General features: G+C 44.1%; 1 protein-coding gene across 2 annotated transcripts; it reads left to right on the forward strand.

The window, feature by feature from the left end:
* The first annotated feature begins 16,808 nt into the window (after positions 1-16,808).
* On the forward strand, positions 16,809-97,500 carry LOC137549360 (kelch-like ECH-associated protein 1A). Of its 2 annotated transcripts, none has more exons than XM_068271198.1 (7): positions 16,809-16,874; positions 34,328-34,473; positions 44,716-45,351; positions 59,820-60,496; positions 62,325-62,530; positions 69,937-70,113; positions 97,163-97,500. In XM_068271198.1, exons 3-7 carry the CDS (start codon positions 44,788-44,790, stop codon positions 97,324-97,326), a joined length of 1,788 nt encoding a protein of 595 aa, XP_068127299.1. In that variant the 5' UTR covers positions 16,809-16,874; positions 34,328-34,473; positions 44,716-44,787; the 3' UTR covers positions 97,327-97,500. The 2 variants fall into 2 exon arrangements, with proteins under 2 accessions (XP_068127299.1, XP_068127300.1); XM_068271199.1 differs by lacking the exon at positions 16,809-16,874 and adding an exon at positions 34,021-34,087.
* The last annotated feature ends 46,679 nt before the right edge of the window (positions 97,501-144,179 follow it).

The raw sequence follows: 144,179 nt of genomic DNA on the forward strand, positions 1-144,179 counted from the left end.
CAGCAGCGACACAGAGTACAATGCTATACAGTGGTGGGTGAGCGGTGTACTACTGTTCCCAGCAGCGACACAGAGCACAATGGTATACAGTGGTGGGTGAGTGGTGTACTACTGTTCCCAGCAGCGATACAGAGCACAATGCTATACAGTGGTGGGTGAGCGGTGTACTACTGTTCCCAGCAGAGACACAGAGTGGCAGTAAACACAATGCTATATAGTGTGGCTGAGCGGTGTACTACTGTTCCCAGCAGTGACACAGAGCACAATGCTATACAGTGGTGGGTGAGCGGTGTACTACTGTTCCCAGCAGCGACACAGAGCACAATGCTATACAGTGGTGGGTGAGCAGTGTACTACTATTCCCAGCAGCGACACAGAGCACAATGCTATACAGTGGTGGGTGAGCGGTGTACTACTGTTCCCAGCAGAGACACAGAGTGGCAGTAAACACAATGCTATACAGTGGTGGCCGAGCGGTGTACTACTGTTCCCAGCAGCGACACAGAGCACAATGCTATACAGTGGTGGGTGAGCGGTGTACTACTGTTCCCAGCAGCGACACAGAGCACAATGGTATACAGTGGTGGGTGAGTGGTGTACTACTGTTCCCAGAAGACACAGAGTGGCAGTAAACACAATGCTATATAGTGTGGCTGAGCGGTGTACTACTGTTCCCAGCAGTGACACAGAGCACAATGCTATACAGTGGTGGCTGAGCAGTGTACTACTGTTCCCAGCAGCGACACAGAGCACAATGGTATACAGTGGTGGGTGAGTGGTGTACTACTGTTCCCAGCAGTGACACAGAGCAAAATGCTATACAGTGGTGGGTGAGTGGTGTACTACTGTTCCCAGCAGACACAGAGTGGCAGTAAACACAATGCTATACAGTGGTGGGTGAGCGGTGTACTACTGTTCCCAGCAGCGACACAGAGCACAATGGTATACAGTGGTGGGTGAGTGGTGTACTACTGTTCCCAGCAGCGATACAGAGCACAATGCTATACAGTGGTGGGTGAGCGGTGTACTACTGTTCCCAGCAGAGACACAGAGTGGCAGTAAACACAATGCTATATAGTGTGGGTGAGCGGTGTACTACTGTTCCCAGCAGCTACACAGAGCACAATGCTATACAGTGGTGGGTGAGCGGTGTACTACTATTCCCAGCAGAGACACAGAGTGGCAGTAAACACAATGCTATACAGTGGTGGCTGAGCGGTGTACTACGGTTCCCAGCAGCGACACAGAGCACAATGCTATACAGTGGTGGGTGGGTGAGCGGTGTACTACTGTTCCCAGCAGCGACACAGAGCACAATGCTATACAGTGGTGGGTGAGCAGTGTACTACTGTCCCCAGCAGAGACACAGAGTGGCAGTAAACACAATGCTATACAGTGGTGGCTGAGCGGTGTACTACTGTTCCCAGCAGCTACACAGAGCACAATGCTATGCAGTGGTGGGTGGGTGAGCGGTGTACTACTGTTCCCAGCAGAGACACAGAGTCGCAGTAAACACAATGCTATACAGTGGAGGCTGAGCGGTGTACTACTGTTCCCAGCAGCGACACAGAGCACAATGGTATACAGTGGTGGGTGAGTGGTGTACTACTGTTCCCAGCAGCGATACAGAGCACAATGCTATACAGTGGTGGGTGAGCGGTGTACTACTGTTCCCAGCAGAGACACAGAGTGGCAGTAAACACAATGCTATACAGTGGTGGGTGAGCGGTGTACTACTGTTCCCAGCAGCGACACAGAGCACAATGCTATACAGTGGTGGGTGAGCGGTGTACTACTGTTCCCAGCAGAGACACAGAGTGGCAGTAAACACAATGCTATACAGTGGTGGCTGAGCGGTTTACTACTGTTCCCAGCAGCGACACAGAGCACAATGCTATACAGTGGTGGGTGAGCGGTGTACTACTGTTCCCAGCAGAGACACAGAGTGGCAGTAAACACAATGCCATACAGTGGTGGCTGAGCGGTGTACTACTGTTCCCAGCAGCGACACAGAGCACAATGCTATACAGTGGTGGGTGAGCGGTGTACTACTGTTCCCAGCAGCGACACAGAGCACAATGCTATACAGTGGTGGGTGAGCGGTGTACTCCTGTTCCCAGCAGATACACAGAGTGGCAGTAAACACTATGCTATACAGTGGTGGCTGAGCGGTGTACTACTGTTCCCAGCAGCGACACAGAGCACAATGCTATACAGTGGTGGGTGGGTGAGCGGTGTACTACTGTTCCCAGCAGCGACACAGAGCACAATGCTATACAGTGGTGGGTGAGCAGTGTACTACTGTCCCCAGCAGAGACACAGAGTGGCAGTAAACACAATGCTATACAGTGGAGGCTGAGCGGTGTACTACTGTTCCCAGCAGCGACACAGAGCACAATGGTATACAGTGGTGGGTGAGTGGTGTACTACTGTTCCCAGCAGATACACAGAGTGGCAGTAAACACAATGCTATACAGTGGTGGCTGAGCGGTGTACTACTGTTCCCAGCAGCTACACAGAGCACAATGCTATGCAGTGGTGGGTGGGTGAGCGGTGTACTACTGTTCCCAGCAGCGACACAGAGCACAATGTTATACAGTGGTGGGTGAGCGGTGTACTACTGTTCCCAGCAGAGACACAGAGTGGCAGTAAACACAATGCTATACAGTGGAGGCTGAGCGGTGTACTACTGTTCCCAGCAGCGACACAGAGCACAATGGTATACAGTGGTGGGTGAGTGGTGTACTACTGTTCCCAGCAGCGATACAGAGCACAATGCTATACAGTGGTGGGTGAGCGGTGTACTACTGTTCCCAGCAGAGACACAGAGTGGCAGTAAACACAATGCTATACAGTGGTGGGTGAGCGGTGTACTACTGTTCCCAGCAGCGACACAGAGCACAATGCTATACAGTGGTGGGTGAGCGGTGTACTACTGTTCCCAGCAGAGACACAGAGTGGCAGTAAACACAATGCTATACAGTGGTGGCTGAGCGGTGTACTACTGTTCCCAGCAGCGACACAGAGCACAATGCTATACAGTGGTGGGTGAGCGGTGTACTACTGTTCCCAGCAGAGACACAGAGTGGCAGTAAACACAATGCTATACAGTGGTGGCTGAGCGGTGTACTACTGTTCCCAGCAGCGACACAGAGCACAATGCTATACAGTGGTGGGTGAGCGGTGTACTACTGTTCCCAGCAGCGACACAGAGCACAATGCTATACAGTGGTGGGTGAGCGGTGTACTCCTGTTCCCAGCAGATACACAGAGTGGCAGTAAACACTATGCTATACAGTGGTGGCTGAGCGGTGTACTACTGTTCCCAGCAGCGACACAGAGCACAATGCTATACAGTGGTGGGTGGGTGAGCGGTGTACTACTGTTCCCAGCAGCGACACAGAGCACAATGCTATACAGTGGTGGGTGAGCGGTGTACTACTGTTCCCAGCAGAGACACAGAGTGGCAGTAAACACAATGCTATACAGTGGAGGCTGAGCGGTGTACTACTGTTCTCAGCAGCGACACAGAGCACAATGCTATACAGTGGTGGGTGAGCGGTGTACTACTGTTCCCAGCAGCGACACAGAGCACAATGGTATACAGTGGTGGGTGAGTGGTGTACTACTGTTCCCAGCAGCGATACAGAGCACAATGCTATACAGTGGTGGGTGAGCGGTGTACTACTGTTCCCAGCAGAGACACAGAGTGGCAGTAAACAGAATGCTATACAGTGGAGGCTGAGTGGTGTACTACTATTCCCAGCAGCGACATAGAGCACAATGCTATACAGTGGTGGGTGAGTGGTGTACTACTGTTCCCAGCAGAGACACAGAGTGGCAGTAAACACAATGCTATACAGTGGAGGCTGAGCGGTGTACTACTATTCCCAGCAGCGACACAGAGCACAATGCTATACAGGGTGAGCGGTGTACTACTGTTCCCAGCAGAGACACAGAGTGGCAGTAAACACACTGCTATATAGTGTGGGTGAGCGGTGTACTACTGTTCCCAGCAGCGACACGACTGGGGGGACCCTGGCTAGCCTGGCTGGAGAGAGAACTACCCTGCCTGCCTACCCAAAGCTAAACCCACAGACAAATGGCGGAGAAATGACGTGGATCGGGTATTTATTTACCCGAATCACGTGACCCGTTCGGCCAATCACAGCGCTAGCCGAACGTTCGGGGAACGTTTGGCCATGCGCTCTTAGTTCGGCCATATGGCCGAACAGTTTGGCCGAACTCGAACATCACCCGAACAGGGTGATGTTCTGCAGAACCCGAACAGTGGTGAACACTGTTCGCCCAACACTAGCGACAACAACAGGAGAAACTTTATTATACATATTAATTTTACTTTTGATGCTGCATAATTTAGGACTTTTCCCCATAGCAGGATCATAGATGGAAGATCTTAACGATCTGTTTTTTGATGACAAAGGATCCCGTCTACCTTTGAGAGGAATGACACATTAATGTTGATCACACTTTGCAGAAACATCCGAGAAACAGGCATTAGATCGCATAGATTCAAACTGCACACAGTCAGGAGAGAATCTTTCAGGATTCACACAGGAATCAACCACACAGGTACACCCATTCATTTCAGATCGTAAGGTGTCCAGACTCGCATGCTTTACCCCAGGAAGGCAGGAACAATCATTCGATAACGATGTCTCTCTATTGGAATCAATTGACTGGTGTGTGTGCAACTCATCCAAGATCGTCTGCCAGATACACATCACTGGATCCACAAAACATTGGTCACACTCATTAGAATCTATCAAGGTGTACACAGAATTTATACAAGCGTTTAGCGTCTCTGCGCTTTCTGCGATGTAGAAATCGCAAAACGCCTTTCAATCAATCTCAAACTCATCAACCAACGCTCCAATATCTCATGGAGCAAATAGGGGTTCAAACAACCCAGTATCTAAGTAGCATTCATAAGGGTTGGGGTCAGGAATATGCATAGACTTTCTTACTCCTTTAATATAGAAAATAATTCTGCCTGACTGAGAAATTTCACCGGATTCATCACATCCAAGTGTATTTCAAACTTCAGACTTTACAGAAACAATCTTTTTATTTGTAGTTGCTATGGGCAACTGATTTTTCAGCTGAGAAGTCTTCCTCTTTTTTCTGCTTTTAGTCCTTGCTGCTTTAGGAGGCTGCTGTCTCGACACAGGGGAATAATTATTGCATTCATTTTCAAACTGAATGGTTTTGCATGGAGTGGGTAGAGCAGCTGACTGATTAACAGCTACAAACTCAAACAAAGCAGGTGGTAAGCAAGGCAGCTTAAACCAGTGAGAGAAGATCAATGTAAGAAATTGATACAGATTATTATTCCAAGAATTGTCTTTTAATACATTATATGCCCAGGAGAACAGATCTCCTTGAAAGAGCACATAGGCAAACTGGAGAGCTGACGTGGACGGATCAGTAATCTGAAAGGTGGGATTCAGACAAAATTGTACACATTCAGAGAGGAAATCCTGCTTGGTCTCAGAATCCAGTTTTTTGAAGCTCTTAAAGACACAGGACCCATATTCAACAAAAGTGTACAAATCGGAAATTCCCTCTACACTGGGAATTACGGTTTGGCTGGTCATTCTGTAATGTTTGCGGAATAATCTCCGTGGTCAGCACACAAGACGTGAGCTGACACGGCGGAAATCCTCCACAAGTGTATGAAGGGGGGAACCCAGCTTTGGTGCAAGCACCAGTAGAGGGCAATTCCCACCGGCAGATGGTGCTGTGGGGTGCAGACGAGTACAATCGCTGCACGGCCACAGATGCCAGATGGGGACTGTACAGATCACGACAATGCGGGGCTGGACAGCCCTAAAAGAGAAAGAGCACAGGTACAGGATGAATGTGTGTTCACCAATCTAGTCGCGACCCTGCGACGGTGAACACACATCAGCAGAAACAAAAGTAGGAACGCGATCGCGAGAAGGGCGATCGCCAGAAGTGACACAAGACAGATCAGAACAGAACACGAGAGGAGCAAAGGCACAGCAATTCATACAATGAGAAGATAAGGAAAATAACAAACACTAACTAAACGCGAACACCGCACTCATTCGCAACAGCGAACGCGTTTATGCGCGGTCTCCGCGTGTTAAGCACAACAGAGACAAGCACGCCTAACTAACCACTGACAGACAAACACGAAAAAAAGAACGTGAACGCTTGCTTAACGGTTACCTCACAGAGCCTACAGCAAGCGCCCGTATCAGACAAGACAGACGAACGAGAAACAAGAACTGGGCAGAAAGGATCCACCGCTCTTACGCCAGAGCAAGTGTGATCCAAGCAGGAACACAGATCAGAAAGATCCACAGCCGCTAACGCTAGCGGCTAGTGCGATCTAAACACAGGAACAAGAAAACAGATCAGAAGGATCCACAGCGCTAGCGCTAGAGGCGAGTGCGATCCAGGCAAGACAGATCAGAAGGATCCACAGCACTAGCACAAGGCGAGTGCGATCCAGGAAGACAGAAGAGAAGGATCCACAGCACTAGCGCAAGGCGAGTGTGATCCAGGCAAGACAGATCAGAAGGATCCCCAGCACTAGTGCAAGGCGAGTGCGATCCAGAAAGACAGAACAGAAGGATCCACAGCACTAGTGCAAGGCGAGTGCGATCCAGGCAAGACAGATCAGAAGGATCCACAGCACTAGCGCAAGGCGAGTGCGATCCAGGAAGACAGATCAGAAGGGGCTACCAGTAACAACCGCTTACTCCAGACACACAGAACGATTTCTTGTCGACCACCGCTGGAACAGGACAATCGCAACAGACAAACAAACAAATATGCAATCCTAACTGCACTAGGGAAACTGCCTAGTGCAGTCCCATGAATTACTCTAAGCTAACTTTAACAAGAAGTAGCATGGCTGACACTCTAGGAGTGTTTACTACAAACCCTGAAGGAATGACCAGCCAAGGACTCTGGGAAACATAGCTCTTTATACTGTCAGTCATCAAAGGAGGCAGGTAGGGGATTTGCATAACGAGTGTATGCAAATTCCTCAGCAGCAGAACAGACCAGAAACTTGTAATGGAAAGACAAGTCTCTCTTCCAGAGACCTGCAGCCCACAGACTAGAGGAATGGTCAAACAGCTGTCTGCCAGTGCCGCCAGCTGAGTGGATCATCACACTATGTAGGCTCTTTGGTCCCCAAGCATCCTCCCAGCAAATCAATAAAGATACTGAATATCCTCAATCATCTATGGTGTAGCATGAATCCAATCAGAGTGAGCATACATATATCTGGTTTCTATTTCTCCTTTATCCAAACCACCTGTGAAGCCATCATTCACTGGGAAGAGGAAACCCTTCTCCAGGCTAAAAGAAATGTCTGAAATAATTATCATTCTCCTTTCCTGTCTTGAAAAAGATCAAATAAATAAAGATGAATGGGGAAAAGTAAGGAGAAAGTCCTTCCTGAAAAAGCAGACTTTCCAAACATCATCCTTTTTCTTCAAGAAAATTCTCCAGTCCTAGGGTTCCCTTCCATGGTGGACATGTCATTCATGTGTCTTGCATGCCATGTAAGGTTAAAAGTCTTGATTACTTTTTAAGATGTCCTAGACCATAAACTTGATATAGATTTAAAGATAGTGTATACCACTACTGGAGGGGCATGTAAACCAGCCCTGGCTCTATCTTCAGTTGCCACGGAAGTGGACAAGGATTCTGATTCTATCCTGGCAGCTTAGAGAACTTTCATAGGGCTTGATTCACAAAGCGGTGCTAACCTACTTAGCACGTCTAAAGTCTTTAGACGCGCTAACCAGGGTGCTAAGTAGGTTAGCACCGGATTTCTCAATCAGATCGTGCGCTAACTTTGCGCGCGTGAAGTTTTACGCGCGCAAAGTTTTACGCGCGCTAAGTCCCATAGGCTTTAATGGGCACTTCGCGCGGTGCGCCCTGTGCTCTGTGCAGTACGCGCGTAAAGTTTTACGCGCATAAAGTTTTGCGCACGTAAAGTTTTATGCGCGAAATGCTTGTTTAGACGTGCTAAGGGGGTTTTCACAGGCGTGCTAATTATTGTTTCTGTTTGTTAGGGAAGCGGCTATAGAGTTTGTCCAGTCCACTTAACATGCCAGGCTTTTTGCCATGACAGTGAATTGAGCCTGTTAAAAAAAAAAATCTAGTCTGCTGATCGCAGCTTCCAACAAAATGCGTTTAAAATTCTGTTTGATGGAAGAAATCTTTTTAGTAACAAGTTGGATCTGGCAACCAACAGTCACCAGGGCAAGGCTGGTATTATACCAAAGGAAAGAAGACTTTGCGGAAGGAAGGACCAGACCATAGGAATTGGCAAACTTCACATGCTAATCTCCATAAGCTCACAAAGCAGTCAGCGCAAAGTCCTATTCACAATTCTGAAGTTCAGATAGTAGCTGCAAGACTTCAGCAGTTCCATATTATCTGGACAAAAACAATAAAGAACGAGTGGGTCACAGATACAAAGTGGTTCGGTTTTTCTTGGATGTGCAAGTTCACTCCACCACTCAGTCACTTTGTCTTTACAAAGACCTGCTCTTTTACATTCATGACTGATTGCAGAAAACGGCTGTTATGTTTGTTCCAGAAGAGGAGCGCTTTCAGGAAGTCTACTCTCCTCTCTTCATTGTAAAGAAGTCTGATCTGCATTCAGTACTGGATCTGAAATTCCTAAATCCGTATCTTTCTGAAAACATTTAAGATGGAGTTACAACAAATGAATGGACCAGCCATTCCCTTACCGAACTGGATATATTCAATAGACTTGGCAGATACATTCATTATTTCAAACTTCTTTCCACTATGCAGTTGGTAACATTCTTCTCCAGTAACCATCCTCCTTCTCAACATTATCACAGCCATGACAACCTTTTTTGGTACTAGTGTGTCTGGTGGCTCAGTTGAGAAAGCAAAGTTAGGACTTTATCACTATTTAGACAATCTTTTGTTGCTAGCCTCAGATCCCAAGGCTCTACTGTGTTACCAACAGATTCTTCTTCAAACACTGTCTGTCTTTGGCTGGTTAACAAACAAGGAGGAAAGCCACCTCACTCCTTCTGAGGACCTAATCTTTCCAGGAGCAAGATTCCAATCTATATCCAATGCAGTAACCAGAGGAGAAAATTGCTGCCATAGGGTCGCGAGTGCTGATTATCATACTATATTCATTAATCAAGGTGTTGTATACACCTCCTGGGCACTTCGTCATCTACAATCCAGATAGTAAAATGGGTTCACTGGCACATCTGCCCATTCCAACTAGGGTTTCTCCATCAATGAAACCACCAGAGTTACTCTCAGACCATCCACCCAGGATCATTGGGTGCCCCCTCCCCTCACTTGCCCTACTACACAGCAAAAGACTAAAAACCAGGGCACTGAAGATTGCAAATGACTCCTCACACCCTGGCCACCGCTACTTCAGCATTCTGCCCTTGGGACGGAGACTACGAGCCATCTCCACTAAAACCACGAGACATAGGAACTCGTTCTTCCCCTCGGCAGTCAATCTTCTAAACTCCCTTCACGTTCTACCATCAAAGCGAGCGTCAACGAGCGGCGAGGCCGGCAGTGCTACGGCTGCACAGCCAACCAGCCCACAAGACTAACTGACTATGGACATTGGAGGGACACACTGGGACTGTGATGTCTTTTTACAATGTTGTGTTAATCTGATTTTGCCTTCCATGCACTCTCTCTCTCTTTCCTTCCTTCTCTTTCTATGCACTCTTCCGGAGCCACTGTACTGTATTGTATTGTATTGTGCCAAAAACAATTCCGGGCATGTCCCCTCATGCTTGGCGAAATAAATTCTGATTCTGATCCTTCTCACTCCCACAATGAGAGACTGTCTGCGGTGGTGGCTAAACACAAGCTCAACACCTATTAACCAATCGTTCACCCATAACTCGTAGAGATGCAAGCATGGTTTGACATGTCTACAGGTCATATTAGCCTAGGTAAAATAGTCACAACAAAGCTGATCGATCACTGCAAATATACTCAAACTCAGGGTGGCTTATATGGTGCTTCAGACCTTCAGCCATCACTGGGATGAGATGTCAGTCTTTGATATCAGGTAGCAGAGGGACACAAGGAGTCTGTTCCTCATGTTAGAGGTCAGCAATATTATCTCCAGTGCAGAGAGCAATCTCTGCAGCATCATGGCAGTTTATCTCATAGGGCCTCAGAACTCTGCGGCAGATTTTCTTAACCACCTTAGCGGTATGGACGAGCTCAGCTTGTCCATTACCGCCAGAGGGTGCCGCTCAGGCCCTGCTGGGCCGATTTTAATCAAATAAAAAGCAGCACACGCAGCCGGCACTTTGCCAGCCGCGTGTGCTGCCTGATCGCCGCCGCTCTGCGGCGATCCACCGCGAGCAGCGGCGAAAGAGGGTCCCCCCATTAATCAAGGGGACTAAGGCAATAGCTTGTGGCCACTCAATAAAAGATATCCAGAGTGATCTGTGACCATTGGGTAGGTGGACCTGATGGCAACCTACTTGAAATAAATGCCAGCTCAAGGAGATTCACTCCCACATTCAAGAGCTCAGGGTGCTCTGGCAACACCTGAAATTTCTGAATGGTCTCTGTTTTTTTCCTCCAACTCCACTTTTCTTCAAAATTCTGAGGAGACTCCTCCTAGAACAAGTGGTACTCCTGGAAGTGGGTCCATTTTGGCCATGCCAGCTATGAGTCCCTCTAATTTGGAGCCTGAAGTTGTAACCTCCTATTCCTCTTCCAGTCAGACCAAACCCCCTGTCCCAGGACTCAATTTATCATCTGTCTCCTCAATCCCTTAACTGAATGGCTTAAGGATTGTGGGAGGAAGCTTAGAGACCTGGTAAACTCAGAATCATTGATAAACACACTGCTAAAAGCAGGGAAAACTACCACAAACTGGAAAATATTTTTTCTCAATTGCTTTGGTAAATAATTTTGATCCAATGGCTTAACCAGCACAACATATTCTTAGCTTCCCCCAGATTGGCCTAGAAAAACAATTGGCTTGAACTCTCAAAGTGCAGGTTTCTGCTATCTCTGCTTTGACGGATCACTGCTGGATCTCTCACCCTCTAATAGTGCAATTTATGAAGGCTACCACCAAAAACAAGCATCCTAACTGCAACCTTTTTCCAAAGTGGCAACTACGCAGGTTCTCAATTACCTAGCAAAACCTCTTTTTGACCCAGTGGAAGACTGCAGGAGATGAGACTTAACCTTAAGAACTCTGCCTCTAGTCGCTATCTCTTCGGACAGAAGAGTTTCTGAGCTCCAGGATCTAGGGGCTCATTCTTGACATTCTACTCAGTAGTTTTGAGACCACTACAGCACTTCACTTCCGGGCGTCCCTTTAATCAGGATCGGACAGTGACATCTTTTATGGATACAAATTCCTCTGATCTGCATGCTCTAAATGTTGCAAGAACACTTAGAGCCTACGTGAATGTAACAAGGGAGCTTCAGGAAATCAGAACAGTTTCTCATAATTCCATCAGGTCTGAGAAAGAGCCAGCTAACATCAAACTCAAAAGATCTCTTCATGGCTCAAATGAACCAACAAAGCCTCTTATTAAGGCTAGCCTATTATCAGAGTTTTTGACCTTGTCCCTCTGGGTGGCATCACAGTGCACTCTTCTCAGAGCACAGCTGTCCCCTGTGCCACCGTCGCTATCCAGGCAAAGATTTACCAGGCTGCCAACTGGTCCTCTGTCCATACTTTCATTGCCCATTTCAGAGTCAATCCAGCAGCCTCCGCTTCAGTTTAGTTTAGAAAGAAAGTTATTTCTGAATCTGTTAAAGCTTTAATTGAAATTATTTTTGGTCAGCAAGTCTTGTCCCACCCTTACTTTTTTTTTCTGCTAGTTAAATCCCATATGTATGCTGCCATGGAAGCATATGGAAAACGAAAAATTGTATAATCACCTAACGGTAATTTTCCTTTCAATGTGCATCCATGGCAGCATAGGGATTTCCCTCCCTTTCCTATTGTTGACTTTTTGCTGTTCTCCGGTTCGGCTAGTCAATGAGAATGCTGCTCGCTAAGGGTCACTTTCTTTTATAGCTAAGGTCCTGTTAATTGGTAGGGGTGGAGTTTAACCCATATGTATGCTGCCATGGATGCACATGGAAAGGAAAATTACCGTTAGGTGAGTATACAATTTTCTGTTATGTTGTCACAGCACAGAAGCAGAAGAATCAGCTGAGAAAAGCTAATCCGGGAGCCTCTCCACCTGCAGCCACTGCTGGCGAGGATCAGACTGCACAGAAGCTACTTTGAAGCAGCATCCCCTGGACTGTACCCAGACATGCTGAAGACGAGACCACTGTAAGGGCTTGTTCGCACTAAGAGCGTTTTGGCTTTTGTTTTGTTTTTTAAGCGCTGGCGATTTTTCAAAACGCTTTAAAAGCGCTTCTGCAATGTTGTTCAATGTGAGTGTTCTCACATGAGCGATGAGCTTTCTTTCCAATCGCAAACGCAGCTCCCGCACGATTTCCTGACCATTTGCGCTTTAATACAAAGTATAGGGAAATCACAAAGAGCCTGAAAAAGTGCTTTGAAAAGCAATTTGCCCAGTGCTTTAACCCTCCTGGCGGTCTAATTAATTTCGCCAGGAGGGAGCGCAGCAGTTTTGTTTGTTTTTTTAAATCATGTAGCGAGCTCAGCGGTATCCCCCCGCCCGCTTCGATTGCCTTCGGCGATCTCCGATCAGGAAATCCCGTTCAAAGAACGGGATTTGCTGGAGGGCTTCCCCCGTCGCCATGGCGACGGGGCGGGATGACATCACCGACGTCGTGACGTCATTGGGAGTCCCGATCCACCCCTCAGCGCTGCCTGGCACTGATTGGCCAAGCAGTGCACGGGTTCTGGGGGGGGGGCGCGACGGATAGCGGCGATCGAGCACGGGGCGGCAGCGATCGGTGTGCTGATGCAGCTAGCAAAGTGCTAGCTGCGTGCAGCAAAAAAAAAAGTAAGCAAATCGGCCCAGCAGGGCCTGAGAAAACATCCTGCGCGACTGCCAGGAAGGTTAAAGAATAAATATATTCTATTTATTCAGTTCCAGGTCAAAGAGTTCACTTCCTGAGTGTCTTCAGGAAGGAATAAAAACAATTGCTGGGCAATAGCGCTTAGAAAAGTGCTTAACAAAGCCCAAATCGCTCTGAAAATCGGTTAACGCTTGCAATTGTGCTAGCGATTTATAATGTGAACTAAGCCTAAAGGTTGTTACACACAATGCAATTTTTCCATTAGATTGATAGATCGATCAATAATTTCCGGCATGTCTGATCTGTTCCCAATCGATTTTGTGCAGTACTGATTTGAGAATCTATACCATTCTCGTTCGAGAGCAGATCGGACATACTGGAAATTATTGATTGACCCGCTGATCTGACGGAAGAACTGTATTGTATGCATCAGCCTTTACCATGTATATGTACCAGCTTTTAAAAGGTACATGCGACAAAAGGAGAAAAGAAGAGATACTTAACTGGGGCTTCCTCCAGCCCCATGTACACCGTGGGCTCCCTCGGCGCCCTCCCAGGCGCTTCTGTTCGTCTGCAGTCTCACCCAGTGAATGGCTCCAGTCATCCCACTTGTGCTGTGCTGCGCATGTGCGACCCAGCCGCACATGCTCCCATCGCGCTGCAGTTGCCAGGAGCCTTCTGTGCCTCCGCAGTTCTATGTGTGCAGTTGCCGAACACTCCCAGCGATGGTGGTGTATGCGGGTGCTGGGCCGTGCATGCACAGTGCAGCCTAACTAGAGCTTATTAACCCTCCTGGCGGTTTATTAAAATCCGCCAGGGGGCAGCAAAGCCGTTTAAAAAAATAAATAAAAATAATTTCATGTAGCGGGATCTCCTGGAGGTGACGTGAGGAGTCGTGACGTCAAAGGGCACTCCGATCCACCCCACAGCGCTGCCTGGCACTGATTGGCCAGGCAGCGCACGGGGTCTGGGGGGGGGCGGCTGCGGCACGACGGATCGGCGGGTAGCGGCGGCAATCGGATTGCACACGCAGCTAGCAAAGTGCTGGCTGCGTGTAGCAAAAAAAAAATTATGCAAATCGGCCCAGCTGGGCCTGAGTGGTGCCTTACCGCCAGGAAGGTTAATGGGGGAGATTGTAGATGAACTGAGCCACCTAGGAGGGAGTACATGGGGCTGGAGGAAGCCCTAGGTGAGTATCAATTTCATTTCTCCTTTCATCTCTGATTCTCACCCACTGCAAAACCAGAGAGCCTTAATGCATCAGTGCTATTCTAATACTGTTGCCAGTGTTACTTGGCTCTAGTGGCCATTATGGGCCAGAAGCCCATACACTAGCACCCTGCACTACCACAGTCTTACTGAACACTTCTGTCTTGCGGGTAAAAACCTGGCAGGATTATTACTGATTGGACCTTAGTGAATTGAGGCTATAATCTATTGGAATGTGTGAGGTTTCAGGACAGAAGTACCCTGGTTGAACTTGATTGACGGATGTCTTTTTTTTTCAACCTACTGTAACTACGTAACTATACTCAAAAGCATCTTTCTAGATGTGGTACAAAAATATACTAAACCAGCATTGGTGTTTGACTGAAGAAAAGTGGGGGGTGTTTGAGTGAGGGCTAGTGTACACCAAAAATTGCTAGCGGAATCGCAAACACTTTGTGTTTTTTTTTTAGTTCTTTTTCAGGGCTGGTGCACACCGAGCGGCTTTTTCAGCGTTTCTGCAGCCGCGGATATGCTTGGTCAATGTATCTCAATGGGGTGGTTCACACCAGAGCGGGAGGCGTGTTGCTGAAACGCATACTCCCGGGGTGAGGCATTTTTTGGATTGCGGATGCGTTTCTGCCTCAATGTTAAGTATATGAAAATCGCAAACCGCTCTGAAAAACGGCAGTTCAGAGCGGTTTTGCCTGCGTTTTTGTTACAGAAGCTGTTCAGTAACAGCTTTACTGTAACAATATATGAAATCTACTACACCAAAACCGCTACACAAAACCGCAAAACGCTAGCTGAAACGCTACAGAAAAATAAGAAAAAGCGTTTCAAAATCTGCTAGCATTTTGCGGATCTGCCAGCGGTTTTTGGTGTGTACCAGGACTCAAAGTGATTCCAGCCAGCATGTCCTTGTTTATTTTCTATTTATGCCTAGCGATTTTTGCAGTGTTTTGTGTAGTGATTTTATCCTTCTTCTACTCTTTGACCTAGAAGAGAGAAGCGTTTGTAAAATAAAAGCTAGCAAAATCGCTCTATTCTAGAGGTTTTTTTAGAGCGATTTTCCTCTTTTCCTATACTTAACACCTAAAAAATGCTGCAGTAACCGTGTTTGCGAAAAAATCACATTCCTCTGGTGTGATCCATCCCATACAAATACATTAGCCAAGCGCTTTTTAAAGCGCTAGCATTTTTAAAAGCGCTCAGAAGTGCTCTTGGTGTGCAATACCCTGGGACTGTTTTTAATCTGGACATTCTTGCAGAACAGTGAAGAATCTGTAAAAAATTGGCGATGCTTAGTCATTACAACATGCTTATCCTGTTGAGGGCTCGTTCACACTTTATGCGTTTTTGACATTTTTTAAGCGTTGTCGATTTTCAAAATCGTCCTGAAGCGCTTGTGCAATGATTCTGTGTGAGAAAGTTCACATCTGACCGATTCCTTTCCAATCGGCTCAGAAAAGCAGTGCATGGGCCATTTTTGAGGTGATTCCGCCTCAATAGAAGGTATAGGAAAATGCAAAATTGCTTTGTGCAGCGATTGCGTGAGCGTTTTTAAGAATAAATACATTGTATTTATTGTTTTCCGGATCAAAGACGTCAGGAAGTGAAAAAACGCAATCGCTCTGCAAAAGCGCTTAACATAAATGTCCAATGCACAGAAATAAAAAATGCGTAAAAAAATGGCCAATGTGAACGGTCACGTGAGCGGAGCGCAATGGGAACAAAGCCTAGAAGCGCTTTTCTGAGCGTTTTGCGATTGATTAGCATTTTGTAAAATCGCTCCCATTCACTTTCATTAAAATCACGGTAAAAATCGTGGAAAAATCGCAGCGATTATCGCAATTGCGAAATTGCTGCGATTTTTCTGTAGGGCCGGTGTGATTCTGTTGTGGAAAACGCGAAAATGAATTCACATGTGGATGCGAATTCGTACGCGTTTGTATGAAAACACGTTAAAATTCGCATCTGTTTGTAAGTATGCAAATTTAGCCATGTCAGTGCCTGTGTGCTTTTACATAGATTTTAAGCGAAAACATACGCGAATTCGTATGTAAAATTCGCACAGCGAAAACGCATGCAAATTTCCTATTAAATACATTACATGCGGATTGCACACTAGCCTTGCGGTAAGCGAATTCTGATGGCTCTGCTGTGCAGATATTTTCTGCACAGTCCACGCACAGAATTTCTGTCAAGTGGAAACAGGCCCATTGATTACATTGGTTATGCGAATCTGCATCCAGAAAACGCATGCAGATTCGCTCTAGTGGAAACAGTACAAAAACACAAGCTTTCAGTTAAATGCACTTGTAGGGGTTTGCAGTTAATTCACTGTATTGTCTAATTCAGAGGACAGAGAGTTAGTTTTGAGTTACTTGGAAGGTGTATTGCTCTGCTACTGCAGTGCTGGCACTATATCTGAACTAGCTTCTCAGCAGTTCCCCGGAGATTAACTGTTTGGAGACACATTTGCACTCGTTCAGAAAACTGTCGAGTCATTGCTGTAATTCTTGTCAGAGGAATGAAGTTAGTACACTGTAGATAGCTGTGAACCCATATTACCTCTCACTGGAGAATGAGCAGGAGGGAGAGGACAGCTGAAGTGTCTGCCTGGTTATCCGAGACCGACTGACAAATACAGAAAGGTGGGGCTGTACAGCTTTTGTCCTAAACATGTATTTTTCATGTGCGTATTTAACAACCTTTATTTTGCCATTCATGGACATGGGTGGTGTGAGATCTAAAGACAAGATTCCTCCACCTCTTTGACAAATGAAACTGAACCAGGTCTATATTTATTTTTATTTATTCAATATTCCCCATGCTTTTATATGCTTCTGAATTGTTCTCTGTGCGACTTTGTGTGAAAATATTAGTTCTTGAATGTTAGAACTACCTGCACCTCGGTAGAGAATACATTTCCAAAGTTTGCACTTTGGAAGCACAAACTTTCAGGAATTAAAGCAGGTGCACACCAATAACGGTTCTGAGTGTTTTTAGAAACGCTTGCAGATTGAAAACCGCTTAGATAATGTATTTCAATGAGATGGTGCACACCAGAGTGATTGTTTTTCCCCCAAACGTATACTCGGGTCCTGCAGAATTTTTGCGGATTTCTGAGGCGATTCTGCCTCAACGTTAAATATAGTAAAGTGGAAATTCACTCTGAAAAGCGCTAGATCAAAGCGATTTTCCAATCGTTTTTGTTACAGAAGCCGTTCAGTTACAGCTTTACTGTAGCAAAAAATAAAACGTGCTAAACCAAAACGCTCCAAAAAAACGGTAGGCATGTGTACAAAGTCACTCTGCACATGCCTAGAATCGCTCTGAAAAAACACTTCAGAAAACACTAAGCGTTTGCGGATACGGTAGCCGTTTTTGGTGTGCACTGGGCCTTAAAGAGGAGCTGTTAGGTATAGGGTCTCAGAGAAAATAAACACATATATCAGTAGCTAAAGATTGGTTGTACTTACATTACATATGCATTTCACTGTCCACGTTTGGATTTCACAGAATTTGTATATAGTATATGCAGAGAATGATGCTCCTGACAGCTCATGGCAGGTTCCATGTTTGTGAAGCCAAATGTGTCGTCATGTCCTGCCTGCTTCTGATCACAGAACAGCTCATACTGAATAACACTAGTTTGCAGTGAATATTAATGAGCCATGTGGCTAGGAACAATAGCTGACTCCTGCAGTGTACGCTGCCCCGAGATTTATCTGTGCTGTGGCTGGACTGAGTTTTAGAAGCTGCTGAAACTTGATCCCGTCTTCTCCTTAGCAGCCGAGGGGAGGGCCCCAGAATGCTTTGCAGTATGTTATGCGGCTTGCGGCTTGCTTAGGTCTAAGCATTGCTGATAAGCATACATCAAAGGTAGGAGAGATCTTTATCTTCAGTAATGTCTTTTTGGCTTCCTTCTAAACTGTTTAACACAGGAGACTAGAGGTTTAAATTAGCTTCTGCAGCCTGACAGTTACTCTTTAAAGCTTGGATTCCCATGTAGTAAGAGACAATATAAATCCACTAATGACCTGTTGAGAATCTCACAATTTTAGATCCCCAAAGAGTTCCTTTCACTATTTCTGATCTACAGGCCTTACATAGCAGTTACATAGTAAGTAACTGGTGATAAGAGTGTTAGGCTCAGTTGCCACCTGCTGCTGGACCACGTACGGCCAACAGGAGTGGACACTATAGTGACAGTCCACTGTGGTCTGGCTGGGGCCTGGGGCAGATACATTACCACCATAAGGCTATATAGGGAACAGAAGTACGGACTGCTTAGGGCCCATTTTAACTAGCCGCATTGCTGCGGTGCAATGCGATCATCGCACCACATCGCATACACCTGCAAGTACTTCCAGTCGTCATGCAATGCGGCTCAGTACCACCGCGATGGGAATCGAATGCGGGCTGCGGAAAACTGCAGCATGCTATCCATAATTTTACCCACATTGCATCGCATCTGGAACGTAAATTCGTATCAATGGAAACTATTCCATTGACTTACATTAGTTGCAAGTTGGTTGCATAGCGATGCGATGATCGCAGCGCGGCTAGTGGAAACGGGCCCTTACCACAACCATTCCAAGGGATCTGTTCAAGGCTGACAAGTGTAAACTGTTCCTATATAAAAAATAGTATCCATTCACTGTCAGTTTTGTGATGAGCTGAAAACGGACAAAAAATGTCCTTTATCAGCTCAAGTGGGAACACCTCATTGATTCTTCGCTACTCGGGTTCTTTTTAAAGCTGACAAGGAAGGTCTTTGGACCCTGTCATTCAGAACAATCAAACATACACAAGTGAGAATTAGGGAACAAGACATGATGCTCAGCTATAGACGAGCAGCCTTTTCTGTATTATGGAGAGAGGAGGGGGAACAATATACAAGTGAGGGCTGGAACCCACTAGAGCGAGTTTGTGAGCGTTTAGTGAGCGATTCAAACCGCTAGCGATTTCCCTAAACGCTCAGCTAGTGTTAATGGATGGGCCAATTTCCACTGGAGCGATTGCGATGACTTCTCGGGCGACCTATTAAAGGGGCAGTATGGCGAAAAATTTTAAAATTTAACCACTTAACCCCCTCGCGGTACGGATTTCTCTGTCCCTTTTTCCCCCCCTAATTTCAAGGGAGGGAGAAATCCGTACCTTCCGTGCTACCGCCGTTGTCCGCGCTCCCGCCGCTGTCCATGCTCCTGCCGCTCGTGCGCGCGCTCACGCCGCTCGTGCACACCGCCGCCCGCTCGCCCGGAGATCAATGAACGGGAAAATCCCTGTGTCTGCATGGGTTTCCTCCGAGCACTCAGGTTTCCTCCCACATCCCCAAAAAATACAGATAAGTTAATTGGCTTCCCCCTAAATTGGCCCTAGACTAAAATACATACACTACATGATACATACATACACATATGACAATGGTAGGGATTAAATTGTGAGCTCCTTTAAGGAACAGTTAGTGACAAGACAATACATATATCTCTGTAAAGCGCTGTGTAAGATGTCAGTGCTATATAAATACTAAACAATAATAATAATAGATTTCCTTTGCACTGAACTCTGGGTGTACAGGAAATAGTGTGCAGTCATGATGACCATTTTTCTTTGCGAGGCAGACAGACCCATGTTAAAGCTGCAGTATTGGAATTGCCATCTATGCAGGAGCATAGCAATAGGGAGTGCAGAGGTTGCGACCACATTGGGGCCCTTGGGCCAGAGGGGCCCCGAGGGGCCTTCCCTCAACTGCATAGCTCCCAACTGTCCCACTTTTGGAGGGACAGTCCCTCTTTGGGAGCCCTGTCCCTCTGTCCCTCTTTCCTCCTCATTTGTCCCTCTTTCAGGACTTTGTCCCTCTTTTTATGTAAATATATATATTTCTCTACTAAAAAATGTTTTGGGTTTACTCTAAACTTTATTCCCATCCTTTAAATTGATATATTACTAATTTTAAATGCTAATATGAAGAAAAATGAACCAGGATTGTATTATAAAACAACATATTTTTCTTATGAAATCTTTATGGTATGCGTGACTAGGGTGTGATGGACGTGATAAGGGGTGTGGCAGGGGCGTGACTTAAGTGTCCCTCTTTCTCATCTCAAAAAGTTGGGAGGTATGCTCAACTGCAGTATAAGCTTTCTATTGGTCCTGTGCTCATAATAATCACTTCTATAGAAAGTGGGGGGCAGAGGGGGTGGGCACCGCTCCTCTCCTTGCTCGGTCTCCCCCTTCAGTTTACTGATTTTTTTAAAGTAGCAGAGCTTTACTTGCTTTAGCACCAGGTCAGTCACCAGCTGTTCACCACAGCCATTCACTGTCTGTGCTATAGAATTGCTCCACTCCATAAGGCTCCTGGTGCTTATAATGTGAAATGCATTGGGAACCGTATGGCATGGAGGTATACTGTACAGCACTGCAGTGAACAAGTGAGCTGACTGACCTGGCTTTGGAGTAGGTAAATGCTCCGCTGCGCTACTGTGCAGTATGGAGAGAGAATGTTGAGGTGGTCACATGCTGGGAGAGGGGGCAGGTTAGTGCATACGCCCCAATGTGAAAAACGGTGTCTTTTTCATTAAAGGATACCAGAGCGGAACACAGAGAAAAGGGACAAGCAGACATGTATGGGAAGACACTTTGGTAGCCTTTAAGTAAACCGACTCAATTGAATCCAAAAGTCCATCCAAATTTTATTGGACAATTATCGGCCAATTTTGTCCCTGATGAGTATTAGAGCTTACCTACAAATTTTGTTCATAGCATTCAAAATCTGTTGGCTCTTAAAGTGATCCTAATGTCAACCCAAAAAAAAGAGTTTTACTCACCTGGGGCTTCCAATAGCCCCCTGCAGCTGTCATGTGCCCTCGCCGTGTCCCTCCGATCCTCCTGTCCTCGCCGGCAGCCACTTCCGGTTTCGCCGTCAGGAGCCGACAGGCTGGGAACGCGAGTGATTCTTCGCGTTCCCAGCCACAATATCGCCCTCTATGCTGCTATAGCAAGCATATAGCTATAGCAGCATAGAGGGCGCTATTGTGGCTGGAAATGCGAAGAATCACTAAAACTTGCTTAAATCAAACTTGCTGTCAGATTTAAATGTGGGTGGGTAGCATTACTTGGTGATTACCATAGAGCTGTTGTGTGTTTTCTGCTTTGTGCAGTAAATTACTTATGCAAGAAAATGGATATTCTTTTAGTGTTACTCGGCAAGGTGTTCTTTACAAAGATCGTGAAAATACACTGATATTGTGGAAGGAAAAACGTAAAAGACAAAAAATTGAGCTTGCAGACCCTGAACTTGCAAGGTGGGCTCCAAAATTAAACTGTAATAATTAAATTATAAATTGACTTGCGCAGCACTGATGCATGTATGTTGTATCACTTTTTCAAGATGGAATGTTACTTTAAATATTGACTTCTCCATTTGCTCAGTGTTAGTGGAGGTTCCCTCCTAAAGTGGACCTAAACTCTTGCAGAGGAGACAAGGAAAACACAGAGAAATTCACCCTGTGTGTATTTACAGAGACTAGCCTGTCTAATTCTCCCTTATATGCAAGTAATCAGCAAGTATAAATGCAGGGCTATCAGCTGTGTGAACTTCTGTGCAAATATGTAAACATTTGAGGTTAACCCTTTCTGTGCTCTCTTGAAACCAGGAAGTAAACACTCCAGGATCACTGTTGGAGTTCTAGAAGTTGTAACGAATGTTTTTGTAAGAAATGTTTTTTTCTTTAAAGGTTATTATACTGTTGCTTATTGTTTCGAGCAGAGAGGAAGTTGTGAGTTTAGGTCCGCTTTATTAAAGGGTATTTTAGGTAAAAAAAAAAAAGTGTATACTGTACTTACATCCAGACCTATATACACTCCTGGACTGTTTTATTTGTTTTCCTATATACACTCCTGGACTGTTTTATTTGTTTTCCCCCCGCAAGCCTCTGTTCATCCACCGTGCATCCTGTACTAGACCCCGACTAGTAGTTCCATTTTGGTCTCATCTGACCAGAGCACCTTCTTCCACATGGTTGCCATGTGGGGGACATGGCTTGTGGCAAACTGCAAACGGGACTTCTTATGCTTTCTGTTAACAATGCCTTTCTTCTTGCCACTCTTCCATAAAGGCCAACTTTGTACAGTGCATGACTAATAGTTGTCCTATGGACAGAGTCTCCCACCTGAACTGTAAATCTCTGCAGCTCGTCCAGAGTCACCATGGGCCTCTTGACTGCATTTCTGATCAGCACTCTCCTTGTTCAGCCTGTGAGTTTAGGTGGATGGCCTTGTTTTGGTAGGGTTAGAGTTCTTTGGACTTCACGGTGTTGTTGCTCCCAATATTCTCTTAGACAACCTCTGAGGCCCTCACAGAGCAGCTGTATTTGTACTGACATTAGATTACACACAGGTGCACTCTATTTAGTCATTAGCACTCATCAGGCAATGACTATGGGCAACTGACTGCACTCACATCAAAGGGGGCCGAATAATTATGCACACACCACTTTGCAGTTATTTATTTGTAAAAAATGTTTGGAATCATGTATGATTTTCGTTCCACTTCTCACGTGCACACCACTTTGTGTTGGTCTTTCATGTGGAATTCCAATAAAATTGATTCATGCTTGTGGCAGTAATATGACAAAATGTGGAAAACTTCAAGGGGGCCGAATACTTTTGCAACCCACTGTGTGTGTATGTGTATATATATATATATATATATATATATTTATATATATATATATATATATATATACACACAACATAACCCTGACAAGGCCCCATGTTCTTTGTGGGATAATTTATTATTTAACACTCCTATACACTGTCTTCAAGTGAGAAGGGTACAGTATAGCCCACCAGGGGTGGGCAAACTACTGTACACAGAGCTGGATTAATACTGTACACGCACGAGGGGTATAGCTGGGGTATTACTGTACACAGGATGGGTATAGCTGGGGTATTACTCTACACAGGATGGGTATAGCTGGGGTATTACTGCACACACGAGGGGTATAGCTGGGGTATTACTGTACACGGGATGGGTATAGCTGGGGTATTACTGTACACAGGATTGGTATAGCTGGGGTATTACTGCACACAGGAGGGGTATAGCTGGGGTATTACTGTACACGGGATGGGTATAGCTGGAGTATTACTGTACACAGGAGGGGTATAGCTGGGGTATTACTGTACACAGGATGGGTATAGCTGGGGTATTACTGCACACACGAGGTGTATAGCTGGGGTATTACTGTACACAGGAGGGGTATAGCTGGGGTATTACTGCACACACGAGGGGTATAGCTGGAGTATTACTGTACACAGGAGGGGTATAGCTGGGGTATTACTGTACACAGGATGGGTATAGCTGGGGTATTACTGCACACACGAGGGGTATAGCTGGGGTATTACTGTACACGGGATGGGTATAGCTGGGGTATTGCTACACACAGGAGGGGTATAGCTGGGGTATAACTGTACACCGAATGGGTATAGCTGGGGTGTTACTGTACACAGGAGGGGTATAGGGGTATTACTGCACACAGGAGGGGTATAGCTGGGGTATTACTGCACACAGGAGGGGTATAGCTGGGGTATTACTGCACACAGGAGGGGTATAGCTGGGGTATTACTGTACACAGGAGGGGTATAGTTGGGGTATTACTGTACACAGGAGGGGTATAGCTGGGGTATTACTGCACACAGGAGCGGTATAGCTGGGGTATTACTGTACACAGAAGGGGTATAGCTGGAGTATTACTGTACACAGGAGGGGTATAGCTGGGGTATTACTGTACACAGGATGGGTATAGCTGGGGTATTACTGTACACGGGATGGGCAGGACCGGCGCTACCATAGAGGCAAAGGAGGCAGCTGCCCCAGGGCCCCAGAGTTTGTAGGGGCCCCCAGTGGCTACAAAAAGAAAAACATTTCAAATGGGCCTTATAGTTTTTGAGAAACTCGATTTTAAAGTTTCAAAGGAAAAAAAATACACATTTAAAAACCGGATCCATCTGAAAATGGCGCCTGTGAATAATGGCGCACGGTGTTGACGCTAATCCGTTTGCCGCTTATCGCTATTTAACGTTAAAGCCTTATTGTTATTTAACGTTAAAGCCTTATTGTTATTTAGCGTTAACACACAGAACCCTCTCTGTACCTATCCCTAAGCCCTAAACCCCCCCTGGTGGTGCCTAACCCCTAAACCCCCCTGGTGGTGCCTAACCCTAAGACCCCCCTGGTGGTGCCTAACCCTAAGACCCCCCTGGTGGTGCCTAACCCTAAGACCCCCCCTGGTGGTGCCTAACCCTAAGACCCCCCCTGGTGGTGCCTATCCCTAAGACCCCCCTGGTGGTGCCTATCCCTAAGACCCCCCTGGTGGTGCCTATTCCTAAGACCCCCCTGGTGGTGCCTATCCCTAAGACCCCCCTGGTGGTGCCTATCCCTAAGACCCCCCTGGTGGTGCCTATCCCTAACCACCCCCCTGGTGGTGCCTAACCCTAACCACCCCCCTGGTGGTGCCTAACCCTAACCACCCCCCTGGTGGTGCCTAACCCTAAGCCCCCCTGGTGGTGCCTAACCCTAACCACCCCCCTGGTGGTGCCTAACCCTAAGACCCCCCTGGTGGTGCCTTACCCTAAATCTCCCCTGGTGGTGCCAAACCCTAACCTTGACAGTGTTACATTAAATCCATTCACCGTTTTGCAGTTAAATAACTTCTGCAGTTTGGCTTATGTAGGGCACTATTGATAAATAACGTTACTGTGGGCAATAACGTCTGCTGTTTGGCAAATGAACGGCACTATTGATAAATAGCGTTAGTGTGTGCCACTATTGATAAATAACGTTAGTGTGTGCCGTTTTTCTTCTTTTTTCCCTGTGCGCCATTATTATGCAGTACTAACGATAAATAGCGATAAGCGTATCTTTTTAATGCGGCGCCATTTGTATGCATAGGTGCTATGCGCCATTATTCACTGATCCGTAAAAACCTGCCGACTTTAATGGTTAATAGCAAATCCACCTTAAATGCTAGAAACCCTAAATTTGCAGGCTATGTTAAGGAGATCATTAGGAATAAGAGGAAAAAACAATTTTTCAAAAAGACCTTATAGTTTTTGAGAAAATTGATTTTAAAATTTCGAAGGAAAAAAGTATAAATTTTAAATGCGGTAAATGTAACTTTTAGTAGCAAACCTAACGGTAATGTAATTTTACATGCATCAAAGCAAAGCGCAATAAATTTCCTGACGGGGTTTCCAGGGGGTCCATACGCAGCCGTAGCGCTTTGGCCAGGGATCGCTATACAGCCGCAATATGGCTGTATGAAGATCCCTGGCATTTTTTCCTATTTTCCCAATTTTTTTTTTTTATGTTTAGAGTGTGGGAATTAAAAAAAAAATTATGTGGGGTCCCCCCTCCTGAAACTTTTTAACCCCTTGTCCCCCATGCAGGCTGGGATAGCCAGAATGTGGAGCTCCGACCGATTGGGGCTTCACACCCTGACTATTTCAGCTGCAAAAAAGGTCCCCTAATGCAGATTTTTGTTCCGGGGTATATGTTGGGGGGGCCCCCCAGGTTTATTTTGCCCTGGGGCCCCATTGTTGCTTAAACTGGCCCTGGAGATGGGTATAGCTGGGGTGTTACTGTACACAGGAGGGGTATAGCTGGGGTATTACTGTACACAGGAGGGGTATAGCTGGGGTATTACTGTACATATGAGGGGTATAGCTGGGGTATTACTACACACAGGATGGGACTAGCACTGTACACAGGAGGCATACAGGAGGATGGAGCAGGAAAATAAATAATAATAAATGCAACACTTTCAGTTTTGCTCCCATTACTCTCAAATATTATTCACAATTCTGTCTAAATCTGTGTTAGTGAGCTCTTATTCTTTGCCGAGATAATTCATCCCACCACACGGGTGTGGCTGAAATGGGCAGTTTGATCACACAGCATAATGCCACAGATGTTGCAATGTTTGAGGAAGCGTGCAATTAGAATGCTGACTGCAGGAATGTCTACCAGAGCTGTTGCATGAAATGAATGTTCATTTTTCTCCCATAAGCCATCTCCAAAAGCGTTTCAGAAAATTTGTCAGTACAACCAGCTGGCCTCACAACTGCAGACCACGTGTAACCACACCAGCCCAGGACCTCCACATCCAGCATGTTCATCTCCATGATCGTTTGAGACCAGCTGGACTGCTGCAGCAACAAACGTTTTGCATATCAAAAGAACTTTTGTGCAAACTGCCAGAAACCGTCTCAGGGAAGCTCATCTGCATGCTCATCATCCTCATTGGGGTCTGGACCTGACTGCAGTTCATCGTCATAACCAACTTGCATACCTCCCAACTTTTTGAGATGAGAAAGAGGGACACTTAAACCATGCCCCTGCCACATCCCTAACCACACCCCTGGCACACCCCTAGTCACGCATACCATAAAGTTTTCATAAGAAAAATATGTTGTTTTATAATTCAAACCACACTGGTCCTTTCTATCCTGGTTAATTTTCCTTCATATTAACATTTTAAAATTAGTAATATATCAATTTAAAGGATGGGAATACAGTGGGATGCGAAAGTTTGGGCAACGTTGTTAATCGTTATAATTTTCATGGATAAATCGTTGGTTGTTACCATAAAAAATGTCAGTTAAATATATCATATAGGAGACACACGCAGTGATATTTGAGAAGTGAAATGAAGTTAATTGGATTTACAGAAAGTGTGCAATAATTGTTTAAACGAAATTTGGCAGGTGTATAAATTTGGGCACCACAAAAAAGAAATGAAATCAATTTTTAGTAAATCCTCCTTTTGCAGAAATTACAGCCTCTGAACGCTTCCTGTAGGTTCAAATGAGAGTCTGGATTCTGATTGCAGGCATTTTGGACCATTCCTCTTTACAAAACATCAATAGTTCATTCAGGTTTGATGGCTTCCGAGCACGGACAGCTCTCTTTAACTCACACCACAGACTTTCAATTATATTCAGGTCTGGGGACGGAGATGGCCATTCCAAAACATTGTACTTGTTCCTCTGCATGAATGCCTTAGTGGATTTTGAGCAATGTTTAGGGTTGTTGTCTTGTTGAAAGATCTAGCCCTAGCACAGCTTTATCACTGATTCCTGAACCAATGTTCAAGAATCTGCTGATACTGAGTGGAATCTATGAGTTCCTCAACTTTGACAAGATTCCCAGTCCCTGCACTGGCCACACAGCCCCACAGTATGATGGAACAATCACCATATTTTACTGTAGGTAGCAGGTGTTTTTCTTGAAATGCTGTGTTGTTTTTCCTCCATGCATAACGCCCCTTGTTATGCCCAAATAACTAAATTTTAGTTTCATCAGCCCACAGCACCTTATTTGAAAATGAAGCTGGTTTGTCCAAATGTGCTTTAGCATACCTCAAGCATCTCTGTTTGTACTGTGGGTAGAGAAAAGGCTTCCGGCTTCCTCTGCATACAGCATCTCCTTGTGTAATATATGCCGAATGGTTGAACAATGCACAGTGACTCCATCTGCAGCAAGATGATGTTGTAGGTCTTTGGTGCTGATCTGTGGGTTGACTCTGACTGTTCTCACCATTCGTCGCTTCTGTCTATCCAAGATTTTTTTTGGTCTGCCACTTCGAGCCTTAACTTGAACTGAGCCTGTGGTCTTCCATTTCCTCAATATGTTCCTAACAGCGGAAACAGCTGAAATCTCTGAAACAGCTTTCTGTATCCTTCTTTTAAACCATGATGGTGAACAATCTTTGTCTTCAGGTCATTTGAGAGTTGTTTTGAGACCCCCATGTTGCTACTCTTCAGAGAAGATTAAAAGAGGAGGGAAACTTACAATTGACCCCCTTAAAGGGAACCAGAGATGTTGGGGGAAAGCTGTTATACATACCTGGGGCTTCCTCCAGCCCCATACGCACGGATCACTCCCATGCCTCCGTCCTCAGCTGCCTGGATCCGCCTGTACCGGGTCCCGTCATTACGGCCAGTCAGCCAGTCGGCCGGCAGACGCGGCCAATTGTCCGCATCACAGGGGGCTCCCTCCATATAAGTACGCGTGAGGCTGCATACTGCGCAGCCTCATGCGTACGGGTATGGAGGGAGCCCCTGTGATGCGAACAATTGGCCACGTCCGCCGGAAGTGATGGGACCCGGTACCGCCGATACAGGAAGCGGTGGACGGTGGCGTGGGAGCGATCCGTGCGTATGGGGTTGGAAGAAGCCCCTGGTATGTATAAAATCTTTTTCTGTTTTTAACGAGCGTTCCTCTCTGGTTCCCTTTAAATACTCTTTCTTATAATTGGATTCACCTGTGTATGTAGGTCAGGGGTCACTGAGATTACCAAGCCAATTTGAGTTCCAATAATTAGTTCTAAAGGTTTTGGAATCAACCCACATTTATGCACCTGCCTAATTTTGTTTAAACAATTATTGCACACTTAATGTAAATCCAATAAACTTCATTTCACTTCTCAAATATCACTGTGTGTGTCTCCTGTATGATATATTTAACTGACATTTTTTATCGTAACAACCAACGATTTATACAGGAAAATCATGACAATTAACAACACTGCCCAAACTTTCGCATCCCACTGTAAAGTTTTAGAGTAAATTAAACACATTTTTAGTAGAGAAATATATATATTTACATAGAAAGAAGGACAAAGTCCTGAAAGAAGGACAAATGAAATGAGTAGGAAAGAGGGACAGGGCTGCCAAAGAGGGACTGTCCCTCCAAAAGAGGGACAGTTGGGAGCTATGAACTTGCATGGGCAAATGCTTACATTCAATGACGTCTGGCACGTTGGTGAGGCATTCTGTTCACAGATTGGTTTGCCCCATATAGCAAGGATCTGCACACAATTCCTGGGAGAAAAAATCCCAGTTCTTGCATGGCCAGCACACTTACAGGACATGTCACCCATTGAGCATGTTTGGGATGCTCTGTATTGGCATATACGGCAGCTTGTTCCAGTTCCTGACAATATTCAGCAACTTCGCACAGTTATTGAAGAGGAGTGGCCCAACATTCCACAGGCCACAATCAACAACTCTAAGCAACAGAGATGTGCTGCACTGTGTGAGGCAAATGGTGGCAACACCAGATACCAGGGCTGGATTTACAGCTCAGGAGCCTATAGGCACAGAAGTTCTGGTGCCCTAAGCCCCACCCCTCAGCACAGGCCACACCCCCAAGCCATGCCCCCTTCTCTTATGAAATAAAACCATGAAATGTAATGCAGATATTATCATGTAATAAACAGTGCAAGATTGCATTTGGGGGGGGAATCGATTCTCACTGTGATCAGATTCAGATCTGAGAGGAATTGATCTGTTTGCCACATTGAGCAAAATCCTAAACGTGTATGGCCACCTTTAGCGTATAGATTTAAAGTTACGCAGGCTTCCTCCAGCCCCCTGTAGTCTTTCTGCTCGATCTGCGCCCTTCAGGGACGCTTAGTTCTCCCGCAGGAGTTCGCAATCCAGTCCAAGTCGCACTACACTGCACATGCGTGGTCCCAGCTGTTAGTGCCCCCTGATTGTGGTCTTGTGGCAATAAGATTAATTGCACGTGTGCAGAATGCTCCCAGCCACGAAAGCCAAATCTGAGGGCATGTGCAGCGGAGCGCAACGGGACTGGATTGCAGACTTCACTGCAGAACAACTGAGCGTCCTGGAAGGACTGAGTGACCCAGGATGACAATTGAGCAGATGGACTACAGGGGGGTGGAGGAAGCCCCATGTAAATATAAAACTATTTACTATCTTAGGTTTCCTTTATCCACAGTCCCCCAACACCCACCACTAATAGGAAACACAACATACTTAAAGTAAACCTGAGATGAGTTTTATACATACCTAGGGCTTCCTCCGGCCCCCTTCAGGCTGATCGGTCACTTGCCATCCTCCTCCACTGCCAGGATCCTCCGGTAGATGACCCGATAACTTTGCAAGTTGGGGCATACTGCAAATGCGCAGCCTGGCCGCGCACGCACACTTCGTGCTCTCGTCACTAGGAGAGCTCTGCACCTGCAAAGTACTGCTGTGTAGGCGCAGAATGCTCCCAGCCACGGGAGTGCAACGGGAGCGCATGCGTTTCACTTACCTGGGGCTTCTGCCAGCCCCTTGCAGCCTTCCTGTCTCATGCCGGTTTCCCACCGCCAGCTACTTTTGGTTCGGTCGACCCTGCGCGCCCCAGTCCATACGTATCTTTCACCACAATAGCATCTTGCGCTTTTAGTGCAGGACACTGTTGCGGGCAGGAACGTGATGAAGGACATGCGTGGCTTGTAGAATGACTTGCAAGTCGATGATACAACAGTACCAAAACTAGCTGGCGCTGGGAGAAAGGAAGATCGTGGAGGATCGACGCAGGACAGGAACGCTGTAAGTCAAACACCTTTTTTTTTATTTCAGACAATCACAGCCCCCTCCCCACCAATAGGAAACACAGAATACTGATGAACCCCAACACCCCTCCCCCCACCAATAGAAAACACAAAACGTTTAGTCAACCCCCCCCCCTCGATCACCCCTTATTAGGAAACACTAAATAATCACAGCGAGCCCCTCCCCATAGAAAACACAAAATACACAATCAAAGCCCCCCCCCAGGAAACACAGAACACTGACTCAGAGCCCCACCAACACCCCTTCCCCCACCATTAGGAAACACAATGTTTAATTACAGCCTCCCCCCATCACCCTGTTTATTGGAAACATGTATTTAATCATTTAAAGCACCTCAAACAACCTCCCCCCATTAGAAAACACAGGATACTTAAATCAAAACCCCTCCATCTCTAATAGAACATGCAGTACTACTCCTTTACACGGCCTTGAACTTCTGACTGCACTGTTGCAGGTGGTGTGACTGCATCAGGCATGCTCCCTCTCTGTGTCTGGAGCTTCAGCATGATGAGCAAGCCTGATGATCCCAGGGAGAAGGGAGAAGTAGGCAGCAGCAGCCTATGCTGCTCTAACTATGCGTATCCCCGTGCAGGAGTGTCCTGCTCTGGTCCGCTCCTCTCCCTCCCTCAGATGTAATGTACTATGCAAGCAGGCAGCCGAGTCACTTACTCACTTCCCGTCCCGCTGGCGGCGGCTGGGATCTACACTATACCGGGTCCGGCAGCATTCTCCTGTAAGGGTCCTAGCTCGATGACCTCATCAAGCGAGGACCCTTAAAGACACAGAAGTTCACTGCCGGACCCGGTATAGTGCAGATCCCAGCCGCCACCAGCGGGATGGGAAGTAAATAAGTTATTCGGCTGCCTGCTTGCATAGTACGCTACATCTGAGGGAGGGGGAGGAGCGGACCAGACCAGCGTACGCCGCACTCCTGCACGGGACAACTATACGGAGTGAAGCGCCGCTGCAATCAAAAATTGAGGGGGGAGGGGGCGGGGGAATTCAAAGAGGGGGCCGCCTCGCGTATGTAAGGCGCCTCTAGGCAAGTGCCTACTGTTCCTTATGGGAAATCCGGCCCAGCCAGATACTGACTGGTTTGCTGCCCCCTCCCTGAATGGTTTTCTGCACACCCCCACCCCATGTAAGTCAAAACTGTGCACATTTCAGAGAGGCCTTTTATTGTGGCCAGTTTAAGGCACACCTGTGCAATATTCATGTTGTCTACTCAGCACCTTGATGTGACACATGAGGTGGGATGGATTATCTCTGCAAATGAGAAGTACTCACTGAAGTTGGCCACTGATGATCCAATCATTTTCACCCAGTCTTACCATTTCTATGTAATATAAGAGACCTGAATTATACATTCAATATATTCACTCAATTTACCCTTATACTACATACATTTGGTAAAATTGGATGAAAAGGATTGGATCATTAGTGGCCACCTTAACGTTTGCAGAAAATGTATGTATATATATATATATATATATATATATATATATATACACACACACACACACACACACACACACACACACACACACACGAAAGTTTGGGCAACCTTGTTAATCGTCATGATTTTGCTGTATAAATTGCTGGTTGTTACGATAAACAATGTCAGTTGAATATATCATTTAGTAGACACACACAGTGATATTTGAGAAGTGAAATGAAGTTTATTGGATTTACATTAAGTGTGCATTAATTGTTTAAACAAAATTAGGCATTAGGCAGGTGCATAGTTTTGGGCACTGTTGTCATTTTATTGATTCCAAAACCTTTAGAACTAATTATTGAAACTCAAATTGGCTTGGTAAGCTCAGTGACCCCTGACCTACATACGCAGGTGAATCCAATTATGAGAATGAGTATTTAAGGGGGCCAATTGTAAGTTTCCCTCCTCTTTTAATTTTCTCTGAAGAGTAGCAACATGGGGTCTCAAAACAACTTTCTAATGACCTGAAGACAAAGATTGTCCACCATCATAGTTTAGGGGAAGGATACAGAAAGCTGTCTCAGAGATTTCAGATGTCTGTTTCTACAGTTAGGAACATATTGAGGAAATGGCAGACCACAGGCTCCGTTCAAGTTAAGGCTCGAAGTGGCAGACCAAGAAAAATATCGGATAGACAGAAGCGACAAATGGTGAGATTAGGCAGAGTCAACCCCCAGACGGGGGGAGTCACTGTGCATCGTTCAACCATTCGGCACACTTTACACAAGGAGATGCTGCATAAGAGAGTGATGCAGAGGAAGCCTTTTCTCCGCCCACAGCACAAACAGAGCCGATTGAGGTATGCTAAAGCACATTTGGACAAGCCAGCTGAATTTTGGAATAAGGTGCTATGGACTGATGAAACTAAAATAGAGTTATTTGGGCATAACAAATAAATAAATTTTAGTTTCATCAGTCCATAGCACCTTATTCCAAAATTCAGCTGGCTTGTCCAAATGTGCTTTAGCATACCTCAATCGGCTGTTTGTGCTGTGGGCGGAGAAAAGGCTTCCTCTGGAGGAAAAAGAACACAGCATTCAAAGAAAAACACTTGATATCTAAAGTAAAATATGGTGGTGTTTCCATCATGCTGTGGGGCTGTGTGGACAGTGCAGGGACTGGGAATCTTGTCAAAGTTGAGGGATACATGGATTCCACTCATTATCAGCAGATTCTGGAGACCAATGTCCAGGAATCAGTGACAGCTGAAGCTGCGTCGGGGCTGGATCTTTCAACAAGTCAGCGACCCTAAACACTGCTCAAAATCCACTAAGGCATTCATGCAGAGGAACAAGTACAACGTTCTGGAATGACCATCTCTGTCCCCAGACCTGAATATAATTGAATATCTGTGGTGTGAGTTAAAGAGAGCTGTCCATGCTCGTAAGCCATCAAACCTGAATGAACTGGAGATGTTTTGTAAATAGGAATGGTCCAAAATGCCTTCAACCATAATCCAGACTCTCATTGAAATCTACAGGAAGCATTTAGAGGCTGTAATTTCTGCAAAAAGAGATCTACTAAATATTGATTTCATTTATTTTTTTGTGGTGCCCATTAATTTATGCATCTGCCTAATTTTGTTGAAACAATTATTGCACGCTTTCTGTAAATCCAATAAACTTCATTTCACTTCTCAAAAATCTCTGTGGGTGTCTCCTATATGATATATTTAACTGACATTTTTATCATAACAACCAACGCTTTGTACAGGAAAATCATCCCACTGAGTATATGTATATGTATACTGTATATATACTTGTACTGCACTACAGAGAATCAAATGAAAGACATGGGTTAAACTGAAAAAGAACTCCTCTTTTGCATATGAACATAGCATTGCAATGATTCACTAGCAGGTTAGCATGGTATGACAGTGCAATTATTCAGCCACACCATGAAGACTTCCTATGCTACTACGGAACAAGAACTGAGGTAGAATTAGCTTTCCTAGAACAAGTCAAACTTTTTCAGCCTTTGCTCTCATGTTGCCACGGGCTGTTTTATGCAGTGTATGTGGTATGAAAAGGTTGGACTTACGAGTCTTTCCTATAGTGTAGAAAGCCCGAATGACAAATATAGGGGCTGAGTTTGCCCTAACAACTTTGGACTAATGCATTGTACAGTGAGCTCATTTGTTGTTCACTCACACAGCTTCCTTTTATGTTACCGTAGGGAATACGTGGATATTATCTTCTGATTTTAATGCCGTGACTAGGACCCAGACATTAGACTCATGAAAAGCAGAGCGGCATTCCTAAGAAAATGGAGAACAGAAAGCTACAAAGAAACAAAGGAAAGCTCAATGTCCTCGCAATAAGGTACAACAGGATGCTTTCCTTAACTTAGATTTGTATCTGTGTAACTCTTGGTTTATATAAAAAAAATGCTGTTTTAATATTCTGTTACAACATTAATTTCTGTTTGAATGAACATTCAGAACAGTTTTTTTTTGTTTTAATAAACCACTATGTATAGAAAATGGAAGTCAGTACAAGATATATTTTGTTTTGAAGAGCATGATAAATATTTGATAATTTCTCTGGAGATTACTTCTACCTCTGTTCCTATTGGATAGATTTCACCTCACTTCCTGTACTGTGTAAACAAAATTCACATTAAGGAGGAGATTTCACTCTTTTCAAATCTGGTAATAGAGTAGGTGCCCCTTTAGGAGATTTAAAAGCAAATCTGAAAATGAACTGAAAAACAAACATTAAATAAATTGTGTTTGTAGTCCCACTCCTACGTAGGATTTTCTTGAAATCCCACAGTAGCATTTTGTGTTTAAAAGTTTAAAACATAAGATTACAATTTTCATTGTTTCAGCTGAATGATGACAGTTTTAGATGTTTTACAAAACCCATCCTGAACTATTTACATTTTTTGTCTATTCCTTCCACTCAATTGTCTGTTTGCCATTTAAATGCTTTATAACCTATAATACAGTCCAACTATAGCCTACTGGAGAAAAGCTGTGATTCCTAGCCTGGCAGTGGGAAAAAGAAAAGTAACACAGCCTAGTTCATTGAGGGCTAGGGACTGTACATACACGTTTGTCTCATCATGTTACATGTCAGTCCACGTACCCTTTAAATGGAACCTAAAGTGAGAGGGATATAGAGGCTGACATATTTATTTACTATTAAACAATGCATATTACCTGTCTGTCCTGCTGATCCTTTGATGTTAATATTTTTAGCCATAGACCCTGAACAAGCAAGCAGATCAGGTGCTCTGACTGAAGTCTGACTGGATTAGCTGCATGCTTGATTCAGGTGTGTGATTCAGACACTATTGCAGCCAAATAGATCAGCAGGATAGCCAGGCAACTGGTATTGCTTAAAAGGAAATAAATATGCCTCGCTTTAGGTTCCCTTTGAAGTTTACCAACAAAAGGATGGAAAAGTTTTATACATACCTGGGGCTTCCTCCAGCCCCCTCCAGGCAGATCTCTCCCTCACCGCCATCTCCCCCTCCTGGATGGTCCAGGAGATGCCCCATTATCTATGGCCATTCTGCCAGCTCATGCTCCCCCGTCTCCCTTCTGTGGCTGGGAGCATTCTGCGCCTGTGCCAGTAGTACTGTGCAGGCGCAGAACGCTCCCAAAGACGGGAGTGCGACAGGGCGTTTGCGCTCAGCCGGACTGCATATGCGCAGTACGCCTGCCTGGCCGAAGATAGTGGGGCATCTGCCGGACCATCCAGGAGGCAGAGATGGACCAAGTGAAATTATTTTAAATAAGCACATGATGTACCTGCAAATGAATATTAAATATTTACCTCGCCGTCTGTTTCTCTCAGATGCTCACCATTTTCTTCTAACAACGATTCCTTCCAGCTCTGACAAGATCTTGTCAGACTTGTTTCTCCGGAAGCTGAAAGCCCTAGGGCCCTTTTTCTCTATATCAGTTGCTGTCAGTTATAACTGGAGTGACAACTGATGTGCAAGGTAATGTCCATATTTCCCTATGGCTCGAGTGATAATTCTGGTTAATGGAGTGCTGTCCCGCGGTCATCTCCATTTTTAAAATGGAGAATTGAGAAGTCCATTGATCACAGCAGACAAACAGGATGCAGGAGAGGAGAAAGAGATCAATGAGCAGACTGCACGGAAGGTAAGTATGACGTATGTATGTTTATTATGACTTTTATTTTTCAGTACAGGTTTGCTTTAAAGGAAACTTAAACTGAAAAAAATTGCTCAATTACCTACCTGGGGCTTCTTCTAGCCCCCTGAAGTCTTCCTTGTCCTTTGTCATCATCCCGCGCTGCTTGGTTCCCCTGGTGGCTAGCGCCGCGGATGCGCAGTGGGTGAACGACTCGGCTTACCGAGGGGACAGTAGTGCGGAACTATAATGAGGAAGCAGAAAGACTTCCTGTGGCAGGAAGAAGTAACTGGGCAATTTTTTTTTAAATTAAGTATTCCATTAAACTTGAAAGTGCTCAAATGTGTTAAAACAAGGCTCTTCTCAATGGTGCAGTGTATTCACATTAAATATTTTACCCCTTTTTAAGATACAGTATGTGAACTCCAGATTTCAGTATAATCTGTTACGCAACGTTCACAGTGGTACACTGCAATGCAGCATTTTGTAATGTGGCTTGCTGCGCTGCAATGCACCACATATGTAATGTTCACAGTACGGTAGGTGCATTGTAGCATAAAGGCGTGCAGCATCGTAATGCACTGCATGCAGTGAATTACAGCAAAATGTGCATGTTAGCAGTTACAGTGAAGCCTACTTTCATCGACTGTATGCTTCACTGTATACGATGCAATGTGTGGATAACGTGCACGCCACTTTCCTAATCCAACGCCACACCCACTGTGAATGTAGCCTTAGACTGTGCTTATACTAATGAAAAACTAGCTGCAGTGCTTGCTGATCTCTGCTTAAAGGGACTCCGAGCAGTGCAGAAACTATGGAAAGATGCATATCATTTTAAAGCTCTCTTTCTCCTCTTTCCAATGATATATAAACCACCGCCCTACGCCTTTCAGTTTTCGCTATTTTCGCGATTGAAATTGCCGCAGCTGCAATTTCAATAGCGAAAATAGAGAAAAAACTAAAAGGTGTAGGGCGACGATTTTGGGGTCGCCAGAAAGAGGAGAAAGAGAGCTTTAAAATGATATCCATCTTTCCATAGTTACTTGTATTACACAGGACGACACTTTCCCCAGTGTCAGCAGCTCCATTCAGCAGAAAAAGTCGCCCTGTGTAATACAATGTAACTATGGAAAGATGGATATCATTTTAAAGCTCTCTTTCTTCTCTTTCTGGCGACACCTAAATCGTCGCCCCAACGCCTTTTAGTTTTCTCGATTTTCGCGATTGAAATCGTGTCCGCAGCAATTTCAATCGCAAAAATAGCGAAAACTAAAAGGCGTAGGGCGGCGGTTTATATATCATTGGAAAGAAGAGAAAGAGAGCTTTAAAATGATATGCATCTTTCCATAGTTTCTGCACTGCTCGGAGTCCCTTTAAAAATGTATTTTGAAAATCTTTACACTGCTCATACAGTTATAAACTAACTCTATATTCACTACCATTCCTCTACATATGGACTGATAACATCTTAAAACACTGAGCATGTAAGTACAGATGAATATTCATTTTTGTAATGCAAACAATGAAAGTGATAAACTTTTATTTTAGAATAGTGCTAAAAACAGCAATGCAAGTACATTGTTGAGCAGAGACTTATTTTAAGTTATTTTAAGTATACTTGAAGTGATTCTGAAGTAAGGCAAAGTTACAAAAGTAAGCATAGCCCCATGCAGCATTATGACTGTACTTATATTCAGTTGTATCTCTGTTCTGATCCTAATTAGCATAGTAAAGCATCCCCACATAAAGTTACACACACCCTAGTGCTTCTTATTTCTGTTGTACCTTATTCTAAGAACATGTACCAGTTCTGTTTGTCTCAATCCACATATCAACTATGTACTCTACTATTTTTTTGTATGTTAATTGCTGGATCTCCTGATTGCAGTGCTTTGAATGTCTCATGTATCTATGCTCTCCACTATTTGTTATGTATTATGTGCAGCTCTATGGATGTTGCTGCTATATAAATAATAAAGCTCAGGGCTTGTTTCCACTGTTGCGACGCGATTTCGGCCGCATTCCGACGCTTGTAAAAACGCATGCGGATGTGTTTCCACATGCGTTTTTACCCGCGATTTCGCCTGCGATTTCGCATGGCAGGGTGCCATGCGAAATTAACCATGACACTGCCAGGGCTAAATAAAATTGAAAAAGGTGCGAAATCGCACGCGAAATCGCGGGTAAAAACGCATGTAACAAACGCATGCGTTTTTACTATTAAATACATTAGCGGCGATTCGCACGGATTCCCGACGCAGGCGAAATCGTTGGCTCTTTTGTGCGTTTTTTTCACGCTGAAAAAAACGCACCTCAACAACGCTACAGTGGAAACAGGCCCATCCACTTGCATTACATGTGCGGATCTGCATGCGTTGGACGCATGCAGATTCGCGATAGTGGGAACGAGCCCTCACTGTCAGCTCAGCAACCTTCCTCCCTCTCCACTCACTTTGTGACACTACTGCCCATTCACATTTCCTTGATTAGCCAGTTTGTCTATTCCCACAGCAAGTGGGAGACAGGGGCGTAGGGCCTGTGGTCGCAACGGTCGCCACGGCGACCGGGCCCGGCTCCTGAAGAGGCGGGGGAGGGGCCCGGGGGGGCCCATGTCTTTTTGTAGTGCCCGTGCGGCCCGTGCGCGATATTGGGAGGGGGAAGCCGCAGCCGTGGCGAGGGCAGCCCGACCTCTCTCTCCCTCCCTTCCTCTCCCCGGGCCCCCCCCCCTCTTCAAATGCAGAGTGCGCGGCGCACGGAAGCGCTGTAGCAGGCAGATCTCACCTCCATCCCTGCGCCGCTGATCTCCTCCCGCTCTGGCTGTATAGATGCTGATACACACTGCTTCCGGCTAAACAGGAAGCAGTGTGTAACAACATCTATGCAGCCAGAGCGGGAGGAGATCAGCGGCGCAGGGACGGAGGTGAGTTCTGCCTGCTACAGCGCTTCCGTGCGCCGCGCACTCATACCTAATCCTGGGGGGGCACCTACCTAATCCTGGGGGGGCAGCTACCTACCTAATCCTGGGGGGGCAGCTACCTACCTAACCTATCCTGGGGGGGCAGCTACCTACCTAACCTATCCTGGGGGGGCAGCTACCTACCTAACCTATCCTGGGGGGGGTCAGCTACCTACCTAACCTATCCTGGGGGGGCAGCTACCTACCTTACCTATCCTGGGGGGCAGCTACCTACCTAATCTATCCTGGGGGGGCAGCTACCTACCTAACCTATCCTGGGGGGCAGCTACCCACCTAACCTATCCTGGGGGGGCAGCTACCTACCTAATCTATCCTGGGGGGCAACTACCTACTCTAATCTACCCTGGGGGGCAGCTACCTACTCTAACCTATCCTGGGGGGCAGCTACCTACTCTAACCTATCCCGGGGGGCAGCTACCTACTCTAACCTATTCTGGGGGGCAGCTACCTACTCTAACCTATCCTGGGGGGCAGCTACCTACTCTAACCTATCCCGGGGGGCAGCTACCTACTCTAACCTATCCCGGGGGCAGCTACCTACTCTAACCTATTCTGGGGGCAGCTACCTATTCTAACCTATCCTGGGGGCAGCTACCTAATCTAACCTATCCTGGGGGAAAGCTACCTAATCTATCCTGGGGGGCAGCTACCTAACCTATACTGGGGGGCACCTACCTCATCTAACCTATACTGGGGGGCAGCTACCTAATCTAACCTATACTGGGGGGCACCTACCTATCTAACCTGGGGGCACTTACTTGTCTAACCTGTATTCGGGGCACCTAGCTAGCCTATACAGGTGGCAACTATACTGGCTACCTATATTGGAGGCACCTACCTAACTAACCTATACTGGGGGCACCTACCTATCTAACCTATGCTGGGGGGCAGCTACCTAATCTAACCTATACTGGGGGGCACCTACCTATCTAACCTGGGGGCACTTACTTGTCTAACCTGTATTCGGGGCACCTAGCTAGCCTATACAGGTGGCAACTATACTGGCTACCTATATTGGAGGCACCTACCTAACTAACCTATACTGGGGGCACCTACCTATCTAACCTATGCTGGGGGCAACTATTCTGGCTACCTATATTAGAGGCACCCACCTAGCTAACCTGTACTGGGGGCACCTATCTATCTAACCTATACCGGCGGCGCCTGCCTATCTAACCTATACTGGGGGCAACTATACTGGCTACCTATGCTGGAGGCACCTACCTGGCTAACCTATACCGGGGGCAACTATACTGGCTTACCTATGCCTGGCTACCTATACTGGGGGAACCTATAGCTGGCTATAGGGATTTGGATATGTGTGTGCGTCGGGTGTTGCCAGGGGAGGAGGGCTGTTGTTGCCGTGGGGGGGGGGGGGCACATCCAGATTCCGCATCGGGGCCCAGAGGTTTGTAGCTACGCCACTGGTGGGAGATGGGCGGTAAGTGACTGCATAGTTTCAGTGGAAAGGAGCAGAGGGGAACACATCATCCAGGTCATGCGCCTGTGACTGTGTGGACAGGAACAAAACCTGGATGGCACTGGCTGTAAGTATAGAGTGCGTGGATCAAGTCCTTTAATGTGACTAGACCCGCTAGTGATGATGCCGGGAGGAGTGGAGCCGCGTTATGTTGATAGCGTTCACTATGCTGCAATTTAGCAGCATAGTGTACGCTGACTGCCCGGTCCCACATTACGCACGTTATTATGCCAATAGGGCTTGTACCGTGTAATGACAGTAATTAAGGCACGCTTACTTTTATAGCGCTCGTAACAGCTGTTACGCAGAGCTAACATTAGTGAATCAAGCCCATAGTGACTGGAAAGAACCGAAAATCCCTGTAATGGAGACAAACAACCCTAAAATTAAAGTTTATATCACTTTCCCATCGTGACTCCAAATGATAATGTCTTGATTTTGTTTTATATCACTTTCTCATTGTGACTCCAAATAAAAATGTCTTGATTTTGTAGCTAAACTAGTGCCACACTAAATTGGTTCTATGCGCAGTACTAGTAGCTGAACCCCATTACACCTGGCATGAGCATAGTGTTTTGTTTTTTTGCAATATGTACTGCATGTTTGTTACAAAGTATAGTTTTAACCTTTAACATACAGAATTAAGTCACACATACAAAACTAAAAATACAAATACAGGTCACACAGGTTATATCAGAGTAACAAGTTACATTGACCTACTTCACTTATGACCTCAGAGATTCAGCTCAACACCCTCTGTAGTTGTGTATGGTGTAACTAGCCATCAACTGTTTGTTGAGTACAGATTGTTCATTGGTTGATTGGTGCAGCAGATATTTTCCTATTTGTTTGGAAAAACTGCAAAGTTTTACAAAATATGAAAAAAATCATACATAAATTATTTAAAGAGACTCCGTAACAAAAATTGCATCCTGTTTTTTATCATCCTACAAGTTCAAAAAGCTATTCTAATGTGTTCTGGCTTACTGCAGCACTTTATACTATCACAGTCTCTGTAATAATTCAATGTATCTTTCCCCTGTCAGACTTGTCGGCCTGTATCTGAAAAGGCTGCCAAGTTCTTCAGTGTTGTGGTTCTGCTATGAACTCCCCCTTCCAGGCCCCTGTATGCACACTGCCTGTGTGTTATTTAGGATTAGAGCAGCTTCTCTCTTCTCTTATCTTTTACAAGCTGGATAAATCGTCCTCTGAGCTGGCTGGGCTTTCACATACTGAAGAATTACAGACAAGGGCAAAGCTGTTTGCAGGAAGAAACAAGCAGCCTGAAACTTCAGTGCATGAGAACAGGGGGAAAGAAACACACAAATGATCTCTTGAGATTCAAAAGGAAGGCTGTATACAGCCTGCTTGTGTATGGATGTATTTTCTATGTGTGGACATACTGTACATCAACCTACTTCCTGTTTTGGTGGCCATTTTGTTTGTTTATAAACAAACTTTTTAAAACTGTTTTTAACCACTTTTAATGCGGCGAGGAGCTGCGAAATTGTGTCAGAGGGTAATAGTTAGGTCCCCTAACGCACTGGTATGTTTACTTTTGTGCGATTTTAACAATACAGATTCTCTTTAAAATAAAACTAATATTTTAATTGTATATTATTACAATATAACAGATGATTTAGGAAGCATCGGTAAAACTGACATGCACACACAGCGCAAGTTATTTTTACTGGTGTTTACGCAAATACTAGCAATACATGGGTTGTGGACATAACGTAGGTTGCACTATGTGCCCAACCCTCATTACATTTCTTGCATAAATGCCTTTAAAATTGACATGGGTTGTGTGAACAAAACCAATTTTACCGATATTCTGTGAATCAACCCTTACAGTAACTACCATATTACTCCTTAAACAATAACTTTCTAGCTGTCTGATGAAGATAGGAAGAGTGCATATTTGTTCATTTTATCTAAAATCTGGCAAATCCTGTTTTAACCTACATAAATTATTAAACAGTCAGCTGCTTGGTCTGTTATGGCTGTAATTATGTACTTTGTGTCACATATGATCACAGTTCACTGCTGTGGCTGACACTAATATATGGCTTTTTTTTAGTTAATTGTTATATAGTTACACAAATACCACATTTGCTATTGGCTGTTAGCTAATTTAGGCCTCTTTTCCACGAACTGTTGAGCTGTGTGCTCAGCAAGCAGTTGCCAGGCAGCAGTGAGCAGTTACCAGGCAGCAGTGAGCAGTTGTGAGAGTTTGAGAGGCATTTCACTGCCTAGAAACAGTTTGTGGAAAAGAGGCCTTAATGTTTACTGACACTGTTCCTTATAATTAAAAAAATCTAAAATATGCTAGTAGGATGGGTTAATGAAATCGATTGTGTGTGTAAAATTGCAAGATAGTCACACATTAAATGTGAATAACAAGTAAACTATTGTAGCCTAGTAATTTACAAGCAGAAGCGCTGCAGTGTAAAACAAAATGAATGGAGACACAGAAAATACATGAGAAAGATTTGTCAGTTTAAATCAAATGAATGGCAGCAGAACGATCGGTTCACCACCCCCTTCAGCGGGTCTGCCCCCAGAGGGGAAGAAACTATGATGATAAAAGGGCTATGCAAAGCCCCCTCTCTTTGATCCACTGCAGATGCACTGGGGAAGCCCCCCTGATCTAGTGGGCGTAACGCGTATGCAGGCATGGCCAATTTGCTGTTGGAGTGAGAGCATGAAGTGAATGGTGTCCTCCAGCCAGCACATGGATACTGACAGTCTGGCCGACCTGACAGCCTCAGAATAAGCAAGTGATCGGCAGTGTAAGCCGCGGGACGCCGCGGCTACAAGTCTAATGAGATTGCGATCCGAAGGGGCGATGCTACTTTTGAAGAGGTGGAGAGTGCTGCTATGCAGCATTGGATAATGTGGATTTTGCACAGTGGGTTGAAGTGCCTGATTAAGCTGTAAGTGCGCAGCAAATGTCATCACTGTCTGCAAAAGCCGTGACAAGACATAGACTGTACAATTCTTATAGAGGTTGGAGTAACTTCATCAGAAACTGTACAACAGAGAGTGTCTCTAATAGATCCATCTATAGTGGCTAAACTATCAGATGAGGACCATTGCCATTTTGATTCCTTGCAAATACAACAGGACAATCACCTCCAAATTGGCCTAGGACTGTGTGCTGCGTGTGTGAGCTGTATGGATGTGAGGAGTGCTCCAGTTCATATAGGCCTTGTTTTTAGGGGGGGGGGGGGGGGGAGTTGGTTATGGGAGTATTCATGTGTTTTTGATACTTGAATAAATTTGATATGCATCGTCAGCAATTGGATTCCTGGTTTGTAGTATTTTAATTAACATAACTAATGTAGCTTAATGACAGTATGTTTGTTTAGGCCGAAGTTTCCCTTCAAAGGATACCTTAACTCTAATTTAAATTTAAAAATGACGCTGTGTGTGTGTGTGTAGGTGCGCATAGGCTTACTGCACCTCCTGTGGCACAGCGTCTTCTACGGTTATCCCGCTGTGCCTATTCTTCATTTGCTGGTCGGTGCAGTCTGCTCCCTTTGACCTGGACATACTGCGCTCCACATGCACAGAATGTCCTATTGGGCTTCCTGTGACGGCGCTCGCCAGTGAAGCGCATGCATGCCGGGTACATCCTTGCGCTGGTGTGCACATGCTTCACTGGCATGCGACGTCAGAGGAAGCCCAATAGGATATACTGCACATGTGCAGCACAGTATGCCCAGGTCAAAGGGCACCTACCATGCTGAACAGGAAATGAGGAACGGAAGGCACAGCGGGGGTACCATAGAAGACGCCGGGCCACGGGAGGTGTGGTAAGCCTATGCGCACCTCCCCCCACACACACAGGGCGTCATTTTTAAATTAGGCTAAGGCAACCTTTAATTTATTTAAGATGGTTTTAAAGGTATCCTTTAATTTATTTATGACTGGCACATTTTCATTTTAATGTAGATACTAATTTGCATAATGCGTTTTTCTTTCTTTTTTAGGCCCCAATGTGTCATTGAAAACTGCTAAAAAATGGCATAAATTAAGTACTGCCATACATTTTTTTTCTGAGAATGTTGTGTCCAAGAAAGCAAAAAGCTAAGTTAACAAACTCAACCACCATTGCTGTCCCTTCTATGAAGGGGCATGGTTACCTTGACTACAACATTGAAAATCATGCTTCAAAGGCCTTTGAGAAGATGGATGAGCTCAGAAGGAATAACCAGTTATGTGATGTCCTCTTAAAAGTCAGTTACAATGGTCATGAAGAGGACTTCCCTGTGCATAAGATTGTACTTGCTTCTTGTAGTTCCTTTTTCAAGGCTATGTTTACCAACAATTTCCGTGAGTGCAATGCCAAGGAGATCATCATCAAAGACATATGTCCCTTTGTGCTGCAAAGGTTGATAGAATTTGCCTACACATCAAGGATAACAGTCGGAGAGAAATGTGTCTTACATGTTCTCCTAGCTGCTATGAGGTACCAGATGGAAGATGTGTCTAAAGCATGCAGTGACTTTCTTGTTAAGCACCTGGATCCTAGTAATGTTATAGGGATATCCAACTTTGCTAAACAGATTGGATGCACAGAGCTGCATGAAAAGGGAAAAGAATACATCAATATGCACTTTAGCGAGGTAAGCATTTCGATCATAAATAATGTCCTTGATTCAAAAAGAAAATTCCTTCTGTGTTTTCTCACAGGGGGCTTGATTCACAAAGCGGTGCTAACCTACTTAGCACGTCTAAAGTCTTTAGGCGTGCTAAGTAGGTTAGCACCGGTCTTCTCAATCAGATCGCGCACTTTGCGCGGAGCGCCCTGCGCTCTGTGCAGTGCGCGCGTAAGGTTTTACGCGCATAAATTTTTGCGCTCGTTTAGACGTGCTAAGGGGGGTTTCACAAGCGTGCTAACAGTTAGCACCGCTTTGTGAATCAAGCCCTGGATGTGTTTTCACACCTTATAAATAAAATACATTTGCAACTGCTAACAAGCAAAGGGCTGCATAAAATTAGGTTTAGTTCCCACTTGGGCCAGATCATGTGTGGCCAGCGGGAGTGGACAGTGTAGTGTCCACTCTGCTGGTTCGCTGTGGTCCAACTGTGGCCCGGGGAAGATGCATTATCCCCACAAGCTATATGGGGAACACATCTGCTCTTCCGGGATTATTGGGGACTGCACAGGAGTGCTGCTCGCTTACCGCAATGGATCCATATAGGGATCCGTTGCAGGCTGACAAGTGTGAACAGCTCTTATACATGAAATAGGAGCCATTTCATGTCAGTCTTGGTATGAGCGGAGAACAGACAAAAATGTCCGTTCTCAATTCAAGTGAGAACACAGCCTTAGTTGTCCGAAATTACATTAGGGGCCAGTGCACACCAAGAACCGCTAACGTATTCGCAAAAGCTAGCGGTTTTTGAAGCGGTTTTTCAGAGTGATTCTAGGCATGTTTGGAGCGATTTTCTAAACATGCTTAGCATTTTTTGGAGCGTTTTGTTGTATCATTTTTTTATATTTTGTTACAGTAACTGAACTATAACTGTAACTTTCCTATACTTTACATTGAGGCAGAAACACCTCAGAAATCCGCAAAAATGCTGCAGGACAGGAGTTTGCGTTTGGGGGAAAAAACGAACCACTCTGGTGTACACCATCCTATTACAATATATTGGCCAAACAGTTTTCAACCGGCAAGCATTTTTAAAAACTCTCAGAACCGCTCTTGGGGCTTGATTCACTAAATCGTGGTAACTGATACCATGGCAGCACTAGCATTTAGCACGTGTTTTCGCGTGTTTTCGTCTTTTTGCGCGCAAAAATGCTAGTGCAGCTGTGCGCGGTTTAGTGAATCAAGCGCCTGGTGTGCACCAGCCCTAAGTCTGAGATTACTACTCTTTTGCTTCCTAGAAGCTGAAAGGGTACTTTGTAGCTACATTTAGAAAACACTTCCAAAGAGAAAACACATGAGAAAAGTTCATTGGATTAGGGTCAAAGAATGTTAAATGAAATTTTAAATTGTAAAAAGATAATGTTAAACTTCAGTAAAACACTTTTTTTTTTTTAAAGTGAAAAGTCATGTGTACAGTCATGTTAAATACAGTTATTCTTAAGGCCAGGGTCACACTTATCTGAAAAGCATGTGTTTTAGAAAAACGCATGAAAAAAGGCATATACCATATTTTCCGCCGTATAAGTCGCTCCGGAATATAAGACGCACCCAGGTTTAGAGGGCAAAAATCAGGGAAAAAAATATACATACTAAACCTGGTGCGTCCATGTTCCAGGAGCGTCTTGTACATGTTCTCCCCCAAATGGTGTCCTCGTGTATCCCCATGTGTCCTCATGTGTGCTCCTGTATCCCCCCATGTGTCATCCTGTATGCCCCATGTGTCCCCCTGTGACACCCATGTCTTTCCCATGTGTCCAATATGTCTCCCCACGTGTCCAATATGTCTCCCCATGTGTCCTCATGTATCCCCATGTGTCCTCATGTATCCCCCATGTGTCCTTCTGTTTCCCTCATGTGTCCTTCTGTTTCCCTCATGTGTCCTTCTGTTCCTCCCATGTGTCCTTCTGTTTCTCCCATGTGTCCTTCTGTGTCCCCATACGTCCCTCTATCTCCCCCATGTGTCCCCTTCTGTCCTTCCCCCTTCTCCCCATGTGTCTTCTTTCCCTCCCCTTGTGTCTCCTGCCCCCCCCCCCCACGCCCCCCGTGCTGCAGTGCAGGGTATACAGTGTATAGTGGCAACGTACCTAATGAATGACTCCTGCGGCGAGGTCAGACCCCCCGCAGGCCTCCTCTCCTTCCCTCTTGTCTCTCCTGGCCCCCTGTGCTGTAATGTATAGCGGAAGCTTACCCTCCATGCGCCCGCAATTAATGCAGACATCTGTCTCCACTCTAATTCTCGCTCTTGTGGGTGGCTTGTACTGATGACGCGGTCAGTTCAAGCTGGACTCTAGAGGGAGAAGTGAAGTGGAGACGGATGTCTGCATTCATCACGGGCACTTTGAGGGTAAACTGATGCTATACATTACAGCACAGGGGGCCAGGAGAGACAAAGGGGAGGGAGAGGAGGCTAGTGAAAGGACACGCAAAGGTCTGACATCGCCTTAGGAGCATTGATTAGGTAAGTTGCCACTATACACTGCAGCATGGGGCCGGGGGACTGGGGGACAGGAGACACAAGAGGCAGAGAATCCCCGGCATGGTGACGGGTTGGCGGTTCGTATTGGCAGGCGTTCCGAAGTTGGAGATTCCCTGGCTTTGCCATATAAGACGCAGGGACTTTTTCTCCCCATTTTTGGGGGAGAAAAAGTGTGTCTTATATGGCGGAAATTCGGTAATGACAATGTCTATGGGCCACACAAAAAACGCATTGGTATTTTGATTTTGTTTTTAAAATGCTCAACAAGTTAATTCTTTCTGCATACTGTATGGAGAACGCATGCATTCTGCATGCAATGCTTTCCTATGGTTAAAAAATGCATGCATTTTGCATCCGTTTTTGATTTGTTTTTGCACAAATAAGGTAAAAACTAATTTGGAAATTCCTTATTTTTACTTGAATGAATAGGAATAAAACAACATGAACAGAAACGCATGCACAACGCACACGAAAAACGTAAATGCAAGAAAAGACGCCCATAGTAGAAAACTGATGGTTTGCCACATGGACAAGTGTGAATTTAGGCCAGGATCACACTTAGCAGAAATGCATACGTTTTTACTATGTGCTATGGGAAAAACAAGCATTTCTGCTATGTGTGACCCTGGCCTTAGCCCAAAAGATTACTTACAGAGATTTTGAGGCTAGGTTCACAGTGGTCAGTTGCAAAATGCATGTGTTATAATGACTGTGAACTGCAATGGAGACTTGACATAGACTTTCAGAATTCAGACACTGCATGCAGCATGTTAGAATAACGTGATCAGTTACAACACAGTACTGTGAACAGGTCCATACAATTGTATGGACAGTGAGCTGATATGAAGAATTATTCTGTAACAAGCTCATATTTTGGGCAGCTAATATCTCATGCAGCAAGATGGGGCATTTCTAAGTTGTCTATACTGAACAAAGAATTAAGGCTTGTAAAGAGCAATTTCATCTTCATCTAGCTAGTAAAGGTGTGTGAGGCACCCCTCTGTGATAACTGTGTGATGTGCCTTGGCAAGGCCCGGCAGCACTCCTGGCCAACTCAATGCTTGGAAGAAAGATGCCAGCACCATCAAATATCTTCTTATGCTCTTTTATTCATCCAAGAACAGCGTAGCCATCATAGCAACGTTTCAGAGAACACTTCTCCTTTGTCAAGCTAAGCTACGTTGTGATACACTTAATATACATTCTTTCACGCTTTATATACAAGACATGGTAGGTAATCCACCAATAGCATGGGAGATTGGTGTTTAACCAATCCCTCAGGTCCGCTGCTAGTCGGACCTGATGGGGAACTTCATAGCTTTAAGCCTATTGGGCGCTGATAAGAGAACACGCCTCTCCCCTCTTTAAATCTATTGGTCGCCACCACGAGCCACCCCTATCCATGCCGCGCCTCCTCCTGCGTGCACCACCCACCATCTCCACGTACAGCGGACCTGATGGGGAACATCGCAGGGTGACGTGGGTGGGAACAGCGTCATACGCCTGTCCACGCCCCGCCAGAGGAGCAGCCAATGATGTGGGCGCCGGCAACCGTCGGCACCTCCCATCACCCGCGATGTAAACAAAGCGGCAGAGTGTGCGGCGAACTATACAAGTCAGGGCGATCATACATTTTGTTACACAAACAAGACACCGGCAGAAAGCCATAAATAGAGGAAGCTGGGAAGGGAAGAGAAATAGGGGACAATAGGGGAACACACACTATAAATGAATACCATAGTAGCATAGATTGTGATGATAAGGGACTGCCTGATCAATCAAACTTTCCCGTATTGCATGTTTGTGGGATGAAAGTCTCACTTTCATTTTCTTAGTGGACTGGCCAATGTACAGAAGGCCACAGGGGCATTTGAGGGCATATACTACATACATTGAGTCACACGTGTGACATCCTTTAATCTTAAATTTAGTGCCCCTATGGGGATGTATAATTTCATCGCCTTTAATGACCGAACTGCAGTGAACGCAGTTCAAGCATGGAAAGGTACCTTTTCGAGTGGAAACTGATTTAGGGGGCGGATTTGTATCTGCATGTACCAATCGGTCCCTAAAATTTGGTGCTCTACGATAAGAGAACAGGGGAGGATTCACAAAATGTTCTATGTCTGGAAAACTGTCGGACAAATAGTGCCAATGTTTCCTAATAATTTTAGACACATTATTACTAGCTGTACTATATCTGGATACAAAGAGTATCCTATTTGACATCGGTCTATTATTTCTTTGTCTGCCGCCGTTGCCCAGGCACCTCCCATGGGCTGCCTGCACAACATCAGGGGGATAACCCCTCTGTGTGAACTTTAAATGCATCTGGTCCATTCTCTCTTTCCTCACTGTCTCATCCTCTACAATTGTCTGCACCCTCTGAAACTGACTGACTGGAACCGACCTCTTGGTGGCCCACGGGTGGAAACTCCCAAAATGCAACAGGGAGTTTACATTCGTGGGCTTGACAAAAAGGTCGGTGGTCAAACGGCCATCCTGTCTGATGACCACGGGGCCACATTCGACCCCATAGCAGTGCCCCTCAATTGCATGTAAAAGACCTTTGAGGGGCACTGCTATGGGGTCGAATGTGGCCCCGTCCTACGCAAACATCTATATGGGCTTATATGAACAGATGTATGTATATACCAGCACTTTGTTTAAAAAACATGCCCTACAGTGGTTAAGATATATCGATGATGTTTTTTGCGTGTGGGCGGGACCGCATTCGACCCTAGATTCTTTTGTCTCAGAATTAATGGACCAATGCCACGATATTAGACTTACTATCCACAGCTCTAGAGAGAGGATCAGCTTTCTTGATACCATGGTCATCAGACAGGATGGCCGTTTGACCACCGACCTTTTTGTCAAGCCCACGGATGTAAACTCCCTGTTGCATTTTGGGAGTTTCCACCCGTGGGCCACCAAGAGGTCGGTTCCAGTCAGTCAGTTTCAGAGGGTGCAGACAATTGTAGAGGATGAGACAGTGAGGAAAGAGAGAATGGACCAGATGCATTTAAAGTTCACACAGAGGGGTTATCCCCCTGATGTTGTGCAGGCAGCCCATGGGAGGTGCCTGGGCAACGGCGGCAGACAAAGAAATAATAGACAGATGTCAAATAGGATACCCTTTGTATCCAGATATAGTACAGCTAGTAATAATGTGTCTAAAATTATTAGGAAACATTGGCACTATTTGTCCGACAGTTTTCCAGACATAGAACATTTTGTGAATCCTCCCCTGTTCTCTTATCGTAGAGCACCAAATTTTAGGGACCGATTGGTACATGCAGATACAAATCCGCCCCCTAAATCAGTTTCCACTCGAATAGGTACCTTTCCATGCTTGAACTGCGTTCACTGCAGTTCGGTCATTAAAGGTGATGAAATTATACATCCCCATAGGGGCACTAAATTTTAGATTAAAGGATGTCACACGTGTGACTCAATGTATGTAGTATATGCCCTCAAATGCCCCTGTGGCCTTTTGTACATTGGCCAGACCACTAAGAAAATGAAAGTGAGACTTTCATCCCACAAACATGCAATACGGGAAAGTTTGATTGATCAGGCAGTCCCTTATCATTTTTCTCTAGCTAGACATAATGTCTCTCAACTTAGATTTATGATTCTGGAGCAGGTTTTACCCCCTAGAAGAGGTGGTGATAGGATCAAAAAGTTATTATGGCGTGAGGCTTTTTGGATAAAAAAACTCGATACCATGGAACCACGGGGTTTAAACCGTGAGTTAGATCTGCTGCCGTTTCTGTAGGTACCTCCCCTTGGGCTGCTGCACTTGTAATTGTAATTTTATTTATGTATATGACATCACAATCTATGCTACTATGGTATTCATTTATAGTGTGTGTTCCCCTGTTGTCCCCTATTTCTCTTCCCTTCCCAGCTTCCTCTATTTATGGCTTTCTGCCGGTGTCTTGTTTGTGTAACAAAATGTATGATCGCCCTGACTTGTATAGTTCGCCACACGCTCTGCCGCTTTGTTTACATCGCGGGTGATGGGAGGTGCCGACGGTTGCCGACGCCCACATCATTGGCTGCTCCTCTGGCGGGGCGTGGACAGGCGTATGACGCTGTTCCCACCCACGTCACCCTGCGATGTTCCCCATCAGGTCCGCTGTACGTGGAGATGGTGGGTGGTGCACGCAGGAGGAGGCGCGGCATGGATAGCGGTGGCTCGTGGTGGCGACCAATAGATTTAAAGAGGGGAGAGGCGTGTTCTCTTATCAGCGCCCAATAGGCTTAAAGCTATGAAGTTCCCCATCAGGTCCGACTAGCAGCGGACCTGAGGGATTGGTTAAACACCAATCTCCCATGCTATTGGTGGATTACCTACCATGTCTTGTATATAAAGCGTGAAAGAATGTATATTAAGTGTATCACAACGTAGCTTAGCTTGACAAAGGAGAAGTGTTCTCTGAAACGTTGCTATGATGGCTACGCTGTTCTTGGATGAATAAAAGAGCATAAGAAGATATTTGATGGTGCCGGCATCTTTCTTTCAAGCATCTTCATCTAGCTAGGAAATTCACAGCTAGCTGTAAATTGGAAAGGAAAGATACTTTTTAATAACATTACATTACAAGTCTTAAATGTACACAAATATCTGCTCCTATGGATTTCTCAGCAGCTGAATGGACTAGGTAAATCCTCTAATACCAGCAAACAACAATATATATTAAATGTCCACAGCGCTAAAAAATGTCAACACTTTTATTGCAAGAATTAAACGCGTAAAATAATAGATTTGACCTAAGGCTAAACTATATAGCACCTTCCCCTTTAAGACAAAACAGCCACCACACATAGAACACTCCTTCAGACCCACTGCAGTGAGTTTGCATAAGGCTACTATAAAAATGGGGATCCCAGTAAAAGATCGAAAGGCCACAAAAAAATCTGCGATTAGCACAATGTCCAAGATAAATTCTCTCCAGAGATAAAATAGTAATGCAGCGTGAAGCCGATATGCACTTCAAGATCTTAATGCTGTATTATTAGTAATCATATGCAATGATTCAGGTATTGGTTCGTAATATGAACATATGGCCGTTTTGTCTTAAAGGGGAAGGTGCTATATATTTTAGCCTAAGGTCAAATCTATTATTTTACGTGTTTAATTCTTGCAATAAAAGTGTAAAACTTTTTTAGCGCGGTGGACATTACAAGTCTTGCAGAGAGCTACAACTAGGGGAAATTCTCTGCTTGATTTGGTCATTTCAGATAAACCAGATGTTGGGCTTGATGCAGTAAACTGCATTAAAATGGACCTGAACTCTTCCACAGGACAGAAGGAAAACAGAGAAATGTACCCTGTATTTCCTTCCTCCCCCTTTTCTGCCCACCAACAGAGCATCCTGTTTGTGGGCCCTGATCCCTGCTGGCATGTTTGTTTGTTTATTTATTTATTTATTTATTTGTGTGTGTTTTTTAAATAAATTCCTGTATTTATTTATTTATTTATTTTTCCCTCCCTCCCCCCGCCAGCATTACCCTATAAGAGCCAATCGCTCTTGAGCCTCTCTAGGGGACAGCCGAGTGACATGGCTGTCCCCAGTACAGCGCTGTCGTAGATCGCAGCACTGTACAATTTATTTATTTATTGTATTTATAAAGCGCCAACATATTACGCAGCGCTGTACAATGTAAATAGATGGCGGTTTCGCCGTCTAACAGTCTCCTAGCAGCGATCGCCACTGGAAGGCTGATCTGCAATTCAAGCGAAGATGAGCACGCAGAGGCGTATGCGATCTCCTGCAAAGCCTCACCCCAGGACTTGACGCCTTTCGGCATTAGGCGGTCCTGGGGCTGCCAACCTCACGACACTGATCTGCGTTAGGCGGTTGGGAGGAGGTTAAAGTTGTTGTGCGCAAGCAGCAATGGAGCAGCAAAAACTATGAATTTTGGTATAGCCAGCCAGGTTTAAACAGCTTAGGGAGTCACTGGGATAGCAAATTACAGAGCACGGACACCAAAAGTAAATGAGAAACTTTCAGATTCTTAACGAGTAAGGCATACTGCCTTATGTGTATGTGCGTGCCTTATAGGAGCAAACAGTCTGTACACAAAAAGGCCAGTATGGATTACAAATTCTAAAGTAATTCTAAAGCAAAAAGGGACTATATCTGTATTGACAAAATAAGGGGGTTGATGCACTATCACTATTGCTCCCCTTACCGCCTAGCGTACCTTATCAGAGTTAACGTGCCTTATCAGAGTTAACGTGCCTTGTCAAAGTAGCATTGCGAGCGCTACAAACTTATGCCTGCTAATTGGAAATGACGAGAGCTCCTCTCATCCTGCCCTGAGCCCCTGTGGGTCTAATAACTTTAAAGACATTATCCCCGCACTTTGATTGGCCCAATAGGCTGCCTGTCAATCTCCCTGTCCAGTGACAGGCAGCCTATTGGGCCATATAAAGTGCAGGGATAATGTCCTTTAAAGTGATTAGACCCGCAGGGGCTCAGGGCAGGACAAGTGGAGCTCTTGTCATTGCCAATTAGCAGGCATAAATTCGTAGCCCACGCTATGCTACTCTGATAAGGCATGTTAACGCTGATAAGGCACGCTAAGCTTGCAGTAAGGGGAGCTATAGTGATAGTGAATCAACCCCATGGAGAGTAATACAACTGTAAAAAGAAAGCTCAGCAGCAAAACTGGAAGCTGAAAAATAAATTGCCAGTGATATTAAAGAGACACTGTAAAAATAAAAATGTCCCCCGGGTGGGGGGGGGGGGGTACTCACCTAGGGAGGGGGAAGCCTCCAGATCCTAATGAGGCTTCCCCCGTCCTCTTCTGTCCCACGGGGGTCTTGCTGCAGCCCTCCGAACAGTGGCCCGACAGCCCCGACAGCCTGTTCAATATTTACCTTTCCAGGCTCCAGCGGGGGCGCTGTTGCGGCTCTTCTGATGGAGATAGGCGGAAATAGCCGATCTCCATCGGGTCCGCTCTACTGAGCAGGAGCAGGAGACTTGCGCCTGCGCAGTAGAGCAGCCCGACGGAGATCAGCTATTTCCGCCTATCTCCGTGGGAAGGAATGGATACTGCGCCTGCGGTGGAGCCAAAAGGTAAATATTTACATCGCCGCCGCTCCGGGAGGATTTTCGCCGCCACCGTGGGACCGAGGAGGATGGGGAAGCCTCAATAGGTGAGTACCCCCTAAGGGAGGTTTTTACATTACAGATTTTCTTTAAGGTCTACAGGTATATAAATTGTACAAGACGTGCGTGAAAATGACCTAACAGTATGCTTACATCAAAAGAATTAATTAGTTACACAAAGTATATAATTCAAAATCCTGACGCTCGCCTACAAAGACCTTTACAACCTAGCTCCTTATTATCTAAATAAACTTATTTCTAGGTACCATCCTACAGGCAATCTCCGCTCTTCTCATAATATTCTCCTATCTTCCTTTCTAGTCACCTCTTCTCATTCCAGCCTACAAGACTTCTCTAAATCCTCTCCAATCGTCTACAACATCCTCCCTCAACAAATCTGCCACCCACCCACACTTACCCTTTTTAGACGCAACCTGAAAACATACTTCTTCAGGCAAGCATATTCTCTCACTTAGGACACCCTGGCAACTGACCACCATTTTACCATATGATACACAGTTTCCCTTTACCTCCTGTACTATAGGGAAAAGGAAATTGCATATGGCCCTTAGTATGTTATATCACATATTAATATCCAAGATGGTCATTGGGTTTAGGCTCATAGGCCAATATAGAAACAAACACAAATAGTGCACCTTATTTTCTCACTATGGTCTAAGAACCCCCAAATATACTACAAACCTTTCTTTTAGCCCACTGTACTATTGTGAGAAAACGCGGAAAAGCCGCCGTGAGTACTCAGAGCAAGGCGGCTGATTCCGCGTCCAACGCAGCATGTTGCGCGCGTGGGTCTGCATCCACTGGCATGACGGAGCGCGAGGAAACTGCCGCATGTTTTGTGAACAGGGCGGCGGATTCCACGTCAGACGCGGATGTGGGCACGTATAGGCATAGTTCTGACAGTACTGCTGAACGCGGAAGAACCGCCGCATGCTTGGACAGCGGTGCGGCTGGTTCCGCATCCAGCACAGCAGAAACAGTGCAACACATGCCTGGTGTGGCTGGGACTGATAGCCCACACAGGTTTAGGAGGACGCGCGCACGGAGAGGCAGAGCCTTTATGACAGTCAGAAGGGCGTCAGCTGACCAAGTCGGTCAGCTGACAATTCCAGCAGTTTTCATTGGTCCAGCACTTAGTGGTGGCGCTGGAGAGCGCTGGGGTATATATACTGGGTACTGGTCATTTCTCTGGTGTCTGGCGTTGCGATCACTACGTGGTAGCACTCAGACCTTCTGTCAGTATCTGTGTTATTATCTAGATCAGTTTCCAAGGTGTTGATGACCAAGGAGCTCACACCTTAGTCTAGGAATCCTGTTATTATCTGTGTTATTATCTAGATCAGTTTCCAAGGTGTTGATGACCAAGGAGCTCACACCTTAGTCTAGGAATCCTGTTACCATCTGTATTATTATCTAGACCAGTTCCGGGGTGTTGATGATCTAGGAGCTCACACCCAAGTCTAGGCATTGTTGATTATTTGTTATGACCTTCTGCTTTCCTGACCTGACCTGGTCCCCCGAAGCCCTGGCCGCTTTCTCCACTTTGAAAGAATTGTTTTGCTCTGCACCTATTTTGAGACACGTTGACACCTCCTATCCCTTTATTGTGGAGGTGGACGCCTCGGAGGTCGGGGTAGGGGCTGTGCTGTCTCAGCGTTCTGGGTTGCAGGGAAGATTACACCCGTGTGCCTATTTCTCTCGTAGGTTTTCACCAGCAGAGAAAAACTATGATATAGGCAACAGGGAGCTCCTAGCCATTAAGCTGGCCTTTGAAGAATGGCGTCATTGGTTAGAAGGAGCAGAACATACGATTACAGTTTACACTGATCACAAAAATTTGGAATACATTGAGGGGGCTAAAAGATTAAGCCCCCGTCAGGCTCGGTGGTCATTGTTTTTCTCGAGATTTAGATTTATTATCACGTACACTCCAGGTAGTAAAAACATTAAAGCGGATGCCCTGTCCAGATGTTTTGAACCAGAGACAGCACAGTCCTCAGACCCAGAAACTATTATCCCACAGAAAGTTGTGTTGGCAGCCACAGAGACTTGGAAAGACTGGACAGAGACTTTAGGTACTTCCAGCAGGAAAACCGGAAGGGGTTATGTTTGTACCACTGCCATTTCGTCTCCAAGTCTTACAGATGTTCCACTCGCACAAGAATGCTGGACATCCGGGGGCCTCCAGAACACAGGACCTGGTTGCCAGATGTGCTTGGTGGCCTTCTCTGGCAACAGATTGCAAGGAATATGTTAGGGAGTGTGCAGTTTGTGCGAAAAGCAAACCCTCCTGTCTGGCACCTGTGGGAACGTTGCAGCCTTTGCCCACCCCGAATGAGCCGTGGACCCATTTATCCATGGATTTTGTGGGTGAACTTCCAAGGTCTGAAGGCATGTCGGTCATTTGGGTGGTAGTCGACCGCTTCAGTAAAATGGCCCATTTTGTGCCCTTGAAAGGACTCCCCTCGGCCCAGGAGTTGGCCGATCTTTTTATCGTCCATGTTTTCCGACTTCATGGCATTCCAGAAAACATAGTGTCGGATCGGGGAGTCCAATTTGTTTCTAGATTCTGGAGGGCATTTTGTCATCAAATGGGCATGGAACTGTCATTCTCGTCGGGCTACCACCCACAGACCAATGGTCAGACTGAGAGAGTGAATCAGTCATTGGAACAGTTTTTGAGGTGTTATGTTGCGGATGCGCAAAATGATTGGGTCAAGTTCTTGCCGTTCGCAGAATTTGCGCACAATAATTTGAAAAGCTCATCCTCTGGATTTTCACTGTTTCAGGTGGTAACTGGAAAGTTGCCTAAGTTCTCCCCACTGCCAGTAGCTTTCACTCCGTTTCCAGCTTTGGAGGCGTGGCAAAAATCATTTAAGAACATTTGGGGGAGCGTGAAAAATAATTTGGAGAAGGCTTTTCAAAGTCAGAAGGGTCACGCTGACAAGAGACGCTCCATAGAGTGGAAGTTCCGGCCAGGAGACTTGGTCTGGGTGTCCACGCGTCACTTGACTCTGAAACAGCCCTCGCCCAAGTTAGGACCCAGATTTGTGGGCCCTTTTCCAGTGACCAGGAAGATCAACAATGTTACTTATGCCATTGATCTTCCTGCCAGCATGCGCGGCGTAAGATCCTTTCATGTGTCCCTGCTTAAACCAGCAGTTCACGTAGGTCCCACTCCTCCTCCTCCTGTGATGGTAGATGACCAACCTGAGTACGAAATAGAAAAGATTTTAGACTCAAGTGTTGTACAGAACTCAATGCAGTATCTAGTTCACTGGAAAGGGTATGGTATTGAGGAGAGAACATGGGTACCTGAATGTCGCATGCACGCGGATAAATTGAAGAAGGAGTTCCACGCCCTACATCCTGGGAAGCCGGGTTGGAGCTGTTCGGAGTCCACTCCTCAGGACGGGGGGGGGTGGGGGGGGGGGGGGGGTACTGTGAGACAACGCGGAAAAGCCGCCGTGAGTACTCAGAGCAAGGCGGCTGATTCCGCGTCCAACGCAGCAGGTTGCGCACGTGGGTCTGCATCCACTGGCATGACGGAGCGCGAGGAAACCGCCGCATGTTTTGTGAACAGGGCGGCGGATTCCGCGTCAGACGCGGATGTGGACACGCATAGGCATAGTTCTGACAGTACTGCTGAACGCGGAAGAACCGCCGCATGCTTGGACAGCGGTGCGGCTGGTTCCGCATACAGCACAGCAGAAACAGTGCAACACATGCCTGGTGTGGCTGGGACTGATAGTCCACACAGGTTCAGGAGGACGCGCGCGTGCGCGGAGAGGCAGAGCCTCTATGACAGTCCGAAGGGCGTCAGCTGACCAAGCCGGTCAGCTGACAATTCCATCAGTTTTCATTGGTCCAGCACTTAGGGGTGGCGCTGGAGATCGCTGGGGTATATATACTGGGTGCTGGTCATTTCTCTGGTGTCTGGTGTTGCGATCACTACGTGGTAGCACTCAGACCTTCTGTCAGTATCTGTGTTATTATCTAGATCAGTTTCCAAGGTGTTGATGACCAAGGAGCTCACACCTTAGTCTAGGAATCCTGTTATTATCTGTGTTATTATCTGTGTTATTATCTAGAACAGTTTCCAAGGTGTTGATGACCAAGGAGCTCACACCTTAGTCTAGGAATCCTGTTACCATCTGTATTATTATCTAGACCAGTTCCGGGGTGTTGATGATCTAGGAGCTCACACCCAAGTCTAGGCATTGTTGATTATTTGTTATGACCTTCTGCTTTCCTGACCATTCTTCTGATCTCTGATTAGGTACTTCGCTACATCTGATACTCTGTTGCCAAACTCTGCTAGTCTTAGGATTCCGCATCTGTCTCCTGTCTCTGTACCTTATCTGTCTGTGTGTTATCGTCCTGGCCTGTCCGACCTCGAGAACTATCTTCCCTGTTGGGAGACAGTTCCCAGTTCTGTCAGTGACACTTCACCTTTGGTGTCACTCACTCTCTTTTCCTTCCCACTCTCAGTCCGGCTCCACCCCTTGGGGAGCATCAGACCAGTGGAAGGAACCTGTTCTCTGAGCACTATCTCGTACTGCTTTACACCCTTTACGCGGGTGCTCTCCTCAAAGTATACGGTTGCACCAAACACTCATATTACTCAGGTGTCCAGAGGTTAGAGATATATCTGATTATCGGTGATACTGCAGATCATCAATAATCGGGTATATATCTGTATTCTCGGTGATACTGCAGATCACCGGTAATCAGATCCTCTCTGTGTTACACCGATCGTTACAACTATCTTTATTTTTTTTTAATGTAAAATGCATTTTTCTTAATTTTAGGTAACACAAGAAGAAGAATTTCTAAACCTTAACCACTGTGAACTACTAGACCTGGTAAGCCAGGAAAGTTTGAATGTCCTTTGCGAGACAGAAGTATACAATGCCTGTGTAAGGTGGATGCAGTGGGATCTGAAGAGCAGAGCACAGTATTTTTGCATGCTACTGGATGCTGTTCAACTCTATGCACTGCCTCCCAAGTTTCTTGCAGTTCAACTAAAACAGTGTCCCATTCTAAATAAGGAGAACACATGTAGGATGTTTTTATCTAAGATCTTCCAGGAAATGTCATTGCACAAACCTCTTCCTCCAACAAAAGTACGGGGTAACCAACTAATTTATGTAGCAGGAGGCTACCTACAGAGCTCACTAAACTCTATGGATGCCTACAATCCACAGAATGGGGAGTGGATAAAGCTTACAAACCTGCTAGAACCCAGGAGTGGCCTTGGAGCCTGTAATGTATGTGGACTGCTTTATACTGTAGGTGGAAGGAATCACTCTGCTACTGAAAATACAGACTCAGACTCTTTAAACTGCTACAATCCAATGACCAACCAATGGGAAACAAGATCGCCAATGAATGTACCTAGGAATCGAGTTGGAGTTGCTGTAGTGGATGGAAGCATATACGCTGTTGGAGGATCCTGTGGCTCTGAACACCATAAAAGTGTTGAAAGGTAAAATATACTAGTTCATGCTGTTGCCCTAAACATGTATAGATTTACAGAATAGGAGTTTTTTTTCAGTAAAATTTTAAATGTAGTCGAGAAATTGATCAGTATTAAAGGAATGTAAAATTATAAAATGTGATACAGTTTGGTTTAAAAAAGATGTCCAGTATAAAAAAATAAAAAATACAAAAGTAAACATTAGGCACATTTCTGACCTGAACCCTCATGTAGATGATCCAAGGGAAGGCAACAGCCCCCCGACCAACCCCCCCCCCCCCCCCAAATAAAAAAACGTACAAGGCTTGGGCCAATTAACCTTTAAGGGGAAAAAACCCTTCCTGACTCTAGCTGGCAGTCAGATTAAATCCCTGGATTAACTGTGCTGGGAATTACCTAGTAATTATAGCCGTGGATTTCCTTCAATATCAATGCATAGAAAGCATCTGAAGCCACTTCCTTTAAAAGCAGATATAGATTTTGTCATAACTGCTTCCTGTGGTAAAATATTCCACATTTTAGCAGCTCTTACTGTGAAGAACCCCTTCCTAAACTGAAGGCAAAATCTATTTTTCTTTATACAAGTGTAAATTATAAATCTACTCAACATTGTAATATTTTATTTGTTTTGAAAGCCATGTATATGTATTGTCAACTGATAGTATTTTCAAGACTGTAATAATATGCACTAACATATAATGCAAAAGCAGATAATGCTAGTGTATATGTGTGACAAAATACACATATTTAATACCTAAAATGATCCATAGATTTTTTTTCCTGCCAGACAAACTGCTTCAGGTTCCCTTGGACGAAGCAGGTGATTTTGGAGTGCGCTCTTTCCCACGCTGTGCCTGACCTGGGCGCCACCATAGACATAATGTGCAACAGTGTAATTCAGGTTCCACCAATCGCTAGACACTGAATTACTTCTCCCTCCGATTTGCTACGACTCAAAAGGGGAATAGTAATTAACACCACCCAGAATTTGTGCAGTAGCAGGGTAAGTGGTTATTTAAGTCACCCGGTGCCAAAATGATGAGTGGCGAGTATCCACGTAGTCCCCTGGACATGTACACAGTCCTGTCCAGGATGCAACTTGCTAAAAATCAAACAATAGAGTTGAAGGTAATACTCCACCAAATCGACCTACTCCACCAAGTCCACCTACAGACACTATTCTTAAACAATATGGCAGCCTTTAGCTGGATAGCTTTTCGGCAGCTACCTAGGCAAGCTCAAGAGCTGAACAAGTGATTTTCAACTGGAAATTTAGTACATGGTATGTACAGGTCATATTAAAAAAAAATCGCTTTGTAAGTAGTGTGTTTGAGAGGAACAAGTGAAACCAGTAAGAACAGTTATTTTGTACTTCCTGGGTCGTGCCTTACCTTCCAATTGGAGGAAGCTGACAGAGGCGGGGGAGCCATGAAATGAGGGAGGCAATGCTGATTGACAAATGCCAGGTAAACAGAAGGCTAGCAACAATTAGATTGCCAGAATAGCCTGGCGCTATTTTTCATGGGGGACAGCAGAGCCCAGGGGGCACTGGCAGCAGCCATAAAAGGACACAGAGGCATGTCATTGTGCATAGAACATGCCTCTGTGCCCTATTATCTTTAGAAAATCCTCTTTGGGTTCTCTTTAAATATTATTTCTTTCTTATCTAAGAAGCAAATCAGAAAATAACTTCATGTCATATCATATCAGTACATAAAATAAGTATATAATATTTAGTTGATGTTATTTTGATACAAACATAAATACAAGTAGTTGAATATATATTATTTCAGAGTCACAGCAGGTTGTTAATGATGAACACTATTCAATGTTTTAGGTACGATCCTGAAGTCAATCAGTGGTCATTTGTGGCTCCCATGAACATTGCCAGGATTGGTGCTGGAATAACATCATGCCGTGGCCTTTTGTATGCAGTTGGTGGATTTGATGGAGAAAACCGACTGGACACTGTTGACTGTTACCATCCAGATGAGAATGTGTGGTACCCAGTGGCTCCAATGAGGACTATTCGGAGTGGGGCAGGTACATAAGAAAAATACTATCTAGACAATATAACTATTTTTCAGCACCTTGTTAGCCACCTCCTATCTAGACATCCTAAAAAGTGTTGGATATGTGCCATTTCTGTGGAAGCTGTGGAAAAGTCTAGAAGCCAATGTCTTCATTGTCCCTTAATTCTTAGAAAATGCTTATTACTGACTGTAATTTAAGGGGTACTCCATGAAGAATTATTGGATTGTGCATTGAATAGAACTAGCATTTGTCATTTGTACTTTTTTTTAATTCCTTCCAAACTTTATTATCTGTAAAGATTTAAAACTCTATAACAAACTGTCTGACTTTCCTTCTTTGTTTAACTCTGGAGATGTCAGGAGAAGCTCTAAGACAATAGGGATATCTTTAAACAGAAAATAATTCCTGCTTATAAGTACAGTGGTTACATGAGTTGATAAACGTCCATTAAAACTTACTTACTCCATAAGGGCTGGTTCACAAGAGTGGTAAACGCAAAGTTTTCGCCGGCTGTCGAAAGTGTTGTTCAAAAGGGATCTACCATTATTCCATTCAAATGAATATAAGCCTTTTTTAAACAATGGTAACATCAGTTGTCATCATTTATTTTAATGTTGTGGTAGATCCCATCTCTCATCTTAGACGCTATGTGTTGCATCCTCGTCAGCTGCGTTTGTGGTTCCCTGACCCCGTAGGGGGTCAAAATGTGCCAACAGAATTGTGGGAATCAATGCAAACTGATACCAGATGCTTTTTTGTGCGGTAGCAGAAAATCGTTTAGCATTGGCTAAATAAGCCGTTGCCAGACGTCTGACTGAACCAGCTCTAATACACTGTGTTTTCAGCAGCAAAACTGCAGTTTTCAGCAGCCTTTCTAAGCAAGGTAAAAGAGTATTCACAGATTCAGTGGCAGTGCCACACTGGGGCCAGTTGGGCACTGGCCTCAGCTGGCAATTACTGTGCCCCCTTTCCCCCACTCACACACACAGTACCCCACTTCCACCAGCATCCAGTGATAGTAGAACAGCAAGACTATAAAGACACTTGCCTTTTGGCTACTGGCTGCTGTGAAAGGGGCCTTTTTGTTACTTCCATTTCTCTTACACGGCTTTATTAGCATAACCAAGATTTATACAGGCATTGCCAAGGCAGGGGGAATGGGGACATGAAAGGGGGTGGAGTAGGGGTACAGTGGGGTGGCAGTTTGTGGACATTTTTAAGTAATACAGTTAATTTATGCTCCTCTCAATTTGTGGCATGCCATGACATAGTGTGCAGCGATTGTCACTGTGGATTCCTCTTCTCCTAGTAGAATACAGAATTTTCTCTCATCCTCAGGTCCGAGGAAAAAAAAAGATCTACTTACCAAGGGCTTCCTCCAGGATCTGGCAGCCGATATGTCCCTCACTGCAGCTCTGGTGTCTCGGGTTCCCCTCCGTTGCACCCAAGTGTGTAGTTCCTGGATGCACATATACCCTGCCTTATATACAGACTCGGACTGGCCAGCCAGGAAGCCGTGCAAATCCACGACGGGCCCTTTTGTACTTTAAAAATGGCGCCTGTGCCAGTTGCCATGGCACCAGCGCCGCTCTCTTATGGGGCCCCCCTCTCCCTGCTGCCTCACAACCAGACCACAGATCGCGACAACCCCCGCACCTCCTCCGCTTGCCCATGGGCCTACTCCGCTACCTCCCCCCCCCCGCAAAGGTACAAGCAGCAGCTTACCTAGTGCCTCGATTCCAGCATGGAGTGCAAGCCTCTCTCTTCTTCCTGACTGTTCCCCTAGTTACTTGCTTTTGTTGATGATGCTGATTGCATCATCAGCAGAAGCCAAGCATTGGGGAAACACTAATGAAGAGAGAGGTCTGCGCTCCACACTGGAATCAAGGCAATAGGGAAGCCACTGCTTTTACCTGTGGCGGGGAGGGGGGGGGGGGTCAGCGAAGGAAGAGGGAGAATTGAGTGGAGGATGGGGCTACCACTCCAGCTACCTATTCTAGGTGCACCTTTACCTAGCTATCTATACTAAAGGCACCTATACCTAGCTACCTATACTGAAGGCACCTTTACCTAGCCACCTATACTGAGGCACCTTTACCTAGCTATCTATACTGAAGGCACCTATACCTAGCCACCTATACTGAAGGCACCTTTAACTAGCTATATATACTGGAGGCAACTATACTTGGCTAGCTATACTGGGTGTACCTATACCTAGCTACCTATGATGAAGGCACCTTTACCTAGCTACCTATACTGGGGGAACCTTTACCTAGCTATCTATACAGGGGGCAACTATACTTGGCTAGCTATACTGGGGGCACCTTTTCCTAGCTACCTATAGGGGGTGGGGGGGCAGCGATACCTGGCTACCTATGCCTGGCTACCTATACTGGGGACACCTATTCCTGGCTTCCTATACTGGGGGCAGCTATACCATGGATCACACAATTCTTTTTTACAGGATTCATGATATTCGAGATTCAAAAGTTTCAAGATATTTAAGAACCTTTTTATATTTGGATTCAAATTTAAAGAAATACGGGATTCGTCCCACCTCTAGTTATAATAAAATCCAGTTTTACTCTTTCCAAACCAATCATGAATTTATGTCCCGCTACTATTTAATTTGTTCATTGTAAGGCACCCGGCTACTTAATTATCTGGAGGTGTGTGACTACTTAATATTTTTATTTAGCGTATTTGGGTCTGTCCATGACCCATTATGACCACGCCCATGTTCCAGTGCATGGTCATACCCATCTTTTGGTGCAGCTGTCCTCAGTAGAGCTCACAATCTATTCCCTACCATAGTCATAGTCTAAAGTCCTACAAAATTATTATGTATCTATATAGCACTGACATCTGTGCAAAATTTACAAAATACATGGGTATGTGAGCTCTTAATCAGAGGGCATGTGGGCCCCAAGCTGAAATTTTCCTGGTGGGCCCTCAGTGTCGCAGTCCGACCCTGCTTATGTATCAATCACTTCTTTTCCTGCTGCTGCCGACCAATTGTTGTTGATGAGAAGCCCTCCAGACAGAGGCATGGAGGAGGACTGGCAGGCAGATGTAGAGGCTGAATCAGCATACAAAGAGGTAATCTCTGCTGCTGGTCAGTCAGGCAGGAGGAGGAGGATTTAGACATTTGGGAGCAGAGATCTTATCAGAGCAGGCAGGGTGAGTAACACTATTTTATGTGTGTTACTCCAGGGATCTGTGAAGGGAGAAATTGTACAGATCATAAACTGTACAATGGGGAACTTAAAAGTACCAGAATGTCCTACTATGATAAACATGTGAAGTGTGGGCAACTAGTTCTCCACACACTTTATAAGGTTTTATAAAAGGGCTCTTACACTGTTAACCATCAGTGCTTGCTGTGGAGAATGGGTTTGCAAACTCGCAATTACATTGGGAATTTCTGAACAGAGGAAGGAGAATTAGGCTTGGTTCCTCCAAGAAGTCCTATGAACGACAGTGGGAGTGGACAGTGTAGTGTCTCTTTTAATGGTCCATTGTGGTCTGGCTGGATCCCGGGGTAGATGCATTTCAACCCTATTCTACATGGGAAACACATCCACTCTTGACAGAAAATTGTGGACATCACAGAAGTGCAGTCCGCTTACCCCAATGGATCCATTGACGACTGTGATGAAGTAGAACAGACAAAAATATCTATTTTCTGTAGTTGTGGGAACAAAACAAGGCCTCCCCTTCTGTCTTCCGGAAAGAGTTTAGCAGTAGCTTGTTTTCCCCAAATTGTCAACTCATCTTAATTACTAATGCCTGTTACCTAGGCAACGTGCACACACTGAATTGTTGACCCAAGGAGGGAGGGCAGGCCAAGTAAATGATCCTCTTTGCTGTGACTGTGATTATAGCTAATTTTGAGCCAAAATCTGTCAAATGTATTGATTGAGCATGCTGGAAAATGTCAGTCCAACCAGGTGTGTGGTGGTAACAGTGTGCCGCTGTACCCCCAAATGTAAATGTGCCCCCGGTGCCCTTATTTTGGATATCTCACCTGCTCCAGCTGCGGTGACTCCCGGTCTTGTCAGCTGCTTCCCAAAGTCTTGCCAGGAGCATTTGTGTGATGTCACACACTATGCATGTGTGGCTGCATGTGACTGCAGCCCTTAAGGGAGACAGCATAGGAGACCGTGAGCAGCTGGATATTCGCAGTAGCTAGAGCAGTTGAGATTACAATGCATGGACACCGGGGGGAAGATATATTTACAATTGTGTGTGTGGGGGGGGGGGCAGCGGAGGCAGTCAGGTGGCATCACAAGGCCGATTCCCGAAAGATTTCATGCTGAAATTAAGGGTATGGGTATCTCTGATCAGAGAGAGATTTTGTCTCTTAGTTGATCTGACCATACATCACCAGATGTATGTGCATCTTAGCATACAGACCTGCAATCATTCCATGCATGTAAAAGTGTAGGAATTTCAAACAAGAGAAACTCCTATATGATCACTTTTAGCTAGCACGCTGTTGTTTGTCTATAAAGCAGCCTAATTAGCAGTTACTGATCAAAAGCAAGTCCATGGCTGTTCAACTGCCCAGATCTTTTGGGTTTCTGCCAGCCCAGTTGACAACAGGGAAACTATTAACAAGTTGGTCCCTAGTCCCAATTCAATTGTCTGAGTGACCATTCACATCCAGAATATTCATCTTATTAACTGCTCTTTGCTCCTTTTGCAGCAGTTAACACCTCCTGAGTTTTAAAAACATTTCCCATCCGTACCTCGATTGTCCCGGTCCTTCTCCATGGTGTATCATGGTTAGCAGGTATCTGCCTAGTCTGTGCTGTGCAGCTGGCCATAGGACGAGACCTACAGGGACTCCACAAAGCTGCCTGTGTGTCTATGCAGAGATTCAATATAGGATAATCTTGGAGGTAACGTAGTACTTTCCAAGGAGTGGTCCCGACACCCCTATGTAATTAAAGGTGAATAATATATGCATCCAGCAATATAACGTGTGTAACAATTTGCAAATCACATATATTTCTTCAATTAAATTTTAGACAAGAGGGTGACGGCTCCAGTCCATTTCAGGTCTCCAGTGACCCTTCCTCAAGCACATTAAAATCCATATGTGGAATAGCACTCCAACACATTTCAGTAGCACCTGCAAAGCACCACCATTACCCCTTCCTATAGGGCGTGGCTGCCATCTTGTGCTCCGCTACCTGATTTACTATTTAATGGCCATGCTGTAGCTTCTCCCCATCCATGTATTATTCTCCACCTGTTTTATCTCTGAATGGCCATGATGGCCATTATGTAGCTCTGACCCCCTTAGTGTGGCATCAGCTCCTTACTGTATTTTTAAAAGGAATGATGGCTATTCTGTAGCACCACACCCTCAATTTTGGATCCACCCCCAATTTATTTTGAGGTAGCACCAACCCCTCCATGATGTAGCTCCGCCCCCTCCGTGTGGCAGACAACCACTTAATCTCTGGCTCTGATGACTACTCTGTAGTGGATTGGAAATGGGATACTTATCGGTATTGAAGATGACAGCTATATTTTTTTGTTAATAATCTGTAGACTATTAATAATTATTTCATATTTCTGGTATTGGTATACTTTCAAATACAGACATTATTATACATACAAATACAAACATTGGTACATAATACATAATTGGTAGACATCATAATAATATTAATGTATAGTGATGAACAAAAATACAGCATCTTACAAGTCACAAAAGAGAGACAGCCCTGCCCTTGTAAGCTTACAATCTAAAGATATAGATAGAAAACAAGAGATGGGGAAGGGAAATACTGTACATAGGGTTTTTATCCATGATTGTTGTGTTTGTGGACTATATTCTGAAGGAAAGCTGAAAGTGAAATGTAAGATTGTATGCTTGTTTAAAAAAGTAAATTTTAAGGGTCTGAAGATAGCTACATGTTTTGAAAGAGAATTCCACAGGAGGGGAGAGGCATGTGAGTAGTCTTGTATACGTGAATTCTAGGTGATTCTAGGTGGGGAGGGGGGCATGGGAAAAAGAAGGTTTTGTACAGAGCAGAGGTTGTGGTTGGGATCTTATGTGGAGACTACGCGGGCCAAAGATTGTAGAGAGCTTTGTAGGTGACAGTTAAAAGTCCATAAGTTGGGGACTCCCTGACCCTGTATTTGGTCCATAAGACACAGTCCCACTTTTGGGGAAGAAAAAGTGCATCCTATGGTCTGAAAAATCAGATATATACCAAACTCTTTAGTCAGTTGACTGAATCATGGTATTTGAATGAGTCCGAAATATAACTAGAGTAAATTATTGCTTGAGAAACAGATCCCAAGATAGAATAGTGGGGTCCTTCATGGAATCAATTCCTTACAAATGTTAACAAAGCAGGAAGTGTAAAATCACTTTTTAAAATGCATTTTATGATACCCTGGGCCATTCATTTCCAGCCACAGATCTAAAACCACCATTTAGCAACAGTGCTCAAATGTTGCTTTCTCAGTGATATCATCAATCTGTGTATGTCTGTGGCAAGAAGGGTTAGGCGGGTTCACACTTAGTGGGGAAACTCCAAAAGTTTTTTTCACAGAAATATTGGTAAAAAGAGTAGCACTCATCAACAGGGATATGGGTGCCAAAGCCTCAAAGGATCCTCACACCTTTGGATCCAATACGTGTGGAAAAGATGCTGGAGGCTGGCACTTCCAAACGTAGAAAAAGCTCTTTATTGAACCATTAAAATCAGTGGTATTACGGCTGTATTACCACTGATTTTAATGGTTCAATAAAGAGCTTTTTCTACGTTTGGAAGTGCCAGTCTCCAGCATCTTTTCTAAAGTTTTTTTCACATGCATATTTTATGGACACTGTTTGTGTTAATTTGCATTTTTTGTGCGCTGTCTTTCAGAGCAGCTAGTGAAAGTTATTGAGAATGTGCATGCAGTGTGTGAATTTAATGTTGCAAGATGTATGTTTTTTTCACACATGCAATAATGTGAATGCAAATGTGGTGTTTGTGCATCAAACTCATTTTCACAAATCCACAATGCATGTTCGTTTTTATAAGTGTGAACCATGAAAAGGAAGGGTGATATTTAGTCTCACCCCTAAGCCTCAGTCATTTTCAGGCATACCCAACATTCATACGCATTCTTTCTAAATTACTGACAGAACTTTATAGACCTTATCATCCATAACAATAGGAACGGTTTGACTAAAATCTAAAAAAGAACCCAGTTGTAACTGTCAAACCAATTTGATACTGTATCTTCATGAGTTCGTTAATTTGAAGTCCCTTTTCAAGTTTGCACTGTGAAAAGTTAATCCTTCTCAATTAACCTTGTGGAAAGCAGTACTTTCATTTACATACATACTTTAATTTTGAAAATTATTGACAGAAGATTTATAATAATGACATTATTTCTCACAGGAGTAGTGTCACTTGACAATTGTATATACGCTGTTGGAGGATATGATGGCAACAACCAGCTAAACTCTGTGGAACGTTACAATATAGACAAAAATGAGTGGGAGTTTATGGCTCCAATGAAACACAAACGGAGTGCACATGGCCTGGCTCTGCATCATGGAAAGATTTATGCTCTTGGTAAGATTTTAAGAATTTTAAATTTTTAACCATAGTTTGGTGCATAATAATACAGGAAATGTTGAGCTATTGAGGGAAAGTACATACATATCCCTCTGCTTCTAATGCAATTACATACATAGACATTGAATGAGTAATCAATTTAAGTTCAACTTTAGGGACAAAATACTTTTATACTATGTAAAAACTTACAAAAGATTGTTTTAGGCCCAGGGCCCAGAACAGAGCTTTCAGCTGGTTGCCTAAGTCCTACTCCATAGAGCCACATTAGTCCATGCCTTGCACTGATGAGGAACAATGAGTCTTAAACAGCTGTCTGTAAAATGGATTAGTGTGGCTCTGTAAAATGTGTGAACTTAGTGGTTGTAGGCATACTGTACACCAGAACTTCTTGATGTGTGCCTGTCTTTCAGGGTCATAAAGGAATCATTTTCATACTCGGAAATGATGCACCTCTTTGCCTCTTGTTCCCTCTTGCTCATATAAATCTGAATATTTCAATATTTTGTGATTTTTTTTCTTTGTACTGCCTATTCAATAAACTATATACAGTATATATATGAATATATATATATATATATATATATATATATATATATATATATATATATATATATATATATAGTGATTTGCAAAAGTGTTCAGCCCCCTTGAAGTTTTCCACATTTTATCACATTACTGCCACAAACATGCATCAATTTTATTGGAATTCCATGTGAAAGACCAATACAAAGTGGTGTACATGTGAGAAGTGGATCAAAAATGATACATCATTCCAAACATTTTTTTACAAATAAATAACTGCAAAGTGGGGTGTGCGTAATTATTCAGCCCCCTTTGGTCTGAGTGCAGTCAGTTGCCTATAGACATTGCCTGATGAGTGCTGATGACTAAATAGAGTGCACCTGTGTGTAATCTAATGTCAGTACAAATACAGCTGCTCTGTGACGGCCTCAGAAGTTGTCTAAAAGAATATTGGGAGCAACAACATCATGAAGTCCAAAGAACACACCAGACAGGTTAGGGAAAAAAGGTATTGAGAAATTTAAAGCAGGCCTAGGCTACAAAGAGATTTCCAAAGCCTTGAACATCCGACGGAGCACTGTTCAAGCGATCATTCAGAAATGGAAGGAGTATAGCACAACTGTAAACACACTCAGGGAGTGTAATTAGAGTACTGCTTCACACTGACAGACCAAACTCACTGTGTAATGCACCGCACACAGCTGTTTGTGTAGTGACGGCCGTGCTGGACTGGTGCGCACCATGGCCAGAGTGCAGGCCATGGCGATTTTCAAGCCCATATGGTCGCCGGGCTGAGGTAGCTCAATGACAGAACAGTGACTGTCCAGCTGATCGAATTTGGTCTGTCCACAATGAAGCAACAACCTTATTATCTTGGGTGTGCCCCCCCCCCCCCCCAAAAAAAAACACTCCTCATATAGCCATTGGTCATTGCTTCATTGTGATACGCAAGCCCCTTCACCGCGGCAAGGTAACGATCACGAAGGGGAATTGACACATGTACATGCCTTTTGTTTTGTTGTTGTTGAAAAATTAGGCAGGCATGTACACGCACCAGAAAAATTATTATAGCGGCCGCTGCTAACAGCGGCCTTAAAAATTCAGGAATCCGCCTGGAGTCCTGCACCCTGTTGGTAGTGGCGGAGAAGGCAGTCAAGCGGCCTGCAGGCAGAGATGCTGTGTGGGGAGCGACTTAGTCATGGGGCAGGCAGTCACACGGCGTGCAGGCAGAGATGCTGTGTGCGGGGACTGACTTAGTCTTCGGGCGGGCAGTAGCCCACTGGGATCCATGCCTCATTAATTTTGATAAAGGTGAGGTACTGAACACTTTTGTGACCTAGGCAACGTCTCTTCAGCTGCGCTGAAGGTCCTTTCTGACAGGACGCTTGAGGCAGGGCAAGACAGAAGTTGTATGGCAAATTGTGATAGCTCTGGCCAGAGGTCAAGCCTGCGCACCCAGTAGTCCAAGGGTTCATCGCTGCTCACAGTGTCTACATACACACTTAAGGCCAGGTAGTCGGCTACCTTCCGGTCGAGGCATTGGTGGAGGATGGATCCGAAAGGGCTAAGGCGAGACATTGGACTAAAGAATGTCCGCATGTCTGACATCACCATGAGATCGCTAGAGTGTCCTGTCCTTGCCTGCTTGGACATGGGAGGACGAGGATTACTGGCAGTGGCACCTTTATTCCATTGTGCTGTGACATCACCCTTAAACGCACTGTAAAGCATAGTTGCCAGCTTGTTCTGCAAGTGCTGCATCCTTTCTGCCTTCTGGTGATTTGGAAACTTCTCCGCCACTTTGTGCCTATACCGAGGGTCTAGTAGCGTGGCCACCCAGTACAGCTCATTCCCCTTGAGTTTTTTTATACGGCGGTCTCTCAACAGGCTGGACAGCATGAAAGATGCCATCTGCACAAAGTTGGATCCAGACGTACTAGCCATCTTGTCTTGCTCTTCCTTAGTGATGTCAGCTAAGTTCTACTCCTCCCCCCAGCCACAAACAATGCCACGTGACACCGTTGTACCTGGCATGCAGCATAGGCCCTGGGGAGCTGGGGCTGTGTAGCTGGAGAGGAGATCGCAGCACCAGTAGAGTAGCACTGCCACTCAGCCAAGGAGGAGGATGACAGAGAAGAGGATGTAGCAGGAGGAGTAGGAGAGGAGGTGGCAGTAGGCCTGCCTGCAAGCCGTGGAGGTGTCACAATTTGGTCCGCTGCACAGCCACGTACTCCCTGCTTGCCAACGGTCACCAGGTTGACCCAATGGGCTGTGTAAGTAATGTACCTGCCCTGTCCGTGCTTTGTAGACCAGGCATCCGTGGTCAGATGGACCCTTGACCCAACGCTGTGTGCCAGAGATGACACCACTTGCCTTTCAACTTCATGGTACAGTTTGGGTATCGCCTTTTTTGAGAAATAATTGCGGCCTGGTATCTTCAACTGCGGTGTCCCAATGGCCACAAATTTTCGAAAGGCCTCAGAGTCCACCAGCTGGTATGGTAACAGCTGGCGAGCTAACAATTCTGCCAAGCCAGCTGTCAGATGCTGGGCAAGGGGGTGACTGGCAGACATTGGCTTCTTCCGCTCAAAGATTTCCCTCACGGACACCTGGCTGCTGCTGTGAACAGAGGAGCAGGAACCGCTCAAGGACTGAGATGTGAAGTGGAGGAGGGTGGCTGTGATTGTGAAGGTGCAAGGGAGAAAGCGGCTGAAGATGATGCACCTGAAGGAGGAAGAGGAGAAGGAGGGTGGCTTTTCTTTTGTGTGCTGCTTTTCCTCTGGTGCTCTTCCCATTGCAGTTTGTGCCTTTTCTCCATGTGCCTTCGTAAGGTAGTTGTCCCTACGTGGGTGTTGGCCTTTCCATGGCTCATTTTTTGGCAGCAGAGAGAACAGATGGCATTGCTCTGATGTAAGGCAGACACACAAAAAAATGTCCAAACCGCTGAGCCCCCCTGGGATGTGGGCACTATGGTGGCCTCAGCAGCTGACGTTGAAGGGCATGTTGGTTGGCTGTCCATAGGTGGCGATACATGGCGCTGGACAATGCCAACAGCTGTTTCTGAAGACGAGCTCCCCCTGCTTCTTTCATCAACTTGTCTCCTCCTATTCCTCTCTGACTCCCCCTCTGAACTGTCCCCTTGATCATCTTGTCTCTTAGGAACCCACGTGGCATCCATATCATCATAATCATCATAATAATCCTCCCCAGCTTCGCTTGCCTCAGACACCTCATAAACTGCACCAACAGCAGGTACTTCATCATCCTCCTCCTCACACGTTACGTCCATAGTGTCGCCTACCTCAGACATATGAGGTGGTGTAACTTGCTTAGCGCCTTCATCTTGCTGTAACAATAATGTCTGTGAATCAGTTAATTCCCTACCAAATAACTCCTGCGAAGTGTCAAATGCAGCGGATGTGGTGCTTGTAGTAGCGCTGGTGGCTGCGGAAGATGAGGTGTTCTGTGTTAAATAGTCAACCACGTCCTGACAATCTTGGGAGTTGATGGGATGTGCCTTCTTCTGAGCACTATACTTTGGGCAGGGCCGCACAAAATCATGTCAGCACGACCTCAAACAGACCTGCCGGGTGGCCTGCCTCTGCCTGTTTTTTTGTCCATATAGGGACAAACAACATTAGCTCTTAAAAGCACTGTTGAGGATGTGGAGTGCTTTTTAGCAATAAGATCAGCAAGAAAGAGCAAGCTAACAAGCTTAACACAAGAGCCTAACTAAGTTTTCCCTATATCAGCAGCAAGGTTCTTTCCCTTCTCTAATTACTGCAGCCACACGAGTGAGTGAAAAGGCTGAAGCTGCCTGCCTTTTATGGGGGGGGGGGGGGGGTTTACAAGAGGGAGTGTAGCCTGATTGGCTACCCTGTGCCTGCTGACTGTGATGTAAAGGGTCAAAGTTGACCCTAATGATGTAGTATAGGGGGCAGGTCGAACTCACATATAGGTTGCGAACCACCGATATATATATATATATATATATATATATATATATATATATATATATACAGTATATATCAAAACAGTGCAATCTACTTTCATGTCCTATATTTATTTATTTTTATTCTGTGGTTTTCGGTTTGTGTTGTTTGATTCAGAGCTCCTGAATATTTTATCTTATTTTGCTTAGCTGTTATTTCAGAGGAAAAAGAAATTCTATATTAAATTTCAATATGCTATTGTCTGATCTAGTTTTTTTATGATTAATTCCTAGCACTATACCTGATACATTTTTATTGATGGTTACAACAGTTCACAGTGTTTAAAAAGATTACCACCCCCTTATTGGACCACCTCTTCCTTGGTCAGCTGACCAAGCCGACTGCCCATTAACCCTTAAGTGTCAATACAATAATATTCACAAATCCTCCACAGGAGAGATACAGGACACTACAAGAATATCTACCCAGTGGTATATTTGGTAATCTATTTAAACACAGTGAACTGTTGTAAGCATGTACACTTGACAAAGGGGATTTCCCCGAAACATGTTGTGTAATTGCTAAATGATTTGATAAACACAAGTTTGGAAAGCCAGTTGAGTGCCTTCTCCTTATTGATAAAATATAATAAAAATGTCCACAGCGCTCAATAAAAATTGTAACTCTTTAATTAATATAATTAATCATAAAATAGATAATTGACCTTAGACTAATTGATAGCACCTTCCCCTTTAAATACACCAACATATGCTTGCCACTCACACAGTTGCACTGCAGTGACCACACATACAAAAATAAAAAAGGGGATCCCGGTAAAAGATCAAAAATTTCAGAACTGATAGTTCAATATTGCACAGATCTGTATCTTTAAAATGTCACACTTGCGTGTAATCAGTATTCCACGGTGCACACACCAAATCCACGAAGCTACTGGCGATAATGCTCAACCAGAAAGTTTCTTATTCAATCAATTGCATCATTATTGATTGCATGCATAAGAAACTTTCTGGTTGAGCATTATCGCCAGTAGCTTCGTGGATTTGGTGTGTGCACCGTGGAATACTGATTACACGCAAGTGTGACATTTTAAAGATACAGATCTGTGCAATATTGAACTATCAGTTCTGAAATTTTTGATCTTTTACCGGGATCCCCTTTTTTATTTTTGTATGTGTGGTCACTGCAGTGCAACTGTGTGAGTGGCAAGCATATGTTGGTGTATTTAAAGGGGAAGGTGCTATCAATTAGTCTAAGGTCAATTATCTATTTTATGATTAATTATATTAATTAAAGAGTTACAATTTTTATTGAGCGCTGTGGACATTTTTATTATAGTGACAATATTGGGTTTTGGAGAAATTACCTAGTCCACAAAGCAGCTGAGATATCTATAGGCGCGGATACGTATATCAGTGACTGTAAGTTTAACACATCCTTATTGATAAAGATTTTACTGTTTGTGGAGTGGTGACCCACGGGAGGATTGAGCACCGGCGACCCAGGCTGAGCTAGGCCTGAGGATGAGGTTACCCAGGGAAACAATCTTTGTGAACATTTTTGTTGATGGTCTCTGAAAATTTTAGGTTAGCTGATTTTGAAAGTATTGCTACAGCAGAATAGAAAAGTATGCTAACTTGTCAGATTTGATAAAAATGTCAGAAACAACTGATCTACTGCATGCTTGTTCAGGGTCTGTGGCTAAAAGCAATAAAGGCAGAGGATCAGCAGGATAGCCAGGCAAGTGTTATTGCTTAAAAGGAAACAAATATGGCAACCTCCATATCCCCCTCACTTCAAGTGTCCTTTAGCCACGGCATCTCTGGCCTCTTAAAGCGATATTGTCACCATAAAAATCTAATTTCAACAGCAACTGGTCTGAGTGTATTAAGTGATAAAGATGCTAATCCTGCATTCAGAACTTGCAAAACGTTTTCTGCTGTTATGGTTTGGCGTTATCACATACTTTAGGAGCACTGGCCCTAGTGCCAAACAGTGCCAAAGAGTTGAATGCTGGGAGTTCTTTTTATCGATAATATATTCCTCCTCTTCCATTTATTTTCATGCCAGCTTCTTATCTGTAACACCTTCTGATTACTTGTGTTTACAAGCAAGGCTGAGGTGACTCAGTGATTGGATGTGTAAATAAAAAAAAGTCAGTGCAGTTGTTAGTATACACCTCAGTGGGAGTGTCTGAAGACTCTGGGAGGAGGTCAGCTAATGAATACACATTGAGCAAGAGAAGGTAGGGGGGGAAACAAGAGTCAGGGAGGATATGATGTCAGCATTAGCTTGGCAAGATGGCCACTGCCTAGAATAGGATTTTCTGTTTTTCCTTCATAAAATTCACAGGAATCATTACGTGGATAACACAATACATCTATTATGTAAGTAGACGTAGTATGTATCTACTTATATATGTGTTTTGTATTTCTAGGTTAGCATGGGTGTCGCTTGTTCTTTAAAGAGTAACGATCAGACATAAAATCAAAAATCAATTCTTTATTTTTTTCTGGTAAACAAGTAATAGGGATGCTAAGTAAAGTTTTTTCTTTTTTTCTTCTTTACTTTCCCCTCAGAGTTAACATATACAGTCTGATTGGCTGAAGCCTCGTTCCCTCCTGTTTTTGCCTCCCACGTCTCTGTTCCTCTCTTATTGGCCAATATTTCTCTATGCACTTTCTTGTTTTATATAATTTATTGAAGAAAAAAGAACACTTCCATAAACAACAACCAACTCCAATAAAAACAATACTCTCTTCCCCATGCCTTCAAATGTACATAGTACCCCAGTAAACACAATACAAAACAAAATCAACCCAAAAAAAATCCCCTCCCTCCTCCTCCTTCCAATCCACTAATTTTAATCCTCACCATATCCAACACATAATATAACATACAAAAGAACTCTCATCCTACTAATTACATCAAATACTTTCTACTTTTCCAACAAGAGACTCCTCCCCTACTTCCCCACCATGTTCCCATATTCCACCGTATCCTGAAACACATTCCATTTTTCCCCATTTTATATTAAAGACCTCCAACCTATCTTGCTGTACAGCAATCTGATTCTCCATATTCTTTATCATATTTACTCTATCAATCCATTCTCTGAGAGTAGGAGAACCCTGGCATCTCCATTTACAGGAATTAAACTTTTAGCAGCTATCAATAGTTGAGGAGCTAGCAATCTCTTACTATTTACTAATGGAAACTGGCATTCCATGCAGCAACACTTTCACAGGATCCAAGTCACCACATTCCTCACACAGTCTTCCAATACACTCCAACACTCCATTCCAGAAACTTGAGATCACCAGACACTCCCACACCAGATACATCAGTGTGCCTTTTGCCCCACAGCCCCTCCAACATCTATCACTAACACCCTAATGCATAGCAGCCAACCTATCTGGCGTTGTATACCATCTAGTCAGTAACTTAAAGTTAGTTTCTTTTATTCTAGAACTAACAGAAATAGCATGTGTCAAAATACATATTTTCCTTTTTTGACTACTACTCAAAGAGATGCCAGTGTCCTCCTCCCACCTAGTCAAATAATCTGGAAAATCCCCGCCACCTATCAAAAACAGATCTTTATACAGGAACAATATCAGATGTATGGGAAAAGCCTCCAACACAAAAAGTTTTTCAAACTCAGATAACTCAATTTTGAAATGAAAAACTCTCTTCTTCTCCGCCAAAAAATGCTCCAACTGTCTGTCTCCAAAAATCAAATGGAAACTGACCATACTCCTCACGTAACCTATGTAAAGGTTTAATACTCTCATTACTCAAAATATCCCCCAAAGTTACTCCACTTCCATCCCCCCGTAATCCAAAAAAAACATTCTCCTTATCAGGTGGAAAAAAAGAGAATCCCTCAAGAAGAGATAATAGAGAAATTCCCTCAGACCAGCCACATCTCTCAAATCCCAAACCTTTTTTTTTAAAAGAGACTTTTTATTCAGTATTTTCATATAAACACAACACATACAAATATTTACAAACAGATAAAACAGATCCAGTATATACCTATTGTATAATCTTATAGAGCATAATATTACAACATAGGGATAATTACACAAAAGTTCTTGAGTGTAATGGGTATTACCCAAGAGATGGAAATTTAGAGTAAAACAGGGTCAGAGAGCATTGTCCTAGGAGAGTATAACTCTGGGTTGATGGTAAGCATAAGTTCTGTACAGCAATAGTAATATCCAGGTTGGGAATCGTGGTTTCCAAGGAGTCTACCCACTTATTCCATACTTTGTCGAATTTTTTATATTGATTGCGTGATTGATAAGTTAGCTTATAGAGTGGGAGCGCCAAATTTACCATTTTTTTCCAGCCCAGTAAGGAGGGTATGGAAGGTAACTTCCATTTAAGGATTAAAGAGGAACTCCAGCCTAAACAAACATACTGTCATTAAGTTACATTAGTTATGTTAATTAAAATAGATAGGTAATATACTGTAATCTCTTACCCGCACTGTTTTAAAAGAACAGGCAAATGTTTGATTTCATGATGGCAGCCATCTTTTTGGTTGAAAGAAGGTGACAGGGAGCATGAGACACCGTTCCAACTGTCCTGTGTCCTGAGCACCACTCCCAGTTGCTAGGTAACGTGAATAACAACATAGGAAATCCCATCGTGCTCTGCACAGCATCAGGGAAAAAAAGCCCAGACTTTTTTTCTTTGATGGGTGGAGCTTAGCTAAAAATGCAGCTAAAAATTATGCTTTGGTAAGAAAAACAAAGTTCTGATGCTGTGAAACTGTTAAAGAAACACCAAGCCCTTTCAGTTCTGCTGAGTAGATTTTTAGTCCGAGGTTCACTGTAAGGATTTCCTAGCATAGAGTAATAGTAATCTGAGTAGTAGTATTTGGTATTTAGAACATGATATGTCTCCCACGATTCCCAACATGCATAATTTAAAGTTTAAGTTGACTGGGAGCTGAAGGGTATCCCTCAAAAAATGTATTACTGATTTCCAATATCCCAGATACAGTGAATGAAGTCTGCTGTTTGCAACTTGCATTTAAAACAACATCCATCATGTAATGTGTTCATTTTTAGAAGCTTGCGTGGGGAAAGGTATGCTTGGTGGAACCACTTAACGACTCTAGGAAAAAATTCAACTAGTTCATACCAATCATCTTGTGAGATATTGGGTTCGGCTATCAACCATTTGTTTCTAACATTTTGAGTTTTGGGGGTATTAATTTGGGTCATAATAAAGGAGTAGAGTGTGGAAATTTGTTTAGTTTTATCTAGGTTCAGAAGTGTAGCTTCAAGCTTTGAAGGGGTTAATACTACTCCCGTGAGGCCTAATTGCTTTTTTATTGCATGTCGCAACTGAAAATAACAGAAAAGAGCATGTCGAGGGAGATTAAAGGGACTCTGTAACAAAAATGTCATTGTGTTTTCTACAATCCTACAGGTTCCTAAACCTATTATAATGTGCTCTGGCTTACTGCAGCACTTTCTACTATCACCATCTCTGTAATAAATCAGCTTATCTTTCCCCTGTCGGACTTGTCGTCCTGTGTCTGGAAGGCTGCCAACTCTTCAGTGTGATCTGCTATGCATGCCCCCTCTATGCACACTCCCCTGTGTGTGTGTGTTATTTACATTAGCCAGCTTTTCTCTGCTCTCTTATCTTTTACAAGCTGGATACATCCTCTGTTCACATACTGATGAGTCACATACTGCAGAATTACAGACAACCAGGCAGAGCTGTCTGCAAGAAGAAACAATCAGCTTCTAACTCTTCAGTGAGCTGCAGGGGGAAAGAAACACACAAATGATCTCTTGAGATTCAAAAGGAAGGCTCTATACAGCCTGATTGTGTATGGGTGTATTTTCTATGTGTGGACATACTGTACATCAACCTACTTCCTGTTTTGGTGGCCATTTTGTTTGTTTACAAACAAACTTTTTAAAACTGTTTTTGACTACTTTTAATGCGGCGGGGAGTGGCAAAATTGTGACAGAGGGGAATAGGAGATGTCCCCTAACACACTGGTATGTTTACTTTTGTGTGATTTTAACAATACAGATTCTCTTTAAATTCTGCACGTATGGTCAAGTCTTTGAATGTGCCATCCTGAAATACCTGGGATATGTATTTGATATCATGGAAATACCAGAAGTGTATATCTGGGATAGAGAGAAGTTCAGGTAGATTTAAGTTCCCCCACAATGGAGAGCTTTGAGATACATATGTGGTGGGTTCACCAAGCAATTTACGAAATTTTTTATATATTTTAATAGTGTTAGAAATGAGGATTGTACCTTCATTACCACTAGAAACTCCATATCTATATATGGCTCCACATAGGGACTCGCATGATCAGGGCCGCCATCAGAAATTTTGGGGCCCCTCACACATCATCAGGCCTGGGCCCCCCCTCTATGAATCCACCCACTGGTTGCTCTGCCCACCCACTAGTCACCCCACTCCCGTGTCCGTGCACGAAGTGTACTGCGGTGAAAAATGTGCATGGCTCCGACACTGAAGAAAGCGGCATGCACAGCGTGATTCGGCAAAAAGTGGGCGTGACCATGGCATTTTGTGAGTGGAAATACTAGCAAAAAACAGGTAGGAACTTGGAGATAGGAACTTGTAGGTCCGTTCTTATCCTTTATCCGTTCTCTTTTGTCCCCCTCTTTTCTCCCTGTGCCTCTTTTGTCCCCCTCTGTCTCACCTAAATTTGTGCATCTTTTGTGTGCCTCTGTGTGACCTCATGTTCCCGTCTCATCTCTTTTCTCCCTGTGCCTCTTTTGTTTGCCTCTGTTCCCCCTGTGCCTCTTTTATCCCCCTATGTTACCGCTTGTCCCCTTCTGCCTCAGCTCATCCCTCTGCCCTAGCCAGGTGTAGGTGCCCCCAGTATAGGTATCCAGGCATAGGTGGTGTCCCAGTATAGGTAACCTGGTGTAGATGCCCCCACTATAGGTAGCCTGGTATAGCTGGTGCCCCAGTACAGGCCAGCAAGATACAGGTGCCCCCAGTATACGTATTCAACTATAGGTGGTGCCGTGTATGGGTGGTGCACCAGTATAAGTTAGCCAGGTACAGGTGCCCCCAGTATAGGTAGCAAGCTATAGGCGCCCTGGTATAAGTAGCCAAGTATAGGTGGTGCCCCAGGAGAGGTAGCCAGGTACAGGTGGTTCCCCGGTATAGGTAGCCAAATATAGGTGGTGCACCAGTATAGGTAGCCAGGTATAGGTGGTGGCCCAGTATAGGTAGCCTGTAGCTAGATATAGGTGGTGCCACAGTTTAGAAAGTCCGCTTTAGCAGTCTCCCTCATCTGCTCCCCACATTCAAGCGCTGATGTCACTCTTCTCTCAGTGCTGGAACGCAGTGTGCTGGTTAGTAAGCCAAAGGCCCGCAGCCAGCACATGCGGCCCTTCCAGCGCCATAGGGGGGGCCCCCAGAAGCCTTGGGCCCTCACTGCAGTGTCAGTTGTCCCCCCTGATGGCTGCCCTGCATATGATCCTGCTATATCTGCTTCTGTGGCTAAACTGGTATCTGATCTATCTCCACTTAGCCATCCTTGGATAGGAATTAGTTGGGAGGACAGAAAATATATAAAGAAGTTAGGGACTGCAAGTCCTCCAAGGTGGTGTAGGTAGTTGGAGTGTTGAAAGCGCAATTTGCGGAGTGGTTCTTGACCAGATAAAAGAGATCATAGCAGAGTTTATTCTTTTAAATAGAGATTGTGGTATCCAAATAGGAGATGATTGTAAAATCTATAATAATTTAGGGGCGACAATCATTTTAATCACACATATTCTGCCATATACATTGATAGGGAGGGATGCCCATTTATTTAATTTAGATTCCATTTGCTCAATTACCGGTATGAGATTAGTATTAATAAATAAAGGCACATTGCGATGTATCCAAATACCCAAGTATTTAAAAGAATCAACTATCTGCAATTGAGATTTTTTTGCAATCAGTTGAGAGTCAAAGTTATCTAATGAAAAAAGAGCGGATTTTGACCAATTAATTGAGAGGCCTGAAATTGTTCGGAATACTTCGTAAATATTGAGAATGTTTCAAGTGAAGGGCCTGGATCTGCCAAATATACCAACATATCGTCAGCATAAAGGGAAATTCGTTCTTCCACACTATTTATTTGGAGGCCTTGTATGGTGGGATTCAACCGAATGGCTTGGGCAAGGGGTTCAACTGCTATGGCGAATAATAAGGGTGATAAGGGACACCCTTGTCTTGTACCTCATTTTATAGCAAAAGATGGGGAAATCAGGGAATTAATCCGCAGTTTGGCCCTAGGCTTATCATAAAGAATTTGGATCCATCTACAGAAATGCTCACCAAAGCCAAATGATTTAAGTACTGCCATAACATATGGACATTTAATGGAATCGAAAGCCTTATTGGCATCTAAAGATAATATTATTCTTGATCCTGAGTTTTTGTGAGTAAACGGTAGGTTTGAATATAGTCTTCTAATATTAAGTCTTGTTGATCTACCAGGGATGAACCCAGTTTGAGCTGGGTGTATAATGGAAGTTATACAATTATTCAGCCTAGTGGCTAATATATTGGTAAGAATATTTATATCTGTGTTAATGAGTGATATTGGTCTATATGAGTCTCATGAGGTTATAAGTGTTATAAGAGCTTCATACATAGTGTCTGGTAGAATCTACCGGACCCCCGGGCCGCGGCCCACTGGTGGGCCACAGGCTGTTCTGAGCTGGGCCGTGCTGTCATCACAGTGCAGAAAGAAGTGTCACTGAAGTTTGCCAGAGGCTATAGAGAAGAGCCATCTGCAGCCATTGTTACTGCTGCCACCTAGCGTCTATTATTTGTAATGCAGCATTCTTTCTGTCTGTCCAGACGCCAGGTGGCAGCAGTGAGGATGACTGAGAGGCTCTGGTCTCTTGCCAGCCACAAAGTTCAGTCTGCACTGAGGTGATCAGCTGATGTTTGTAAGTGAGTGTGGGGAGAAGGGAAGTGTGTGTGTGTGAGGAGGAGGAAAGAGTGAAGTGAGTGTGGGAAGAAGGGGAGTGTGGGGAGAAGGGAAGTGTGTGTGTGAGGAGAAGGAATGGGTGAAGTGAGTGTGGGGATGAGGGTAAAGAGGCTGTGAGGTGGAGGGAAGGGTAAAAGTGAGGGAAGGCAGATGAGGATGGGAAATGACTAGTAGATAAGGTAGCCCAGGCAGTACCCCCCTTCACACCACCTGACACACCAAATGTACTTTTCCAAAGTACTGAGGGTGGTGAAGACAGTAGTTAGGTAGGGCTGGTGTTCCCAGGACTTCTTTATGTAATGACCCTGCCTGTAGAACAAGCCCGCACCCCCCCCCCCCCCCGCGCGCGCAATGACACCCCCATCCCCCGAATCCGCCCGGTCCTTAGAAAAATTGCCTGATGCTGAAGCGGTCCTTAGGTCAAAAAAGGTTGGGGACCAGTGCGGTAGATGACCCGTGTCAAAAATTTTACTAGAGAAACAAGATGTGGGACTATTAAAGATTTATTTTTTTGGTACCATTCTATTGGAATTCCATCTGGGCCTGGAGCTTTGTTGTGTTTAAAGGAGGTGATGGCTACAGTAATTTCCTGGGCTGTAATTGGTGTCTCTAGGTCAAGAGCAGCATCCGATGCTAGTTTTGGCAGATCCAGGTCCTCCAGAAAGGACTCAATCTCATCATAGGTTGCTTCAAATTTGGAGGAATAAAGGTCTGTATAGAACTCAGAGAAGGTTTTTGCTATTTCTACTGAAGTTTGACATGACACACCTAGGGGTGAAATGTTATGTGGAATGGTCATAGAGTCTGTTGACGACTTAAGGAGGCACCTTAGTAATGTACTACATGTATTACCTTGTTCGAAGGATTTTTGGGTTTGAACAATGTTCTTGCGTTTATTTCTTTCCAGTAATGTCAACTCTAATTTCCTACAAGCAAGTTGCTAATTAGTATAATTTTCTGAGGTGGGATCTGTTAATAGTAGGGTTTGGGCTTCTTGGGATTCCTTCTCATGATATGCTTGCAGGGCGATTTCATTTTGCCTGATACGGGACAATGCCCCTCTAAAAGATCCTCGCAGAACAGCTTGGCTAGCATCCCAACATATATCAGGCGAGGTAGTGCCTATATTAAGTGACCAATATTCTGTCATGGATTGTTGACATTCCTCAAGGACTGTATCATCCTCTAACCAACATGGGTTCATACGACATAGTTGTGAGGAGGCAGTACCGGGAAAACGTAACTCAAACAATGGACGGGAGTGGTCAGATATACCATGCGATAAATATTTTAAGTTGATGGAGAAATGACCATGCACAGGAGGCTGAATATATCACTGAGGGAGTGCAACCAGCCAAACAAAATTGTAAATCCAGTAGACAGAAATAGGGGCCTTGCACATCCCTGAATAAAACTTTGCTTTTATTTGAAAAAGTTAAAAGGCATACATTACACGTCCCATACAAAGCAGAGAGAGGTACAGGCAGGTGGGGAGGTCGACAGCCGTTTCGTGCCGTTACATGCTGTGGCGCATCGTCAGGACCTATTCTATAAAATATAAATATTTTATAGAATCAATTAAAGGGATACTGTAGGGGGGTCGGGGGAAAATGAGCTGAACTTACCCGGGGCTTCTAATGGTCCCCCGCAGACATCCTGTGTTGGGCGCAGCCACTCACCGATGCTCCGGCCCCGCCTCCAGTTCACTTCTGGAATTTCTGACTTTAAAGTCAGAAAACCACTGCGCCTGCGTTGCCATGTCCTCACTCCTGCTTATGTCACCAGGAGTGTACTGCGCAGACACAGACCATACTGGGCCTGCGCTGTGCGCTCTTGAATCTTAACCTTTGATATTGTACCTGAGAAGGATTTAGCTATCAGTATTGCGGTCCCATGGGAAAAGGATGAATCGTGAGCAAGATGATATTGTGCAACCCACGTTTTTTTTTAATAATAGTGCTCTAGCTCCTGTAAGATGTGTCTTGCAGACATATAATTTGTGGAGAGAATTTACGGATATAGTCAAAGAATAGTCTGCGTTTAATGGAATTATTTAGTCCTCGGACGTTCCATGAAAGTAGTTTGATTGAGGTCGTTAAGGAGGTTTAATTATATTAAAGCACAGGTTCTGCTCACTACTTCTAATTCCCAGGATACCTCATGTCATGCATATAGTTGTGTACAGTCTGTGCCACTGAATCAACATAGAAATAACAGAAAGGTAAAACAACATGATCCCTCTAGGAACAAAAAAAAACCCCTCCCTGCCCACCCTACCCCCTGTTTACAACTACAGAGAGTCTGACTCCCTTAACGAGATATATAAAAGGGGGGAAAAAATGTGACCGCTACGTCCGGCCTGACTATAATAGTCAAATTATGAACTCCAGCAGCTCCATTTTGTTATCATCAGGCAGAAATACAAAATGTAGTTGTTGCAGGTTACTTTACCAGGCATACAATCAGCTTTGCCTAACAATAGTACAGAAAAAATAACCATGGCCACCTATCAATAGTTAGTGTCCATTTAGATATAATTATTATGCAGGTATTTTGATGTGGATGAATTTAGATTGACCTACGAGTAGCAAGGTAAGAGAAAGCAATAAGTAACACATTAAGGATTAACATGTTTAGTATCAGAATTATATATAATTATCATATTATAACCTTTCATTAATATTATTAACATAAAGGTATGTATAGTATAGTATTAACTGTTAAGAACCAGATATATATTCACATATCTTATAAAAAAACTATAAGGCAAGGTAAGCTTATTTAGCCATAATGAATATATCGTACAACAAAGTTCTCATAGAGCATTTAGAGAAGAGAAAAAAAATGTCATGAGTAAGCAGACACATTTGTTCCAATGTGATTAACCTCCTTAGCTCAGCTCGTCCATTACCGCCAGAGGGCCCCGCTGGGCCGATTTGCTTCATTTTTTTTCAAACACGCAGCAAGCACTTCGCTTGCAGCGTGTCTACTGCGATCGCCGCCGCCCACCGCTACGAGCCACGATAGAGGGTCCCCCCCCCCCCAGACCCCGTGCGCAGCCTGGCCAATCAGAGTCAGGCAGCGCTGCGGGGTGGATCGGAACTCCGGATGACGTCGATGACGCCATCACGATCGTCGCCATGGCGACGGGGAAGCCCTAAAGGAAATCCCGTTCAGAACGGGATTTCCTTATGGGTGAGGGCGCCGGCGGCGATCAGTGGGGTGGGAGGGATAGCGCAGGGAGGGGGGAATCATGTAGCTAGCGCTAGGCTAGCTACATGATGGGGAACAAAACAACCCACAAAAAATACTGCTGCGCATCCACCCTGGCGATCTTAACCTCCTTGGCGGTAACCCCGTGTGTGACACGGGGTAAGCCGCCGGAGGGTGCCGCTCAGGCCCTGCTGGGCCGATTTTCATAATTTTTGTTTTGCTGGACGCAGCTAGCACTTTGCTAGCTGCGCCAGCACTCTGATCGCCGCCGGCCCCTGCCCGATCGCCGCTATCTGCTGCGGCGCGGGCCCCCCCCCCCCCTCCAGACCCCAGCGCTGCCTGGCCAATCAGTGCCAGGCAGCGCCGAGGGGTGGCCCGGGACTCCCAATGACGTCCTGACGTCAGTGACGTCGGTGACGTCATCCCGCCCCGTCGCCATGGCGACGGGGGAAGCCCTCCAGGAAATCCCGTTCTATGAACGGGATTTCCTGATCGGAGATCGCCGAAGGCGATCGAAGCGGGCGGGGGGATGCCGCTCAGCAGCGGCTATCATGTAGCGAGCCCTCGGCTCGCTACATGATTAAAAAAATTTTTTTTAAAAAAAAAACTGCTGCGCTCCCTCCTGGCGGTATTTTTCATACCGCCAAGGAGGTTAATAGAATGCCAGGGTGGTTAAGGAATGGAGAGTCATATAAACCATACAGGGTTAGTTTTTAGAGGAGATATAGCATATCTGCATAGAGAACTTTTTAACCAGGTGTATAGAAGATAGTAGTGAATATCAGTGAAGTTAGATCCAAAAAAGAGGGTCATGGTCTCTGTTTCTCAGGGATAACTGGTATAGGAATGCCTTGATGGTCCATCCATGAGGCTGCTTCAGATGAGGTATTAAAAAACAGAGTTTTACCATCATATTGAATTCCCAGCTTAGAATAAAGCAGATCCAATATAGTATGCTGTTTCCTGCTAAGGCCTTCTTTAATAGCTTGGTAAGTAGTGCGCAGTTTTTTAATTTCAGACAAGAAATCTTGAAACAAAGAGATCTTATATCCATTATACTCCAGGGGTGAAGTGGATCTGGCTTTGCAGAGGATTTCAACCTTGTCCCTATAGTTTAGTAGTTTTGCTATCAGGGGTCTGGGTGTGCTGCCTGGTTTCGGGGGGCCCCCTGGAATTCTATGTGCACGCTCAATGGAAAAAGTGGTGGAGAGTTCTAGGTTAGGAATGGAATTTTTAAGCCAAGATTCTAGAAATTTCTCTGGGCTAGTTCCTTCAGACTTTTCAGGGAAGCCTACAAAGCGTAAGTTGGAGCGACGAGATCTGTTCTCTAAGTCCTCAAGTTTCAAAGCGTGTATGTCGATAGATTTGTCAGTTTTGGCCTGTGCTACTTGAATGGGTCTTATTTTGTCTTGTAAGTCACTAATCCTGCTCCTGTAGCTGCTGCTCTCTCACGCAGTTTCCATAAATCATCCTTGACAAGCAAAAGATCGGATTGTACAGTGTCAATCTTAGTGGTTAAGCTGATATGCATTGCCTTTATGGCTTTTAGAAGATCTGTTCTAGTGGGTTCCCCTTCTCCCTCTTCTGTGACTGTGAGCGGGGCCTTTTATCTTTTCTGCCGGCAGACTTATCCCCATGTAAGTTGGAGATGGTGTCTGTACTCACTGCGTGCTCTGTGCTGGTCTGGGTCTCCATGCTGGTGTCTGATATCTGAGGTGCTGGGGTTATCGCTGCAGTGTTAGAGTGTCCGGCTGCAGTGACTTCTGCAGCGTGTGTGGACAGAGCGGCGCCATCTTGTGTTGCACCCCGCGCGATTCTGACCAGCTTTTCCGCCGCTGTCGCAGACTTCTCTTGTTGGCTTTTTGGCATCACGGGTGTCAGGCAGGAGGCAAGGTTGCTGGCTTGCGGAGAGGCTCGGTCTGGTCGCGGTGGAGCCGGAAGAGGGGACATGGAATCTGCAGGATTCTAGCCAGGCCGGAGGAGCTGCGGGAGAGAACGTCTTCACCCGCTCATAGCTGGCCACGCCCCCTTCAAAATCCCAAACCTTAAACACATTCCTAATCCAAGAAGGAGTTCACTTTTTTCCTATAAAATGAGCAGTGACCACTGTGATGAAATTGGAGCTCTTCTGTTAGCGTAATAGCAGAGCGAGCTGGTTGCAGCAGCATGGTATCAGGGTGGACGACGGAAGCAACGCGTATGAACAAACGCGGAAGTTGAAATCTACTCCCTGGCAGGGATAAATGGACATAAATGGGGTGCATTTTTCTACTAGCTCAGTCCAGAAGCGGTTAACGTACAGCTTACACAACAAGCAAACTGCAGCGAGTCCCTGTGGAATAGGCCTAGTCAGGTCTATGTTGCCGGTGCACAATCCCTCTGTGGGTCACCACTCCACACACGGTTCAATGTAGTAAATACGAAGGAGGCACTCAATTGGCTTCAAACTTGCGTTTTATCAAATCCCAGTAATACACGGCATGTTTCGGGGCATATCCCCTTCATCAGGTGTACATACATTGAATGGCACACAGTGAATAAATACATACTTCTAACCACCACACCCTAAATTGGACCACCTCCATCTTGTCAGCTGACAAGTCAGCTGATCACTGACATCACACAGTCCAAAGTCTTGTTAACCCCTTAGGGCACTGATCAGAGGCATTACTATATCCGTCTACCTCGGTAAACCTGATTAACAAATCAAATTACTGCATCTTAGGTAAACCTAATACAGACAATACTGCGAAAAACTTCTGTTGCAAATATTTGGACCACAGATCCATCTTACCACCCTCCAACCGACACCCCCAACCAATCACGATGGTGTGTGTCCCATTAATACCTGGGGATTGGAGAGAGAGAGAGAAATTAAGTCAGTAACACATAATACAGCATCATAAAAAACATTTCAAGCTGAACATTTCATTCATCCCCTTGGGGTTGATGGACTCCAACTTTCTCATCCACCGGGCCTCCTTCTGTAGGAGAATCCGGTCTCTGTTCCCACCTCTCTGCAGCGGTGGTACGTGGTCCAAAACTAGCCATCTTAACTGTGACACCCTATGTCCGCATTCAAAAAAATGTCGGGCTACTGGGGTGTCACAGCTTTTTTCTCCTGGCTTATAACCACGAATGTCACCTTTATGCTCCTGAATCCTAGATTTTACTATTCTGGTGGTTTTACCCACATAGAACATCCCACAAGGGCATTTCAAGGCATAAACAACAAACATGCTGTTGCATGTATACATTGAGTTAATCTTTATTCTGACACCAGAGTATGGATGTTCAACATAAGCGCCTTTTATAATTGCATGGCAGCAATTGCACTCCAAACAGGGAAAAGTACCCCTTTTCCCTGTCAGATCACCAATACATTGTTTCCTGGTTGACAGATCAACCCTGCTCACCCTGTCACGTATTGTTTTACCTTTCTTGTAGGAGAATAAAGGTGGCTCAGTGTCTGTACTCACTGCGTGCTCTGTGCTGGTCTGGGTCTCCATGCTGGTGTCTGATATCTGAGGTGCTGGGGTTATCGCTGCAGTGTTAGAGTGTCCGGCTGCAGTGACTTCTGCAGCGTGTGTGGACAGAGCGGCGCCATCTTGTGTTGCACCCCGCGCGATTCTGACCAGCTTTTCCGCCGCTGTCGCAGACTTCTCTTGTTGGCTTTTTGGCATCACGGGTGTCAGGCAGGAGGCAAGGTTGCTGGCTTGCAGAGAGGCTCGGTCTGGTCGCGGTGGAGCCGGAAGAGGGGACATGGAATCTGCAGGATTCTAGCCAGGCCGGAGGAGCTGCGGGAGAGAACGTCTTCACCCGCTCATAGCTGGCCACGCCCCCTTCAAAATCCCAAACCTTAAACACATTCCTAATCCAAGAAGGAGTTCACTTTTTTCCTATAAAATGAGCAGTGACCACTGTGATGAAATTGGAGCTCTTCTGTTAGCGTAATAGCAGAGCGAGCTGGTTGCAGCAGCATGGTATCAGGGTGGACGACGGAAGCAACGCGTATGAACAAACGCGGAAGTTGAAATCTACTCCCTGGCAGGGATAAATGGACATAAATGGGGTGCATTTTTCTACTAGCTCAGTCCAGAAGCGGTTAACGTACAGCTTATGCAATTTATTGCAACTAAAAATTTATTTTTCAAATTTTAGCCCTTGTACTTGTCCACCAACATGGTAAAATGTTCCTGTGTTGCCATGACCTCTAAAACATTTGACTGATTATTGGGAATCTACTTTATGAATTTGCTCCTGAGTCTAGGTTTCCAGTTTTGCATTTTGTATTAGATTTTTCGCATAGAAATTTTGCATTAGATTAGCAACAAATGGTGGTGAATGGGGCTGTTTCCATGTAATGCCAATTTTCGTAAGCATTCGCATGCAGAAAAATAAATCTGAGATCCTGCTTAATTTTTTCAGATATTTTATGTGTATTGGCCGCGATTCACATATAATGCTTTGCAATGGCATCAGATAGCAATGCAAATGTTTGCATTAGTTGCGCGAAAATTTGCGTTCAATGCATGATTACAGGAAGATGTCAGCGGTCATGACTAAACTGTTCCTAGGTAGATTAAGTTAAATTTGACTAATGTGAATTTGCGAAAATTTGCATAAATGCATACAAATTTACATGCGATTTTTCGCCAATCAGGAAAATCGCATGTGATTTTTGAGGGACGCAAAAATTTCACACTACAGTGGAAATGTAGCCTGAGTGTATTACTATCTTAATGCAAGGTTCTTTCAATTGTAATAATAATAATAATCCGAACATTTGTATAGCGCTTTTCTCCTGTCGGACTCAAAGCGCTCAAGAGCTGCAGCCACTGGGACGCGCTCAAGAGGCCACCCTGCAGTGTTAGGGAGTCTTGCCTTGAACTCCTTACTGAATAGGTACTTGACCTAGCCAGGATTCGAACCCTGGTCTCCCATGTCAAAGGCAGAGCCCTTAACCAGTACACTATCCAGCCATTTTGTTATAATCTCCAAACTTGTTTCCATGTATTTCTGTAGGTGGTGGTCCAAGTATCATCTCCAAGTTTTCTATTATAACCCAGGAAACAAGATATTTGAAAAGTATTAATTTACATTTGAGATGGTGGTTTACTTTGAGGCTGGGAATAAACTAGGCTGTGCATTTTACTGCGTTTACAGGGCGTTTACAGTGCGTTTTCAGTGCGTCTGCATTTTGCGTTTTCATTCCGCACAGGATTTTTTGCATTTTACATGTGTTTTAATGCATTTGCAGTTTCATATACATAAATTGCATATGCGTTTTTTATGCTTTTTATTTGCGTTTTATGCAAGTCCCTAGGAAGTCAACAGGAAGCGGAAATACGTCTTCAAACTTGTTTTTTTTTTAACGCATAAAAATGAACTAAAACACAATACCTCTGCACCACCATTGACTTTCATTTGCATTGTGTGCATAGCCCATTTACACTATTTGTGGTAATGGCACACCATTTACGTAATGCTTGTAAAATATTACATGCGCTATCAGTGCAATGTAAAATGTAACATCCTTTACGCACGCCTTTGCCCGTACACAGAGTGTGGCCATGAGGACATATCTGGCAAACTCTTATTGAATATATTCAGAGAGATCCTGCGCAGCAATAGTGGACTGGTGAATGCATCGGGAAGCTTTTGGACCATCCTGGGGCTTCCCTCTACTTAGGTAAGTATCTAAGTTTTTTTTCCAGACATGTTACAGGTATGCATTAAGCACACTCAAGTATAAGTACATCAGCTGTAAATTAGTCTATACTGTCAGAATCCGCTCTGCTGGCCTTGATTCCCTGCACAGTTTGGTTTCCTATGCAGGTTGCATAGTTCAGTCCAGGGAAAAGAGGCCTTTTTGTCAGTTTGCAAGGCTGACTGATTTGCATCCAATTATCTTGCAATCTGCTTCTCTGCTTCCTTTGAAGGTTTTCAGCATAAATGTCATTTCCTCCCAGAATTCCTTGCTCGTCATAGTTTCTGTTTAGTGAGACTAACCTTAGAGCCTCAGCCTCTTTGTATCTTGTTGCGAATATTCTAGTGTAGTTAATTCTTGGGGAGTGCATTTTGCACTCCTACTAGTGCAGTCAGGTTGTATATTATTTGTACTGCCTAGTCTTGTCTTGTCTTGTCCTGTCCTTGCGATTGTACTATCTCCTGCGGTGGCTGATAGTGAATCGTTTAGTCCTGTTCCTAGATCGCATGCGCCATAGCGCTAGAGGCAGTGTGTCTCCCTTGTCTGTGTCTTGGAGTATAACCTTAGCAGCGGTTGCTACTGGTTACTCCTTCAGTCTCTTTTGTCTGGAACGAACGCTTGCTGTTGTCTGGTGTTAGGCAACCGATTAGCAAGCGTTCCCACTATCTGTTTGTCTTTGTTCTCCGCGTTAATTTGTTAGTCAGGGTTGGTACGTTTTGTCACTGTTGCGCTTAATGTGCGGTGACCGTACTATTAACGTGCTTGTCACTGTTGCGCATAACGTGCGGTGACCGCGTTTAGTTAGTTCATTTGTTATTTTCCTTGGCGTTCAGATTGTAGTTATTTGCTGTGTCTCCCTTTACTCCATTCATGCTCTGTCTTTGCCCAGTCTTGTGTTGCTGATAGCAATCGCCTCTCTTGCGATTAGCTTCCTCTCTCTCTCTGGTCTGTTCTGTTGTGATATGTCTACCATCGCTGGGTGGCGACTAGATTGGTAGACATTCATATAATCTGTCTCTGTTCTTGCCTTTTTTTTTTTTGGAGTTGCTACTTGTTTAGATTACCTGGTGTTGCTTTATCGTGCAATTTCAATCTGGCATCTGTGAATGTACAGAGGATTGGTTCCTCTGTACTCCACAGCTCCACCTGCTGGTTGGATTCCCCTCTACAAATATATACTGGGTACTTTGCTTCTGTGATTGTGGCGATTTCCATCTGCTTCAGCGTGCGTGGGGTGCGCTGACTGGAAATCGCCCTCAGATCATTACATATACACACCAAGGGCAAAAAAGATATGCTTTTCTATGTAGGCCATTGTGTTTCAGTCAAAAATAATAATAATTATCCAGTTAAACTGATATGTTCACATATTTAATTATTTTAAAGTGGGCCTGTAAGATACAACCACATTTCATCAGATTTCTGTGTACCTTACCTTTATTTTTCTGTTGTAAAATAGTGCTTTTTGTAATTGCCTGTTGATTATAACTTTCTCAGGAAATCTTTTTTTTGCTCTTGGTGTGTATAGACTAATTTGCAGCTGATGTCCTTATACTTGAGTGTTTATATCAATAATACTATGTGTTTATATCAATAATGCTTGGTGCACTAACGTAACCATAATCAACAAGTCTTGTTCACCTGATGTGTAATATCTAATGCTGAGATGTTGTCCGTTTTACCTACCCAGGGGACATACAGTTATTATAATTATGGCAGTGTACATTCCACCTCATGCCAATACTAAGTCAGCAAATGAACAACTGTTTGATGTCATTAGTAAGCAACAGAACTCACACCCTGATGCAATTTTCATCATTGCTGGAGATTTTAACCAAGCAAATCTTAAGAAGGTATTTCCCAGATTTTATCAGCATGTAAAACCAGAGGAGAAAACACTTTGAACCATGTCTATACAAACATAAAAGGTGCCTATAAGATCACCTCACGCCCCCCACTGGGACAGTCTGACCATCTATCTTTGTTTCTTATTCCAGCATACAAAGCCATTATCAACACTGCTAAACCAATTAGCAAGTCTGTTAAAGTCTGGCCTGAGACTGCTGTCTCTCGGCTCCAAGATTGCTTTGAAAATACAGATTGGAATATTTTCTTTCATGAAACAGACCTGGAGACATGTACTTCCTCTGTATTCTCATTAATTTCTGTGTGAACACCATCACTGTCAACAAAAGAGTTACGGTTTACACAAATCATAAACCATGGATAACAAAAGAACTCAAGGAACTCCTAAGGAATAGGAACAAAGCTTTTAAAATACAGGACAAAGAAGCATATTCTTCAGCCAGAGCAAGTCTGAAAAAAGGCATATGAAATGCAAAACTTAAACACAAACAAAGGATTGAGGAAAACTTTGAACATGACTCAAACCCAAAGAGGATGTGGCAAAGCATTCAACTATTCACAGATTACAAAAAGAAGAATAGCACTCAATATACACTAGACAATAACAACCCCAGCCTAGCAGAGGAACTTAAAAACTTCTTTGCTAGATTTAAAAAAGACAACAATCGGCCTCCAGTCAACTTTGGGCCCACTACAGACTCACAGCCTTTAATCCTTCACATACATGAAGAGCAGCAAGAACTCACAAATATCAACACCAGGAAAGCTGCAGGTCCTGATGGTGTGCAAGGACGTGTGCTCCAGGCTGTGCTGGCCAACTAGCGAAAGTTTTTACACAAATATTCAACCTCTCTCTGTTCTTAGGTGTAGTCCCCTCATGCCTTAAATCCACAACCATTGTGCCAGTTCCAAAAAATCCTAGGATAACCTGTCTTAATGATTACCGACCGGTTGCTCTAACCCCTGTTATCGCCAAGTGCTTTGAACGACTGGTAGCCACACACATCAAAGCCTCCATACCAGCAAATTTAGATCAACACCAGTTTGCTTACCGAACAAATAGATCGACTGAGGACGCCATCTGTGTAGCTCTCCATGCTGCCCTCTCATACCTAGAAAAACCCAACTCCTATGTTAGGATGCTCTTTGTTGATTACAGCTCAGCATTTAACACCATCGTACCTAGCCAGCTGACCAACAAACTCCATGCACTAGGTCTTGCTCCCTCCATATGTACTTGGTTATTGGACTTCCTTACTAATCGCCCTCAAACTGTCAGACTAGGAAAACAGACATCCTCCACCCTTACACTGAGCACTGGCGTGCCACAGGGCTGTGTATTAAGCCCTCTCCTCTATGCACTTTTCACCCATGACTGCCAGCCTATTCATACCTCAAACATAATTGTTAAAGGGACTCCGAGCAGTGCAAAAACTATGGAAAGATGCATATCATTTTAAAGCTCTCTTTCTACTCTTTCCAATGATATATAAACCACCGCCCTACGCCTTTTAGTTTTTGCTATTTTCGCGATTGCAATTGCAGCGGCCGCGATTTTGATCATTTGATATTGAAAATAGAGAAAACTAAAAGGTGTAGAGCGATGATTTAGGTGTCGTCAGAAAGAGGAGAAAGAGAGCTTTAAAATGATATCCATCTTTCCATAGTTACATTTTATTACACAGGGCGACTTTTTCTGCTGAATGGAGCTGCTGACTGAGTTTTCTCTATTTTCGCAATCGAAATCGCGGCCGCGGCAATTTCAATCGCGAAAATAGCAAAAACTAAAAGGCGTAGGGCGGCGGTTTATATATCATTGGAAAGAGGAGAAAGAGAGCTTTAAAATGATATGCATATTTCCATAGTTTCTGCACTGCTCTGAGTCCCTTTAAGTTTGCAGATGACACGACCGTCATTGGGCTTATATCAGACAATGAGGAAGCTGCATACAGAGAAGAAGTTAGGAACCTGACTGCATGGTGCGACATTAACAACCTGTTATTAAATACAAAGAAGACCAAAGAAATTATTCTGGACTTTAGGACCACCAAAAAGACCACTCACTTACCGCTAATGATCAATGCAGAGGCTGTGGAGAGAGTTTCCAGCTTCAAATTTGTGGGAGTCACCATCGCTGAGAACCTGTCCTGGGCTGACAATGCTTTAGCTCTAACTGGAAAAGCACAACAACGCCTCTACTTTTTGAGAAAACTAAGGAGCGCTAACCTCCCACAGAAGCTGCTGGTTAATTTCTACAGATGCACTATAGAAAGCGTTCTGACCAATTGCATGACGGCCTGGTACAACAGCTGCACCAAGGCTACTCGAGAAGCCCTGCAGCGAGTTGTTAAAACAGCAGAAGCCATTATTGGCACTGAACTACCATCACTGGAACTCTTGTATAATACTCGCAGCGTGAGAAGGGCCAAAAACCTTATCAAGGGCTACACTCACCCTGGAAATGCCTTGTTTGAGCTCCTTCCATCAGGTAAACGTTTTAGAACAATCCGCACACACACAAACAGACTGAAAGACAGCTTTTTCCCATCCGCCATAAACTTGATGAACTCTGAATCCTCTCAGAAATAATTAACACTGTGTACAAATTGTTTAAATATCTGTAATACCTGACATACTTGTATAATTTCTTCTCTTCCTTGTTACTATCACAATGTTCCCTATATGCACTGTGGGGTTGTCATAAAAAGTAATTTAGTTGTGTTACACAATGACAATAAAGTGAATTAAATTGAATTGAAATAATTCTCTTGACAGGTGGTTTTAATGCAGAGGGTTTTCTGTCATCTGTGGAATGCTATTGTCCAGAAAGCAATGAGTGGAAAGAAGTGACTGACATGCCAACAGGATGCAGTGGGATGGGTGTAGCAGTTACCATGGAGCCATGCCTGAACTTTACAGATGATGTTGAAGAAAGCTAATAGATGTCACTGAATGAAGTGCATGCCAACACTACCTACTCAAACAACACATATCATTTGAAATAACTGCCAGTTTACCTCTTAATTTGAAGGTTAGTCAAGGAGTACACCCTGTGCTCTGGCTCTACAAACATAATATGTGGTAACGGTAATGGCCAACTCCCAAAAACCATTTCAATCAGTCCTTAATTTAGAATTTAAATGTTCCTTCTTAAAACAAGGTATTTGCAAGTATCATCTGTTTTAAGAAGGCAAATTTACATTTAACATAGCTTTTTTTAGTAAGGGGGCTCTCATGCTTTTTTTTAGTTACCTTACAAAATCCTAGTGGTTTTGATTCATCTTGATGTAAATACGTATTCTGTAATAGTTAAAGCAGATATTTAGTGTATAATGCATATTCAACAGATCATCCTTTCCTGTAGTTATAATTACCTGCCCGGTCTTCCTCTTGAAAATCAGTCAGAAAACAGAAGGATTTTTTGTTGGGGGGTGGGAGGAGTGCAGGTGTTTAAGCTCCGGAAGTCCGTGGACACAGACCCCCTGGACTGAGAGAAAGACCAGGCAGGTAATCTGTTGAATATCCATTATCTCTATCCAAATAGGTAAATTCTGTATTAGAAAGAAATATATATGGTTGTAGATTAATCTGAAATAGACCCAAGAGAACATACACAGTCATATGATATGCCCAGAAACATGCTTAGTTAACTTTAAAGTTATCTTGTAGTAAACCTAAGGACCTGTCCACACTCATGCCTTATGCATCAAAACACTGCTAAAAATGCAGTTAACTACGCATACAAATACATGCATTTATATGTGTTTTTGAATGTGCTTTTATCTGCGTTTTTTTTGATGCATTTTTACCTTGTGTGTACCTGAGATGAGAAAAAAAAATAATAATACCTGGGGATCCTCTGCTAGGCGGCCCGGTAATCTCGCCGTTTGGGGCCAGCAGGCACAGTCCGGCCATGTGCTCCACTGGGTGGTAGTGTTTGCAGGACTCTCCTGGCGGTGGGAGCACGATGCCAGCATGCGCGCGGCTAGGTATGTGTAGTGCGCCTCGCCTGGAGGAATTACCGGGCTGCCTAGCAGAGGATCCAGGCGGCCTGGGAAGATGGCAAGGGACCGATCAGCCTAAAGGGGGATGGAGGAAGCCCCAAGTATGTATACATTTTTTTTATTTTTTAACTCTCAGGTTTCCTTCAAAGGACTTACGAGGTGAAGCAAGGTAGTAAGGAGTTAACTTAGTTGTAAAGTACAGGAGACTAGGTTACCGACACCAGGATGCGGCTGGAGGATCCCAGGTAGTGTTCTCCTTTTTAGTGCGAATGATCCATGGAAGGATAAAGAAAGCAAGGGAACTGCTCCTTTTTGACCCTTTATTGGCAGTGTTAGTATACAGACAGCAAAAGAAGGGAGGGGTTAAACAGCCCGACAGCTTTTTCGCGATGTGTGTCACCTTTTCAGAGGCAGTAGAACCAAGGTTCTAAGTCATAAGGTCATAAATTTAAGGTCATAAAGGAGCGATGCCCTTGCTTTCTTTCTCCTTCCATGGTCCATGTTTAACATGGTGTAGATAATGCAATGCAAATCAGGACTACTACTACGTAGTTTAGCTATAAATCCTACCGGACTTATCCACTTGCTAGGGTCCTTCAACTCGGATCCCTTAATGCTGCACATGTGCAGTAAATCAAGTTTCCCATCATGCGCTATGAGAGCGCTCAGCTGCGTCAATTGGAATTGATCTGCGTTTGCGCATGATGGGGAACTTGAATTATACATTCAGGTCAAAGGTCCCATAGTGGATAAATCCAGGAGGATTTATAGGTAAACTATGCAGTGTAGGGGAGAGCGGGAGAAAGTTCTAATTTGCATTGCATTATCTACACAACTAAGTTCAATCCTTATTACCCTAATACCTTGCAAACAGAAGTTGTGGGAGAGAATAGCGTTGTGGGAAAAAATGCAGTACATAGTGTTTTGGTGCATTTTTTTTTATTCCCCATTGACTAAAATTATATGCGCTTTTTTTTTAAAATGCATCCTTGGTGCGTTTCTTATATATGTTACGGCCAAAACCTAAAGTCTACCCACTTCGCGTTCTGGCTGGTCAAAACTAGAAGTGGCCGTCTCACTGCGGCAAATGTAAAAAAGGAATGACATTACCGGATTCCTGGCGGCATGAATGAATTAGATTTCCTGGCGGCAATGGGAGAAGTGAAGCCAGCTTTGGCTCCTCCCACTGCCCCCCTCCTATTAAGCTCTGGCAGCCGGGGACACACGCATTCCCCCAGAGTCATTTGTCACGGCAGGGAAGCAGAGCGGGAAGGCTGAAGACATTGCTTCTGCCAGCACCCGCTCTGCAGGAACAAATGGCAGGATGACGAGTCATATGAATGACTCTGGGGGAATGCGTGTGTCAGAGTTGCATCTGCCAGAGCTGAATAGGAGGGGCAGCGGGAGGAGCCGGCTTCATTTCTTCCATTGCCGCAGGTAAATCTAATTCATTCATGCCGCCGGAAATCCGGTAATGTCATTCATTTCTGACATAGGCCGTAGTGAGACGGCCACTTCTAGTTTTGATGGCCAGAAGAACCTGAAGTGGGCACATTTCAGGTTCTGGCCGTAACATATACACCAAAGTGCAACACTTGAGTGGGGACATCAGAAAGTACTTTCTATGTACTTTCTGATATCCTTGCAGATTGCAGTATGCATTGCATTGCTGAAATCCACAATGCAACACACTAGTGTGGACATGCCCTAAGCCAGGGGCGAGCCTGGGGTGCCTGGCACCTGGGTGCAAGATTTTCTCTGGCGCCTATGGGAGTGGTTAAATTAACCACGCCCAACCACATAACCACACCCATGTCTTGCCTAATCACACCCACACCTTCCACCTCTTTCCGCATGCATGTGATACCCCATTCCTACCCCTCTTCCATGGGCTTGCTCCTGGCTGGCTTTGGCTTCCTGCGAGTCTGCTAGTCTCTGGATTGACTCAGGCTGAGAGGCTCTGCGAGTGCGACGCAGTCACACACTGCATATTTATGGCTGCCTGCGGCCACCCTACTCTCGCTGTCGTAGGCTCCTCCCCCCGCCAAGCCCAAGCGTGAGGTGGGCTGCCTGTATCTTTCCCGTTGCGCCGCGCAGCCTGCCAGTGTTGCCAACCTTTCACGTTATTTTTTTACTGACAAATACCTAAAAATTTACTGACAAAAGATTATTTTTACTGACAAAATTTCCCCACTAAATGCACATAAGAGACAGCTTTTCCCCCATGTAAATGCACATAACAAGAGACAGCTTTTCCCCATGTAAATGCACATAAGAGACCGCTTTTCACCAGCAAATGCACATAACAAGAGACCGCTTTTCACCAGCAAATGCACATAACAAGAGACCGCTTTTCACCAGCAAATGCACATAACAAGAGACCGCTTTTCACCAGCAAATGCACATAACAAGAGACCGCTTTTCACCAGCAAATGTACATAACAAGAGACCGCTTTTCACCAGCAAATGTACATAACAAGAGACCGCTTTTCACCAGCAAATGCACATAACAAGAGACCGCTTTTCACCAGCAAATGCACATAATAAGACAGCTTTTCACCAGCAAATGCACATAAGAGAGATTTTCACCAGTAAATGCACATAATGACAAACAGACAGTGTCCCCAGAATATATAGCCAGGGATATATGTCCCCAGGATAGGTAGCCAGGGGGTATATGCGCCCAGGATAGGTAGCCAGGCGGTATATGCGCCCAGGATAGGTAGCCAGGGGGTATGCGCGCCCAGGATAGGTAGCCAGGGGGTATGTGCGCCCAGGATAGGTAGCCAGGGGGTATGTGCGCCCAGGATAGGTAGCCAGGGGGTATGCGCGCCCAGGATAGGTAGCCAGGGGGTATGCGCGCCGAGGATAGGTAGCCAGGGGGTATGCGCGCCCAGGATAGGTAGCCAGGGGGTATGCGCGCCCAGGATAGGTAGCCAGGGGGTATGCGCGCCCAGGATAGGTAGCCAGGGGGTATGCGCGCCCAGGATAGGTAGCCAGGGGGTATGTGCGCCCAGGATAGGTAGCCAGGGGGTATGCGCGCCCAGGATAGGTAGCCAGGGGGTATGCGCGCCCAGGATAGGTAGCCAGGGGGTATCTGTGCCCAGGATAGGTAGCCAGGTGGTATCTGTGCCCAGGATAGGTAGCCAGGTGGTATCTGTGCCCAGGATAGGTAGCCAGGTGGTATCTGTGCCCAGGATAGGTAGCCAGGTGGTATCTGTGCCCAGGATAGGTAGCCTGGTGGTATCTGTGCCCAGGATAGGTGGCCAGGTGATATCTGTGCCCAGGATAGGTGGCCAGGTGATATCTGTGCCCAGGATAGGTAGCCAGGTGGTATCTGTGCCCAGGATAGGTAGCCAGGGGGTATGTGCGCCCAGGATAGGTAGCCAGGGGGTATGTGCGCCCAGGATAGGTAGCCAGGGGGTATGTGCGCCCAGGATAGGTAGCCAGGGGGTATCTGTGCCCAGGATAGGTAGCCAGGTGGTATCTGTGCCCAGGATAGGTGGCCAGGTGATATCTGTGCCCAGGATAGGTAGCCAGGGGGTATGTGCGCCCAGGATAGGTAGCCAGGTGGTATCTGTGCCCAGGATAGGTGGCCAGGTGATATCTGTGCCCAGGATAGGTAGCCAGGGGGTATGTGCGCCCAGGATAGGTAGTGAGTGACAGGAGCGCGCCCCGCCGCCGCCGCTCCCTCCTCCGCTCCCCCCTCACCCTTCAGCAGCCCTTCAGACCTCAATCAGCGGGCGACCCGACCAGGAAAAGGGCGCCGGACGCACCCGCTCTATATGCGGAAGTGATGTCACTTCCGCATATCAGTGCGGCGTGCTAGGTCCTAGCGCCCGCCCGCCTGATCGAGGTCTGACGCGGCGGCTAGAGGGAGGGAGCTTGAAGCGGCGGCGGCGGTTACAGGGGGAGAGCGGGGCCGGGCGGCGCCTCTCAGAGGCAGGCGCCTGGGTGCCTTGCACCCGCAGCACCCGCCCAGGCTCGGCCCTGCCCTAAGCTATATAAACTTAGCATATTATGAGGAAGACTTAATCAGTACTTAAGCAGGGGTTAGATTCAGTTGAAACTGTGTGCTGAAATTATTTTTGTGGTAATTATTATATGCAAATTACTACTGCTACTAAGAGTATCAGGAGTAAGTTTTTCTATGCCAGGAGGAAGTCCCTGTTGGCCCATTAATGCGATAGATGTCTCAGGAGCTTAGCTCAACTTCATCTGAGTTCCAGTTTGCTTTATTGTATCTGCTTCAATCTACTGAAGACATAACATTTTCATTGAATGTATCATCTGATTAAGTATGTTTTTCATATGCTGCATTTCTGTTAACTAAGCATGTTTAAGTGTGCACCCAGGCTGTGGTGATCAGTTGTAGGTAGGGAAACGGAAATGGCTATGTGTCCCTGGGCTGTGATCTAAATCACAGAACTCATTCAACAACAAAAAAATCTTTTCACAGGTAAAACTGTTTTATTCTCATCCTGTATTTTCTGTTAATCTGCCTATCTGGAATTAAGCATGAAAAAAATGTATTATTTTAAACAAGGTCTTGTGTGTTACAGTTTGAGAGATCACTATGTTGTAAACAGTATCGCAAGTTTGTGACTCACTTTTTGTTTAATTTTGTTATCACTGTTGATTGCAGTTGAAGCTTATAAGTCATATTTATTACTTTTTACGTGTTATGAAAAAAACACCCTGTACATGGCTGGGGCATTACGTACTTCTCAGCTACAGCCAACACTCAGTACATTTGATGTGGCTTTAGTTGTTAAAAATGTATGTGTAACTGAGCTGTCTAAAGTTTTCTGTTCAGTTTGATAAAATGGCTATGTGGCATTGGTTAGGGCCCGTTTCCACTTGTGCGGCGCGATTTCGACGGGAAAATCGCGGCAACGAATCCGTATGCGGTTGCAGTTTCGTTGCCGTTTCTATGCGGATTTTCACGCGGAATCGCTCGCGGTTTGCACAACGCGATTTGGGGTTTTTAAACGGAAGCGCACGCGGAAACGCCGGGAAAACCACAAGACTAAAATGCTTGCGGTTTTCCTATTTAGTTACATTACCGGCGAATCGCGTGCGGGTGTGCGGCGTGCGAATTCTGATGGGTCTGCCGTGCAGATTTTTTCTGCACGACAAACCGCACAGAATCACGCAGAAGTGGAAACAGGCCCATCCACTTCTATTGCTTGTGCGAATCTGCATGCATAAAACGCATGCAGATTCGCTGTAGTGAAAACGGGCCCTTAAACATCAGTCTCTGAACACATATGGCTCAATCCAATTCACTTTTTCTCCTGAATTTTCTCCTAGGTGACATTTTCACATCTTATCAATAAAATGCCTTCTAAGCAGACAAAAAATACTCTGACTAATTTTGAAGTCGTTTTTCGCCTGCTTTTTGGTACATTTTCAGTTACAGAGTACTGAAAAGTTATTTTAACCTATTTTGGTTCCTGGACATAGAAACTACGACCAGGAACCATGCGTGCTCCCGCGGCCGATCGCGCGCGTGCATGCGCACTCCCGGCCACGGATTCGGTAGCCAGGGAATCAATGTATCGGGCTATGGTGCCCGATCACTGATTCCTCTCCCCTGCTGAAAATGCGACAGCTTCTCTCGGAAGCTGTGCCTTTTCTGGCCGTTCCCTCCCCGATGCGTCACTCTAAGCGTGTGTTACGCTTAGAGTGATGTCATGTAAACAAACTCATGGCCGCCATCTTGTGGCCAAAAAGTAATACTACAACTGAAAATAAAAATAAATTAAAATGAACACACATTTACATTATAAATCTATTGTTTACCTCCTACCCTCCCAAAACTACCCAAATAAAATGTTTACTATAAAAAAAAAACCATTACAATAATAAAAAAAAACATGTAAATATTTACCTAAGGGTCTAAACTTTTTAAATATCAATGTAAAGATGAAATATTTCTATATTTTTTTTATTTTAAACTTGTTAATAGTGATAGATGCAAAATGGAAAAAATGCACCTTTATTTCCAAATAAAATATTGTCGCCATACGTTGTGATAGGGACATAAATTTAACGGTGTAATAACCGGGACATATGGGCAAATACAATACGTGAGTTTTAATTATGGAGGCATGTATTATTTTAAAACTATAATGGCTGAAAACTGAGAAATAATGAATTTTTCCATTTTTTTCTTATTCTTCCTGTTAAAATGCGTTTACAGTAAAGTGGCTCTAAGCAAAATGTACCCCCCAAAGAAAGCCTAATTGGTGGCGGAAAAAACAAGATATAGATCAGTTCATTGTGATAAGTAGTGATAAAGTTATAGGCTAATGAATGGGAGGTGAACATTTCTCACGTGAAAACCACGGAACCTGAATGGGTTAAACAATATATGAAAAATTCTCTCTTAGGAGAAAACTTAGGAGAAACAGTGACTTGAAAAAGGTTCATAGGGCCCAATCCAATTCAAGTTTTCTCCTAACCTAGGTAATATTTCACATCTTATCAATAAAATGCCTTTTAAGCCACCATTAAGCAAGAAAATACTCAGAATATTTTTGACAGTACTTTGTCATCTACATATTGAAACCTTTGCAATTGCTGAGTGCTGAAAAGTTCTTTTAAACAGAAGATGAAACGTATCTCCTAGGAGAAAATGTAGGAGAAAAAGTGAATAGAATTGGGCCCATAGTGTGTGATCTGCATGGTAACATGAATGTCCATAGACATGTCATGTTACTGTACACAGTGTAGTACAGTGTGTTGCAATGTAACATGTCTGGGGACATTTTTGCGGACGACACATGGGATATCCTGTTAACTTTACATTACAGCTACTGACATCAACATTATAGTGCAACTCATGGTGCTTAGCATACATGTGACAACCTGTGTGTAAAATCGCATTTGTGCACCCTGCACAGTGTGAGTAAAGGCAAAGCCAAAGTTTTTTGCCCCTTAATACATTGGCCCAGTGTTCAGATTGTGTATTGGATTGTGCTAATTCACCTTCCGTGCTCTGTCTCCCAGAACTTAATTCTTCTGCATGGACTGCACAGTTCCTTCTTCTCTGGACATCTTGTGGCAGTGGCATAGTCATATGATATCAGGTCAGACCTGATCAGGTGGAGAAGTCAAGAAAGAGATCAGTCCATATTGGAAGTCCACTACTGTAGTGCAAATATGTTGCCACTTTTTTTCTCCAGCAGAGTTCTGTTACACTGTAATGGAATTCTGCCACCCTTATTTTGTGTGTGCCCTTAAATGTGCAGCCAAATTTCCATTTGTTGCCGGTATTTTCATAGGTGCCTATGGTGCATACAAATGTCCCTCTCGCCAATCACTCCCAAATTGTCTTTTTCATTGAAAACATTGTGTTGCTTGGCTTTATGCAGAGAATCGTAATACTAAATTGTCAATGACTAGTAGACTTGTTTAACTAAAGAGCCTTAGCACTTCCTTCAATAAACACACCAGCAGAAAATCAAATCTATGTAGATAAAGGTGGCCATATATGATTCAACCAAAACATTTGCTTTTTCCCATTCTCTTTTCAATTTAGAAAATCTATCAAATTTTGCAGATTTCTGGATATTTTACTCTTTTCCAAGAGTGGAAAATTCCGTTCACTTTTTAGAAAGAAATTAAAAGTGTAGGGTTGTTTGGTTTAATTGTCTAGACAATACAATCAATAAATCAAGAAAATGTATTGCATTTAAAAGATTTTAGGAAAAAAAAATTGATGTATGTCCATCCTTAGACAAAATATTTAACATAATTTCTGAGAATAGTTTTCTGTGTTAGTTTTCATATACTTTTTGTGATTACCATTATTAGATGGAAAAGTTGTTCAAAGTTATAAAAATTGTTTGTCAAACACCTGCACCAGTGAGGCCTTTCAGCTGCTGGATGGATAACAGTATCCTTGTATTACTGAATAAGTGCTTATAGTAAAATTTAATCCACAGCACTATTTGCAAAATATTAAAACTTCTTTATTGTTAAAAAAAACAAGCAACATGTGTCTCCTGGGTCGTTAACCCTTTTTAAACCATCTACAATTGACATGCACGTGTTACCCACACACATACAATTCACTGCAGTGAATGAATATTAAATGGAAAGAGAAAATGTTGGGCCCAAAACAAAGACATGCGCTAGTTCAAAACTTAAAAATTATAAAAAATTAAAAATGATTATATCAACAGGGAAAAAAATGAGCTATCCACTATTATTAGAGACCCTGTAACAAAAAAAGTTCCCCTGGGGGTTACTCACCTCGGGAGGGGGAAGCCTTATGGTCCCATTGAGGCTTCCCCCCCCCCCCCCCCGCTTTAGCTGCAGGCAGTCCAGCGCTGGCTCCCCCGAAGTGTCCTGGAATCCTCCCTCGACAAGCCTGACAAGCGCTGATTTATTTACCTTTCCTGGCTCCAGCGGGGGTGCTGTTGCGGCTCTCTGTATGGAGATAAGCGAAAATAGCCGATCTCCTTCTGGTCCGCTCTACTGCGCAGACGCAAGAGACTTGCGCCTGCGCAGTAGAGCGACCTAACAGCAATCGGCTATTTCCGCCTATCTCCGAGGCAGAGAGCCAATACTGTTCCTGCCCTGGAGTTGGGAAGGTAAATATTTACATCCTCGCTGTTTGGGGCAATTGATCTCCGCCGCCATGGGACCAAGGCAAGAGTATTGATTTCGTAAAATTGCACAACCAATTACCAGTGCAATTTTTTGGAATCAATACTCTTGCCTCTGATAGACTGGATGCCTCCAGTTTTTTGACAGGAGACTGTCTTTTAATACTTTGCAAATAGCGCTGTGGATTAAATTTTACTATGTTCAAAGTTATGCTTAAAGTCTGTCTTCACAGTACCTTAATAAAAATTAAATGTAAATATATCCTAAATACAGTGCTGCCCATAATTATTCATTCCCTGGCAAATTTTGATCTAAAGTTACTTTTATTCAACCAGCAAGTAATTTTTTTTGCTGGGAAATTACATAGGCATCTCCCAAAAGATAATAAGATGATGTACAAGAGGCATTATTGTGGAAAAAAAACATTTCTCAGCTTTTATTTACAGTTGAGCAAAAAGTGTCCAGTGCAAAATTATTCATACCCTACTCAATAATCAATAGAATAGCCTTTATTGGCTATTATAGCAATCAAATGCTTCCTATAACTGCAGACCAGATTTTTGCATGTATTTTTTCCCATTCATCTTTAGCAATGAGCTCCAAATCATTCAGGTTGGAGGGTCTTCTTGCTATCACCCTGATCTTTAGATCCCTCCACAGATTCCCAATTGGATTCAAGTTAGAACTCTGGCTGGGCCACTCTAAAACGTTAATGTTGTTGTCTGCTAACCATTTATTCACCACTTTTGCTGTGTGTTTTGGGCAGGGTTGGATTTGTACTCTTCAGCACCCAAGATTTGTACTCTTCAGCACCAACCACCCACCCCCCAACCGCCCCTCCCCCAACACTATTCTGTCCAAAAACCTTACTAGTAATCACTGGTTTGAATGGGGTCCTTTCCATTGTGCTGCTCTGCCCTCTATTCAACAAAAAAGCAGCGCATGCTTTGTCCACTCATGCTCCCTGTAATTCCGTGCTTCTGCCAGAATGTGCACAGCAGCCAGTACTGTTCTGGGCATGCATAATTCAGAAATGACGCTTGTGTATAACACTTGCCTCCTGTGCACATCTAGACAGGAGTGCCAAAATATAAGGTGCGTGAGTAGACAGAGCATGTGCTGCTTCTTTCTCAGTCAGAGCCGCAGACAGGAGACAATGCAGCGCAATGGAGAGTAGCCCACCTAAAACAGAGAACAGGTAAGTAACAAATAACATCTTGTCAGTATACAGGAAGAAGGCAGCTTAGTAGCAGAAAGCTTTTTCTTTTTCTTTTACGTTAACCATAATAGCCAATAAATGATAAAATCCTGATTTAAAACTTTCTGCCTTCACTAAGGGCTAACACGGTACAATACTCTACTGCTACAGGTTATTAGAAGGATCCTAAACTACATACAATGGCATAGATGTATGTGTCCTTTAACCAGTGACAATGTAGTGCTTAAGACAGAAAGACAGATCCTAAAATGAGTCAGGAAAGAGTTAGATGAAGCAGAGATCACTGCTGCCATAGACTCTCTGACCAGATCCAGGATTTTACCTCCACAGATGAGGAGAGGAAACTCTACATCCTACTGGGGGAGGAGGAAACAACCGTACAAATAGCTGCCCGATAGGTCACAGCCTGCCACCAACTGAGAGGAACATGATACCACATGGACTGTACACCCCCAATGCCCCCTATGGACTGTATATCCCAGGCCCCGATACTTTCCCTTACATACTCCACACACCTATGGACTATATACCCCCACCCCCTACACCCTTCCCTTATTCACACAACCCCCTCCCCCCCCATGTTAATGTTTTGTTTTGCTTTGGCAATGCTAAATGTATTTGGTCCTGCCAATAAAGCTTTTTTGGATTGGAACATCCCTGGCTAGCTAAACAGTCATACATTTAGGTTAGATAAGAGAAAGTCTTTAACAGAAGTCATTCTGACAGCTGTAGGAGAAACGGAGAAGTAACTAGCAGAGCTGGAATTCCTCTATAGCAGTAGAGTATTGTACAGTGTATCATTCTGATTCAAAACTTCTTGAAATTCCTCTGAATGTGTGCATTAAACCTGAATTCAGTTCTGTCTGCTTTACTGTAAAATGACACTTTTCACACAGCAACATGTATGTCCATCATACAGAAAACGGGATTATCAACAGATATGCAGGGAGTACGGGAACTCTGGAATTTAGACATCAATGCTGAGCAGGGAGCTGCACTTAGGACCAGAAGAGATGATTTACTTTAACATATGACCTCTTCTCTCTCCAAGTCCTGCCACCCTTCTTATCTTATCTGATTTTATCTGCCTAGGCCATGGCCTTTGTTGCCTTCCCAGAAATCTGGCCCTGGTTTTGGGTCATAGTCATGCTGAAATGTCCACTGGTGCCCAATGCCAAGTTTCTCTGCAGACTGCCTGATGTTGTCTGAGAATCCTCATGTATTGCTCTTTTTCATGGTGTTGTTTACTGTGATTAGGTTCCCTGGTCCATTGGTTATAAAACACCCCCAAAGCATTAGGTTCCCACCACCATGTTTGACGGTGGGGATGGTGTTCTTTGAGTTGAAGGCTTCTCCTTTTTTACGCCAAATGAAGGAAACATTATTGTGATCAAACAATTAAATTTTTGTTTCATCTGACAGTAAGACAGAAGACCAGAAGTCTTCTTCTTTGTCAAGCATTTGCAAAGGCCAATCAAGCTTTTGTGTGTTATCTGGTGACGTGGCATCCTCCTTGCTCTGCATCCGTGTAACCCAGCAATGTACAGGGTCCTTTGGATTGTATGCCTTGAGACATTGCCACCAACAGAGCCCAGATTCACCATTATTGCCTTAGTGATGATCCTTGGATTCTTTTTCACCTCTCTCACTATCCTCCTGGCCAGCACAGGTGTCGCTTTTGGATTCTGACCACGTCCTCTGAGATTTTCCACAGTGCGGAACATCTTGTATTTTTTCATAATACTTTGCCCTGTATCCACTGGAACTTGAAAACATTTAGAAATGGTCTTGTAGCCCTTTCCTGACTTGTGAGCAGCCACAATGCGCAGCCACAGGTCCTCACTGAGCTCCTTTATCTTAGCCATGACTGTCCACAAACTAACTGCAGAGAGCTGCTGTTTTTCACCTGCTGAGTTGATTAAAACAGCTGTTCCCAATTAATTAGGGTAATTACGATACTTTAGAACAGCTTGGACTATTTTGAAAGGTACAGAACTTTGGATTTTCCCACAGACCAGACTGTGACAGTTTGTGAAGGGTATGAATAATTTTGGACTGGACACTTTTTGCTCAAATGTAAATAAAAGCTGAGAAATGTTTTTTTTTTCCACAATAATGCCTCTTATTATCTTTTGGGAGACACCTATGTCATTTCCCATCAAAAAATGACTTGCTGGTTGAATAAAAGTAACTTTAAGTCAAAATTTGCCAGGGGTATGAATAATTAAGGGCAGCACTGTATATCCCTATTATATATACATATTTCGCTATCATACCTATGGATACTTTGGAAACACCTCGAATTCACCTATACAAGATTTATCACAAGCCTCAACCCTCCTCTGGAATTCCCTTCCAAAACACATCCCTCACTCTCTAGCCTTTAAAATGTGTAAGCATTCCCTCAACCACTCACTTTCTCAGACAAGCATATGTTCTAACTTCGGCCATTTCATTTCATCCTCTGGCCAATTTGCGCACCTTACTAAATAAAACCTAAAAACACACTGCCACTTGGTACACATATTATATATTACTCCACATCTTGTTTCTTCCGTATTCCTTTGGATTGTAAGCTCGCAAGGGTAGAGTTCTCTCACCCCTTTTTGTCTTGGATGTTGGCATACATTTTGTTCATCATGTCACTGTAATTTTTATGTTGTCTACCAATTCTGTATTATAGTATGTATTACGTACCAACGTCTATATGTTTTGTACCATTGTGTGTATTATGTACCTCATGTTTGTTTCTTACTCTGTACATAAGATATGTTCGCATTTTATACATCAATAATAATAATAATAATTGGAGAGATTACTCTCAAAGTAACACAGGTTTTATGATCCCTCCACCCTCTGGAATGAACATGTCATATTTGCAGGAAACCCAGCAAAGCTGTAAGAGTGTAAAAGTGGCTATAATTTTATTCTCTACTTTGTGCATATTTTACTGAAACAGGGACATTCTGAGTGTGTTTAAAACCTAGGCCTATACTGTTGCTGTGGTTTTCTAGCAACTTTTTCCAAAAAGTTACAGTAGCTGCAAATTAAAGTTGAAAGATAATATTTAATACATTCGCTGATAAAATGACATGTATAGTGATTATATATGTTATATTTTTGGTACTGAAGTGGAGTTCTCCTTTAAGGTGTACCAGAGACATAGAACAAGAAAGATTTGATACTTACCCTAAGCTTCCTCCAGCCCTATAAGCATGTATGACTCCAATCCGCAATCAGCCCCGGTAACTGGTTTAATTGCGTCAATTGCGGGAGGTAAAAAAAAGGGAGTGTAACTTACCCGGGGCTTGTGCCAGCCCCCCGCAGACGTCCTGTACCCATGCCACGACAAAACAATCCCCCGGTCCCCTGCTGTGGCTCGCTTCCGGTTTTTGTGACTTACTAATGGTCTAGCACCATACAAAATAAATGGGATACAGTTGGGGACATCAAACTTGGAGAAGGACTTAGGAGTACTCATTGACAACAAGTTAAATAATCGTACTCAATGCCAAGCAGCTGCAGCTAAAGCTAACAAAATTTTGGGATGCATTAAAAGGGAAATAAAAACTCGAGATGCTAGCATAATATTGCCCCTGTTTAACTCTCTAGTAAGGCCACATCTGGAATATGGAATTCAGTTCTGGGCACCACATTACAAAAAAGATATTGCAGTTTTAGAGCAGGTGCAGAGACGAGCAACAAAATTGATGCGTGGGATGGAAGGTCTCACTTATCGAGAAAGGTTAGATAAACTGGGTTTATTTAGTCTAGAGAAAAGACGCCTTAGAGGGGATCTAATTAACATGTATAAATACATCAGAGGGCAATATAATACCTTGGCGGATGAGCTTTTTGTCCCTAGGCCTTCTCAAAGGACTAGAGGACATGATCTGCGCATGGAGGAAAAATGTTTTAGCCATTTATTTAGGAAAGGGTTCTTTACAGTAAGAGTGATTAAGATGTGGAATGCATTGCCACAGGAAGTCGTTATGGCAAACTCTATACCTGCATTTAAAGGGGGCTTAGATGCTTTCCTTGCGTTGAAAGACATCCATGGCTACAATTACTAGGTAATGCCTAATGATGTTGATCCAGGGATTTTATCTGATTGCCATCTGGAGTCGGGAAGGAATTTTTCCCTTTAAGGGCTAATTGGACCATGCCTTGTAAGGGTTTTTTCGCCTTCCTCTGGATCAACAGGGATATGTGAGGGAGCAGGCTGGTGTTGTACTTTATACTGGTTGAACTCGATGGACGTATGTCTTTTTTCAACCAAAATAACTATGTAACTATGTAACTATGTAATGTCGCAAGTCACTGCGCCTACTGAAAGCGAGCCGTGAAGGGGGGCCGGGGACTCGTTTTGTCCCAGCATGGGCACAGAAAGTCTTTTAGGCGGCCAGTACAAGCCCCAGGTAAGTTAAATTCCTTTTTTTTTCATTACAGTTCTCCTTTAAATGAATATTACTTTTTATCTGTAGAAGCCATGGTTGACACACAAAAAATAAAACATAACTAACCAGCATTCTGTTAATTAAGTTATCAGATGGTATACAGTCTATAGCTAAGTGTGTAGAGACGGCCTTTTACTGTGCAGCTTCAAGAAAAAGCTGGTTTTAAGCAATATTTATTTACTATTTATTCCACTTAATAGCAAAAGGCATAGGAGGCATGTCCTAAACTGGACAGAAATGTTCTCAGTGCAGTGGTCTGCTGTCCTACAAGTGAAGCTCTCCACTGCTCCACACTGCAGATTGAGACGCTATAGTGGGGGAGGGGATGTGGGTAAATCTTGCTGCCATGGCAACTAAAAGCAGTAGAATGGCAGAAATTGCAGCACGGATATTGCCATAGGGAAGTTAGTGTTAGGAGTAGGTAGAGGGTGGGCTACTGAGAGAAGGGGGTTAGGTAAAGTGATGGTAAAATATCGGTAAAACTACAGATAATCTACTATCAGTATTAGCCAGTGCCCATTAGGAGTATATTGGTATTTTGATCAATATTCTACATGCGGCTTCACCTGGAGCCTACATTACAGTGGTGCTCTTTTTTAGTGCACACTTTAGTTGTCCTCTAAATCAAAATACATTAATATTTTTATATAAAAAGTAGAACAAATTCTAATCTTGTTTAGCGTGTTTTTTTTTTGTTTGTTTGTTTTGCAAAAATGCAGCCTTACATGTTTGCTGAGATTGGGATTTCTAGGAAGATACTCATCAGTCTTTGAACTTTTAATTTAAGAAAATAGTTGCAAGGTATGTTGCTGGTGCCTTGCATACATTAGCAAGAAAAAGTATGTGAACCCTTCAGAATAATATGGATTTCTGCACAAATTGGTTATAAAATGTGATCTGATCTTCATCTAAGTCACAACAATAGACAATCACACAGTCTGCTTAAACTAATACCACACACATAATTAAATGTTTCCATGTTTTTATTGAATACACATTGCACATCACTGTGCAGGTGGAAAAAGTATGTGAACCTCTAGACTAATTACATCACCAAGAGCTAATTGGAGTGAGGTGTCAGCCAGCTGGAGTCCAATTAATGAGATGAGATTGAAGGAGTTGGTTACAGCTGCACTGCTTTTCCAAAGAAGCATTGTCTGATGTGAATGATGCCTTGCACAAAAGAGCTCTCAGAAGACCTATGATTAAGAATTGCTGACTTGCATAAAGCTGGAAAGGATTATAAAAGTATCTCCAAAAGCCTTGCAGTTTATCAGTCTTAATTGTCTATAAATGGAGAAAGTTCAGCACTGCTGCTACTCTCCCTAGGAGTTGCCGTCCTGTAAAGATGACTGCAAGAGCACAGAGCAGAATGCTCAATGAGGTGAAGAGGAATCCTAGAGTGTCAGCTAAAGACTTACAAAAGTCTCTGGCATATGCTAACATCCATGTTAGCAAATCTATGATACGTAAAACACTAACCAATAATGGAATTCATGAGGATACCACAGAGGAAGCCACTGCTGTCCAAAAACAAACCATTGCTGCACGTTTAAAGTTTGGGAAAGAGCACCTGGATGTTCCACAGCAGTACTGGCAAAATATTCTGTGGACAGATGAAACCAAAGTTGCATTGTTTAGAAGAAACACACAATACTATGTGTGAAGAAAAAGAGGCACAGCCCACCAACATCAAAACCTCATCCCAACCGTGAAGTAAGGTGGTGGGGGCATCATCATGTGGAGCTGCTTTGCTGCATCAGGGCCTGGACAGATTGCTATCATCAAAGGAAAAATGAATTCCAAAAGTTTATCAAGACATTTTGCAGGAGAAATTCAGGCCATCTGTCCACCAGCTGAAGCTCAGCAGAAGATGGGTGTTGCAACAGGACAACGACCCAAAGCATAGAAGTAAATCAACAACAGAATGGCTTAAGCAGAAGAAAATATGCCTTCTGGAGTGGCCAAGTCAGAGTCCTGACCTCCACTCTATTGATATGCTGTGGCATGACCTCAAGAAAGTGATTTACACCAGACCTCCCAAGAATATTGCTGAAATGAAACAGTTTTGAGGAATGTTCAAGAATTACTCCTGACCATTGTGCACATCTGCAACTACAGGAAACATTTGGTTGAAGTTATTGCTGCCAAAGGAGGTTCAACCAGTTATTAAATCCAAGGGTTCATATAAGGGTTCATATAATTTTTTCACCCGTACTGTGAATGTTTACATGGTTTGTTCAATAAAAACATTTAATTATTTGTGTAGTTTAAATTTAAGCAGACTGTGATTGTCTGTTGTTGTGACTTAGATGAAGATTAGATCACATTTTATGACCAATTTGTGCTGAAATCCATATTATTCCAAAGGGTTCACATACTTTTTCTTTCTACTGTATACTGTATATGTAAGACCTACATATTTACGAGGAAAGGGGCCCGCAGAAATTAAAGTGTGAATTTAATATGGGGGCAGGGAGAGTGAGTTTTATGGGGTTGCCAATACTGGGAAGCTGAACACGTGAACAACTTCTGCACTTCTGCTGCAGGCTGATAATGTATTTGTAAAATTTTCATTGTATTTGAAGTATTTTGCCAATTTCCCCAGCACATCAGCTGTGCTAAAGACAGACTTACATCTATGTATTACAGCACATGTTTTAGTGAAAATCCTCTGGTGCAATCTATGAAGATTATAAGTGTTCATGTGTTGTATTTAGCATATTAGTTGTTTTATATTGTACTCTACCTCTGATATATTATCTGGCTTAAGCTACCCATACAGTATGCAATATTAGTAATAGATTAGACTTCAGAATCATTAAAACATTGACTCTAACACTTTATTTTTAAAAGTTAGGGCCATCTGTGTTCAGCTGTTTTATTGATCAATCATTGATCAGGAAAGGCCATCCTCCCTGCAATTGTGTGGAAGTGCAATGCAGCAGGGATTATTGGGAGGGGTGTGGCCTAGGAAGGAACAGTGCATGATCAAGCTACCTAGCTTTGCTTTGAGCAATACAAATCTAGTGGTGACAGTGTGATAGTTATCAGATCAGATTCCAGCAAGAATTTGAACTAATATTATGATGTTTAATATGGTAGACCAGAGAAATGACTGGTCTTGAGGAGATAGCAATCATGTCTCTGATTGATTATAAGAAGACAATGGGCATCTCCAGTGATTCCCAGGGATGACTAGTGAGGACATCAAGTGTATACAGAAAACATGCATGGCATCCCATGAAAATTGTCTGGTGATGTGAGAAGGATTTGTCACTTGCATCTGGGTCATATCATACTAAAAAAAAAGTACTGCATGTGAATTAATGGTTGAATGTTTATATTTTTTAAGCTTCTACAGATTTTTTTTTAAATAAATCCAAAACAGCCTGTAATTATTTAAATTTAAATTATCATTGCAGGCGGCCACGTGAGCATGCAGTCATAAATCTGCTAATTTATTAATCTTTCAGCACCCTTACTATTTTTTTTCTAATGCAACCCAGATGGCAGCTGCAATATTTATTTCACCATAGCAGACGGATTCCAATATACTTAGTGCAGGTTCATCAAGCACTTATGGTATCCCCACTGGGTATTGTACAAAATCACAGATGGCTTAGTGAAACAGGTGTAACATATTGCCAAATGTAATATAAGAATAATAGCAGTCAAAAACATTAAGGTCTTGTTCACATCATCACACGCAGGTGGCCGTGCGATGCATACGATCGCACACCATCTGCGTTTCCATGCGTTGTGTGGCTGATCCCATTCATTCTAATGAATAGGTCAGCCGCATGTTTTGCCAAAATAATGCGTGCAGCATGCATTCGCGCACCACACTGGTGCAATGTGAACATCAGACAGTGCAGTCTATGCACTTCTAATGTTTGTGCGTGTCTGCCTCCTACAAGCGCTGCCGAAATACGGACGGCAACACATGTAATATGAACAAGGCCTAAAGGCACTCTTGCCTTTCCTTGACTTATAAACCCATGTGTGATTTTTGATAATAGTATTTTTGTTATGAAATTGTTAGCAAATCAAGTATAATATTGTTTTACAGTCTTCTAATGTTGTTTGTATATACATATTTATATAAATGTAATTTGTGTACAGCAAAATATTATTGTAAATATGTATTAAACTGGTTTCTTATTTAGACTGGTGGTTATAATTTGTTCACAATTCTCTGGTTAAGGATGTTACATTTGTAATGTATTTATAATGTAAAATCAGATGCCCATTGCTGGTTTTGGTTCCAGTTTGCTAATTTGACAGATCTATGTGAGTTAGAAAACTGGACATTCTCTGCCAACCAGAAACTTTATTATTTTTGGACATGGCACCCAAACTTGTCAGGATGGTGCATCAGTTCAACCTACTGTGATGTGACTCTTCCCTTTACACTGAATGCTCTGGGCTTCTCTCATCATTATTCAGCATGCCAGCAGGGCTAGCTCCTCTGCTAGGCACCAGTACACAGAGATGTGCCTTTCTTCTAGCCTTTCAGGAAGCAGGGCAGACACCCTGGGCAGGGCCGGCCCTAGACTTTTTGCTGCCTGAGGCAAATTTTGAAAAAAATTATTGCTGCCGCCCCCGTGGAGGGGTAGCTGGAGGGGTAGCGGGCAGGACGGGGGTATTGGGCCTAGCGGCGGGGAGGGGGGTCGGCGTAGCAGGAAGTGACGTCAGTGGAGCGCACGCTGGAACGAGGAAGAGGTGAGTGATCCCGCCCGTTGCCTCTTACAATGCAGCCAGCGACGTAACTCTTTAAAGCAGGAGGGGAGCGGAGGACGGGGGACCCAGGCGAGGGAGGGGGGTCCGACCCCCCTCCCCGCCACTAGGCACAATACCCCCTTCCTGCCCGCTATCCTCTCCAGCTCGGGCGGCCCCCACACACCCACGGGGGGCGGGTGCCGCCCCCCCAGAAGTGTCGCCTGAGGCAAATGTTGCACCCCGCCTCATGGGCGGGCCGGCCCTGACCGTGGGACATTGTTCTGTGGGGGCCTCAATTTCCTGTTGGTGTGCCCATTGGTGATCAATGCTATTTCAATCCCTGTCTGGTGCTGTCACAAATAAGTCTGACAGACTAACAAACAACTCCACCCCTCAGTTGTAGCATTGGCTATAGGCACATTTGTAGCCTGGCTTCTGATAAATCCAACCTTAACCATTTAACTACCCAGCGGCATATATATACGGCGCACGGCTGTCAGTTCTCAGCTACGCCTTATATATACGGCACTCCAAATTGGCAGCAGCCTGCTACCCCGCTGAACGTATCCCACGGGACCCGGCAGTACACTGTAGCCAGGTCCTGTGGGTAGTAGCAGGGCGGCCAATCGCCGCTTTGCATGCTCTCTGCTTGTCACACACCCACAGTGATCATGTGATCACTGCAGTCATAACAATGGAGGAGAAGCTGCATGGACATCATAACATAAAAAAGAAAATAAAAAAGTGGATTTGAACTCTTGCACAGGACAGAAGGAAAACAGAGAGAAATACACTTTGTATGTATAGAGTTAAGTCTGTTTAATTCCCCCTCATTTGTGTCCAATCACAAGTTATAATTTGATCTCTCCCCTGTGTCTCCTAACTGCCATGGCAGAGATGGCAGAAATTTGAAAGCATAGGCTGTTACCAATATGTCTCCTTCCGTAAAAGCAGAACGTAGAAACAGTGCAGATTTATTGCAGGATTTGTATCAGCTGTAACAAATAAATGTGGGTACTTACCTCCTGACAGGTGCTGCGACATCCCCTTGATGACGGTCATCAGCAACGCCTCTTCCTGCTGGCGGGTGTGCATGACGTCACGTGCCGCTACACGACAGGAACAAACGAGACTTCAACGATCGCGGTTCTTTGCGTGGCAGTCATCGGCGATCTTAGCAATCCGCCAAGGAGGACGTTATTGCGGGGCGACACTGAGCGACGTTCACGTGGTCAAGTGCCTGTACCCACGTCGCGATATCACAGAAACTATCGCTAGGTGCTCAAAAAATCGACAGGAAAATTGCGACAGGGGTACATAGCTTTATCTTTTGGAGCAGAAAGGAAGTTCTGAGTTCAGGTCCGTTTTAAATAAAAAAAAAAAAAAGATTAAAATAAGTTAGCGAGCGATATTGGGACGAGCGACGAAACCAGAGATACTGTCCCCCCCTCCTAATGCTCAATGAGCCCCTCCCCCGGTGCCCTATACATTACCTGTCCGCGTCCGCCGCTTGCTTCGGGATTCGCCCTTCGTCCATACACGCTGCCCATGTGGTTGCCGGCGTAATGTGGGCGTGTGTGTAATATTACACACACGCCTACATGCAGGATATGAAAGATAGGGGGAGGGGCACATTGACCATTGGGGGGTAGCACTGGGACAGCGAGGCAGCGGATGTGGTGTCACAATGCAGATTTCATATCGATTACAGCATGAAATTTATTGGGAATTGGCCTGTGGTGTATGGGTAGGCAACAGATTTCTCTCTGATCAGATGACTGCACAGGCACTGCCCAGCAACGCACGTCCTTGATTGTACATCCGTGGCTGGTGGTACTCTGTGCATGCGCATTACGTAGTTGTGACATAGTGCACCTGGCTGAGTCGCCGGGCGGTGCCCAAAATTTTGTGTTGTTTTTTATGGATTTATTGTTTTTTGTAATGTGTGGGATTAAATGTTTAACATTAGAATAAAGCCCTATCCGTTATGAAAAAAAAAACAGTACCAAGATTGTCTATTTCGGAAAAAGTAGAGAAGAAAAGAAGAGAAGAATTATAAGCTGTGGAAATGTAACACTCCCAAAGGTAAAAAAATGCTCCAGTACTGAGAGCTACTTTCACTGAAGGTAGGGAAGTGGTTAAGTAGAGCTATTTTACCTCATGTATGCTTTTAGCTAATACGATCCAAAAAGACAATGATGCTGTGTAGTGTCAATATTCTGCTCAAATGTTGTGATTCAGAAGTGTGCCTAGAAAGGGGCTTCATTCACTCTTGTACCACAAGTCCATGTACCACAGATGGCCTCTAAACCAAATCCAAAGGTACTGTCATTCTTTCCTGAGGGCCTGCAAAATGTTGTAATGCAAAATGGTGCAATAAAAGGTAGAGAATCCCCGGGATTTGTCCTAATGGAATTATTACATCATTGCACTCGACACACACACAGACGCTGATTATACAAGCATGACCTCATGATAAATATTTACGCTAAGATCTATCAGATGTCTGTCACTACCCATAGACATGAGACAACATGGCTTTTGCTACCTAATAGCACTTACAAATATGCATAAATGCAGAGAAATAGATGTGGATAAGTGTCCTTCATTCTCCACTTGGAAATAAAATGAAAAACAGACAGCAGTACTATGGTAAAAATACCTATTTCAGTGTTTTCCTGCATACCTCACTGGCAAGTGCTGCTTGTCATCAGTGTAGAGAATCTGTAGACCCCCCCCCTTTTTTTTCCCTCCTAGGTTCCCAACTTTTATGTGAGGCTTAGGGCTGCACCTCTTTTCTTCCTTTCAGCTCCCCACACAGTTCCACACTTGGTGGGGTACATGCACATGATTTTCCTGCATGGGATCTATGACCAGTGGAAGCAGGATATGAGCTATTGTCCTACTTTGGACAGAGCAGATAGGATTCATGGATGGGTTGGAGGCCACAACTATGGGTAATAACAGCACTGGCCAGTAAGGATACATTGCAGTGGCAGTGTATCCTTATAGCAAAAATATATTGCACTCTGGCAATCTGTGGCAGTGCCCATCACACCCAGTGCACTTTGAAGCAGATGCATGCCGATATATGTCAATGCACCCTTTATCTGAAAACACCATTCTGGGCGGGTGACCGGGTATGTGTGCTGTATGGAATTGTAATAAACAAACCTGGACATGGTGGAGGTGGACATGTGTGAGCAAGTGCATGCTTTCCCATAGGAAAGCATGGGGCCCAGTCTGTATGGCGGCTGTTGGTTTTCTGCTGTCCACTCTGGAAAGTGGACATACCGCCTGTTTCCACTGTGTTGGCATGCGTCTTGCAAGATACATGCTGGCACTTGCTGTGATTGCACTGTTCAATATAGTGCAAACCTATGATGTTGATCTACTACCAATCTTCCACTGTGTCCATTCAAATTACATTTTCCATCTTATCTTATTTTTAATTGATTTTTGCCTAAACTGGATCTAAATTATGATCAATGGGGCATGTTGTGCTATAGATCTTTGGCAGATTCGATCAGGGTGATTGAATCTGCTGGGGAAAATCAACACATGTATAACCTGCTTTAGATGATTTAGGGTGAACTTTGCAAAAAGGAGACCCATTTCTATTGTTATTTACAACCTTTCATCTATTCCTTGTAATGAGCTCATTTTATAGCTATAAATGCAGCTTACTTAGAAACTGCAGTGTGAAATGAGAGATATCAATGATCTGCTTTGAATTCTAGTTAGTGATGCCTAAGACCCAAAAGAGAAAAGAGGTGTTATGCTTTTTAAATATAAAATGTAAAAATTATGAACACCATTCAGAGCAACATTAAAAAAAATTAAAATGACTTTCAGGAATAAACTGGATAACTCGACAGGTATACTAGAAAATAATTTAAAGCAAAGGGGGGGATGATCACACAGCAAATAAACTGAGATATCTATAAAACGTGTTTAAGAAAAAGTACTAACTTTTGGGAAGGTGATTGTTTTCACCAATTGCAAAACAAAATCTTAATCCTCAGAAGCAAACAATTCTACACACTTTGAAATAAAAATTGCTCTATCTATGTCCTTTAAAATATCAGAAAATTGTTTTGTGCCATGATTTAATCTGTGTCTGTCACTCTTTTAACAACGGCACTTGCCTTGTAAAGTAAATGTGCCAAAGGGCAGAAATCAGAAAGAAAAGATAATGTTTTTTCCACTAGTTTACAATCTGCTTGCGTGACAGTGACAACAGGTAACTCTAAGCAACTTTAATACTCACAGTGACTCAGCAACACAAGTCCTAAAGAACAAGTTTGTTTCAGGACATTATTTGTTTTGCAGAAATAAGTAGAGCCAAACCAATGCAAACCATCCATTAGGGAAAAAAACTCAGACTTTCATATTATTTCAGATAAATTATGTGTAAATTTAAAATACACTTTGAAAACATATATTTTTTAAATCTATTCTGCCTCTAAGCAAACCTGAAGTGAAAGTAAACTTATGAGATGATTAATTGATTGCGAGATAATTAATTGTACAGTATATGTTTTAATATGGTAACATAAACATAGCACTGAGTCTCCTATTTTTATGTTCAATTTAAAGAGGAACTCCAGTGAAAATAATGTAATAAAAAAAGTGCTTCATTTTTACAATAATTATGTATAAATGATTTAGTCAGTGTTTGTGTAACGATCGGTGTAACACAGAGAGGATCTGATTACCGGTGATCTGCAGTATCACCGAAAATCAGATATATCTCTAACCTCTGGACACCTGAGAAATATAAGTGTTTGGTGTAACAGTAATACTTTGAGGAGAGCACCCTATAGAGGGTGCTAAGGCAGTACAAGATACTGCTCAGAGACAGGTTCCTTCCAAAGGCCTGAAGCTCCCCAAGGGGCGGAGTCAGGCTGAGAGTGGGAAGAACCAGCGTGTGAGTGACACCAATGGAGGGATGTCACAAACAGACTGTGAACTATCTCTAGCTGGAGAGATAGTTCTCGAGGTCGGGCAGGCCAGGTCGACAACACACAGGCAGATAAAGTACAGAGACAAGAGACAGATGCGGAATCCTAAGACTAGCAGAGTTTGGCAACAGAGTATCAGATATAGCGAAGTACCTAATCAGAAATCAGAAGAGTGGTCAGGAAAGCAGAAGGTCATAACAGATAAATAATGCAATTAGTACTTTAAGCTATCAAGAATCTGACTCAGTGTGGATTCCCAGCTCCAGCCGGTTCTGGCACACTGTCGGATCTAGCTAAGGTCTGAGAGCTAGCAGATATAGTTTTCCCTAGACTGAGGTGTGAGGTCCTTGATCATCAACACCTAGGAACTGGTCTAGAATAATAACTCAGATAATAACACAGATAATAACAGGATTCCTAAACTAAGGTGTGAGCTCCTTGGTCATCAACACCTTGGAAACTGGTCTAGATAATAATACAGATAATAACACAGATACTGACAGAAGGTCTGAGTGCTACCACGTAGTGATCGCAACGCCAGACACCAGAGAAATGACCAGCACCCAGTATATATAGCCCAGCGCTCTCCAGCGCCACCCCTAAGTGCTGGACCAATGAAAACTGCTGGAATTGTCAGCTCACCGGCTTGGTCAGCTGACACCCTTCTGACAGTCATAAAAGGCTCTGCCTCTCCGCGCGCGCGTCCTCCTGAACCTGTGTGGACTATCAGTCCCAGCCACACCAGACATGTGTTATAATGTTTCTGCTGTGTTTCTGCTTGCACCGCTGTCCAAGCATGCGGCGGTTCCTCCGCGTTCAGCAGTACTGTCAGAAATATGCCTATGCGTGCAAACATCCGCCGCCTTGTTCCTAAGGCATGCGGCGGTTTCATCGCGCTCTGTCATGCCAGTGGATGCAGACCCACGCGCGCAACCTGCCGCGTTGGACGCGGAATTAGCTGCCTTGCTCTGAGTACCCGCAGCGGCTTTTCCGCGTTTTCTCACAGTTTGCCCATTGTAAAATATTTAAAATATTTTAAATCCCTGATTTATATTCTGACATTTATTACATTGTGACATTTTTACTGCTGGCAAGTGATGTAGCTGCTGCTTGCTGTTTTGGCAGTTGTAAACAGCTGTAAACAGCTACTGTATTTCCCACAATGTAACAGGGTTCACAGAGAGGAAACTGCCAGAGTTTCTTGTGGGAGGGGTTTCACCACAATATCAGTCATACAGCGCCCCCTGATGGTCTGATTGTGAAAAGGAATCGATTTCTCATGTAAAAGGGGGTATCAGCTACTGATTGGGATAAAGTTCAATTCTTGTCCGGAGTTTCTCTTTGAGTGCTTTATTTTTCCGAAGAGCAGGCGTGACAAAAAATGGAAAGAAAAAGAAAACAGAAGTGAAGACCCTTTAAACGTTTCAATACTTAAAGAGAACCTGGACTGAAAATAAACTGATGAGACAAACAATTATTCCTAGCCTCCTATTATTAAAATTGTCCTTCTCTTTAAAGCTCACAGTTTTATTTTCTGTTTAAAAGCTAAAAACTTAGAGTAAACCTGAACTGAGTAAAATTATTTAAATGGAACACATGATGTACCTGCAAATCAATATTACATACTTACCTTGCCGTCAGTTCCTCTCAGAAGCTCACCATTTTCTTCTTACAACCATTCTTTCCAGTTCTGACAACATTTTATCAGAACTGAAATATATCCATTGCTGTCAGATACATATCAGTTGCTGTCAGTTATAACTGAAAGGACAACTGGTGTGCAAGGTAATGTTTATGTTTCCCTTTGACTCAAGCAATGTTATTGGTTAACAGAGTGCTGACCCAGGGTTATCACCATTTTTAAAATGGAGAACGGAGAATTCCATCGAACACAGTGGACAAACAAGATGCGGGAGAGGAGAAAGACTGGGAGTGGACTACATGGGAGGTAAGTATGACTTGTGCATGTTTATTATGACTTTTAATTTTTAGTTCAGGATTGCTTTAAGTTTAATGGCTTACTGTCTCTGCTGAATGACACAGTGTGACACAGTTTAGAGTTCCAATGTATGAACTATTAACCTTTTTTATCTATTCCCTACACTCAGAAGCTGTTCTCTTCCAGGAAAGAGTTTTATGGCTGTAAGTAGCTAAAGAATTAACACAGCCTCGCCCATATGCAATTTACTTTTTCTTCTTCGTGTTCTCCAAGTTGGTAGTTTTACTCATTGTCAATAAAATGCATTTTAAACCTCCAGCAAGCAAGAAAATAAACAAAATGATTTTGGTAGTACTTATCTTTGTTACTTTTCGTACTTTATTAATTGTGAAATACTGAAAAGTTATTTTAAGGAGAAGATTAAAAATTACCACCTAGGAGAAAACTTAGGAGAAAAAGTGAATTGCATATGGTTTCATATGGTCTCCTGTATGCAGAAATGATATCATGTTCATCTCTTCATGTCAGATGTCAGTCCAGGTAACCTTCAAACCTGATCAGGAACCTTCTCTCTCCCTTTCTCAGCTGTATTGGCTTTTTGGACTAAATAACAAGTCAACAAGTTGTTCAACAAGCTCCAGTTTTTTTTACCCTCGCTGTACTGGAAAAACAGAAAGGTACTTCAGACAATTTCTTATGCTCTACTTTTAGGCGCCACATGGTAAAGACATGGTAAAGAGGGTGACTACATATGCACAAGCCAATTGTCAGTTCATTATTTATCAAATTAAACTGTCTGGAAATAATACTAAAGCCCCCCCCCCCCCTCCATGCAATAGAAGCAACTTAGTGATCCCTGGGCTTCATCCTCTACACTTTCTGTTGCTCCCAGCAGCTCTCCAGGGTCCTCTGTGTACGTCTCCTATGATGTCATGTGAAACGATACGGGACCTGTACTAGGACACAGGGAAGCTGCAGAAAAAGACGGCGTCTGGAGAATCAGTAAATAGCTTCTGCTGCACCAAAAACTCTGCAAATGACAAGTGCTGTCCCTGTTGTCCACCTCAGGCGTGCCGGTTAGTTGAGACTTCTGGATGTCTGAGTTCTGGATAACGGTCGGGGACTTTGCTGCATATATATAGGTTTCTCATTTCACTTTACCAACTTAGACTATTTTGTGCAGGTCTATCACATAAAATAAGATTAAGAAACATTAACATTACAGGTTGAAATGTAACAAAATATGGACAAAGCCAAGGTGGTGAATACTTTTGCAAAGCACTGTAGGTAAAATATCAGTAATGTTCTGTTACCAATATTTTACTATAGTAGTTTTGTTGGGATTTTTCAGGTTGGTTTCTAAATGATATCCTATCCCTAAACAAACCCTTACTTAATGCCACCCTTTCCTACCCCGCACCATTGTAACCCTTTACACTAGTGTTAATTTCTTCCTGACACTTAACCCACACCTCCCTCACAAAGCAAATCCAAGCCTGTAAACTTGACTCTAACCTCCATTACCTATTGTTTTATATTCTCCCTACCCTATCCCTTAAAACTAAGCCTCCTAAAACCAATACTTCCCTAAACCTATAACCATATTGTCCTATCTGGACCTCAGTTATATAATAGTTGGCTGATGGTGTTGGCTGATGGTGTAATGGTTAAGGGCTCTGCCTCTGACACAGGAGACCAGGGTTCGAATCTCGGCTCTGCCTGTTCAGTAAGCCAGCACTAATTCAGTAGGAGACCTTTGGCAAGTCTCCCTTACACTGCTACTGCCAATAGAGCGCGCCCTAGTGGCTGCTGCTCTGCTCTGGCGCTTTGAGTCCGCAAGGAGAAAAGCGCAATATAAATGTTATTTGTCTTGTCTTGTCTTGTCTAATAGGCAAGCCCCAGTGTTCATTAAAATACCTCTAAAACTGATATACAAAGTGATGGAAGGTCGAGGAAACATTACAGCAAGCCTGCCTCTTCCTGTCTGAAAAGTCAATTTCAAAATCAAATTTTTCAGAGTGATTACAGATTGAGGGGAACAAGGACAGGAAAGAACAATGCACAGAGATATGTGGATCCAGCATGGACATACCTGCTTGATTACCTTAAAATGAACACGAGGTGAAAGACATATGGAGGCTGCCATATTTATTTCCTATTTAACAATACAGTACTAGTTGCCTGACAGTCACATCACATCGGTCACATCTAGAAAGGATATGCTTAGCTTTACTTAGAGAACTCCTAAATACCATTTCACCCGGGACAGACACTCCCCTGTCCTCATACACTGAACATAAGCACATCCTCCTGGGAACCAGGTTGGTAGAAAGGTCCAGATCCATTTTTGCAGAACCTCTAGAATTTAAAGCATATTATTATTATTTAGTATTTATATAGCGCTGACATCTTCTGCTGCGCTGTACAGACCAGAGTATATTGTCTGGTGACTTGTAACTTACGGTAACTGTCCCTCAGAGGAGCGTACAATTTAATCCCTACCATAGTGATATATCTATGTATATATTGTGTCATGTAGTGTGTGTATCTTAGTTTAGGGCCAATTTAGGGGGAAGCCAATTAACCTATCTGTATGTTTTTTGGATGTGGGAGGAAACTGGAGTGCCCAGAAGAGACCCACAAAGACACAGGGAGAACATACAAACTCTGTGCAAATAGTGCCCTGGCTGGGATTCGAACCAGGCACCCAGCGCTGCAAGGCTAGAGTGCTAACCACTATGCCACCATGCACAAAGATACAGCAACAAGGTGGAAATTGCATACTACTTAGCACTTGATGGAATACTGTTCATAAGAGTTTAGTTGGAACCTTGGTCTGGGTCATATTAGTCCAAGGTGAGTGTTGTTGGAGGGTTAGTCCTCAATTCCACATTGCCACACTTGCTGTACTGCGATAACGCATCCAAATTCCATTAGCAGTGTCATGCGTGACATAATTTTGTGCTGCATGCCGTCCATTTTTTCAAATCAAATGGAAGTCTATTGATTTCAAATCAACAGAAATTGCAGGAGTGGAAACAGGCTCTTAGTGAATTAGGGGTTGTACCATTTCAGTCACACACCTCCAATGAGAACAGTCTTAAAGGGAACCTAAGATGGTGAAATATAGTGTACTTATACTTACGTGGGGCTTCCTCCAGTCCCATGAGGACTGTGTCCTGTTCAACCCCTCCATTCTGACGCTATGACTCCCGGTAATCCGGTCAGTCGCGAGCTTCTGCGCATGTGCAGCTCGGCCGGGGGTGCACACCTTGTCCTGCTCCTGGGGACGGAAGAGCGGCGTGGCGCGTGCGTGGCCAAGCCACTTATGCACAGAAGCCCACAACTGGCCGCGACTGACCAGATTACCAGGAGTCATAGTGGCAGAACAGAGGGGCTGTTCAGGATGGCGAGGGAGGCCACTGTCTTCATGGAGCTGGAGGAAGCCCCAGTTAAGCATAAATAAGCAATAGAGTATGAGCTCAGGTACACTTTAATTAACCCAGCCTGGATTTATTAAAAAAACAAAGTTTTAACTGCGGTTTTGTGTACTCTGTGGGATACCAAACTTCCCAAAAAAAAGAGAATAGAGGTCCTATAAAACCACAAAACGCCAGGATAATGTATAATCAATAACCTTTATTGACACAAGAAAATGAAATAAAGCCAATTAAAAACCAAGAATCTCATGGGTAAATGGAAACATAACACGTGATGTGTATAACACATACTGTATGTGCATCCAAAGTTTTCTCCATCAAATTAGGAATACCAAAGAATAAATATATAAATAGTGCTGGTGTGCTACAGAAGTAACATGTTTACCAAAAAAAGTGCTATTGTGCTTTTGGGCATACAATGGAAAAAGTATGTAAACCGATCAATACGTAAAAAGTGATAACAAAAATAACATGCGTGCAACCAGCAATTGATATGGAGTAGTGAGTTGTTGAGAACCACCCGTGCAGAGGTTAAGGAAGAAAAGTAGCCACCAAAGGCCCATATGCAATTCCTTTGTTATCTCCTAGGAGATAATTTTCATCTTCTCTTCGAAGTAATTTTTTTAGCATTTTACAATTGAAAAAATACCCAAAAGTTGGTGAAAAAAGCACTATCAAATTTATTTTGAGTATTTTCTTGCTTGCTGGTGGCTTAAAACGTATTTTATGGCAAGCTGTGAAAATATCACCTAGGAGAAAACTCGGGAGAAAAAGTGAATTGCATATGGGCCAAAGTGTCTTACTGAGAATGAAGGAGGGAGAGAGGAAGATTGCACCCATCACCCACGGGAGCAGGAAAAAATGATGCACAGCTCCACCAGAACATTATGGCGCCGTCAATTTAATGTAAAACGCTAATTAGCATTTTGAAATTGTATCATTGTTATAGTGCAGTGGTATAGTACTGAACTATGGTTATATTTTGTGCATAAAGTGCAGGTTCGAATCTAGTCAATGATTTTTTTTAATTTTCATTTATTGAAACATGCGCTGCTATCTGAAAATTAATAAAAGATTAGTTTAAAAAATACTTTTTACGAAGTCAAAGTTTTGTGTTTTTAATATCCAGAGTTTGCAGCCAGTAACTCCCGTGTCTCCTTCTTAAAGCGGAATATAACCCTGCATTTCAACTTTTCTCTAAAACATTATTTACAGTATATTATATGCAACCAGCATTTTTTTTTTTACTAGACCAGCATTGGAAGGGTTACACAGTGCTTTAAAGTTCCTGGAGATTTCTGCAGACGCATCCGAAGCTGACATAGATACATTTTGTTTACATAAATGTATCTAAGTGTTGAATGTGACTCATCTCTCTGACTGAGAAGGAGCTGGAAGACAGCCAAAGAGTGTGTAACATTTCTCAATAGATACATATAACTAAATAGAATGTAACAATTTGAACTTCTGCATATCTCTCCACGGAACTTTAAACCTCTGTGTTTAACCCTTCCAATGCTGGTCTAGTAAAAAAAAAATGCTTTTTGCATATAATATGCTGTAAATAATGTTTTAGAGCAAAGTTGAAATGCAGGGTTATATTCCGCTTTAAATTAACCTTGCATTCGATATTCAGCTGGCATATCAATAACACAAAACGTTTACTTCATAAAAAAAGTATATCTCAACTAATCTTTTACCAATGCACAAACAGCAGTGGTATCTCTATCAATGAAAGAAAAAAATAAATAAAATATAACATGCACAGATTCGAACCTGCAAGATTTTCTACAAAGTCCAATGCTTTACCACTAGGCTATCGTTCTTTCTTTGAAACCTGGATTAACAATGCTTATACATTCTTTTATAACACTATGCTGAACAGCACCATCTACTGGTTATACATTTCACTGCAAATACCACAGGCAGCCTGAGTCTTATTAAAGCAGTACAGACTAACCAGCAAGCTCATGGTGATGCCCTGGTAGACATCTCAAGCTCACTCCAACCTGAATTATCGCAATTTCTTTCTGTTTTAAGAAAGCAAACTTTTGATTTTCTTAACATCTTAGTAAGGGGGCTTTTAGGACCATTGTAGTCCCTTACACACTCCAATGAGTTCTGGGTCACCATGAGCTTGCTGGTTAGTCTGTACCTCTTGGTGTTACAAGCCCTACTGCATAGAGCCAAATCCATGCCATGCACTGATGAGGCTCAAACAATCCGAAACAGTCTGTGTTGGTGGAAGCCTTGAAGTGTACTTTGGGGTCCTCCTTGTGGGGGGCCCTGGGAGGTTCGTGGATCGATTTGGACGGAGACGGTATCCAGTATGCTGCGCAAGTCCATCAGATTTCGGGTTCTTGCCCGTGAGAAGATCAGCCCAAAATATTTCATGGATGAGGTTTTGATGAAGACTCTACAATTAATGGTGAGCGATATCTACGCTATTCAAGAATTAATGCACATGAATGAATTTCATGTTTCCTTTTTTTCGGAGGAGGGGTGTGCGAATGCCTTGGCTAATTGTGAGCTGAAGAAAGAGGATCCAGTGATGAGAAAATTTACTTTTGAAGCCATGTTTCCAGTTGCAGAGAAAAACATTATTGTTCATTTGTATAATCCTTTTTTGCATCCTGATGTTGTGCATCTATTTTTGATGAAATTCTGTGATAGATCTGAAGGTCCTGAGAGACTGGTTAATCATAGGGGAGTGTTTAGGAGTAAATTAAAATTTAAATGTGTGTTCAAACCTGACAAGGACGCAGCCTCTGGCTACAAGACGCCTCCTCCTGTCTTTACTGTGGCAGGAGAAAGGTGTTCCCTGAGTTATCCTGGGATATTATCTTTTTGTCGGAAGTGTAAAAAATATGGTCATATAGAAGAAAATTGTCCATTGCTGGGGAAAGCTGATTGTTGTATGAGATGTGGGAGTACAGAGCATTCAAATGTTAATGGACCCAGGAATATTCCTACTTGTGATTTATGTGGCTCTAAGGATCACAAGGCTAGGAATTGTGAGCTTTTGAAAGGGGGAAGAAGTCTATGAGGTCTAAGGGGTGTTTTGGTGCTGGGCTTGCTGGGACCAGTGATCCCTCTACAGTGGGTTTGCCTAGTGAGGAGACACAAGTGCTTGTGCAAACTGACTTACCTGGTGGGTCTCCTGCGGCGAATCCTGAAGCTAGTGATGGCTCTGGTACCGCTGTCGCTGTTGGTGGCCCCAATCAGCCCGATGTACCTTCAGATAGTGCGCTGTTAGAAGCTGAGTTCCCCCCGCTCCCTGGGAGGAAGGAGGTGGAGCCTAAACTTACTGAGGCTGGGAAAGGGAGGAAAACAAGAAAAAGAAAGCCAAGAAATCTAGAAAGGATGAAACTTTCCCGGAGAAGGCAGTGACACGGGAGGAGGATGGTGCCCCTGTTGATGCTGTCCCCAATGATCCCGGAGTCGCTCAGACTGCTCAGATCCCTTATCAGGTGCCGCTGTCTGTGGAGCAGGGAACCACGCAGGATGCTGGCACGGTTTCCAGGCTCCCCGAGGAATGTGAGAAGGAGGAGGGTTCAGCTGCCGGGTAGGAGGAGGCGTGGTCTCAAGGCTCCCCTTCGGTGTCCGTTCCCATTGCTGATTTGCCGAGTGCTGAAGGAGGAGAGCACTCTGATACTGAGCCCAGTGATTCTGTTGAATCTTATAGTGACTTGGATGACACGGCTTCCTGTGGGGAGGAGATTAGTCAAATGGCGATGGAGGGGGAGGGCTTAGAGTTAGGGGAGGTGCAGGAGTCAGAGATGGAGGTGGAGGTTTCTGATATTATCCCCCCTGGCCAAGCCCCTAGAGAAAGGGATAGCACTGATAGTGGTGGAGAGGAGGAATATGTGGATAGGAAAAGGCTAAAATCTGATACGGAGTGGTTGGAGGATTCTGATGGGATGAAGATAGTGTCTGTCCCAAATTCTCCCCTCCCTGGTTGTTCACATGGGGACCCTGGCTTTACAGAGTCGCCCAATATTGTAGCAGTGAGAAGAAGGCATAGAACAGACCATAGCAGTCTAGACGAAAATGACTGATAGGACAGTGAATATACTTCTATCTCTTTTTCTTATGGCGGTGGCGATCAGTTCCATTAATGTAAGGGGGATTGGTTCCTCTGCGAGAAGAGCTGTTGTGTTGGACAATTTGAAACAACAGAAGGGGGACATTCTGTGCTTGCAGGAATGTGGTATTAAGAACGCCCAAAGGGAGAGGAATGGCAGCTAGGTCCCTCTGTGTGGTCACCAGGACTAATGAATAAGAGTGAAGGGGTAGGAGTGTTGGTTAAAAATAACAACATAAAAATTCAGTCGTATATGAACATTGTGCCGGGTAGATGCCTGTTGGTGAACTTTGTTTTTTTAGAAGTAGAGTTTCGATTGTTTAATTTATATGTCCCAGCAGGGAGGAGAGAGCAAAATTATTTTTTTGATGTCATAAGGTTCTTTTTGCCTGGCAGGATGAATACAATCATTGCTGGGGATTGCAATTGTATTAGAGAGCTCAAGGACAGAGTTGGGAAAGCAGAGTCTAAAGTAGATAGCTCTTCAAAGAACTTTAATGCTATCATTGCAGACTTCAAGCTACAGGATGTTGGGAAAATGTTTGTTAACGAGGATCCTTTTACTTATTATGCTGATAGCGGGCTAGTCAAATCTAGACTTGACTGTATTTTGCTTTCAAACAATTTGAATGCTTTTGATTTTTGCAAACAAAATATGTTTTTTTTCTGATCACCAGTTGATTTCAGCTTCAGTTAGTTTATGTCCTAGCATCTCTTTTGGAAAAGGGTTATGGAAACTTAACGTTTCTCTCCTGGGAGGAGAGAAAGAGCTGGAGGAGTTTAAAGTCAGTTTCAGTGGATGGAGGAGAAAGGAGCAATATGCTAGTATTCTGGAATGGTGGGACTGGGTGAAGATTCAGATCAAGTTTTTCTTTTTGGCCCGTGGGAAAAAAAGAGCTGCTCAAAGAAGGGAAGAGCAGGAGAGACTGGATGCACGGATCAGAACCCTCCTGCTCTTTAGAGAGCTGGGGTATGAGGTGGAAGAAAATCTGTCAGTGGCGAGAGAGGAAAAAAAGATTTTTCTGAAAGAGAAAGGGAAGAGAATTATTTTTTGCTCCAGAGTCCAACATATGGAGGAGGGAGAGAAATGCACGTGTTTCTTTTTCAAAAAGACTTTTAGGGATAAAGGAGTGTTTTCCTCTGTTTTCTCATCTGGAGGTGATGAGGTCTATGGTGACGCTATGAGCACTGCGATATTGGATTTTTACTTGCAGTTGTTCAGAGGCCACCCGGAAGAACATCAGGAGGAGATGAGGGATTATATGAAGGTTTTGGATAACAATCTGATCCCCGCGGACATGGAAGATCTTGAAATGGCAGTTTCCGACGAGGAAGTGAACAGATCATTAAATGGCATGGCCCAATGTAAGACCCCTGGTGGTGATGGCCTCCCAATGGAATTTTATCGGTGGACATGGGGGGTCGTTGGAAGGGATTTTTGTGATATGGTCAGAGCTGTTTTTTCTGAGGGCTGTATATCAAGATCAATGGCAGGTGGTGTGATCACTCTGATCTACAAGAAAGGTGAGAGATTGAATGTGGATTATAAGATCATAGCCAAACTGATTGCTAACAGGATTAAACAGGTTATCCCTGATATGATTGGCAATTATCAGACCTGTGCCGTCCTGGGGAGAAGAATCTCAGATAACTTGATCCTCCTTAGAGACCTCATCTACCATATTCAGAGCAGCAACAGCTCCGTTGTGTTGGAGAGTGTGGACCTAGAGAAGGCCTTTGATAAGGTCTCACACCAATTTTTGTTTTTGGCTTTTCAAAGACTGGGGATCCCGGATGGACTACTTAAAGTAATCCGAGGTTTGTACAAAGGAATCAACAGTCGTATAATTATTAATGGCAACATGTAACGAACGGTGAAGCACAGAGAGAATCTGATTACCGTTGATCTGCAGTATCACTGGGAATACAGATGTATACCAGATTATAAATGATCTGCAGTATCACCGATAATCCGATATACCAGCTAACCTCTGTTCACCTGAGTAGAGTGAAGTGTTTGGTGTAACAGTAACACTTAAGAGGACTAGGCCTCAGAGCAGTGAGGAGAACTGCACAGATTCCTCCCGAAGACCTGCACTCTCCAAGGCGGGAGGAGTCAGGCTGAGAGTAGGAAGGATTATCTGAGAGTGATTCTCTGGAGGTAGTGTCACTAACAAGACAGGGAACCGCCTCTAATATTAAGGTCGGTTCTCGAGGTCGGACAAGCCAGGTCGTAAACACACGGACAGATTAGGTACAGATTCAGAAGACGGAGGCGGAGTCAAGGTACAGGCAGGGTTCGGCAACAGGGTATCAGATATATCGAGGTACAAAATCAGGAGGCAGAAGCAAAGTCTAAGGACGAGCCGGGGTTCGGCAACAGAGTATCAGAAAGGCAAGGTACAAGATCAGAGTTCAGGAGGATAGTCAGGCAGGCAAAGGGTCATAACAGATAATCACAATCAAACTAGTACTTTAAGCTATCAACAGAATCTAGCTAAGTGTAGGATTACAGCTCCAGCTGGTCCCGGCACACTTAAGGATCTGACTACAGGTCTGAGTGCTCCCACGTATGTGTTCACAACGCCAGACAACCAGCAACTGAACAGCCAGTAGTATATATGCACAGGCATCTCTCCAGCACCACCCTAAGTGCTGGACCAATGAGGATTGGAACCAGAGTCAGCTGACCAGCCTGGTCAGCTGACTCACTTCTGGCTGTCATATAAACCCTGCCTGAGTGTGCGCGGGCGCGTCACTCTAAAGCTAGAGGGACTACGTGTCCCAGCCACACCAGCACCGCTCTGCGGTGTCTCCGAAGTGGGGCCATGCGCGCTAACCGCCGCGTCCAATGCGGCGGTTTCTCTGCGCTCCGCCATGCCTTGCACGGAGACAGCCGCCTCACACTGAGAGGAGGCGGCTGCCTCTCCGTGCTCTGCCACACCATGCGCGGAAAGAGCCGCCTCCCGCTGACTCATGGCGGCGGCTCTTCCGCGCTTCTTCACACAACATCAGCAAGGTTTTCAAGGTACGCTCAGGTGTGAGGCAGGGATGCCCGCTATCCCCAATTGCTTTCATCTGTGTAATGGAGACCCTCCAGAGGTCAGTGCAGTTCCCTGTGTTGAGTCATTCCTAAGAATGCACTATTGGTTACTGATATATAGAATAGTTAAAGCAGAGGGGAAAGTGGCAGCAATGGCTAGATACCTAGGAGGATGGCTTTTCATCAAATGGGGGTGGATGGAAAAGAATTTAACAAAACCTATAGCTCTTGTCGCTCCGCAATTCTATCTGCTCTTGAGTGTCTGAAGGAGAAAGTGGAAGTGGGAAGGGACTGTGGAGAAGGATGGGGAAAAAATGAAATTAAAAAATGGCTTACAAAAGATGATGAAGTATGCAAGATAAATCTCTGAAACACAATTTGAAATAGTGTGGAAAAAATTTGGTTTTCCTGGAGTAACCAATAGGCAGAGGGATATTGTCTGGATGTCCTTACATTGTGCACTACCGACAAGGTCTTTCCTAAAAAAAACGAGATATTCTTAGGTCCGATGTGTGTCCACGGTCTGACTGCAGGGAGGACATCATGCATGTTTTCCTCTACTGCCAATTTGCTAAACAATTTCGAATCAGTCTGGATAGTTTTTTTTCTGAAGTCTTGGGTGTTTTAGTTTTTTCTTCTGTTTTTTTTGAATAGTGGTTCCTTTTCAGTAACTCAGGAATTAAACAGAATAAGATGGATCTGTCTGGCTGTATATAAAGAGGTCTTATGGGATGCTAGGAATGTGCTGATCTTTAAAAAGGAGGAGATTTCAGTGCAAAGGTGTTGTAAATACTTTCTTTCAAAATTATATATACCTTACAGGCTGGATGTAAAAGGGTTGGGAGAGGAGAGGAGAGGGCAGAACAGGTCTGACAATTCAAGAGGTGGAGGCAACTGATTTATACAGGGGAGGAGGAGGGGGAGAATTCTGATTAAGTGTGTTCTCTTGTTTTTGTATATATTGTAAAATATTGTAAATACGTGTGTAACTTCTTTTATAAATAGACATATTACGAAGCCTGATGATGAACTAATTATAGCCCATTGAAACAGTATACCTATCATGGTGACTGCATAATTTACAGGTGCTATTTTTAGACTGAAGGTAAAAAAAAAAATTAAAAAAAAATAAAAATAAAAATCCAAAACAGTCTGTATGCATGTTGGATTATTATGGCTCTGTACAAATTAACAAGCTGACACATCATTGCATTCCAGCGGTTCTGGAGGTGTGTTTAGCTTCTAAGGGTACAATGGTTAATTTGCATATATTCAGCAGTGATGCCCTGGGAGACATCTCAAGCTCACCCCAACCTGAATTATTGCAAATTCTTTCTGTTTTAAGAAAGCAAACTTTTGTTTCTCTTAACATCTTAGTAAGGGGGCTTTTATTATTATTATTATTATTTATTGTATTTATAAAGCGCCAACATATTACGCAGCGCTGGACAATAAATATATACAATGATACAAGGATGACATACATAGGGTTATACAGATAGAACAAAGTTATACATACAAATTGTACAAAATACATGATCATGCAATATGGGCTGGTTAGGTAGGCCCAGTAATACAAGTACAGGCTGTCATAGGACAGGAGCACATGATCCTGTAGATTACACTAGGGAGTGGAGGACCCTGCCAGAGGCTTACAATCTAAAGGGAGGGGTGGAAACACTAGGGGGGGCTGTTAAATATTTAAATATTCCTTAGAGAGTTACTGTGTGGTAGGAGGTGGGTAGGCCATCATAAAGAGGTGGGTTTTGAGGGCTTGCTTGAATGTGTTGAAAGAGGGAGCAAGTCTGATGGGTGGTGGAAGGGCATTCCAGAGGGTGGGGGCAGCTCTTGAGAAATCCTGCAGGCGGGCATGGGAGTGTGAAATGCGCGGGGTGGTGAGGCGAAGGTCGTTGGAGGAACGGAGGGGGCGACCTGGTGTATACTTGTGAACAAGCTGCGAGATGTAGGTAGGGCATGTTTTGTGCACAGATTTATACGCCAGGCATAGAATCTTGAAACTTATCCTGAGACGGATAGGGAGCCAGTGCAGGGATTTACAAAGGGGAGATGTGGATGCAGAGCGGTGGGAAGAATGGATGAGTCTTGCAGCCGCGTTCATCACTGATTGAAGGGGGGCAGTGCGTTTCAGGGGGAGGCCAGAAAGGAGTGAGTTACAGTAATCAAGGCGGGAGATGATGAGGGCATGGATGAGCAGTTTGGTCGTGTCCGGGGTTAAGAATGGGCGGATCTTGGAGATATTACGGAGGTGGAAATTGCAGGCTCTTGTGATGTTTTGGATGTGTGGGATGAAGGAGAGGTCAGAGTCCAAGGTGAGACCCAGGCAGCGGGCCTGGGAGGTAGGGAGAATGGTTGTGTTGTCGATTGTGAGGTGGAAACCTGGGATGGGTGCAGCAGCATGGGGTGGAAGGATCAGGAGCTCAGTTTTGTCTAGGTTAAGCTTTAGGAACCTAGCTGACATCCAGGAGGAAATTGCTGAGAGACACGAGGAGACCTTGTTTATGGTGGTGGCTGAGAGATCGGGGGTATGGAGGTAAATCTGAGTGTCATCTGCATAAAGGTGGTAATTGAAGCCCAGGGAGGAGATAAGCTTGCCAAATGAGGAAGTGTATATGGAGAAAAGAAGGGGGCCTAGAACAGAGCCCTGGGGGACCCCAACTGAAAGGGGGGCAGGAGTTGAGGAGGAGCCATTGAAGGAAGTGGTGAAGGAGCGATTGGATAGGTAGGAGGAGATCCAGGCCAAGGCAAGCCCATGGATGCCCATGGACTGTAGTGATTGGAGGAGGAGGGAGTGGTCAACAGTGTCAAATGCTGCAGAGAGGTCAAGGAGGAGCAGGATGGAATAACTGCCTTTGGCCTTGGCAAGGGTAAGGTCGTTGACCACCTTGGCGAGGGCTGTTTCAGTTGAGTGCGCAGGTCGGAATCCAGACTGTAGGGGGTCAAGTAGGGCATTGGTGTTGATGTATTGGGTAATGCGCTGGTGGACTAGGCGTTCGAGGAGTTTAGAAGCATAGGGAAGGAGGGAGATTGGGTGGTAGTTTGAGGGTAGGGATGGGTCGAGTGAGGGGTTTTTCAGCAGGGGAAGCACAGTGGCCTGTTTGAATGCTTTGGGGAAGATGCCTGTGGAAAGGGAGAGATTGAACAAGGAGGTGAGGACTGGGGCCAGGTCAGAGAAGTGGGGACGAAGAGTATTCGCGGGTACCGGATCACAGGGAGAGGATGTGGAGGGGGAAGCCACTAGCAGCAGGCTGACTTCATCAATGGTGGCAGGAGCAAAAGAGGCGAGGGGTGGATGAGACAAGGGAGCCGCTGGGAGGGAAGGCAAGGAGACAACCTGAGATGCATTGGTAAGGGAGGGATGGAGGAGGGAAATTTCATTGCGTATTGTTGCAGTTTTAGTGGTGAAGTGGTTGGCAAGGTCATTGGCTGAGAGGGAGGAGCTGGGAGGGGGAGGAGTGGGGTTGAGGAGGGAATTGAAGGTAGCAAAAAGCTGTCGAGGGTTGGAAGCTTGGGTTACAATCAGTGCTGCAAAGGGTTGGGGGTTGGGGGGCTTGATAGGGCGGAAGATTGAGGGGGCAGCTTGATCTAAAGCAGATGAGAGGGCAAGGTTATATTGTGCAGCCGCTTCATTGGGGCATGTTAGGGTGGGTAGGTGGGAGGAGAGGGAGAGAAGGGGACTTGCTAGGACATTTGGGCTGAGATTACGTAGGTCTCTCTGCCTTCGACCAGGCTGAGGTGTGGGGAGAGAAGTTGTTGGTGGGGAGATAGTGAAGGTGAGGAGGTGATGGTCAGAGATAGGGAAAGGTGCAATGTCCAGGTTGCTGAGGGAGGTGGACTTTGAGAATATGAGGTCAAGAGTATGACCAGCGCGGTGGGTGGTGGAATTTGTGTGCTGAGAGAGACCAAGGGATTTGGTGAGGGAGAGTAGCTGCTTGGCAGCAGTGGAGATAGGCTCATCGATAGGTAAGTTGAAATCCCCGAGTATGATGGTGGGGAGGTCAGATGACAGGATGTGGGGGAGCCAGGAGGCCAGGTTGTCCAGGAAGAGTGAAGTTGGAGCAGATGGGGGGTGATATAGGACCGCAATGATGGCTGGGAGAGGTTGGTACAGGCGGATTACATGGGCCTCGAAGGATGAGAAGTGCAGGGAAGGGGGCGGTGATAGGACCCGGAAGGTGCAGGGTGCGGAGAGAAGCAGACCCACTCCTCCTCCAGACCTGTTGTCAGGTCTGGGGGTGTGACTGAGATGCAGTCCCCCATAGGAGAGAGCAGCGGCTGCGGTACAGTCAGAGGGGGTGAGCCATGTCTCTGTGAGGGCGAGGAAGGTGAGGGATTTAGAGAGGAAGAGCTCATGGATGGATGTGAGCTTGTTGCGGACAGATCTGGCATTCCATAGACCACAAAACAGAGGGAGAGAGTGCCTGGGGGTTGTATGGATGGGAATGAGATTATTATGGTGTGGTCTGCGGATGCAAGAGGAGTGTGGAGGGGCTGGAAGGGGGTTGGCTGGGAGTTTGGGGACCAGTGGGGGTGTAGGAATGGGTGGGTTGAGGATGGAGGGAGAAAGCACTGGGACCAGCTGGAGAAGCAGGTGGAGGAATAGCATCTGGTAGTGGTGGAGGGGTGGCAAAGGGTTGGTAGGAATATGGTGGGTGAAGTGTGGGTGAGCCAGAGAAAGGACTGGGGGGAATGGGTGCATTACGTTGTGTGGAGAGGAGGCTGGCAGTGGTTTGGACAGAGGTAGATGTGTAGAGAACGGTGGAAGATGCATGGAGTAGGAGAGAGGAAGCAATGTGTGTGAGGTTTGGATAGTGATCAGGAATGCAGGTGAGGCTAAAAGATTGAGGAAGTTACCTTGGTGTAATGCTGATTTCTGCTGAATTGCTGTTGAATTCTGGTAAATTCTGGTTAATTTCCACCCTTTGAAACGACCCTTAGAAGACGGCCCGAAGTCGGCCGGCCCGACTACCAGACCTCCTGATATACACACAGCATCAGAGCAAATGAGCAATCAGGATGGTCTGGCAGACGATTTGCAATTAAGCAGGGGGGAGGGCCCCTATAGTCTCCTGCAAATCAAACAAGCTTGTAGGTGTTACAACTTTGTTTGAAATTACAGATAGGCCAGCAGTGTGAAACAAAAGCCAGAATTTCAATAGCAAGTAGTAAATTACAATGTAAATATGTTACTTAGGCGCTACTAATATGAAAAGCAGAGCAGGACAGCAGAAATGAGCCACATGTAATATATTAGAGATGAAACATACACAGCAGATGGATGCAGTAGGAATCGGTTTCAAATTGAGTGCAGGTCAGATTAGAGATGAAACATACACAGCAGATGGATGCAGCAGGAATCGGTTTCAAATTGAGTGCAGGTCAGATTAGAGATGAAACATACACAGCAGATGGATGCAGCAGGAATCGGTTTCAAATTGAGTGCAGGTCAGATTAGAGATGAAACATACACAGCAGATGGATGCAGCAGGAATCGGTTTCAAATTGAGTGCAGGTCAGATTAGAGATGAAACATACACAGCAGATGGATGCAGCAGGAATCGGTTTCAAATTGAGTGCAGGTCAGATTAGAGATGAAACATACACAGCAGATGGATGCAGCAGGAATCGGTTTCAAATTGAGTGCAGGTCAGATTAGAGATGAAACATACACAGCAGATGGATGCAGCAGGAATCGGTTTCAAATTGAGTGCAGGTCAGATTAGAGATGAAACATACACAGCAGATGGATGCAGCAGGAATCGGTTTCAAATTGAGTGCAGGTCAGATTAGAGATGAAACATACACAGCAGATGGATGCAGCAGGAATCGGTTTCAAATTGAGTGCAGGTCAGATTAGAGATGAAACATACACAGCAGATGGATGCAGCAGGAATCGGTTTCAAATTGAGTGCAGGTCAGATTAGAGATGAAACATACACAGCAGATGGATGCAGCAGGAATCGGTTTCAAATTGAGTGCAGGTCAGATTAGAGATGAAACATACACAGCAGATGGATGCAGCAGGAATCGGTTTCAAATTGAGTGACCATTGTAGTCCCTTACACACTCCAATGAGTTCTGGGTCACCTTGAGCTTGCTGGTTAGTCTGTACCTCTCGGTGTTACAAGCCCTACTGCGTAGAGCCAAATTAATCCATGCCATGCACTGATGAGGATCAAACAATCCGAAACAGTATGTACGCATGTTGGATTATTATGGCTCTGTAGTTAACAAGCTGACACATCATTGCATTCCAGCGGTTCTGGAGGTGTGTTTAGCTTCTAAGGGTACAATGGTTAATTTGCATATATTCAGCAGTGATGCCCTGGGAGACATCGCAAGCTCACTCCAACCTGAATTATCGCAAATTATTTCTGTTTTAAGAAAGCAAACTTTTGTTTTTCTTATTAAAACGGAAAATTACGTTCAAAGTCTAACGCTAAATAGAGTTTTAAGGGTGTTCCGAACCGTGCGCCATTTTTTCCAGGCGCCACTTTTGACTGTATGCTCACCCACATCTGCCTGTTCTGTGGCACACAATCACTAATTCAATAACATTTCAGAAATCTTTGTTGTAATGATAGGATACAGGTGAAGAGCAGCAAACTTTTGCCATATGAAGGCAGACAATAGTTAACAAATTTACAGGACAAAGTTCGGTGCAGGTTCTAAGTTATATTAGTCATAGATTTATTTATGTTATTTATTTTATTTTTATTTTTATTTATTTAAGTATTTATATAGAGCTGACATATTACGCAGCGCTATGCAGAGTATATATATATATATATATATATATATATATATATATATATATATATATATATATTGTCTTGTCACTAACTGTCCCTCAGAGGGGCTCGCAATCTAGCCCCTACAATAGTCATATGTCTATGTATGTATCGTGTAGTGTATTGTATCATAGTCTAGGTCCAATTTAGGGGAAAGCCACTTAACCTATCTGTATAATTTTGGGATGTGGGAGGAAACCGGAGTACCCGGAGGAAACCCACGCAGACACGGGGAGAACATACAAACTGATTGCAGATGTTGACCTGGCTGGGATTCGAACCAGGGACCCAGCGCTGCAAGGCAAGATCGCTCACCACTAAGTCACCATGCTAGATAAAAGAAAATCCAACGAAGAAAAGGTTGCTTCAAATGGATGCCTCTTTATGCTCTGGAAGATGTTTCATCACTCTTACGGAGCAACTTCTTTAGGTCTAATGAGGTAAAGGAGATACCCAAATTTGAATTCACTTCCTTTCGCCTACAGTCTATCTACATGAGGAACATCAGCAATGCTAGGTATTACCATGTAATGGGTATGTTATAACCAGTTCATTCGGGCATACTCAGCCTTTGTGATGTTGTAGGGGGGCTGAGTGAACTTTTGACCTTTATAAAAACATGAAAATCTCAACAACTATAAAAGATAGACAGAAAATGTTTGCAGCACAAATGAGCACATGCACAGCACTACCCACCCATGCCAGTTTCACATCTGTAGGTTGTGGTGTAAGGGTTGGGTGATGGTATTGTTTTGGAAATAATAAGTGCTATTATCTTCAAAATGAAAGCAGCACAAATCTTAATTTTTGTAGCACTAATGGGCACAAACGTAGCACTAACCAACCATGATGAAATTTGTATTTGTGCTGATTGTAGGGAGTCCAGCTTCACGGAGCCCTTCACTCTTCAGTCACTGAAACTTACAAACAGAAGTTCTTTGATGTGTTTCATTTAGTCTCATGTCCTTCCCTTAGCAATCAAAGAACAATCTTGGCAGCAGGCAAAGCTCATTGCAGTATCAGCACAATGGGCTCTATTCACAAAATGTATCATAAATTACTTATTTATCACCTAATTTATAAAAATAACATTTCAGCACATTTACAAGCAAAATAATCACTCAAAGTAAGTTGTTCCTGATTAACTTCATTTCAATATTAATTTTCTTGCCTTAATTATATTATATTTTTGCTCTTTGGGCACTTAAAAATGAAACATAGATAAGGTGAAAACAGAGGAAAACAGGTGAACGAAAATTGTGAATCATAGATGTTTTAATACTTTTTAGCACAAAACACGTAAAATTACATTGAACAGCACAGTCTGTCTTGCATGGGACAGCTCATCTTTCCTATTTTTCTGCTTTTTCAATCATGCCCAATGACTGGTAAAAGTCCTCAGCAAATTTACATGTTAACCGCTTCAGGTAATTAAAAAAAACCAAAAAATTGACATTTGTTCCTATAATTTATTGTGTGGCAAATCTGGTGAAGCCGGGGGAAGTTTTGCTTGCAGTTTTACTTGAGTGGCACTGGTGTAAGGGCAATATGAATAAAAAAAAAACAAGAATGCCTATACATGTTTTTCCAGTCCTCTGAGACTTTTACATTTTTGAAAGATGAAACTGACACCAGAAGCAACTTCACTTTGCAACATAGTCTTTGCACAAAGACTACTAGCCTTTCCTCCTCGCAACTTGCTTTCTCTTAGGTAAGCTCTTACTGTCATCTTGAGCCTATTTCCTCCATTTTTCTTGTTCCCCTTTCATCATATGTGGCTTAAAGATGAACTTTACTAAAAAAAAAAAAAAATAGTAGTAGGAGGAAAAAAAATAAATCAATACAAAGTGAGAAGTTAAAAAATAAAAGAGAGATCAGGAAATTATTCATATTTGCCATGTAATTAGTTAATGTTGTTTGATCCACAATGAGCCTGCTAGCCATCATCTTTAATACTGACAAACATGAAAAAAACAAACAGCACCTACTGCCATAATCTATAACCATGCCCACTAACCATGTGATAGGCCAACATTTTTTTTTTTTAAAGATAAATATATGCACAGGGAAATGTTGCTTGCTTGACAATTATTTCCCACAATGCAATAAGTTTCACAGACAGGAAACTGTTATCACCGTGGTCATGACATCACAGTGTGGGAGGAGTTTCACTACAATATCAGCCACACAGAGAGAATGTAAAGATTTCTTGTGGGAAAGGGGTAATCAGCTACTGATTGGGATGGAGTTCAATCATGGGCTAAAGTTCCCCTTTGACCTCTCCCTTCAACATTTCCATATTCAAAAATACTCTCATAACACCAAGAATTTACAGTGGTTACAGTTCCTCTTTAACCACTTTGTGACTGCCTAATGCAGGATGGTGGCCGCAGAGTGGCTCTCTCATTCCTCAGTCACACCATATGGCGTCATCTCGCGAGGAGCGAGATTTGCAGGGAACGAGTGCTCCCTGCAATAAACACAGGGGGCCG

This window comes from Hyperolius riggenbachi, chromosome 1 (genome assembly GCF_040937935.1).
Source record: "Hyperolius riggenbachi isolate aHypRig1 chromosome 1, aHypRig1.pri, whole genome shotgun sequence".
In the NCBI taxonomy this organism is placed as follows: Eukaryota; Metazoa; Chordata; class Amphibia; order Anura; family Hyperoliidae; genus Hyperolius; species Hyperolius riggenbachi.

Coding starts and splice junctions, on each gene's coding strand:
- LOC137549360 (XM_068271198.1), top strand. CDS start 44,788: ATGTTGTGTCCAAGAAAGCAAAAAGCTAAGTTAACAAACTCAACCACC. Junction 62,531..69,936: donor GACTATTCGGAGTGGGGCAG/GTACATAAGAAA, acceptor TATTTCTCACAG/GAGTAGTGTCACTTGACAAT. Junction 70,114..97,162: donor TGGAAAGATTTATGCTCTTG/GTAAGATTTTAA, acceptor TTCTCTTGACAG/GTGGTTTTAATGCAGAGGGT.